General features: G+C 43.4%; 1 protein-coding gene across 2 annotated transcripts; it reads right to left on the minus strand.

Moving 5' to 3' along the window:
- Window positions 1–7,031: 7,031 nt before the first annotated feature.
- Window positions 7,032–103,976, minus strand: TRIM71 (tripartite motif containing 71). 2 transcript variants are annotated; one of them, XM_039527241.1, is made up of 5 exons: window positions 103,961–103,976; window positions 91,691–94,152; window positions 34,812–34,979; window positions 17,742–17,876; window positions 7,032–14,953 (listed from the first exon to the last, which is right to left on the minus strand). In XM_039527241.1, exons 2-5 carry the CDS (start codon window positions 92,567–92,569, stop codon window positions 13,502–13,504), a joined length of 2,634 nt encoding a protein of 877 aa, XP_039383175.1. In that variant the 5' UTR covers window positions 92,570–94,152; window positions 103,961–103,976; the 3' UTR covers window positions 7,032–13,501. The 2 variants fall into 2 exon arrangements, with proteins under 2 accessions (XP_039383175.1, XP_039383174.1); XM_039527240.1 differs by lacking the exon at window positions 103,961–103,976 and having other exon boundaries at window positions 91,691–94,182.
- Window positions 103,977–144,179: the final 40,203 nt, after the last annotated feature.

Below are 144,179 nucleotides of genomic sequence, written 5' to 3' on the forward strand. Positions count from 1 at the left end.
TGGAAGATAGAGACTAAAACACCTCTTCATTTGTGACTAGGAGAGGAGCCATGGGTGTTAGTTCATTGGGCTACCTAAGCTCCCTTGCACATTCTACCATTTTGCTACACACAATGCTTCTAAAGCCTGCTTGTACACAGCAGTGTGTCTCCCGTGTCTTACAGCCTGACCCCACTCTGTCTGAACTAACTTGCCAATTTCAGGGTTGTCAATTATTAAAGAGGCAAACAAACTACTATCTAATATATTCAGAGCTAACTTTAAAGACCTATTAATAGCTATCAATACATTTCTGTAGATAAATATCTGAGACACAACAAGCTACGTTACACATACAAGCCAGAAACCCAGACTGGCGAAGTCTCTTACCTCCACCCACAAGAACTTTTACAGGAAGGATGGACAAATGCTAACCATGAGACTAGACAAGTGTCAGACTAAGGGCTTGTCTACACTGGCACTTTACAGCGCTGCAACTTTCTCACTCATGGGGTGTGAAAAAACACCCGAGTGCAGCAAGTTTCAGTGTTGTAATGTGCCAGTGTAGAGAGTGCACCAGTGCTGGGAGCTATGCCCCTTGTGGAGGTAGGTTTTTTTTTTTTTGTTTGTTTTTTAAAGAGCGCTGAGAGAGCTCTCTCCCAGTGCTCTGCTGCCACTACACAAGCTGCCATTGCAGCGCTTTAGCATTGCCAGTGTAGACTAGCCCTAAATGTATATGAAAATGTCTGAAGGATGTGCTTCAGTGCCTTGAGAGAGAACATTTCCTCTTCCCCATACCTATAGCCCTGAGTGGTTGGTAGGGACTCAGTGCAAACTATGCACCTGAATTTCCTTCATAACACAGCCTCCCTGGATTCCTACTACTGCCATGTGTGGGCTGCGTGCCTCCTTCTCCAAGAATCTCTTTTTACTGTGTAGGAGAATGCATGCACCCATTTACAACACAGGCCATTCTAGTAACCAGTAAGTGTCCTTAAGTGGCTTTGGTTCCTCTGAATTATGCATACGTGTCCTCCTCCCCTCTTTTATTTAAGAGCCAGTAAAACAGGCTGTAGAATTGGAATTTAAACCTTGTTTCCCAGCTGTCCTTGTGGGTATAAGACCATCAGTGTACCAGACAGAGCAGCTTCAGTGCTAAATCAAAGAGGCTGCAGTGCACCCTGAGCCCTTGAACTAACTTTTTTTGAGGGTCAAGTGCTTAGAGTGTGAACTCATTCTTGGATTAGTTGGAAAGTGAAACTTGCAGACTACTAATAGGTGGGTGGCTGTGTTACTGTTTATGGGATCTGGCAGGTACATGTGGTGCAAATACTCAGACCCAGTGCTAAACCCTGCTTTTTACAAATACTCAAACCTGTAACTTTGCATTTTACTCTCTACAAACGTTAGTGCTAATAAAACAATTTCTGCACATAATGTGCAAAAGCATTGCTCTAAAAATAAAAAAAATGTCCAGGTTTTACAGCAATCACTCAGCTCTATCAACAAACCCCAAGCAGTCACTTTAAAAGCTGCTGTGAAGCCAGCATGACTTCATCAAAACTTAACAGGTGCTCAGCTTGACAAGCATAGTCAACTCTAAAAGGCCATAATCTAGCTGGGTCATTAGTTCCCAGTACACCTGGAATTTACTAGCCTACATCCTTATAGTCACTAGAATGGGAGTGGGTAGTAGTTGATCAAGACATTAGCTTACATAGTCACTGTGGCCAAGAATGTACCATAATTCAAAAGGGATTGCACATCTCTTACCTCCGTACCAACCAACTCACTCTGGATATTTGCAATACTAGCATTTTGGAAGGATTAGGATAATCACCATTACATCTCCTTGGGATGAGGGGGATAGATCACCTGCATTTGCTTACTGGGGGTTCCTTACCTCTCTCTTACTGGCTGTTGTCAGACTGACATAGCCAGACCTTTGGTCTCAGGCAGTTTGGCCATTCCTGTGTAGTAATGAGCTGTGGGTCAGTTCAGCTACATTTCTTCAGTACCCCATAGTTGTCCATACCTATGCATTTGTTTTTAGCCACTGGAAAGTATGCTCCTAGGAATGCAGCCTCTGAGGGGCTGCAGGCTAGTGCTGTCAACATAGCAATGCAAATGAGCTCTGAGCACAGGAAAGTGTGTAAGATAAATCACCTATGCAGTGGCCAGCATCCCCTGTAGGAGGAACAGTAGCAGGCTGGCTTGCTCTAGAGACTTGCCTTGCTTGTTGCAAGTCTAATTTAAACAGTGATGTGACCACCTGTGAACACAACAGTGCAAGTACTCTTGAGTGCATGAATGGTCATTGCTGCTTGTATTTAACTCTAGCAGTGGGAAAATGTTGGCAAACAAAAGTAACTTAGGGCAAGCCAGCTAATAGCATTTACTGAAAGGGTGAAAGTGGGAAACTTCTAGGCTACGATACCAAGCCCTGGAGAAGTATTTTGATTAATACAAAAGCCTTCAAATGAAGTGATGGGCCAGGACTGTGAAACCCAGGAGCTGGTGCCAAAGTCACAACTCTGTTTTTGCTTAGTGGAGAGCTAATTAGCTTCTACGCCCTCTCACTCCAGGGTGTTTGAAGTCCAGGCTGGCCAGGTAATATTTCAATACGACAACATGGAAAGATGCATTTATGTTGTTTCAAGATCAGTTGTTTGGCAAGTATATTTCCCCCTATCCTATGTACTTTAACTTCAGAACTCAGCCTAAAGTATTCTGAAATAATGTTTGAAAGGTGACACCTGATTATTTTTATAAAAGGGTTCAGTCACATCACCGTACATTGACTGATAAAACACAAAAAGGTTTAAAGATGCTTTCTGTGTGGTCTCATCCTGAATAAAGGTTTTTCCCTCCCCCTCCTAGGAATGTAGAGTATTCACATGCAGAAATGCAAATGTATTGTTTCAGCATTTCTCAGCTCAGCTAGAAGGCATGCAACATTACACTCACTGGTTTGAAAAAGCATGCAGTTGTTAGTCCCCAGATACCACATATCTAATCACACTTGAGCGGAACTATTCATCCTTAACTCTCCATCAAATAAGAGTGCTCTTCTAGCCTAAGGGAGGCTGAATGCTAATGTGGACTTGTAGTTTCACTTCAATATTTTCCTGCAGCACAAACACTATTTCAGAAACCATGGCTATATATTTAAAAACAAACAAACAAACAAAAACCTTAAGAACTAATGATCTGATCTCAGTTGTGAAATATTTAGTAGGGCTGTCAATTAATCGCAGTTAAAAAAAATCAAGATTAATGGCAGTTTTAATCGCACTGTTAAGAAAATACAAATTGAAATTTATTAAATATTTTGGATTTTTCTACATTTTAATATATATCATGTTGTAATTGAAATATTTTGATTATCTTTTTACAGTGCAAATATTTGTAAACAAATAGTATTTTTCAATTCACCTCATAAAAGTACTGTTGTGCAATCTTTGTCCTGAAAGTGCAACTTACAAATGTAGATTTTTTTTTGTCACATAACTGCACTCAAAACACAACAAAGTTCACTCAGTCCTACTTCTTGTTCAGCCAATCGCTCAGACAAACAAGTTTGTTTATATTTACAGGAGATATTGTAAATAAGAAGAGGGCAGCATTGTCACCAGAAAGTGAGAACAGGCATTTGCATGGCACTTTTGTAGCCAGCATTGCAAAGTATGTGTGCCAGATATGCTAAACATTTGTATGCCCCTTCATGCTTCAACCACCATTACAGAGGACATGCTTCCATGCTGATGGCACTTGTTTAAAAAAAAAAGTGTGTTAAATTTGTGACTGAACTCTTTAGGGGAGAATTATACGTCCCCTGCTCACTTTTACCTGCATTCTGCCATACATTTCATGTTATGGCAGTCTTGGCTGATGACCCAGCACGTGTTGTTCGTTTTAAGAACACTTTCACTGCAGATCTAACAAAATTCAAAGAAGGCACCAATGTAAGATTTGTAAAGATAGCTACAGCACTCGACCCAAGATTTAAGAATCTGACGTGCCTTCCAAAATCTGAGAGGGACAAGACTTTCAGAAGTCTTAAAAGAGCAACACTCCGATGTGGAAACTACAGAACCCGAACCACCGAAAAAAGAAAATCAACCTTTTGCTGGTGGCATCTGAGACTGATAATGAAAATGAACATGTGTTGGTTCGCGCTGCTTTGGATGGTTTTCAAGCAGAACCTGTCAGCATGGACACGTCCTCTGGAATGGTGGTTGAAGCATGAAGGGACATATGAATCTTTAGCGCATCTGGCACATAAATATCTTGCGACCCCGGCTACAACAGGGCCATGAGAATGCCTGTTCTCACTTTCAGATGACGTTGTAAACAAGAAGCGAGCAGCATTATCTCCTGCAAATGTAAATAAACTTGTTTGTCTGAGCAATTCGCTGAACAAGAAGTAGGACTGAGTGGACGTGTAGGCTCTAAAGTTTTACATAGTTTTATTTTTGAATACAGTTTTTTTGTACATAATTCTATATTTATAAGTTCAACTTTCATGATAAAGATATTCCACTAGAGTACTTAGTATTTTTCAGAGATTTCATTCTTATTTGAGAATGTAGAAAACATCCAAAGTATTTAAATAAATGGTATTCATGATTAATCGCGATTGATTTTTTAATCGCTTGACAGCTCTAATATTTACACATATCCATTTTATAATTTTTTTCCTAGCCTTACCATAACACTGACTGATTAGCCAGTTCCAGAAAGCTGAAGATGTCCTGCTCCTCCTTAACAGTCACATGACCCATCTCCTGAGCAATATCCCTCCTCTCTAGTATTGCTTCCCAACACCTACTTTCCCCTCATTATTTTAGTCTCTTTACCAAAGTGCTTCAAGAGGCAGGCAGACAAGAAGGCTGTTGGGTCCCCTGGTCCAGCTAAAGCTCTGAAAGAATTTGGAAGAGGATTTAATTTAACCAAGGTAATAAACAGTTATTTGTAAGATTCAGTAGCAAATGCTCCAGGATTCAGGACCAAGAATGGGATGTTGGGGACATCAGTCACACAGATCCTATAACCAACAAAGTTGTCACTCAGTAAGGGCTTGATCCTGCTCCCATTCAAGTCAGTGGTGCAAGATTCAATCTTATCACTTCCCTCGCAGCAGTAAGTACATGTACTAAAGAAAAGAATCAAGTCTTTTGCCTCATCCAGAGAGCTACTCTGAAATGATCACTCCTTCACCCTCTCCTTGCAGACCCCTGCTGGCAAAGGGCGTCTGCTTGGGTTTTGAGGAACCGGCAATGGTTTCAAATCAATCTACCTCAAGGGCTATGATGGCACAGAGGGCTTCCAGCATTTCAGCGATGTCTGGTATAAACAGAGCTACAGTTGGCCATCGGTGTTTTTACTGTCCCGTCACCTACCAGATCTCAGAGAAGTCAAAGCCACAAGGTCCTTAAAACAGCAGTGGCTATTGGCATTCTACTCTATACTAGTCCTTCCATAGTTGCGAGCAGTGGTGGAACTAAACTGGTGGTAGCAGCGGTGGGAAGTTTTTGACAAAAGTGCCAAGAATAGACAAGACCTTAAAGCATTAACTAATATAGGGTCGCTAACAGACTAGTCACTAAGAGCTTGAGGCTCACTTGCTGGCTAGTGCATCTCAGACCACTAGCATCCACTTAAGTGCCTCAGCCCCTCACCATGTCTAGTTTACTGCAAAAGCAGTGGTCTGAGTCATTGTGGGTTGCAAGAGAGTTCAAGGAAAGGATTGCTGTGCTGAGGGGTCCAAGTCAAGAAAAGTCAACTTCAGAATATTTGAGGTAAGCTGGGAATTTTCAGAAGTGCTCTTCAATTACTTCAGTACCAGTCCGCCCTGAAAGTCAAAGGGGAAAAAACAGAAAATATAACAATGTCTCTGTATAAATCCATGGTACGCCCACTGTGACGCTCTGTACCTTGGGGAAACACGCTACACCCCTCCCCTCCCCCATGTTCATCCTTATATTATGATTGTGTAGTATCTAATGCAACGTTTGTCATGTCAGGTGTCTTCGGAAGGCTCATGATGTACTGAGCATTGTTGCTATGGTAATGTTATAGGTTGTAATTTCATGTATATAGTTATGAGGCTGAAAATGTGTCCTCATGGTTTAAAACAAACCCAGGCAAAAAATCTCCAAGAGCAGAGGGGCAGTTCATACCTCATCAGGGCAGGTATGAGACAAACCCAGCCCAGCCTCACAGGAACAAAGGACACTGGTCTAGGCAGCAACAAATGATCTCTTGGACTCTTGAGTGAGTCACCCCCCTTTCTTTGGTCAGTTTGGGACTACGATGAGGTAATGCTCACCTGACTCGGGGGGGGGGGGGGGGGGTCAAAGCCAAGAGGGAAGAAAGAGCATCTCTAAGTCTATTGAAGACACCCCTCCCCATATTTTCTTTCAACATTTGTCCAAAGCCATGTGAGCTAAAGTGGACTGCTGCCTGCATGACCAATTATTATTCAATCTTTAAATTGTGCTGCCTGGCACTTGTGCCTGCCATAGGATCCACAATGTACTTCACAAACAACAAATTTAGCATTCTGAGAGGTAAAGCACCCAAATATCACCCACATTTTACTGATGAAGAAATGGAGGCACCAAAATTAATCGACTTGTCCAAGGCTACACTGGAACTCTCTGGAAGAACTGAGGATATATTTTGACATAAGGCCCATGCCTTAACCAAAGACCATCCTTCATTCACAAAAGCGATATTGATTTATAAAGGCGCGGTGCAAAACCAACTATTTGTTAAATTGAAAACATTTTGGCCTTGCAACAAATTACCATTACCTGCATATTATTGGGAAAGAGAGTTTGGTGTATTTTTAACAAAGGTCTCATATTTCCTATACTTTATTGCTCTGGTCTTTCAGAACACGACATACACTTCCTCAATTTTTGTTTTAGAAGCTTTATCGTTTACAGAGAACCAGTTTCACTTTCTCCCAAGATGTGCTTTGTCCTTTCTTAGAGGATGCAACAAAGTTTTTTTAAATGGATAACACACACACACACACACGAGACCCAAGTTTGCCATGAAAAACTCACATTTATTTGATTAAACAAAAATAAAATAAACTGCATAGGAACATTTTAAAGTCCAGAGAGACACTGACTTTGTTTTAAGGCTGCCAGTAGCTGATACATCATCTCCTTGCTACATCCTTCAGCCTACTCTATGGACCACAAAGATACATTCAGAAGCCTCCATTAACACAAGAGTTCTCTAACATTGTTAGTTTGTTCTACATAACAGTTTGCCAATAACCAGTCATGCTTTCTTCTTTGCAGTACGTAACATTTTAAGTTACAAAGCCCAGCAATTTTTGTCTAAATAGACAAGTGAACCCTTTTTTGGATGGTAGGAGTTGTGTTAATGGAAGGGGTTTTTTGACATGACCTGTTCCATTAACAGTTATAAATGCTCTGTTTTTAATGAGCTGCTCAGAACAATGTCTGTCCCACTGAGCATTTTTTCTTATTAGAAAAACAGCATGATTAATCACTAAAATAGAAATGTAGAGTGCAGCAGAACAGGAAACTACAAGAGCAATCGACTCAAGATGCACAACTTCCAAGAACTGACAGAATCATTCTCGAAGCTCATGGCATTACTGTGCTAAGCTAGGTCAAGATGACAGTGTACTTCTAATTTAGTAATTACATTTTATAAGATGGGCTTGTATCTACAGTAAATCAAGCAAGGTCTTAACTGTCTTACAGAATTTGTTACACTGGTCTTAATTGGACAGAGCTTCCATTTGTTTTTGATGTTTCCAATTTCTGTAAACTATTCCTCAACAAAGGACCAAATTAAATGGTATGTATGGGCCCTCACTCTTTTTCCTTAAAATGTATCAACCACCAACCAAGATAGGCATGACAAGTAATGCACAATACAAACAATAGTCACATACAGTAAGAACCCTCCCCTCCCCCCACCAATTTGGGTGACTAAACACACCTTACAAACTAGTTAAAAACTTTTTAGTCATTTTAGGAGGAAAAAAAGCAAAACTCAGAAACAAGACATCTTTCTCTGAAGGAAACTACTACATAGACTGAGAAGTATTCTATAAACCTATAAAGGAGTTTACTGGTCTGGTAGTTTAAAGAAAGGTATCTACCCTACTTCACTACATAGACACATAACATTCAGTCAGTAAGGCTCTGTAAAAAGAGCTTTAAAACAAAAATATCTACCTGAGTTTGTAAGCTGATACAATCATTAAGAGAAGGTCTAAGACCATGCAGGTACACAAATCTTTTTTAGAACCATTATTGGTTAAACCATGATGGAAAAAGATGCCAAATTGGCTTGTTAACCCGTAAGATCACTTAAAAAGACATCAAGGTACATTTTCCACCATAACATTTACCAAACCCAACACAGCATATAACCATTAGTGGTTTTCTGTACCCACTCCTCTAACTTTTGTCACTCAACAATGACTAGGGGAGAACAAGAAGAATTTTTAATACAGTAATCTGATAATGTGCTTCTCTAAACTTTACTCCGCATGTAAAATAATGGGTCTGTTGAATGCCACTATTAAAGTCAAATAAAAACCCAACTGCCTCTGGTAAGAACATTCAATCTGAATTGCCTTCCAGGAATAGGAACTTGGTTGCACTGTCATGGTGGAAAACATCCTGTTGCATCAAGAAAACTACATATACAATCACCAAGTCAAAGAATCAATCTCATTCCCTTCAAGCATTTGGTATAGCATTGCATTTAAAGAAATTATACCCTTAGAGTCTTTTCTGACAGGATACATTTGTAGGCATGCAAAAATAGATAAAATATTTTTCTCTTGTAGAGAGAAGACCTAAAGGTCTTAAGGACATAAGAACTCTGCAAATAAAGACACAAAGTATGTTATGTCAACCAGTAGCGTCATAATACTGAAAAAAAAATTAGTTTCAGTTTGCATAATTTCTAGTGAAAATGAGTCAAATTTACAGGAGGATGATTAGAATTAATTTGCCTGAGTGTACGAATATTTGGTTTTATTTACAGTTCTTTAGCAAGGGCAGCCTAATATTTCCACAGAGAGGCAACAACAACCAAAAATAGCCACTTGTACACATCTAATATTTCCATTTAAACAAAAATGTGTATCCTACAGGCAGGATGTACCCTTCTCCTGCATGCAGACTAACACTTTCTTCTGAGACCTGCCTGATACGAAACTGAGGTAGATGCTTTACTTCTCCATGGTGAGGTAGAACTTTAAGAAACAAAAACAGTTGGGTCTCTATTTGTGCATTCTGTACCACAGCAAACTGGGTTCCACTGATCTCCAAAGGACTCAAGGACCTGAGGTACAATATTTGTCTAACGCAAGGTACCAGTGTTTAATTTTTTAGACAGCTCCAAACTGTTTGTCTAAACATCTCTATTTTTTTCTTTTAAATACCCTATTACCTTTTGGCACCATTTGGATACACTCCTTTAACAAATAAAAATAAAAACACTTTGGCACTTTTTAAAAACCAGAACTGAACATAGAAATTTTATGATCTTCAAAAGAAATAAAACATATGGCTGGATCAAGCCTAAAGACTGCTCTTGAAATAAATTAATTTGGCTTAACTATAACTAAACAGACTGAGTCGATCGCCAGCAATTCCAATGGAATGCCACAACGAAGTGCCTTCTTCTGTTTCCAACTTGATTATTTTTGGCCCTCATATACACCAAATTTTAGGTTTTTCCCTCTTTATGGTATGCACTTGTGGGCTTCCCCATATAAGTTATACTTAAAGGGTACAAATTAAAGGAGTGACTTACCGGAGGGTACTGCATCATCTAGCACCATGGCTGCCTCATAAGCCCTCAGCCAGGACATCATTGAAACTCTCACTAAAACAGTTTTGAAATAACAGGACTGCTTCATATGGCTGAATTAGGAGATGATGAGAGTTAACTGATGATAACATTTCACAAAGCGAAAATTTACTGACAGCCAACATTGGTTTAACCTGGCACAGTTAAATTCCTTTGGGAGCATTCAGTGCACAAGTCTGTAGATCCAAATCTGTTATTCTTCTCCAAAGCTAGAGCCTGGAGGTGGGGGTGAAGAGATAAACCAACCTTCTCCTTCCCCTAATCCACTTCTACCAGTTCAGGAGATTATACTGAACAGTTTAAGAAAATTCAGGCGTTTGCAACCCAGTGTCAGACCTTTGCTTACATTTCCTACACTCCGGTCCTGTATGTCAATTCGCCTATTTTCTACATGTATCAGGACACTGGAGGCATTATCCAACAATTGTCCATGAACATACATAGAACAAAGGTTGAGCCAGATTTGAAATCCTACCAATTATATACCAAATAAACAAGCCCCTATGGGGTATATGATGTTGGCATTAAACTTTTCCTATAATATTACACTACTTACTCTCATTGCATTATAAGCACTCCATTTTATAAGCTACACTAATATTTTCCAATGAGAGCAAGTGTGCTTAGCACTATCTATTACAGTAACAGTATAGGAAATCGTTTGGGTAGCCACACAGCCGTTTTTTTAAAAAACAAAAGCCTCCCAACGTGACGTGAAACACTTCAAAGTCAAATAGTCTTGTTTGTGCTGTAAGCAGAGCCAGTGAATTAAGTAAACAGCAACTGTAAAGGAAGACATTGTGCCTCCCCCAAATAAAGACAGGTGTGTGGCCTTCTCCAGTCTTGTGCAGCAACATAATATGACATGGTGAAAGTCAATGGAAATTCCACCAGCCTTCACATTTCTATACTATATAGGGATGGAGATAGTCAAGAAGCATTTTGCTGCAATTCAACTCAAAGCATGCCAGGAGCAGCTAAATACTTTTAAAAAAATGCCTGGGGGATTGGGGGGGGGGGGGGGGGACGGGGACGCAGGGAGAACAGAAAATACAAAAGGGCAACATCAACGAGCATTAAGCATAATAGCTTTTCTGGCATAATCCAGCAGTGACAACCACAAAGGTCAAGGTAAAAAAGAAGGCCAAGCATTTTTAATATGACAAAGAGGTGAAATGAAAGGATTCTGCAAGTTGTCAAATTAAAGCTTTCAACCGGTTATCTTTGGTATCTAGGTCTCTGAGTCTAATTTGTTTTCACAGCCAAGTTACAAATAATTCTCAGTGAAAAACACAGAAAAACACACAAACAAACAATATCAACTTCCACAGGCTATCACAAAAGAAAGGAAAGTGGGCTGTGAAAGCTAAAAGGAGTAATTTGCTTTCTATTACACACAAATTCTGAAGAGCCATATACAGTTTAATGACAGATCTCTCTAAAAGATTATCTTGGATTTTTTTTTTTTTTTAAAACAACACTATACCTAAAATTAAGCCCAGCTGATACCCATTGCTGAGCATTTGCTTCATGAGGTGTTAGCTGAAAGTAGCACGGTTACATTATCCTGTATCATTTAGGGGTTTTTCTGTTTTAAAGGGGTTCTTGTGATCTCACTGACTCCCTCTTCATTGTCCACCTCTTAAAATCCTCACCTTCCTAAGTGGCTGCTGTCTTAGCCTGGACAAATGATTAGGATTTCTAAAAACAGGAAATGAATTTATTGGAGATGTTACGGTAATAGGTAAAGCAGTGGAAGCAAGTGAAAGTGCACCTTGAAATTTCTTATTAATATGAAAAAAAGAGGCTTCAATTTTTCAGGTTGCTTACGTATGTGGTGGCTGGGGGAAGAGATGAACCCTTTCTCCTTCAGCCTTTTAGTTAATAATCTTACTTCTCAGCCAGGGCTCTTCTCTTGCTGGAACTGATAACACTAATCTTACACCACTGCAGAGGAAAAAAATCGAATTGATGCATGAACTCTTCAATTTCTGCACAGTGCAAAAACTCTCCAGCCCCTATATTAGCCTTTATGGTTTGCCAATAACAGTCCCATCCAGAAGGCAAGGCAATTTCTCAAGAGTCCATGTCAACATCAATAGCTAACATATTAAGATGCAAGCTACTGAAATGTGGACTGTAATACACTAAGGAATCAAATTCTCATGGCTTGGTAACCAAAGCCCCTCCTCAATATCTCAGCTTCTCAGAAAAACAAGAAATTCCTATCCCCATTGGAGCCAAGTTTTGCAGTTTATAGTGTTTAAAGAATCTGGCTAGTGTAGTTTTTAGATGCTGTCCCCATTTTAAATGAAGTTTTTCGGTGATGCCATGGAATGACGATGCAGAGCTTTATATGGCTCCATTTTGTCTCATGCTGGCTACCTTTCACCAGGGGCCATTAAGAATGCCTGTACATTAAAAAATGTTCTTCGAACCTTTCAATCCAACTTTTTTTTTTTTTTTAATTTAAGAGGAGGGACGAGGGAAAAAGAAAACAAAAAGTTCAGCTGATGTCACTGACTGGTTTTGTGATCTGATTTTTAAAAAATGTGGACTTCTCTGAAATGCACCCTGAATTTCCAAAGTTGTGCTTTATGTTTATTTTGGGGAAAATTTACGTTGTCCTGACAAACCTATTAATCTTTACTCCCCTAACTAAAGCCTGTACGGAAACAAAACAAAACAAAACAAAACCACAGCCATTTCACATGAAACAAATTTTAACTCCAGGGGTCAATTCTTCCATGTTTTGATGCTCCTTGTAACAGGCATCGATACACATAACAGTGACATACATATGATGGAAGGAAGAATGGAACCTTGTTTTTAAAATGAGACTAATAATCAGACAAAAGGCTATAAAGAAATTATAGAATAGAGAACACATTACACAAAGTCCTGCTTTTTTCATTAAACTTTTTATGACAACTACACTAAGTCACCAAAAATGATTCCCCCCCCACAAGAAATTTGTGCATTTTCACAGGGGTTTCACTTTGTGCTGTAGGATTACTGCATTTTTCGAAACACATATGCAAAAAAGCAAACTTGTTTTTCCTGACTAGTCAACCCCACCCACTTCCACAAAAAGATCAAAGTCTTCTGGGAACAAGACACTATGTTGAACGATAAATCAAACACACTGAGGTATAAAAAGGAGAACAGGAAAAAGTTCTCTGCTGCAGCAGCATTTAAAAAAAAACAAAAAACCTAACAACCCTCCCCCCCACGAAACTACAGTACGATCAAGAACACAAATCCTCTACAAATATCTAATGCTACTGATTCCCCACCCCCCATTAAAAAAAATTATAGAGCGCCTTTTTGGCTTTGTCTACAGAATGTATCACGCAACCACCTAATGTGCACAGCAACACGTTTGTGCATGATGCCCCATGTGGGGAAGAGGTAAAACTTACTGCTGGGGGAGGGCGGGGGGGGGGGAAGAGGAGGAGAACACAAAGATAATGAGGTAGATAGAATTTATAACTTTACAGGATCACTCCCTGCAGAAAAGATAAGTACATTCATCTGTAAAAAATTAAAGATGAGGTAGGTTTGAATTAACGTTGTATTTTTTCGTTCTCTTAAAAAGAATTTCCCTGAGACAGTTTCTTCCTAATTCAGATAACACAGATTAGAAGATGAGAATTCGATTGTTTCCGAAGTCAACCACAACAATCATGCCATCAGGGGTGACAGCTATACCTGAAGGTCGGTCCATCTGACCAAAGCCACTTCCCTGAGTGCCAAATTTGCATAAAAAACTACCATTTGACTCAAATATCTGCACTCGGTGGTTCCTAGAATCAGCCACAATGATGCGCCCCTCTTGATCCACAGCCACGCCTTGTGGGCGTAGGAACTGGCCGTTGCTGGTGCCTTCTGACCCAAGGAAGCGTGCTGACTGGCAATCTGGATGGATGACCAGGAGGCGATGGTTGTTGAAATCTGTCACTACCAGATGACCTTCATGATTGAAAGTTACACCTCTTGGAGAATCAAAGTGCTTCCAGAGTGCCCCTTCAAAGCCATATTTATTCAGAAACACACCATCAGGTCCAAACAGTTGAATCCGATGGTTCCTCGTGTCAGAGACCAGGATTTTGCCCTCAGCGTTGACTGCCACATCCCATGGGTAATTGAATTGCCCATTCTTGGTTCCCTTTTCCCCGAATTTCAGAATGAACTGCCCATCAAATGTAAAGATCTGGATGCGATGATTATCCTTGTCAGCCACAACAATCCTACGTGAGATATCACAGGCAACACCAGCAGGGCGATCGAACTGACCAGGCCTGGAACCCAAGGTGCCAAATTTGTGGTGAAAGGTGCCACAGGGCTTAAACACCTGAATGCGGTTATTACTGCGATCAGCAACCATGATGTACCCTTCTTTGTCTACGCAAACTCCCCAGGGGCGACACAGCTTGCCATCGTTGTCTCCCTCGCTGCCAAATGAAAGCCCTGGTAGTCCAATGCCAATGTAACTGCGCCCAGATTTTACCATGACCTTGAACGGACTGTTCTCTATGTGCTGGTTGCACATCATGACAGAGACTAGATGCTCTCCCTCCAGCTGTGGTCTGTAACTGACCAGGTAGGTTCCATTCTGCTGATCATTGACATCTGCACCAAATAGGTTTCCATCAGGGCCCATCACCACTGCAGAGATCATATCGCCCCCCGAAAGGCGTGGTTCACCATCATGGTCATAGCCTATCACTGTGAAGGAGGCCGCTTTGCCCTGTAGTGCACGTTTGAGACCTTCCCCAGTGGCTTTGGTTAGAGGAGCAAAAGCCCCACTGCTGACAAACCCCATTGATTTAATGGCCATATACAGAGCCTGGTCAGGAGGAGTGAACATGACTCTGTCATCCTCCTGCGGCTGTAGAAGGCCTCTCACATTCTTCAGCTCCTGCACTTGAGCCAGCATGCGATCCCGAGCTAGGAGAATATCCATGCTACGACCCTCCTCTAGGACCTGCTGAACTGCACTAATAGTGTTGTCCAGTTTATTTAGATTCTGACGCAACTTTTCAACTTGTAGGTAAAGGGACTTGGCTTTGACTTGACGAATCTTTTCCACCTTAAAAAACAAACAAAACAAACCCATTACATTTATATTAAAAGACAGCTAGCAGTTCAAAAATATTTTTCTAGTATTGCTTTCCTAATTCCTACATAAAATTGTAGTGTAGTTGCCACAGGGATGTTAGGAGATCATGAATGAAAGGGGAAGTGATCTACAGGACAAACTCTCTATGAAGATGTGGTCCATGTGAGGAAAATAATTAGGGGAAATGTGGATACTTATTGCAAAATGAACCTGCTGAGAATCATTGGTCCCTCCTCTGACAAATATAGCCTTACTTAAAAGCAACACACACTTTTGCTATGAAGTTTTGCTGCATTAGTTTGCTATTTAAAAGAAAGGTCATTATTAACTAAAAATAGTCTCCTTGCTTTGCAATTGTCCCATCTTCCAGTCATAGGGAGCACTAAGTGTCTGGCATAATAGGATTCATAGGCAGAGTAAATTTTTTTTCCAGTTTGTGTGGGTGGGATGGGGTACTTTAGAAATCCATTCAAGATGTTAATGGCAAAAACAACTTTCCAAGGCATGTAATGAAATGTGTAATCACTTCATTGTTACAGAGTGTACCTCCACCATCAGTTATGCAGCCAAGCAAGCATTCAGAAATTTCAGCTAGTGTGTCCCTCTGGTCAAGGTGCATCATGTTTGAAGACTGCAATTATATGTTTGCTTGACTGTTTAACAGATGAAGGAAGAAGTTCTGCAATGGAAGTGTGGACATGTGTTATTAAACTTACAAGGCATGCAGTTTCTGCCAAGTGTGTTTTCAACATGGACATTTTAACAAGATGCTCATCCCTTCCTTAGAACAGCTCTCTAAGGCCTAATATTCAAAAGTGACTAGAAAGTCACTAATCACTTCTGAAAAGTTAGGCCTAAAACGCTACTTGTATTTTTTTTCTGGATGTACTGAGTTAAAAGAAAAACTTTGACAAAGCTGTCAGCAGTTGGTCATTTCCTCTTTTACAAATACATTTAAAAAAGGAGGCTATTTTAAAATTAATTCTGAAAATAAATCTGGTGTCTGTCTGTGAACATGTAGAATCACACCTGTACAAAGGAGTGCTGGGAAGTGGTAAAAAGATATTCTCTGCCATTTTTTTTTTTTTAGTTTTTTAAAATGAGGAAAACCAAAATCTCAGTTTATGTCACAATAGCAACTTTCAAAATTTAGAGACGTGTGGCCTATTGAAGTGATGTTTGTTTTTCTGAAATAAAAATGTGCTAAAATGTAAGTGAAGAACATGTTGCTGGGCCTAAGTTTGGGGTTTGACAACAGTGAGGAGTAATGCTGAGTGAAATAAGTGAGACAGTGCAGAAGCAAGTTGGAGATAAGTTAGGAAATAACCCCAGGTCATGTGGTAAACGTGTTTTGGTCCTAACTGTTTTTTAACAAGTATTTTAGATAAAATGCTAAAATTTTGGAAAATGTTATATTGATAGTTATTGATATGTATTTATTCAGATGCTAATTAATGTGTTTAATGTTAAATAGCCGATGAGAAAATAGAAAATATTTAATTATGGTAAAAAAAGGTGGATGTAATGCTAATTAAGCTGTTGTTATAATTGATTATAAAAAGAATACTACACTGATTTTAGATAGGCACTCCCATCCAGCAGAGAAAGGTTTATACCCATTCTTCTCATTCAGGGACTGATCACCTCTGGATGGATGGTTTCACCTTAGAACGGGAGTATAAAAGCAGTGAATGGTTACATAGTGAAGCCTGTTTATTTCATATAAAATAGTTAGTTGAGCAAAGTCTTTAATTTTATCACTGTCATTTACAGTCCTCCACTAAATTGTCTGTGACCACCCTGGAGGCTTGAACTGAGAAGGAACACAGGCAGGAGGCGCATATTCTAAAGCCTGAGGTTTCCACATAATCCAGTACCTTCATTGGGGGGGCGGGGACAGAGAAAGAGAGAGAGAAATGACTCATGCTGAGCAAAACTCCCCCCCCCCCCCCACAAAAAACCCAATTCTACTCCTAAAACTATAACATGACTATAAAAACAATAAACCCCTCAAATTAGCTATGTACAACTGTATATTTTTTAAGTGCATCACACATAAAAGAGGACACTAATAGTTCCAACCCAGACCATGCAGCAGCAAGAAGGAACTGGAAATGCAGTCGGTCTGCCCCGCCCTTTATCACCTTGGATGAAGCCACAAGGCAAGACAAGGGCTCAGCGCGGACCAATGGACACTATTAATTTCAAAGTCTCCAGCTGCAGATGCATGGTCCGCATGCGTAAATCCTCAGTGGAATATAATAGGGACCATCACTCGAAGAAGTCATCAGAATTCCTCTGTTTAATAACTGAACAAGTCCTGTTCCCAGAGCTGTGCAGTGCTGCTGCAGGGCCATGCAGAAGTCTGACAGAAACCAAATTTCAAAATTTCACTGTGAACCAGAAATCCTGTGTTTTGGCCAGCTCTGTTTGCGGATCCAGCAATAATCAGGGCTACTGCATTTCCTATTCATTCCGCTGTGACAGTACATTTTTGTTCTTAAAAGTACACATGTAGAATCTAAATTATTTATCCAATTTATAATGAGCCAGATTCTACCATCCTCATGCATGGTGAAAATACCTTAATCCTCAACTCGATTTTAAAATGGGACTACCTGTGTTGTAAATACCACTCAAAATACAAGTCGTCATAACATGGCCCTATTCTAATTTAAAGACAGGTCAGATTTCCATCTTAAAGGTTAATTGTTAGTAACTAGAACAGATAGATATACTTATATAAAAAGCTTTTTACCTTCCACAGCAGCTCACACTCCCGTTCTTCCAGGGCCTTCTTATGTCGAGATGTCATAGCTTTGACTTCAGACTGCACCACCTTTGCTTTCATCTCAACCTGCTCTGCCACAGCTTGGGCCTGTTCAATACTCAGCTGGAGAACAAACAGAACACACATCTTGCTTAGTCAAACCAATTTAAGTTGCATTAGGTGATGGCTCTTACATTTAACCCAATGCCTCCAGCACTAGAACAGAAACAGGTCAATGTGCTCTCATAATGTTGCTGTAGGACAAAGTTCAAGGCAGTTGTTTTCATGTAGTTTTCCTGAGTGCATGTCAGTTTCACATATTAGATGCTGGAATTTATACGAAATTCACTACATAGGACCAAATTATTCCCCAACATAGCCTGTGCAAACCCCACTGATACCAGGATTCAAGTTAATGTACAATTTGGTCCAGTATGTACAATGTTGATTAAGTCCGATATCAAACCTACATTCTTTAGACATGTATGTTGAGAATCCAAAATGACCTTCTTATCCCCAAGTATTTTAGACTAACAATACATTTGCTACAGGATACAAGTCTAGTCTTCTAGTAAGACTTCTGTTTTCCGCTAATGCGGAGGTCCATGAAGTATGGAGCACACACCCCCACAGGAGGGCATGAAGGAACATCCAGGGGGGAAGGGGTGCAGCGGGCCCGGGGCCAGTCCCCACAGGGGTAGGGAGGGAGCACCACCCAGCCCTTCCCCTGCCCTTCTGCTCTGGTCCTGCTCCCAGCTGTCCCTGGCTCCCGGCCCCACTCCCAGCCCAGAGCAGAGGCTGGTAGCAAGGCTGGGAGCTGAGCTGCACCTTGTCGCAGGCCAGACTGCTGGCCCCCACCGCAGCCCAGCTCTGGCTCCGCTCCCACCCCCAACCTCGGCACCTGGCCACAGCCTCAGCCTCAGCCCCCTTACCCTTGTCCGTGTTTCCCCCCACCACCACCCTGAGCCGCAGCCCTTCTCCTGGCCCTGGGCAGGGTGGGAGCACGGACAGGGGTAAAGGGGGCTGTGACCCTCAGAAATTTGGGGACCATTGTACTAATGTACCCCATTTCTATGCAAGTCAATTGTATGTAGACAGCAATACTTTTTATATATGACTTGGAAAAAGGAGTGGTGGCACATGAAAATAAAATTAAGTCTATTGACACTTTAAAACTGGAGAGACATGAGCAAATCTTACAGAGAGACTGAAACTTCAAGTCCTCTCACCACAAGTGTAGTCAACTTTCCTGTTTTATATTTAATAAAGTGAAACTATCAGCATTTATACAATGCAGTCAGAGAAGTGTTGTGCAAACATTAAAAAGGAGAGTCAACTTAGAAGGCACATTTGGAGCCCACAGGAGATAGAAAAAAAATTCAGACAAGTGACACCTAAAAATTATTGTAACTGAAAATTTAGAAAAAATGTGTTTTATCTGTGCATTTGACAGCACTGTGTGTAAAGTCCATTTCAATGTCTCCCCAATATAGCAGGTCAGTTGTTTCTCCCTATTTGTTGTTCACAAATGTATGTATCTTTAAACATATAAAAATAAAAATTGACAGGGCAACTTGAGGGCATCTGTAGTACCAGAAAAACAAAACAAAATCCCCAGACAAGTTAATTTGACTATATTAAATTAAAAATTAAGCCTCACACAATTAACTCACAGAGACATCACCCAACCCCATCCCAAGGAAGTTAAGTACCAATTTTACAGCTAGGTGGTGAATCACAGTAGCTGAAAGATATGCTTGAAGTCAGACTGAGAGGCTGCATCTACAACAGGAAAGTTAGGAGCCATAAGGCTGTGCCATATAAAGCAGTGGTCCCCAACCTTTTAGTCTGGCGGGCGCCAGATGAAGGACCGTGGCGGCGGCGGGAGCACCCGCCAAAATGCTGCCAAATTTCTGCAGCATTTCAGCGGTGACGCCTCTCGATGACGTCACTTGTTGGCAGCAAGTGGTGTCGAGAGGCGTCGCCGCCAAAATGCTGCAGAAATTCGGTGGCATTTCGGCGGATGCTCCACCACCAGCCAGGATGCGGGCGCATTTAGATACCCCCACGGGCACCGCGTTGGGGACCCCTGATCTAAAGTAACATAGGCAAGGCCAGTGGCAAAGCCTGAAGTAGACCCAGAAGTTCATGAATTACAAGTCTGCATTTTTAAAATCCAGGCTCCTTAAAAGAGAACTACTATAGTGGTGGTGGTAGGGCTGGAACATTCTTAACCTGGGGGCTTCTATTATTTGGCTGGAGATAGTTTTCTGCAAGGCTGGATTACTAGGCAGCAACATCTCTGCACTGTGATAGCCGGAGGTTTGCAATGGAGAAAAAAATCTAAACGAAAGCTTAGCATTCGCAAAATATTGCAAAATGAAGCAAAAAATTATGATCAGTTCCTCCTATGCTCACAATTTGTCCCTGTTGCAGATAGGGGAGTTTTTGCTTTGGGTCAGAATAAAAGTATTGTACAATCTCTCATACAGAGAAAAATCCTGGCATATGTCAGAAAGCATCAGCCACTACTGAAGTACACAGGGAAACATGCATCGTTCTGCCAAAGGGCTAGGGCTAGCTTAGGCTTTTCTTTAAGAAAGTTAATGCCCACTGAGCATGCTCAGAAGTGTTTTTCCAGTTTATTATTTTTCTCCAAGTCTATTCCTGTATGTACCTAAAGATCACAATATTAAAAGTTCACTACTCTCAGCTGTGTGATTAAAATGACTATTCCCCTTTTCTCCCTAACTCTGCCACTCACCACCACTATTTTTTCCCATTCCTGCATAAAGCAAAAAAAAGATAATTTTTGGGTCAAATTTTTGGCAGGGACCTATCATGGAGATATCAGTTCCACAGTAGTTTTCAGAAACTTATTTTGTGCCTCTTCACTTATATTTTACACTAACAAGCAAAAACCCATATATTTCCCCCAAGACTGGAAGTTCTTTTAACATGGTCAGTGCTTTTAGACAACAAATCAATATGGCAATAATGAAGATGTATTAATTTCTGACAATCATGGCTCTAAGTTTACCCAATTGAAACTACAATGCGCCTTGTTTATCCTAATCAAAAGAATCTGCCTTCTGTTACCCAGTACTGTAGTTTTGGTATTTTATGATCACTCCAAGTTTTTGCATAGATATGGTCAGAGTTGGCACTTGTGGCCCTGCCGACCTCCAATATACATCACTATAGCAACTTGACAATCAAAGATTTCACCCACTTTCATTTAAAAAAATGTAATCACTGTGTGATAGATTAAGAGTTTATTTTTCTAAAAATGTACAGATTGAAGGCCATGTGAACATCTAGGTTTGTAAACTATTCTTTTAAAAAATAAAATCACTGTAAAACTAATAAAATAAAATGGCCCTGTGTCCATGGTCCGAGGGGTGCAAAAGGGGTATGGTGGTAGCTGCGATCCAGGTTCCTGCACTATCCCCCGCTATTCCCTCTTCCTCCCATAGTTCCCCCCATCCCCTGTCCTTTGTGCAAAATGGGTTGAGATCCTTCTCTGGAGAAAAGCAGCCTTCCTGGGTCTCGCCAGTCACTAAATGTGTCGGGGGCAGGTAAATTTTCCTGGATTGCGCTCTTTTTTCCTGATAGCTCCTGGCAGATGCCATAGCATGGCAATCATGGACTTTGCCGCATGTGTACGCCACCGTGACATGAGTACTACTTCACCTCATGTAGGCAGCAGCGCTACAGCACACAGATGCATGCTTTTGCTTTTGCAAGCCAGACAGCAGAGATATGGTTACTATTGCACAAATTGCACCAAAACCCCCATATAAATAACTGGATATGAGGATACCATTTGTACCCTTTGTACCATTTTTGCTAGTGCCCCCTGGTCAATCAGCCAGCGCAAAGCCAAAGCAGGGTTACTACTATCCATCCATTTATACCATTTTGTACCATTGGCTAGCATGCTGGCTAGGCTGCAGCCGATCAGCCAGGCAGCAAAAAAAAAAAAAAAAAAAAATGAATCCCAATGGAATCAATCTAAAAATTGCATAATCTGTGCTGTGCTGCTGTAATGAAAGCAAGTGCCTGCCACCAGACCACACCTGTATCTGTGTCACAGCCCTGTATATTATTATTAGGGGGGTCACTGCTGCTCCAACCCCTCCCCCACCTGTTCTCTTCTTCTTCCCCCTTCTTGGCATTGTCCCCATTGTCATCCACTGATTAATGATGAATTAAATAAAGAAAGGAATAAGAGTGAGACACTTGTTAGTGAGTGTGAGAAATGAGGCAGGTGCAGACAGGACATTAAGCAGTGTGTAGGGACATAGCCCAGTGTGTAGGAGTAGCCCAAGGGCATCCACTATCTTTGAAGGGCTGAATTTGGGTTTTTGATTTGGGGAAGGGGGGCTGATGCTATGCCCCCCCCTGTTGCTATGATGAGATGGTTTACCCACTGCCCACCATCCATCCACCAGAAATAGGCTGACGAATAGGATGAGGGCGGTTACACGGTGTCCAGTCAGCTGAAGCTGAAGATGGATGAGATAGATTCCATCATTTTATCACATCAGCTTGATGATGAGGATGGATTGGATTCTTTTTTACCATCCATATCTTGCCCATGGGGGCGGGGGGAGGGGCAGGGAGTTTGATGTTGGTGTGCTGCATCGCTGCTCCATCTGCAGCATTCAGGCATGTAGTAGTGACATGTAAAGAGAAAGGACTTTTTGTTTTGGGGGTGGGTGGGGTGGGTGGGGGGGGGTGGTATGCTGCCACCTGATGCACTCTGACTGTGGCACTTGACCTGGCGTTAGAAGAAGCAGGAGCAGCATTAATAATTTTAGGAGATTTAGGAGGCTGCAGGATAGCGGATATAGCTTCAGTCCCCCAGTCCATCCTTTTGCTTTGGATTTTTTGGCTTTCGTGCAGCGCTGACGCTGCAGTTGCTTGAGTCCCTCTTTGATTGCGTCTGGGGATTTTTTAAAAGGACGGATAGAACGGAGCTGAGATAGAACGGATTTTGCGGTGCCTGCCTCACATCACATCCGCATGGTCCATGCAGGAGCTTTTTTTTTTTTTGATTTGGATCGCGCCGCGCTGATCGTGAGCTCACTCCCGCGGCACAGGAAGGCAAAAATAAAAAATTTCGGGGCTTTCCCTGTTTACCTGACCACTGCATCCGAGTTCATCCGATTGCGTCACTGGTGCACACTGGTGCTGGTGATAGCGGCCCGAGGCCCCGACGCCATACCGTCCCACCAACACTAACCCTGATATAATATAATAACTATACTGCACTCTCCCCTCTAGGAGAGGAGTACAGAAAAGTTAAAAAAGAGAAAAAAAAAAATCGATGCCTGCTAGTGAGGAGTGGGCGCAGAAGTTAAAATCGGTTTTACGCTCCTAAAACCGATTTAAACGCCTAGTGTAGACCAGGCCTAGATATCATTACTTTTCCTTAGGGATACAAAGATAGTCAGAATGCAGGCAAGGCAATTTCCTTCTATCTGTGAAGGACCGTTCAATTTCACAATAAGAGTAAACTTCTTTCTAAATACCATTTTCAGAAGCATGGAAGGTGCAATACACCAGGGTTGTATGGTTAGGGCCTTGTCTTTTGACAGCTGAGGCTAATAATCCTCAGAAATGCAATCCTGAGAAACAGAACAGAGAAAAAGTGTTGTAAGTAGCTGTCTATCTAGTAAGGGCTTCAAACTAGGTATAGAGTCTTAAGGTAACAATCACTGGATGGGCTGGTAGGGAAGTTGTTTATAGAATCTTATGACATCTGGATCAAATCTGACTTGGGTTACAAACTTTTAAGATCATCACTTTCAGTAAAAGACTGTCATGCTAGAAATCTATAATCTGATTATAAATGTGGGTAACATCTAAATTTAAGACACGGGGAGCAATATTCCTGACTGGTAGAAGATCTCCTTGATAAGAGTAGAGAGGAAGTTACTTTAAAAAGGAAACAGAAAAAAAAGAAAAGAAAAGGAAAAAAAAAAGGGGGGTGGGGGGGATATTGACGTTCCAGGCACCTAAATTCAGTCTCTCAAAGCCTGGATAACTTAGACCAAATTAACAAATAGTCTGTGTTGTAGGAACAGTGGAGATTCTGTGGCTCAGCAGTTTTGGTCAAGGAACTGCAGCCTCAGAGAATGGAGTGATGAGGAGGATTCTGAGAAAGATGCCTGGAGATGGGAGCAGCCCATTTTTATTCCTGTAATCACAGTCTGCTTGTCTGTGAGCTCTCCTACAGAAACAAGACAGAGCTCCCCTTCAATGAAAGGGCTGGAATATGTGAGTTAGATGAGAAGCAAGTTCTACTTCCTCTTAGAAGTCTGCTTTAGATAGACTTCCAAGTGGCCTCTGAGAACTAAGAACCAGCTCATTTGTTCTAAGAACCAGCTGTGTTGGCCAGCTGAATAGTTTAGAAGATGATTATTCCAGTTTTGCATTTAAACAAACAAACACAACAATAAAACTAAAGAGGATCTGAAAGCAAGTGCTCAGCAGAAGGCACACAACTCTCCTGTGAAGCTACGGAGACAGACCCAGATTCATTCCGTCCTAGTCTGAGGTGTGCAAAATGAATTGCTCATCTTCTACCTCACCCGCGTTTGGCCAAGTAATCTAAATATTTATCAGCTTCCTCTGCTGCAGTGAAAAGGTGAGTGTTTCTGAAATTAAACTGGAGCTTCACCAGCTACAGCAAGAGGTAATCTCATTTTAAAAACTGTCACTTTAATACTGCTAGGAGCCTTGTGGGTTTTTTGTTGTTTTTAAACATGGTGTATAATTAAGATAAATGTGGATCTTTGTATTTTCCTCTAACAGGTTACCTTTCCTCAAGATAGTCAAGGAACAAATCCAAGACAAAATGAATCCTCCACACAATCAAGACTAATTTTGTAGTCTAATTATCCAGTTCAAGTAGAAATCTTTTTAACTCTATCTGAATAAAACTCTCCTAGCGCTCCATAGACTTCAAAATTCTGCCACCCACTGTTTTGACACTTCCATCTTCTCTAGAAATCAGTTCAGGCAGCCACAAAGCTCCATTTTTAAATCTGTCTTTGTTTCAGGTATTAGTTTCTTTCTCAGCTTGGTTTTCAATAAGTACCTCAGGAATACTCTACTGTTAAGGCCACAAAAGAATAAGCTCCATTTTTGGTTGAATATTGATCCATAGAACACGTCGCCTCCTACAGAGAGTCCCAAAATGAGGTTTACTGAGTCGTACTATTTATTGATCATTTCTAGTTATTTTGGAGTGATCTACCTAGATGATGAAAATGTAGTGCTCAAAGACAAAGACTGGTCTTTCAGGATTTGACCTGCCTCCGATTTTGTCGTCTTTTTATTTCTGTTTTCATAGCCTAAACCTTAAAATACACCACATACAAATAAAACGTGTGCGGCTGTAAAAAGCAGTCACTCCAAAACCCCAGATGATTGTGGAAATGAGAATAGTCTCAATGAAGGATGGCTGTAGCACTGAAACACTGCCAATCACTGAGCTATTGCTGCCAGCAACCTTTCAATACTGCCAGCTCTCTGCCACAAACCTACCTGTATAGTAGCAACTGTGCAAAGTGTACAGAACTCTAGTATCAGAGGAAATGTCGGGCATATTGTATTATTCATACTTTCAGATTTCAAAGCCCATATTATTATATATACCAGGGATCGGCAACCTTTCAGAAGTGGTGTGCCGAATCTTCATTTATTCACTCTGATTTAAGGTTTCGTGTGCCAGTAATACATTTTAATGTTTTTAGAAGGTCTCTTTCTGTAAATCTATAATATAACACTAAACTATTGTTGTATGTAAAGTAAATAAGGCTTTTTAAATGTTTAAGAAGCTTCATTTAAAATTAAATTAAAATGCAGAGCTCCCCTGACCAGTGGCCAGGACCCAGGCAGTGTGAGTGTCACTGAAAAATCAGCTCGCGTGCCGCCTTCGGCACCGGTGCCATAAGTTGCCTACCTCTGATATATACACTGCAATAGCTTCTATTTGGATAGTCTTTGTTCTCCAAGTATCTGGGAGCTTTTAAGAGGATGTGTCATTTTTCAGTTTATTATTAATAGGCATAATTACTTAGTACTTACACAGACAACACTTTACATTTTCAAAGCACTTGTGCTATACAAACACCCCAGCATATACAAACATAGTGAGAGGCAGGATCTGCGCTCAGGAGCCCAATGTGTAATACTTGAATCAAACATTCCATTCCAAGGTGAGACAACAGATCCAGACCTGCTCAACCAGTTCCTATACTCCATAGCCAGAGTGGAGCTCAGTGGAGCTGCCACAAAAAGGGGGAACAGTAAACTGGTATCAGAGGCATTCAAGGACACTTCAGGCTCTAGCAGAGAAGTGCATCTTCTGGCTGGACTACATACACTGAGGAAGCGCATTCTGCAATTTAATATGAGACATGCTACTACTGTGACACTCCAGAGACCATGGGACTAGGACTTCAGAGATGTCTTGATATTAAAGGGTATCAGTTACATTCATTGCGATATAAAGGCAAGGGTACCACAGCTGGATGCTGGAAGAAACTTGACACTCAAAGTAAAAGAGGTGCGTTTATTTAAAGACAAAAGGAACATTAGAGATTTGCTTATGAACTGTGTGTTGTGTACAATGAGGACTATTCAAACGTAGCTCAGAGCACATCTGTTTTCTACTCTTTAGGAGGCAAGATGAATATATGAAGAAAACAATATCCAATCATTATAAAATCATTATAAAATGCTATAACATTATGTTGCTTCAAGTTTTTACTTCTCTCCTATCAATATACTAGAAGCTAGAAACTGGGCCAAATGCTGGCATAAATTTCTAAAAACAGTTCCATCTTGATTATTTCCCATCAGACTGATTTAATCTATATCAGTAGCATAAAAATGACTGACTTGTTAGAACCATTTTTTCCCTATTGTTCCAAGATTTGACAGAGATATGCTATTTAAAATCTACATAAAAGGATTACCTGATAATCCCACTGATAAGCGGCATGAAAACAATTTAGATCTTTCAAAGACAAGGACTTGCTCCAGTCCCTTTTGAATCATGTGACACTCAAGAGCCAGATACTCAGCTCTTGTAAATCTGCATAGCTCCACTGAAATTAATGTAGCTATACCAATTTACATAAGTCAAGGATCTGGCTAATGTAGATGTTATCTGTGAATTTAAAAAATACATTAAAATAGAGTTAAGATTGAAAGTATGCATCAGTAACTCAAGAGTAAAATCCTTACAGGGATGTCATAACTATCATCACAAAAAGTATTACCAGACCAGGAAACTTAGAAGGCATCCAAACATGTTAAATTATAGGTGTCTTAACTGTGCATTTGCAAGTAACTTCAATTCTAGCCTATAATGACACCATGCAAAACAAATGTACAATTATAATTAGTATATTATGGTATTAGCTGGTCTGGATTAAATTCAACTGGTTTCTAAAAAACATATTTGATTTTTCAATTTTGACTCGTGGTCACAACAGATGAGTTAAGTTTTCTAAGTGCCTTTACTACAGCATTTCCAAATTTTAATATGTTTACATTTATTTTAAAAATGTACACCTGGACCCTAACTCTGAATTTCCTGAATTAGTAATGCTTGTTTCAGTGATGATTACAACAACATCCCCTGTAATGTGTTTATTCTGTGAACTACAGATATGTACCCTCCACCTTGGGTCCAATTTAAGCAAGTTTTCTCAGGATTCCTTTTGTAAAAGATTATTTAAATGTTCAGAAATGAACCCCAAACAAGAATGCCAGAGAATGTTACACGTTGTATTTCTAATGGTTTGGCGATATGCATCATCATCTTTAAGCCTTTTTTACTTTAGCTTTAAGGGCTAATTTCACCAGTGCCACGTGGTTGCTTTATCCCACTCTGGAGCAGTGCAAAGCAGCCAGTTTCCCTTTCCTCTTTTTCTTTGTGCACATACTCACCTCACCACAGTTTTTCCTTCTACTTGTTGCACAGATTTGGTGCAACAAGTAGTTTGAGACTTTTTTGGATTAATGGACATTTTTTGTAATCCTTCATAATGGAAAGTGTATTCTTCAGCTTCTATTGACAGTTAAAAGGTATCCTACAGATAATTATATTAACAACTGCCCTCCTCCAAAATGGCTGCCATCTCTTACTGGGGTCAGAGGGACTGAAGCCAGTGTGGACCATTGCAAAAGGTGCTCTCTTTCAAAAGATGCCTACTGCTTCCCATTGTTCCCAACACAAGTGAAGCCAACCTGGCGTCAACGAAGATGGTGGCTCCCCTATGCTGTCAGCATCTTAGGGCACGTCTTCACTAGCAACGTTAAAGCGCTGGTGACCAGAGACCAGCCAGATGGGGGGGGGGGCGGAAATTGGGGGTGCAGATGGGGAATTGTTTTGAGTTGGGAGGGGAGCTGAAGGAAAGGGGAATAAAACAAAAACAGGGAGGAGTTTTGATGGAAATAAGGCTAAAAAGGCAAGAAAATTGGCAGACTAGAAATAGCAACAAAGCTCCATTTTTAGAGCAAAAAGCAGACAACTTCAGTTTGTATTTTTTACATATAAGCTTTTCCCAAAAAACTTTTAGGCATGAGCAATTTGCAGAAATGCCAGCATTAGCAACATTCATTTTTCCTGACGCTCCTCCCACCCTAAAATTTTAATTCAAGGAATTTAGCAAACACAGCAGGACAAGGAATAATATTAAATACTTGAAGGGATTCAATCAGCCTAATGTGGTAAACAAACATTTCTACACCTCTACCTCGATACGCTGTCCTCAGGAGCCAAAAAAAAAATCTTACCGTGTTATAGGTGAAACCGCGTTATATTGAACTTGCTTTGATCCACCAGAGTGCGCAGCCCCCCCCCCCCACCCCCCCGAAGCACTGCTTTACCGCATTATATCCAAATTCGTGTTATATCGGGTCTCACTGTATCGGGATAGAGGTGTACCACTTTTATAAGTAAAATCTTAAATCTAAGAGTGATTTGAATAAATCTGTCTGACCTGACACTATTTATGGAGTTTACAGTTTTACATTTCTTTCAGCTTCGGCAATAAAAAAATCAAACCAGTTTCACTGGCAAAATCAGTGTCAGTTTCACGTTCTCAGTGCATGGGGACGGTAGTTAAAAAACAAGCTGTTCAAGTGGATTTATTTGTAAATTGTTGACATGTTTCCATTTGTCCTAGGCTTTAAAAGGAGCTCCAGTTTGCCAAAAAGTTATATTTTGGACCAGATACAGGCTGACCTATAATAAAAGTTTATCGCTATTGTTTGCAGTATCCTTTTACCAGCACATACACAAGCCCCTAGCATCTTAAAACTTAGAAATAAAAGCCTGTTTCTTACACAGTGACTAGCTTAGTACTAGTGCAGAGCCTGCACAAGGCAGGACCTTGCAAAAGAGAAGTGTAAGGAGAAGTGTAAAAACAGTGGTGAAAAAAGATACACCCAGCAGGCCTTGAGGATACTGGACCTTTTTTTGGATATTTAACTATGCAGCTTCACTGGTGAGAGCACTAGGTGCGACAGGGCACCAGCATTTTCACCCCCTTTGTCATTTTACACAGCTCAGAGTAGGTGTAGGCAACAGTGCTGGTGAGCAAATGTTGTCTTGTCTACATTAGCACTCAAATCAGTTCAGCAGCAGCAGCGGTAGTGCAGACAATTCTCTATCAAATTATAATTACCGGTATGTTATATCAAACTGAAAAAAGTTAGCAACTGTATTTGACAATATTGTCCTGATAAATCAGTCTCATTTTATTCCATCAAGGGATTGGCAGCAGCATTTTAGAGTTTTCAGATTTAAAATTTATGTCCGCTGACCTGACATCAATTCCAGCTTTAAAAACAAAAAATCCCTTTCTCCCCCAAAACCTCACCAACTAGCGTATTGTTCCACACCTCTCAAACATTAAATTTCTACCAATGCAAGATAAGATTGTAAAGATTTAGGGTGGCCTTCCAGACTCTCTGGGGAGTTGGGGAGGGGGAGATTGATCTGTTTTGCTTTCGGTCTTTCTAGATTCCTTTCAATTTCTTAAGTGTTAGGTGGTCAGACTCCACCCCATCTGCTCCCCAGCTGGGTGCTACTTATTACCTTGCCAACAGGCAATCCCCTCAGCAATCCTCTCAATTTATTTCAGTAAGACAAAAAGGCATTGCCCTAATGGCCCTGCCTACCACCAACACTGAAGTCTTTGATGTTGGAAGATAACAGGACCACTTCCTCTGTGTTCTGCTAATGACCGAGGCCTGTTACAGTCTTCAGCTGTAAACAACTTACTGTCAAACACCACAGCAAAGGCAACTAAGGGATTGCCTAGGCTAAGCAGGGTGGTGTATTCCTAAAATCTTGTTATCCAACTTATTTGAATCAACATGTTTTGAAACCACTGTAGATTGGTGTAAATTGTATTTTAACACATTGGAGGCCACCTCAAATATCTATTAAAAATACAACTTACCCTGTTGAGATAGGGTTTTACAAACAAGTTCACCAACACGTTTTTTAAAACCCACACCTCTTTTATCCTAGTCTAGACATACCCTGAGATGCAGGTCAGCAGGAGCGGCAGACTGAATTAACTCATTTACAACATCCTTTTCAGATTTTTAACGGAGTTTCCTCCAAAACCTCAGCGCGAGTTTAAATAAATTTCCCTTTCTACAAAACTTCCTACTGGGGTTATTTGCATGCTTTCGAGACAACTCAACATAGGGGGCTCAATATCCTAACTCCTATCCCCACTTAAGCAGAGTTTATCTTCTCTTTTCTAAGAAATTGCTAAGTTTTACATAAAGTTCATCAGCATGGCAGAAACCTACCACTTCTATCTATCCTTAAGTTCCAATATCATGGCAACATTCCTTTTAAAGCCTGTCAACACCAATCCTTCAGCCAACTAGCGGGATTGCTAAAATGGGAACATGAACTGATTCTCCAAGGACTGAGCACTGCACCTCCACAGCCCTCTACCCTGATATAACGCGACCCGATATAACACAAATTCAGATATAATGTGGTAACGCAGCGCTCCAGCGGATCAAAGCAAGTTCAATATAACGCGGTTTCACCTATAAAACGGTAAGATTTTTTGGCTCCTGAGGACAGCGTTTTATCGGGGTAGAGATGTACTAGACAACTGGGTTAGTCTCAAAAACCAAGCATTTAAGCAGTTTGTATCAACATTTTAGAAAAAAGACTCAACCAAGCTAGTCTACAAGGTCTGAATACAGCTTCTTCTAGACCTGTCAATATGGATTTGCTAGAGATGTGGGAAGAATTCCCTATTCCATGTGCTGAACCCATAGCTTCATTTTCCTTATGGCCTGGAAGTAAGAAATCTCTCCTCCATAACTGGCTTTCCTGTGTGGCAGTATCACTAACCTTTCAGCTTGACCCTCACCCTCTAAATTTCGCTTTTATATATATATATATTTTCCCCTCAATTCTGAATTATTTGTAGGATTCACATTTACAAGATCTTGCAGATCAACACTTTTTGTGCTTCCCCAGTCCAGAATGGTCATTAACAGGTTCACTCATCATGAAATCAGGTGTCTTCTGCCAGCTGTTTTAAGTGTGAAAAAAATTAGAAAGGAATGGTGAGAGAAAGTAAAAGAAGCAGAGAAAAGAATGAGGCAGAGTTAGGAGGAAAAGGTTGAATGTGATAATACACATACGACTCTTTGCAGATTGGCACTGTAAGCCATGTGGCTAATTTCTGCTTTAAAAAAAAAAGTTGAGGCACAGTCTGCTACTCAATCATCCAACTGATGCAAATAAAGCATCAACATCAACGGAAGTAAAAAACAATAATCTAATTACTAAGACAAACCCTTGTGCATGCCAGCTTGAAGAAATTCAACGTTACTGTATTACTGGGATTCTATTAGCTACCATATCCTCCTTTTTGCTCAAACTTGGGGCACATTAAATATTTCTACATGGTTTCTATGGAACAGATCTGACATCTGACAACTCTTGGCTCAGGAACAAAGCTGACATCCTAAGCAGGCCTGGAAGGAGTTGTGATGTACTAGACCCTACATAAGCCACTCATCTCTGAGCTCCAGAAACCCCAATGATTTTCTGTGTTCTGGCTCACTGTAGAGGACTACAGTGCACAACCCCCAAGAATGAGCCTCCAGAAACTGGGAGAGAGAGAAACAGCCTACAATTTAATATCTATGTTGTAGCAGTACTTCTTGTGCTACCCACAGTATGAACATAAAAGTGATAGCTGCTGCCCTAGAGAGCTGAATTAGCATATTTATGAAGTTTTGTTCTGTGTTTCTCTAGCTTAGGTACTTATATAGCCCCCATTACTATACTGAGAGCCTCAAAATCTAACGTGTTTATCCTCACTGCACCCCTAAAAGGTAGGAATGTATTAGCCCATTCTATCAGATAGAATTACTGATTTATCACTCCAAACTCTCAAATGTAGCTCCATCTTAGTGGGTGTTTTTTAATTACAAAGAGTTCCCAGACAAAAACCTCACACATTAGCACCAAACAAGGAACTGAAAGAAATACTACCATGTGGTCTCTGTAATAATTTGAATTGAACACAAGTAATATTAACCTTTTTTAATTTTTAAAAAATTCTAACGTCAAGATTCACTGGTATGCTCTGGCTGCTCTACTATGTGGTGGTTATTGGGTTTTTTTGGTTAAAGATTTTTCATGCTGCTACTCAGTTTACTTAGATGCAAGATGGTAAGTCATAATAGTCTATTTTTAGATTAAAAGAATTACAACAGATTTAGATCATATGGTTCTTTGGGACTGGGACAGTATTTTTGTTTTGCATTTGGTACAGCATCCAGCACAATGGGCACTGGTCCATGACTAGGGCTCTTAGGTACTATCGCGCTAAAAAAATAATAAATCAAGAGTTAAATTCCGCATATGCCAAACAACCTCTGATTTGTAACCTGTGTTCCTAACAACACAAGGAATGTATAAGATCAGAGTTAAACATGCAGAATATATTTATTCACAGTATTACTGCAGCCATTTCTTAATGTTCTCTTCAAACCCAGTCACTGAACCAGATGTGGCTTTTCCACACACCCAGATTTCAAAGATCCTTCCAATACCTCAGCCATCAGCTGCATTTAGGATGGGGTTTCTGCTTTTACTTTTAACTTACCTTTAGTTAAACTATATTCATTAATATTTAAAATAAACTGAAGAGTTTTAATATGTTTCTAATTAAGTAGCTGTTATCTTCCTTTTGTATTTTTACTGTGAAAGCATTATGCTTTTCTCCCCTTGGTATCTTAGACAAGAGCTGTGATCTCCAAAAGGAAATGCAGCAGGTTTACTGCACAGGCCAAGAGGCTCAGAAGTAGAATATAAAATGATAATCCCAGCTCTGATACTAATTCATGGCATTCATAAAAGTTTGTGCTTTGAGGATTTCAGATGCCCAATGGCAAAAATCCAGGAACTGATTTTCAGAGGGTCCTGAGCACCAACAGTTCCAACTGAAGTCTCACTTACACACTGTAGGTTTTCAGCACCTCTGATAATCACATTCTAGATGTCTAAAATTAAGCACTCAGATTGAGACCATCTTTGAAAATGCAACTTATCCTCAGAACCTCGGTATCACCATCTGTAAGATGGGGGCAAACAAAATACAACTACCAAGAATTGCTGAATCTCTTGATTTTATTGAGAGTTTTGCAATATTTGGTGTGGTACCTAAAGTCCTAGCTACAGAAGACAAATGATTACATGCAAGTGTTGGCTTTCATTTAAAAGAAAAAAAAATTCTAGCCTTCAGAGTTCCAGAGGAAAACATGAACTGAATATACTCTAAAAGGTTAAAACAAAACAGAAGGCAAATCAAAAGCACTCAATTTTCGGGGAGTTAGGGAGGATGGTTTAAATCTCATTTTCAAGATCTGGTTTAAGGTCTGATTTATGACTTTTAAATGTTTGAGTTTGGCTAAACTGCCTACAAGGGTGTTATGAAGATTAATATTTGAAGTGCTTTGAAAGTGGGCAGTGCTGTATAAGTGGTGTGTTACTTATTACAACTTTGGAGAAGATAGTAGTTTAGGGACTGATTCTGTCATGCGTCTCACGCTGACCAGTACTTCACTTGGCAAGAAGTTCTACTGACATCAGCAGGATTACCTGCAGAGTCAGGTACTACTCAGGGAGAGTAAGGATGGCTGAATTGGGTCCTTACCTGTGTATCTGGTCAAATTCATTTCTGCCTACCAAAATTCTTCCTGTAGTTTGAAGGGGTATGGTAATTTTCTTCTATCCTTGTCCTGTATTTAGACTTGTTGTGCGCTGTTGAACAGCTGCTGCATTCTACCATAGAAGTGGCACTATTTAATTCTGTAACACCTTTCATACAAAATGATCCTTGAATGCAGAAATGCCTTCACCCACACTCTGCTTAAATTCGTCCGTGTTCCTATTCTGAGATGGTTATATTTGTAATAGATCCCCACTCACCCACACAGAGTGGAATTCTGCTAGCTGATGCTTACTACTTGTCACGTGGCACTGCCCAAAACTCCCAACCATACTTGGGGACCCATTGTGCTAGGCACTGGTCAGAGCCATACACTAAGAGACAGTCCCTGTTCTGAAAAGCTGGAGATAGTTGTTGGCAGTTATACAGCAGCAATGAGGCATGTTACACCTCCAAACCAAGATAGCTTTACAAGATTAGAACTTTGAGCCTAGAACAAGTTACATGTCAAATTGTGCACAGTCTCATGTGGAAACAGCATGATGTCCCTATTTATGAAAGGATGATGCAACAAAGATGCATGCGAATAGTGTTGGCATTTCCTTTGATTTGCTGCTGACAAGGAAGTTCCTTCCTGAATAATGAAAAGACATCACCTAGTGCAACAAGGGAGAGGGTGGGGTAGAGGATAGGGGATACTGAAAGGAGAGGCTTTTTGCCCTTCACACACAGGGGACATTGTAGCAGCAGGCACAGCTGGTGGTAGACAAAAGGGAAGATTCTCTTAACCACTTGAGCGACTTACCTGAATAGCCTGGCGTCCTTGCTGAGCATCTGCTAGCAGTTGAATGGTGAGGGTTCTGGAATCCTGGAGGGCATCTTGGAGGTAGATAAAGCTATGACCCACATGTCGTCCCATGGTGCATTCCCGGCAGATAGGGACAGAACAAGTGTCACAGTAGAAATGCAGCACCTGGAAAAGGACACAGAAAAAAAAATTGTATGACACACTAAGCCACCCACAGAAGAAAATACATATCTTAACCATAAGAGGAGATATTATGAAGTGTTCACAACAGCTTCTATAGAGGAAAAGCGATCCCTCTTGTAAGCAGCCACTCATACGTGGACAAAAATAAACTAGAAGTGTTATTGTTTTCTTTGCAATACAATACCAGGATGTCCATCCCACCCTTCTCTCAAGAACGGAAACCATCTGCCAACACTCACCCATTTGGGTATGTCACCTATTGCATGTTTCGGATAACTTTTCTTGAATATACAAACATTGCATAAAGTTACTGAGCCATTTAAATTTACTGTACTATTGTTGCACTGGGCACATCAAGCAAAAAAAACCAAGGACAATCCTCTCTCTAATCTTTCAGTTTGTCTGCAAGACAGAACATACAAGGCAAACTGGATGCAAAAGCTTGCCATCATCATCAAAGGTGGTGTCAAAGCCAAGAACTGTGGCAATTCTCCTGTGCCAGCCAGCACTCTCACTGTCAGTGGAACTTCAGGGAAGGAGCTGGAATTAGCAGGAAGAAACTATACACTGTAAATTAGTTACAGAATTTAAAGATTAGCCTATCCGCATTTTTAAGACAAATGGAACCATGTTGGTTAATAAAACTAAACCAAATCCCAAACCTACATTCACTTCAGAGTGAAACTCTGTACGCCATATAATGTATTTATTCACTAGCAGTAACTGCTTGCATGTTTGCATTCCACCCAACAGAGGGAAGTGGTACACAGATGTAGCATCCTATACAGATTTGTGTTTTGTTAGAAGTTAAATCAGTTGAGCTTTAAAAAAAAAAAACAGATCTGTGGAGGAGTGTAAAAACCACCAAACAACCTCAGAACAAGAAAGTTCAGAGTGAAATCTAAAACTCTAACTTATACCTACACAAAGCATTCTTGACGTAGTAGATCATAAAAAGTCCTAGAAAATCCAAAACGCTGTCAAAAAGCCAAATCCACTGTATAATGCAAGTAAAGTCTTATACCATAAGTCAGGTTTTCCATCGCATGATGAAAAATCTACTCCACAGGAATGACCAAGAGCAAAACAGAAACAAGAACCAGGTAATGTTCATCTGACCATGGAGCGGTGGTGGGGTGGGAGGCAAGGCAACCAAATCTAATGGCAACCAACATTCTCTCAGTACCAACTTGATTTATTTATTTATTTTTGGAGGCGGTGGCTCGGGGGAAGGAGACTACCATCCTGATTTCCTTTTCCTAAAATTTACTCCATTTATTGATCCTGTTTGCCTGGCTTATTATGCTCATTCCTCCACCTCGTGTGGACACATTTAATATTATGTAGGAACATATCTGTAGCAGCAAACAAGGTTGTGTGTGTGTAGTTAATCTTTATCTCTGGGTAAGATTTTGAAGGAGGTTTTCAACAAAACCTTTTTAAAAAATGAACAGGAGTACTTGTGGCACCTTAGAGACTAACAAATTTATTTGAGCATAAGCTTTTGTGGGCTACAGCCCACGTCATCGGATGCATAGCCCACGAAAGCTTATGCTCAAATAAATTTGTTAGTCTCTATAAGGTGCCACAAGTACTCCTGTTCTTTTTGCGGATACAGACTAATATGGCTGCTACTCTGAAGCCTTTAAAAAATTAGTTACATTTCTGGACACAGACTGTTCTGCTAGAGAAATTAAAGCATCCTTATTAGCATCTGAACAAGACTGATACCTCAAACATTCTAAATATTTTGAACATTTTGAAAAATATCAAGCAGCTTTAAGTTCTAAATATTAAATTTGGAACTGTGCATCTTCCTGTACTAGAAAATTCCTTTTGTGCATAATGTGATAAGTCAGTTTACTATATTATAGTTCTCTCTTGCAGCGGTGTATTTTCAATGTAAGCTTTCAAAGAACATACATTAAATACTGCTGGGCCATCCAACTTTTAAACTAGGGGGAAAAAAAAAAGGATGAAAAGCCATGCAAGGTATCAAGTCAAATGAATCTGATATTATTTAAAAACATGCAACATGGATTATGTATCTCACTATCAAGGACGACAGCGGAAAAGAAAATGGCGATCATATGAGCAAGAGTCCAGCAGGAAGTTAAACCTGTCATTAGCTCTCTCAAACAGCTAATGCCAGAAGCAAAGCTAGGGCAAAGGCCAGGGAACTGTCCTGTCACACAGATCCAGATGCTGCTGCTGCCCAGAATACAATGCCTAATGTAGGAGTCATTCAGGCCACAGATAGAGAAACTAATCAAGCAGTTGCTCAATCAACCCACTCCCGCCCTCCCTCTCCTGACAGAATATGGATGCAAAGAAAATAATCACATTTTTAATGAAACCAACTAACAAAGCTGACAATTTTATTTCAGATATGCAGATTACATAGGGAACATGGTAAAGTCTTAAGGCAGAATTGAATACCCAACCTTCTCATTCGAGTGAACAAGCTGTTGGCAATTTTCTAGGGCAAAGGTCCCCAATCTGTGGGGCACGCCCCACTAAGGGGCAAGGAAGAACATTCCAGGGGCTGCGGCAGGGGCCTGGGCCAGGCAGGAAGCGCCACCCAGCCCCACTCCTGGCCTGGGCCGAGGCCCCACATGCCGGCCCCATGCGTGGGGCCCCAGCCTCAGCTCTGCTCCCACCCCCAGCCTCAGGCCCTTACCCCGTCCATGTCCTCCTCCTCCCCCACTCCAGAGCTGTGACCCCACTTCTGGCCCCGGCTTGGAGGGAGTGAGGGAGCATGGATGGGGTGGGGTGCAGTACGTGAGGTAGAAAGTTTGGGGACCACTGTTCTAAGGTGATGTATCAAGAGGCTTTGCACTCTAGATTTAATTACTGTGTACAGATGTGGTCTCCTCACCTCAAAAAAGATATTCTAGCACTAGAAAAGGTTCAGAAAAGGGCAACTAAAATGATTAGGGGTTTGGAGAGGGTCCCATATGAGGAAAGATTAAAGAGGCTCTTCAGCTTGGAAAAGAGGAGACTAAGGGGGGATATGATAGAGGTATATAAAATCATGAGTGATGTTGAGAAAGTGGATAAGGAAAAGTTATTTACTTATTCCCATAATACAAGAACTAGGGGTCACCAAATGAAATTAATGGGCAGCAGGTTTAAAACAAATAAAAGGAAGTTCTTCTTCACGCAGCGCACAGTCAACTTGTGGAACTCCTTACCTGAGGAGGTTGTGAAGGCTAGGACTACAACAGTGTTTAAAAGAGAACTGGCTAAATTCATGGTGGTTAAGTCCATAAACGGCTATTAGCCAGGATGGGTAAGGAATGGTGTCCCTAGCCTCTGTTCTTCAGAGAATGGAGATGGATGGCAGGAGAGAGATCACTTGATCATTACCTGTTAGGTTCACTCCCTCTGGGGCACCTGGTATTGGCCACTGTCGGTAGACAGATACTGGGCTAGATGGACCTTTGGTCTGACCCGGTACGGAGAAAGAGAATCAGCGGGGGACCACCACTTACTATGACCATGCTTACTCCAGCTCCACCACCCTTTAATAAAGTTCAGCTTTTAAAAAAAAAATTATATCTATATCCCCCCTGAGAACAACATATGTTCACTCTGCAATGAAGATGACTAGACAGTGAAGGCAGCTGGGGGAGGATAGGAGTGTAGTCAACTTCAAGATGACCTGTTAGAATCTTCTAAACCAGCAGTTCTCAAATTGTGAGTCAGGATCCCAAAGTGGGTCGTGACCCCCTTTGAATGGGGTCGCCAGGGCTGGCTTCAACTTGCTTCAGCCCTTGGCAGCAGGACTCAGATTGCAGGCCCCCTGGTCTGGGGTTGAAGCCTTGAGCTTCAGCTTGGCCCCCATGCCTGGGCTTTGTTCCCCCCCTCCCCAGGCGGTGAGGCTTGGGTGAGCTCAGGCTCAGACCCCCTCCTGGGGTCATGAAGTAATTTCTGTTGTCACAAGGGGGTCGTGGTGCAATGAAGTTTGAGAACCCCTGCTCTAAGCACAAGTTGGAAAAGGCAAAAAGTACATTACTCTTTTGGAGCCAACTTCAGTTTTAATACTTATACCTTCATACAACATAATGCAACATATTACAGGCAATTTAGCTGCACTGGTTTCTTTATTTATCTGAGTGTTAGAGTCTGTATACATCCCAATGTACCCGCAAAGAATCAGAGGGCCAGACTGTCCCCTTCGTTACCGTAACTGTAAGAAATTCAGATCTGGGTGACGGAAGGGAGTTGTGTCAGCAGGGCTCTGTGGGCAGAAGCATAGCATCATGCCCACCGACAGCCAACTCCACAATGAATTAGTGAGTAAGAAAACTGACTACCATCATTTATTATTCACAGTCTCCTTCTCTGAACCCAACCCCAAGGTTCAGGGCCAGCAGCCGAGTTTCCTGTCCCTCGCTTGTTTTTTGGTGGTGTTTATTTTGCTTCCCCCACCACCAAACAGGGCCACCTGAGACCAATAAATCTAATGGACTGTGATATCTGTAGCTCAGAATAAAGTTTTGTATTGATTCTAATTGGGAAGGATTAAGATCTAAACAAACACAGATCTTGCACCAAAACAGTTAGAGATGCCAGTTTTTTCTTGCAGTAGAAAGATACATATTTGTCTGCTTGAAACAGAACCCTTATATGTACTAAATTTGTAGAGAACCACATATAAAAGACCCTCCTAATCTGCTGCCCCCCCACCCCCAATTCCCATTTCTGGAGTACCAGACTGAAATCGGAAGGGTTTGGCTCATGATTATTGGACATCATATATATTTAAAAAAACTATGACTAATCTTGGATTAATAAAAACAGTCTGTAGAAGGATAAAAAGTTAATCTTCCATTACAGAAGAGCATTCTATCATGACAAAATGTATTTATTTAATCTAATTTTTAAAAACAGAATTAGGTTTTACGTTTGCCTCAGACAAGTTTCAAAAGATTTCAAGTTCTCAACCGCATCCCCTAAAACCAAACATATATAGCTACCTTGCAAAAAGTTATCTTTCTTGGTGTATATTTGGGGGTGCCTTCCACTTAAATTGTTATTTTCTTGTTTTTAAAAACCGTAAGGGCGGGAAGCATACGATTGTTTTTTTCCCTTGAGACTTCATTTTTTGTCCCACTTGAAGATACACAGATAATGAAAGGGCAGGGGCAGATTGCCACATTGTAATTTAACGGATAGGATTTTGGAATGACCTCTAAGCCATGATAGCGTTATTAACTGCTGCCCATTCATCCGCAGTTCCCCAATTTAAGAACAAATATTATGTGAATATAGCCTCAGAAATAAACAGCCATCTTGTGTGGGGCAGGCAGTGTAGAAAAGGAAAATAGGAGATTAAATTAAAAAAAAATTAATTAGGGATCACATGAACAACATTTACTGGATTTACTTTTGGTCTTGTAATTATTACTAGGCTGTTCTTCTCTAAAGATAGTTAAGGAATAAGAGATTTTATTTTTTATTTTTAAATATACCATTCTCCACTTTGTTAAACTCTGGGCAATTTTAATCAGTTAACTGTAAGACTACTGGAAAGATAGACATGAAATATGTAAAAAGGAAGAGTAACAAATGTTATCACTTTGAGAATTCAAGATTATCACAATTAATATTTTAAGAGGCTCCCTCAAAAAAAATACATCATCCTGAGAAGGAGAAAGGCAGGAAGGTGTTGATGGGAATGATTTTAAAGATGGTTAACGGTGATTTATTCAAAAGAAGTTAACCATGGGTTGATTATTTCCAAATAGAAAATATTTCCTTAAATTGGTGGCATACAATTTTAACACACAAAACAATAAAGGCAGCCTACTTCAAATTAAACAGAGTCAGTGAACCCTATCAGAGGGCTATTCATCTTTTACAGCCACAGGAGCTCAAGAAATACGACAGCAAGACAATAAACATGATTGCTTCAGGAAAGGCTGTACAGTGCACTGTAAAAACATTTTACAACAGCAGATTCCTGGGTGTCGTCCTCCCCATTTTTTGGTCCCTCTGTTTTCAAAGGGGATGGGGGGATGGGTGGAGATGTTGTTAAATGTCCCCTGGGATTCCACAGCAATCAATCAGCATCTGATGAATGGCTACTAAAGTTAAACTCTGACCCGACTCTACAATTCCCACACCAGCTCTCCCCTTCTTACTGTTGACCAGCTTCCAGAATGCCCCACCCACCTACCTCCCCTCACCAAAATTTCCGAAATACCAGGCACAGACAAAAGCACTGGAATGTAGTAGCCACGAGGAAAATTCAGTGAAAACAGCAGTTGAGGAGCCATCTCTTTAAACACAAGTTAAAAGTGTCCTCTTGGTGAAGCCAATGGGTGCCTTTTCACCCCACAGCTCACACTGAAAACTTTGGATTTGTCTCTCTGTAAAAAATGTGTATTTTTTAAAATGTGTTTGCATGTAGCTATATCTCTAAGAGGGAACAAATAGATTTCTTCAAGTTCTTATGCTATCCCAGCATCATATGCACAAACAATATTGACACTGAATGTGACAGACAAGAATAGTTTTTAAAACTACAACATTAAGAACCTACTGATGGGGACAAAAATATTTGGAAGTTAAAGAAAGCCAGACATTAGGGCTCTAAAGTTTACTGTAATGTTTACACATTATTTCTCATTCTGCCCTAGGAACAGATACAAAATATATGGTGAAAAATAGCAGCATGGGGGGGGGGGGAATGAAGCACCTCAGGTTTTACACTTTTGAAACAAGCTCAACAATACTTTAACGGAGTCCAATATCAATTTAAAAAGGCAAAAAGCATACCTATTCCATTCAGCCCAGAACTCTGGAAGTTCACAGAGCAAAAAGCATTTCACTTCTTTTAGCTGTATTGACTACTGTATCTATTACTGCTGTTGCTTGCTTGGTAGCAAGTGCAGTAGTTAAGGTTGTCAGACTATGGAAGTTTTAAAATGCTACAAACATTTTAAACACATTTTCCAATTAAAAATGTGTTTGGTTTCTGTTTAAGAACAATGTTTTAGAAGAGTTTGAGAAAAGTCCTTTTGGCTGTGTGACTTCAGAAGCATATTTTTCCATCCTCCCTTCCTTTTGGGGGGGGTGGGGGGGGGGGGGGAGAAAAAAAAGCAGCATATATATAAAATAAAAATCAAACTATGTGAAAAATGAATATTTGGGTTCCAATACTCAAATGTGCGTGAATAGTCATAGCTCAACTGCAGTCAATAGAGCTATGACATTTTACTCAAAATGTTATCAATGGTTCACTGTCAAACTGGGAGGACAGGTATCAGTGGGTTCCTTCCAGGGCCAGTCTTGGGTCTGGTACTATTCAATATTTTCATTAATGACTTGAATAATGGACTGGGAAGTACGCTTCTAAAATTTGCAAATGACACCAAGCTGAAAAGAGTTGCAAGCACTTTGGAGGACAGAGTTAGAATTCAAAACGACTTTTGCAAATTAGAGAATTAGTGTGAAATTAATAAGATGGCATTCAATAAACACAAGTGCAAAGTACTACACTTAGGAAGGGGGCGAAAATCAAATGTACAACTACAAAATGGGAAATAATTGGTTAGGCAGTAGTACTGCTGAAAAGGATCTGGGGGGTGCAGTGGATCACAAATTGAATATGAGTCAACAACAACATGAAGCTGCAAAACAGGCTAAATATAACTTTAAAGTGTACTAACAACAATGTTGTATGCAAGACTTAGGAGGTAATTATTAATTCTACTCAGCATAGGTGAGGCCTTAGCTGGAGTACTGCATCCAGTTCTGGGTGCCACACTTTAGGAAAGATGTGGACAAACTGGAGCGTCCCGAGGAGAGCAACAAAAATTATGAAAAAAGTTTAGAAAACCTGGCCTATGAGGAGAGGTTAAAAAACTGGGCATGTTTGGTCTTGAGAAAAGATGACAGAGGGAACCTGATATCAGTCTTTAAATATGGTAAGGAAGGGCTGTTACAAAGAGGATGATAATCAATTGTTCTCCACAACCACTGAAGGTAGGATGAGAAGTAATGGGCTTAATCTGCAGCAAAGGAGATTTAGGAAAAAAACTTTAACTTAGCTTCTGGAACAGGCTTACAAAGGGAAGCTGTGGAATCTCCATCATGGGAGGTTTTAAAAACCAGTTGGACAAACATTTGTCAGGGATGGTCTAGGTTTACTTGGTCCTGTCTCTGCACAGGGGCCAGACTTGATGGTCTGGTGAAGTCCATTCTGGCCCTCGCTATGATGATTCTATACACCCGGGGAAGGTTAGAGAGAGAACATGGCCCTCAAAGTTTACACTTGTGGTATATTTGGCAGTTAGTGACACTGTTAAGTCATAAAAAAGTGGTAAAGCTGGTTTTGTAGGTCCTTAACTTTTTCAATGGAGCAACCTTCAAACTATATTTTTTAAATAAATTATATGCATGTATAATATGAGAAGGTGCTGAGCTTGTTGGTGGGTGATTAGTTTACCTTATTGGCATTATAGAAGGAAGTGTCCAATTGTAAGCTACATTCCAATCTTCTTTAAATACAGTTTAGCAGAATTTAAAGCTGTTAAAACACACATATCCAGAGCTCTATGTTCAAGTACATAATTTTATTAGTCACCTGTCTATTAGCTTGTATGTCTGAATGTTTTGAAATGTAAATATTTAGTTTGACAATAAAACTCTCATGTTAAGACAGTATTTTCTATACCATCATTATAAGAACCATACATCACAAACCAAAAACTAAGAACCTTGGAATTCCTTAGTGTGAATACAGAACAACTCCACAGAAAACTATATCATGAAATCCATGGCAGGACACCTGAAAATTTAAAAAACAGTCTTTGTCTTGCACCCAAGGTGAGCTGTTCCTCAATAACTGCTGAGCTCAAGTCTGCTTTTAAAATTGAATACCAGATCTATAGAGCATTCACTCCAAAATTAGGGTTAATCTTTGTCCAAGAATACTGGCAGCATCTTAGGAAATGCTAAAACTCTTAAACCAGACACGCCAACATGCAGAGAAGTTAAGCATCAGGAGGGACACCAGCTAATGATTTAGTGCTGCTCAGCAACTTGAGAGCAAAATAATGCTCTTTTAGTCTCCATTTAAAGATCCATAGAGTTTAAGGACAGAAGGGGTGATCAGATTCCTAGTCTGAACTTCTGTCTATCAGAAGCCATAGAATTTCATCTAATTACTCTTGTATTGTGTCCAACAGCCAGTGTTTGGCTAACGAAGATCTTTCAGAAAAACGTCTAGTCTTCATTTAAAGATCAAAAGATGGAGAGTCCACCACTTCTTTTGGTAGTTTGTTCCAGTGGTTAGTCACCTATATTGTTAAAAATCTGTGTCCGGCTTCCAGCAGTTGGTTGTCTTTCTTTGCTAGATTAAAGAGCATGTTAGTACCCAGGTATTTCCTCCCCATGAAAATACTTCTACATGGTTATCAAATCACCTCTCACTCTTTTTTGATAAGCTAACAAATTGAGATCTTTAGATCTCTCAGGCCAGGTCTGTACTCAACAGGCTTCAATGGTATAGTTTGGGTATCACTTAAACAAAGCAATTATATCCTCAAACAAAATCTCTGTGATGACTTCATGTGCACCAGAAAAAAGCAGCAGTTAATACAAAAGCATACAGTCATACAGTATAAAGGTACTGCATCACAATTGCTTGCTTAGATCAATGCTGAATCATACCATCCATGTAAAATAAATATTGGGTTTTAACTTATCACAGAGCATCTTATTCCCGGAAGAGAAATTAAGATATTCTCCTTTGAGAACAAGTGTTTGTAAAAGAGACCCAAGACCACGCTTATCTATTCTGATTAATATGCTTGTTACTCTTCATTTTTAGGAGGATTATACTTGTGTGTTGTATGAAGGATGATTCACAAAAGCATTTTCTGGTGATGAACAACTGTGCTCAAGTCCCTCTAAGCAAGCTCTTATACTTAATGTTTGTTTTGGTAGACGTCGCTGTCTCAGCAGCCAGAAGGGCATTTCAATAATCATACAACAAGCATTACTGCAGTTTATTCTTTAATCCCCTGTGTATGACTAAATGAGTGAATTCTTGTCCATCTATCATTTTATGGCACAACATACGGTTATTGCCAAGAAGGTACTGTAAATCAAAGGAAAAACAGATCTAAGAATAAAAAGATCTAATCACAGAAATCACCAATTGTTTATTCAAACATCTTCATCCCCATCACCATGTAGCAATTATACTGAATAAATATTGGCATTGTTTGACTATAAATACTGGATCAAAAGGTCTTTGGTGGAAAAACCACTAATAGCTTCTAAAAAAGACAAATATTAAAGATGAATTGGTACATGCTGAAGAGCTCAATTTCCTGAACAATCCAACTATAGATAATAAAAATCAAAGGCTGGGAGTCTGGAGGTGTCAGTTTCAGAAATGCCAAAACCAAACAAGTCACTTTATCCTTTTGTTGTGACTGCTTCCAAATTTGTAAAATTCAGGTATTACCAAGTGAAATTCTATGGTTTCAGGTTTCAGAGTGGTAGCCCTGTTAGTCTGTATCAGCAAAAACAAGAAGGCCTTGTGGCACCTTAGAGACTAACAAATTTATTTGGGCATAAACTTTCGTGGGCTAGAACCCACTACATCAGATGCATAAAGTGAAAAATACAAGAGCAGGTATAAATACATGAAAGGATGGGGGTTGCTTTACCAAGTGTGAGGTCAGTCTAACGAGATAAATCAATTAACACCAGGATACTAAAGGAGGAAAAATAACTTTTGAAGTTTGCAAATTATGGATACCATAAAGACTGGGAGTGGTTGGGTCATTACAAAACCTAATCTTAATTTCCTCAATACTAATTTCTCCCTACTGTTACTCACACCTTCTTGTCAACTGTCTGTAACGGGCCACTCTCTTACCACTTCAAAAGTTATTTTTCCTCCCTTGATATCCTGGTGTTAATTGATTTATCTCGTTAGACTGACCTCACATTTGGTAAAGCAACCCCCATCCTTTCATGTATTTATATCTACTCCTGTATTTTTCACTTCATGCATCTGATGTAGTGGGTTCTAGCCCACGAAAGCTTATGCCCAAATAAATTTGTTAGTCTCTAACGTGCCACAAGGACTCCTCATTCTATGGTTTGTATTCTGATCATCTAGGTAGACTTTTCTGGCCTGAATCTATACAAATTAACACATCTACTCCACAGGGGGAGTTTTAAGATTTACAAGTACTTTGGAGATATTCTGATAAGAGGAACTGTAAAATATACACTAGCAGCAATAATTTACCCTCCCTTGACCAAATAGTAGGCAGTTAGATTTAAACAAGGTGAGGTCAAAGTTTCTCAGAACAAAAATATTTCTTTGAGTGAGTTACAGTTTTGCTACTTTCCTCTAGTACAGTCATGTAATCTTACACATCTCCTCCCTCCTCAAACTTTTTAAGTTAGACATTTATTGCAAGCATTCCCTGTCAAGGAGAATAAGCTAGCAATACTGCTGTGCCTGGATTTTGGCACTTTGTTCATAATGCTATTGTGAAGGCAGTTTTGGTTTTGGACTGGGGTGGGGAGGGGGGGATGGACTACAGATTTTCCCCCACCCCCCTCAATATACCACCATAAAAATTTAGTGCATGTTGAAACTAGTCATTCTACAGATAGCTGTAGTGCCTTCCCTCTGTCATTCATAGGCAGTAAATTGAAAAACCCATTCAACTACTTTTTAAAAAGTGTTCCTAAAATATATCCCACACATACACCAATCAAGAAGTTGGCTATGGGGGGGAATGGAATTCCTACATGTATTTTGAATCAGCAAGGAAAAAAAATCCCTGCTGAACAATGTTTTTAGAAACAGCAATAATGCATGATTCGGGAAGATCTTCTTTGGCTCCCTTGATTTAAAAAGTGTTTCCCTCCCCCCACCCCCAAATGGCCTTTATACCACCCCAGACCTTACTATAGATTTTTTGTTGATCTTAAGCCTTGTCTAGTGTACAAAATACCTTTTGCTTACAACAGGATCAGCAATAAGTGCAGCTAAAATGGTGCTGAGCTCATCTGCAACAGTAGACAAGGACAATTTAGTCATCGCTGTTAAAGGCTAGAAGGACAATTATATCTAGCCAGGCTAGAGAATTTCACTCCGTAATTCCTGCATCAGATGTGTGTTCAGCACAGTTCAAGCACACCCACTGCTGACACCCTTGTCATCAACAAGTATCTTCTTCAGAGGCACAGATAAGGTTGTAGAACAATTCCACCCTAGAAACAGTTGGAGACTAATCTGAGGGAGCCCGGAGTTAGTTTGTTTTATTTGTTTAGAAAAGGGGAAGATGCAGTAGTCAACTTAACTGGAATCATTTACATTTAGGAGTTTTATCATGGCCTCTGATTAGTACAAAGAAAATGCAAATGTGAGTTTAATGTCAATCTGTTACTGTAAGCAGTCAACAATGAAGCGTTAACTTGTTTAAAGTGGTTCTATTGTTATAGTATTCAAAAGTATTAACATTTTTAGCAAACATCTGTATTTGCATATGATATAAGGTGGCCCAGAAGCCCAATCCTAACAATATTTTAATTAAAAATAATACTATTAGTGCAATGTTAATATTATCTATTTAACTTCCACACCCCAGAGGGAGAGGTTATCAGGAAATGCTAAATGCTTCCACAGCAACACTATTTCTCCCACCCTGCACATATTTGCATTTACTACTTTATCTTTAAGTGTATTTTACTGTGAATGGACACAGTTTGTGTACATTAATGAGAACACTAGCTGTAAGCTTTATGGGCTTAAATGTGTAAATATAAAATGCTTTGTTAGCAATTTACATGCAAAGGAAAAGGAAAAACAAACGGTTTTTGTGGTGTGGACAGGGGATAGCCACACATATAAACCACACATATAAATTTGTTAGTCTTTAAGGTGCCACAAGTACTCCTGTTATTTTTGCGGATACAGACTAACACGGCTGCTACTCTGAAACCTGACATATAAACCAGGCTCCCCAGCATGGTAGAATTAAGCTACTGAGTCAAGTCCCCTCATTGAAGGCCCTTTAAGTGTGCAACCTGCCTTGTCTCAAACCCTCTTCAAACCATTCTTGCATCTGGCATAAGAGTCTCTGAATAGGATTTGCAAACAGCAGCTATCCTCTTCCCCACATCTTGACAGTTCTTCTCCTGCAGTCCCTTTAGCCACCTAGTTTTTAATTAAGATTTGTTGTTTTAAAAAAACAACAAAAAGGTTTAAAAACTGAGTATTACAATCGTATATATTTAAACACCAGCATCATTTTGCCTCACTCTACAGTGCAAAAACAGTACACAGTTGAGGTAAGGAAAGCTATTAAATCCAAACTACATTAAGCTCATCTAAATCCTACCAACAGTTTACCAAGGCAGGCATTCTAGCCAAATTCAATACCTTTAAAGAAAAAAAAATAGGTGACGAAGGGGAGGAAGAAGATTTTGAGTTTTAAAGTAACCACATCTCACTTAAAAAGTAACCAATGCAAACCAAAAAAAAAACAACCCCACCCTCAGGCTCCTGTGGCTCACTGCTCTCTAAAACCATACTAGGGCACTAGTTTGTTATTATTTCGTCAGAAAGAATAGCTACAGAATCAGCAACATCGTTTTCTGAAACTCCCCTTTCCCAGTAATAATCAGACCCAATCCTGATTCACTTAAGACTTAACAAGATCACAGCTTGAGGTGATATAGCCACAGGCCATAAAAAAGACCAATAAAAATTTTAGAAGCCCATCTGTTCTGCAAGATTAGCGTCCTATGCTTATTTAAAGGATCAAGTTTGAACCCAGCTTTCAGAGTCACACTGTGGGTCTTCAAGGAGCCATGTAACCTGGGTCCCTTGACCAAGCACAGTCTGCCAATTTATTCTGGCAAATTTACTTAGTTGTGTTACTAAGAAAACAAGAAAAAGATTTCACGTGAATATAGCGCTCGGGGAGACGGGTTGTCTATCTAACCCCTAAGTGGTCTTTTCACAGCAAGTATAAAGGCTGGTCATGTTAGGCTGCTTTCCCTCTTCCATTATCACCCCTTTAATAGCCGGCTCAAATTATAGATTTTATGATCATTAGGGATCAACTTGATGCAACTTTCACCTCACATTTAGAATATGCAGAGTGTATACCATTCTAATCCTAAAAGGAAAAACCATTATGCATAACTCTGGTCCTTTACTAAACATAGCAATAGAAAAATGTTTACAACATGAACTGCCGGCTCACCCTGCAAGTTCTCAGAGACAGTTTTCTGCCACCTCACACTTCCTTTACCCTCCACAGAATCACAAGATTGCACTCTCCACGAAGAGATCACCTCTCTTTGGGTATGTCTACACTGCATTTTAAAACCTGCAGTAGTGAGTCTCAGAGCCCACGGCTACAGATTCTGGCTCACAGGACTCATGCTATAGACCTAAAACCACCTGTGTAGACATTCAGACTCAGGCTCTGAAACCCAACCGCCCTTCCCAGGCTTCAGAGTCCATGTTCCATCCATAGGGCAGGCTCCAGCCTGTAGCCCTGGGCTCTGAGAATTGCTACCCTGGGTTTTAAAACGTTGTGCAGAAATACCCTTTACACCCAACAAGAGAATCTTTCATCCACAAGTTTAAACACAGAAGTAGTAAAAACTTTTATTTAAAAACAAGAGAACGGAAGGTAGGTTTTTACATTCAGTTATGTTTTGTTTTTAAACAGACGTAAAAGAAATGGCACTTTAAAGAGATATCATTAAGATGCATTGTTGAGTCTGGATTTTAATGCAGGGCAGGTGTTCAAATCCTACCATCATATACCAGGAATTACAGTTAGGTGGTAGAATCATCTATAGTCTCACTGGAAAGATGCAATCTGTAGCTACAAAAATGAGTCAAAGTTCTGTATTGCTCCTCTCCTTTTTTTAACTAAGAGGATTTTGTTGTTTTGCCCTCAATTCAGAAACGCAAAATTACATCTGTTACAAAGTCAAAATGCAAGTTACATCTGGAAACAGACAAAAGCCAAATGCCCAGCAGTTTTGGAAAATTAAAACATTGGGTCAGATTCAAATGAACTAGAAAGCCAAAAGGTCAAAGCAGCATTAAATCATTAGTTTCCCAGCTGCCACCAAGGCATAGAGATGACCTTTGATTTTGTAAGAAGTGGCCCAAGCAATTTTCTGATGGCAGTATGGACAATCTGGCAGAGTGTGGGGGCGGGGGAAGGAAAAGCCTTAAAGGCACAAATTAAACTATAACCTTTCCATTCGAACACATAGGCACCAATCTTTCATGTGCCTCATATTAAGGTGTGTTACTATCTTTATATTCATGGGGTAAGTTACATGTAAAAATAAGTCACCACTCTTGTGGGATTGTCTTTTTTCCAGCATAGTTGAAACACAGGGCAGAATGTAAATTTAGTAACTATGCTTTTTTAGATTTCATGTGCAGTCAATTTTTTGTGGTGGGGATTTTTCTTAATCTTTCAAAAAGAGTATAAAAATGACAGTTAACAGTCTCTTCTGGTTTTTTTTAAACCTACTATTGTTACAAGTATCACCTAATTCTAATGCAAGTGCAAGAAATTAAGTGGAAAACCAGCACATTGTATCTAGTCCTTCTGTACAGGCAATTTTTCATATACACCTCTACTTCAATATAATGCTGTCCTTCGGAGCCAAAAAAATCTTACCACATTATAGGTGAAACCGTATTATATTTAACTTGCTTTGATCCACCGGAGTGCTCAGCCCTGCCCCCCCGGAGCACTGTTTTACCGCATTATATCCAAATTCATGTTATATCGGGTGGCATTATATCGAGGTAGCGGTGTATTTGGGAGACACTGAAGTCAAGAAAAGGAAGGGTAGTTTATTATTCTACCCTTCTCCTAGCTTCTATTGTTTTGGGTCCCCTCTCCTGGGAATAGCGACAATGCCTGTCTTTGCTGTTATTCACAGTTCTGTCAACCATCAGCATTGACATGGTTGTTCAGGTGTTGTAGTTGTGTCAGTCCCAGGATATTAGAGACAGGGTAGATGAGGTAATATCTTTTATTGGACCAACTTCTGTTGGTGGAAGAGAAATGCTTTTGAGCTACACTGAGACTTCTTCAGGTCTGGAAAAGGTATTCAAGCCTAGTCTACGCTAGGAATTTATTTCAAAGTAGTTATGTCTCTTAGCAGTGTGAAAAATCCACACCCCTGAGAGACTTAACTATACCAACCTAACCCCTGGTGTAGACCAGAACTAGGTGGCTGGAAGAATTCTTCTGTTGATCTAGCTACTGCCTCTTGGTGAAGTGGATTACCTACACCAATGGCACTCTTGTCGGTCGGTGTAGGTAGTGTCTATGCTGATGCACTACAGCAGCACTGCTGCCGCATTTTAAGTGTAGACAAGTCCTCAGAGTGCCACAGCTAAATACAAGCTGGAATAGATTATTTAGCATAGTTAACGTATTCTAAGAGACCATTCAAGGTGAAATGTCTCCTTAACATAGGACAAAAAGTCATAGGACAAAAGGAGAGTTAGTGGGTTTCAGGCTGATGTAATAAGCCCCAAATCCAGTGCCTTTATTAAAATCATGATTTTTAGTGTCTAGCAAAGTTATGACTAAGCTCCCAAGCTCTTCTGAAGGTGTTGTGCAGATTTCATTCAGGATAAAGACTGAAGGTATGTCAACACTGCAAGTAAAAATTCGTGCCTGGCCTGTGCCAGGTGACTCAGGCTCACAGGGCTCGGGCAATGGAGACATTTGGGCTCGGACTGCAGTCCAATTAAACAGCCCCTTAGCTCGAGCTCAAGTCTCCTGCAATCAGCCAACTGTGGCTGTCTAAGGCATATCTTGAGAGATCAGATATGGAGTGATCATTTTGTGAAAAGTGTTCCCCACAGGTTATATGGTGTTCTTGTCTTATTTTTTAGGTGAACATCCATTTGAGAGCATAATGATTGTCTGGTTTCACACGCATAGTTGTTATTGGGGCATTTAGTGCACTGGATGAGGTACACCATATGTTGTAAACATATAAATATAAAATATAAAAGAGAGAGAGAGAGGCGGGGGGGACCCATGGATCTTGAAAGGTGCGTTGTGAAGAGCATTGATCATTGTAGCAGTGGAGATACGTCTGCAGGTTTTGCATCTGTTGTTTTGGTAGGTTCTGATGATGCTTTGAGTTGGTGGGTTCTGGTCTGCAAGGAGACTGCTTCAGATGATGAGTTGGGGAGTTGTTTGAAGGCCGGAAGAGGAGTCTCGAAAAGATTTCTTTCAAGATCTATTGAGTACAGGTTGTCATTGTTTAATGAGGCCCTGTACAGGTTCTAGTGTGGGCAGTGAGATTTATTTTTTTTAACTCCTGTATTGAAGCAGGTTCTTTAAGGGTATTTGAGTGGCTCGTTCCATGATGCAGTCTACTTCTCTGGTGTAGTGTCCTTGTGTACTGAAGGCTGTTTTAAGTGTGTTATAATGCATATCCCAGACTTTCTTCTCAGAGCATATTCTGTGGTATCTGTGTATTCGGCTGTAGATAACATTTCTTGGGGCATCTGGCATGGTTACTGCATCTGTGGAGGTAAGGGAGGTGATCCATGCATTTCCTGAACATCACTGTCTGCAGGGTTTCCTTGTTGAGGTTGATTGCAGTGACCAGGAAGTTGATGCTGGTGTGGGAGTATACTAGAGAGTGTTTCCTGGATGGGTGGTGGTGGTTGAAGGTGTGGTGGAAACCTATGACGGAGTTTACATCACCTGTCCGAGAATGAAAATATCATTGAGGTATCTCAGTATATCATTGGTTTCATAGTGCAATTGTCCAGAAATTCTTCCTCAAGGTAGCCCATGAAGAGTTGGCGTATTGGGGACCCAATCCCAGTACCTATGGCTGTTCCCATGGTACTGACAAAGCATGTGTTGAGGAATGTAAAACTGTTATAAGCAAGGATGAAATGGATGAGTTGGGCAGCATGTCTGGGGTGGATATCTGAGGGTGTTCATTGTCTTGTAGATATTTCAGGCAGGCAGTGATGCCATCATCATGAGGGATTTTGTCTTATAGGGAGATGACAAGGATGGCGCTCAGAGGCAGGATGTTAATGTTGTGGAGTTTCAGGAAGAAATCCGCTGTGTCCTGAAGGAAACTGGCCCTTTGTGTGGTCAGTGGTTTGAGGATGGTTTCTATGAGTGCTGATATTCCTTCAGTAAGAGTGCCCTGGACAGATTTGATGGGTCTACCTAGATTCCCTTGTTCATGCATCTTGGGAAGTGTGCAGAAGGTCCCTGAGGTGAGTTCATTGAGGATGAGGTGGTAGAGTTTCTCTTGGAGTTGTCTGGGGAAGATCTGATATCCTTAAATTTCTGTGTGAACTATGCTATGGGGTATTCGAGTTCTTTATAGTAGGTGGAGTCAGAGAGTTGTTGGTTGGCCTCATTGATGTAGTAGTCATCAAGGTTGAGAACTACGTTGGCAGTCCTTTGTCTGCTAGTTTGATCACTATCTGGTGATTGGGTTTCAGAGACTGTACAGCGGTCTTCTCAGTGGAGGAGAAACTGTGATGGACGTAATGTTTGTTCAGGAGAAATATTATCTGTGAAATCCTTAAGCAAAGGAATAATCAAGTGTGTGGCTTTGTCCACTGTGGAGCGTCCAGTCAGATGATTCTTTTTTCTTTTGACTTTCATAGAATCATAGAATATCAGGGTTGGAAGGGACCTCAGGAGGTCATCTAGTCCACCCCCCTGCTCAAAGCAGGACCAATCCCCAACTCAATCATCCCAGCCAGATTTCATCAAGCCTAACCTTAAAAACCTCTAAGGAAGGAGATTCCACCGCCTCCCTAGGTAACTCATTCCAGTGCTTCACCACCCTCCTAGTGAAAAAGTTTTTCCTAATATCCAACCTAAACCTCCCCCATTGCAACTTGAGACCATTACTCCTTGTTCTGTCATCTGGTATGACAGAGAACAGTCTAGATCCATCCTCTTTGGAACCCCTTTTCAGGTAGTTGAAAGCAGCTATCAAATCCCCCCTCATTCTTCTCTTCTGCAGGCTAAACAATCCCAGTTCCTTCAGCCTCTCCTCATAAGTCATGTGCTCCAGCCCCCTAATCATTTTTGTTGCCCTCCACTGGACCCTTTCCAATTTTTCCACATCCTTCTTGTAGTGTGGGGCCCAAAACTGGACACAGTACTCCAGATGAGGCCTCACCAATGTCGAATAGAGGGGGAAATGATCACATCCCTCGATCTGCTGGCAATGCCCCTACTTATACAGCCCAAAATGCCGTTAGCCTTCTTGACAACAAGGGCACACTGTTAACTCAGATCCAGCTTCCCATTCACCATAACCCCTTGGTCCTTTTCTGCAGAACTGCTGCCTAGCCACTCGGTCCCTAGTCTGTAGCAGTGCATGGGATTCTTCCGTCCTAAGGGCAGGACTCTGCACTTGTCCTTGTTGAACCTCATCAGATTTCTTTTGACCCAATCCTTTAATTTGTCTAGGCCCCTCTGTATCCTATCCCTACCCTCTAGTGTATCTACCACTCCCACCAGTTTAGTGTCATCTGCAAACTTGCTGAGGGTGCAGTCCACGCTATCCTCCAGATCATTAATGAAGATATTGAACAAAACCGGCCCCAGGACTGACCCTTGGGCCACTCTGCTTGATACCGGCTGCCAACTAGACATGGAGCCATTGATCACAGTCCGTTGAGCCTGATGATCTAGCCTGCTTTCTATCCACCTTGTAGTCCATTCATCTAGCCCATACGTCTTTAACTTGCTGGCAAGAATACTGTGCTAAATACTTCGCTAAAGTCAAGGAATAATACATCCACTGCTTTCCCCTCATCCACAGAGCCAGTTATCTCCTCATAGAAGGCAATTAGGTTAGTCAGGCATGACTTGCCCTTGGTGAATCCATGCTGACTGTTCTTGATCAATTTCCTCTCCTCTAAGTGCATCAAAATTGATTCCTTGAGAACCTGCTCCATGATTTTTCCAGGGACTGAGGTGAGGCTGACTGGCCTGTGGTTCCCCGAATCCTCCTCCTTCCCTTTTTAAAAGATAGGTACTACATTAGCCTTTTTCCAGTCATCCGTGACCTCCTCCGATCGCCAGGAGTTTTCAAAGATAACAGCCAATGGCTCTGCAATCACATCCACTAACTTCTTTAGTGCCCTCAGATGCAGCGCATCCGGCCCCATGGACTTGTGCGCATCCAGCTTTTCTAAACAGTCCCGAACCAATTCTTTCTCCACAGAGGGCTGGTCACCTCTCCCCATCCTGTGCTGCCCAGTGCAGTAGTTTGGGAGCTGACCTTGTTCGTGAAGACAAAAGGCCCAAAAAAGCTTTTTTGCGGGGGGGGGGGGGGGGGAGAAGAGTACATTAGTTTTTTCCACATCCTCTGTCACTAGGTTGCCTCCCTCATTCAGTAAGAGACCCACACTTTCTTTGACTTTCTTCTTGTTGCTAACATACCTGACGAAACCCTTCTTGTTACTCTTAACATCTCTTGCTAACTGCAACTCCAAGTGTGCATAATGACTGTCGTAGGGACGTGGTAATTGTAGGTAATGTCCTCATTGCTGTGAAAGAATTCTTTGAGGCAGAGTTGGCGAAAATTCTTTTAGTTTTCCAAATGTTCACATGGTATCAGGTTCTGAGGTTGGGCAGAAATCTGGGGAGTACAGATAATTTACCTCTGGTTAGGGGTAGTCTTGATAAAGTGATGATGTTGGGCTCTCATGTGGCATCCATGTGGTGGGTCCTCGTGTCACGGTTTCTCCCAGATGTGGTGCTCTGTGGGTTGTGCAGTTGTTGTAGTTGGTTCCACTTTTTGTTTTTGTGCTGGATGGCTGTCAGTTCCACTACCACCCACCTGGTTCTAGGTAGTGGGCAGTTTCACTGCAGCCAAGTTTTATAATACTGCTGCTTGACAGAGCTACGGGCTGCACCAGAGACACTGAAGCAGTCTTTGAGTGCAAAGTGAATATGGCATTGCCAAAGAAGCGTAAATATTGCTTTAACAACCAGCTTCAAAAAGATTTTCCATATTTACAACGAACCAGAAAAGAAACATCTGTATTATGTTCAATATGCCAGTTAGTATATTCCCTTTTGAGTGGAGGGAGGACATCTACAAAAGAACACGAAGGTACCACTAACCATAAAGTTGCTTGTATAGCACATGGTAGTTCAAGTTCTGGTTTGTTTTTTGTTTGCAAGGTTGACCCAACAGAGTATGACCTTGCTTTGCAAGAAGAAATATACACATATCATACCGTTAGACAAAAATCACAGTTCACAGGTCAATGGACTTTACTTCTAATTTAAATAAAATTCAGCAACCCAAAATTCTCATGTATGTGGACAAAGTGTGAAGCAACTCTTGTAAATGTTTTTGCTCCATGGACAAATGATGAACAAATTGATGACTGGAAAGATACTGCTGATGCATCGATTCACAGACATGTAAAGTTGCTTCCTATCTTGCTTCACTATTTCAAGGCTTATGACAGCAGTGTACGTGTGCAAATTAAACTGTGGATTTTACCAAACTTGAAGGAGACACATCAGAACAATAAATTCTGTTATCAATAAGGAATTGAAAATAAGGTTTCAGCATTCTCAGCAGATAATACGAACACAAACTTTGGCAGCCTATGCAGACATGGAAGAGAAAATTTGCACACCAAAGACAAGTTTAAAAAGGGAAGTAATTGGCCTTGGATTCCCTGCTCACGTCGTGCACAACTATGCCCGAACTGCAAAGGATACAATCCTATTAGACATTGAGAGGATTCTAATTATGATTTTTTGATATTTTAATATTTCACTGTTTGTGTGGAAAGACAGAAAAGTTTTTCAGAGTACATGGGACAAGAATATTGGAATATACTAGGATACCGTAATGCCAGATTTACCTGCTTTAGGGAGAATCCTTCAACTTTGAGTCATTGAAGTCATTTTTCTTGTCAGAGGAAAAGTGCCCAGCAGTTCTTCACAAAATATTTGAAGAACCATGTACCAAACTCTGGCTTGCTTTTTATCCATGCAAACATGACACTTCTTCATGACACAATCAAATCGATTGAGGGAGATGATTGCTATGCTGTAGGGTTAGCCGATATCTTAATCTCAAAAAGAAGTTGGTTGCAAGGTATGAATACTTTGTGCCTGTTTTAGTCAGAAAACTAACTTAGAGACCTAGAAGGAGTGGGGGTCGTGACACATCAGTGCTATCTTAATGTATCAAAATCTTTCTTCGATACATCCATAGAATACATATGTGCATGGGGAAAGCATACTGGCGATTTGAAGCGTCTGCTTTTAAATAAATGTCCTTTAAGATCAGAGATTTGAACAGTAGTCAAGTTACTGCAGAAGAAATGCCCGAATGTGACAATTAATGAGGATACACTGTTTGATGATGAAACTCTGTTAAATGAGTTTGTGACAGGGAAACCACATGAATGCAATGACACAACTACAACGATCACAGTATGTGGCAGATGGGATGAAGTATTCTTTTTCCTGAATAGTGCGTATTATTTGTAACCAGTGTCTGAAGGCATATCTTTAGTGTGATGTAACATCTGTGGGTGATTATATGCATATTTGTTTTGTATTTAGTGTATATGTGCAACTGTTAAAATAGTAACTGCTAAAAAAAAATTTCCTCACTATGCTCAACAACTTACATGATCCAGTGTTGGCAACTTTGCTGTGCTCCCACCCTGTCTCTCCCCGGATTTGGTTTTCAAAATATGGTCACCTAACCTAAGGGAAGCATATCCGTAGGAGTGAAGTTAGGCCATGATCTGGCACAGCACTTAAATATGTGCATAAAGTTCAGCACCTGAGTATCCACATTGAAACCAGTGCTTTGTCAGATTGGGGCTTTAGTGAATAGCATGACTAAGGGCTGGTCTATGCTGGAGGGGGTGCGTGTGTTTCGAACTAAGATACGCAACTTCAGCTACGCTATTTGCGTAGCTGAAGTCGAAGCATCTTAGTTCGACTTACCTGGCCGTTCTCACGGCGGTGAGTCAACTGCCGTGGCGCCCCCGTCGACTACGCTTACTCCTCCTGCCAAGGTGGAGTACAGGCATTAATTAGCGGATCGATTTATCGCGTCCAGACGAGACGCGATAAATCGATCCCTGATACATCGAACACGTAGTATAGACGTACCCTTAGTAGTACTTAGCATGCCACTGTACAGTCACTGAACTAGAACTGAAATCGTTACAGACGATAGATTAGAAAGGCAATGGGAGTGGAGGCTCTAGCACAGCAATGGGGAGTGCAGGTCACCCCGCAGTCCCCTCTCCTCCACCCTCCCAGGACAGAGACTCAGCAGTAAGGCACAGCGCAAGGACCGGGTCAGCCCCAGGAACACCCCAGGGCCCTGCCCCTCCAGGAGTCTTGCTTGCATGCCCAGTCCTTCCCCCAAATCCAGGTGTAGGCAGGCAGGCAGGGTCAGCCCCATAGGACCCAAGTGGGGAGGGGCTTAGTGGGGAGGGGATCCAGGTATGGGGTGAGAGGGTTCTGTGTGAGGCAATCTGGGTGTGAGCAATTTAGTGGGGGGTCCAGGTTGAGGGGGAGATTTGGATGCATAGGGGCTCATTGGGGATTCTGGGTACAGGGCAAATGGGCCTCTGAGAGGAGTCCAGGTGAAGGTGGTCGCAGCTCAGCAGATGGTGGCCTGGGTGCAGATCCAGATGCAGGGGGATGGGGCTCAATGGGGAAGTGTGGGGGTCTGGGTTCAGCTGACTGGAGCTCAGTGGGTGGGGATGCAGGTGTGTGGGGCTCAGCAGGGTGGGGATCCAGGTGTGTGGGGCTTGGCAGGGGGGTCTGGGCTCAGCAGGATTGGGATGCACAAAGTTGGGCAGATGTGGGGTGGTGGTGGGGAAGCTCCATGTACACTGACCCCTCCCTATACCGCTGGGGAGTGATAGGGACGGGGAACGGTGTTGGGCAGGGGCGGCTCTAGGCACCAGCGGGCCAAGCGCCCGCTTGGGGCGGCATCCTGGGGAGGGCGGCATTTGGCTCCGGTGGAGCTCCCGCCGGCATGCCTGCGGCAGGTCCACCGGAGCCCGGGACGAGCGGACCTGCCGCAGGCATGACTGCGGCGGGTCCCGTCTTCCCGCGGCTCCGGTTGAGCTCCCGCAGGCATGACTGCGGCAGGTCCGCTCGTCCCGGGCTCCGGTGGACCTGCCGCAGGCATGCCGGCAGGAGCTCCACCGGAGCCAAATGCCGCCCTACCCAGGATGCCGGAGCCGCGGGAAGAGGGGACCCGCCGCGGGACTGGGGAAGGGCGGCGCAGCGCTCCGCGCTGCTTGGGGCAGCCTACTTTGTAGAGCCGCCCCTGGTGTTGGGTAGGATGTAGAGCCTTCCTGCAGCTGCAGGGAGGTTCCCTGGGGTGGATCTGACCAGTCTCCGTGAGCAGCCTGTGCAGGGAAAGAGGAAGTCCCATCCCTCCCCACCCCACCCCCTCGGGCTAGCAGCTGGAGCCCAGCATTGTAGGAGGCACCAGCCCTGTCCATCCCCAGGCACACCATGATAATGGGCAAGAGGGACAGAGTCTTGCATGCACAAACAGCCCTGCTCCCCGAGGCAATGATTTACAGCTCCCCCTGGCTGTTCCCGAAGCCCAGACCAGACACATCTGCTCAAGGCCACTGCATGTGAATCAATTAGTCTGCGGGGAAATAGTAAAATCTGCTGGGGGCATTAATTCTATGCTTGCACAGTGGTGCAGAATTCCCCCCCACCCCCACCCCCACCCCGAGTACAATCTGGAGAATCTTGGTGAATTTATGTATTGACCCAGAAGCCACCTAATACATCCCAATACAGGAGACATGATTTCTCTGCCCTGGAATTAATTATCAGTGCTCCCAAACACTGGACTTTTGATGCTTAACAGAAGGCTGGATATTTATTGAATTTTCTTTGGGAATCAAAGTGAGGACAGTGTAAGGGCTACTTATCTGAATTAAAAGTAAAATGCTGTGTCTCATCTAAGAAATTCCCAACTTCTAAAAACTCATCTGATTGGAGAGAGTAGGGAGATCTACTTTAATGAATAAGTAACAGAAGGGCACTTCCTGAAGTGGGACTGCTAGCAGCAGAATGAGGTGGTGTTCTATGGCCTTGTGGAGATGGAATAAGGATTGTTCCTCTAAGGAAACATTTATGTTGGTGTATACAAGCTTCATTTGCTTGGACACAAACCTTATACTACAGCAACTTGAGCTTTTCTCTTGGGCACTCAGACACCCGCACTGAGGCCCTTCCAGAAGAGCTCAAGGCAATGGTTCACTATAGTAGAATAAGTTCTATTTGACGTCTCTCTGAGGATAATCACTTCATCCAATTATCCTTTTGGACCGGTTTAGTCCTGGATGGAGGATTGGTTTTGCAATAGAAGACCGCCTCAGAGACGGAGAACATAAGAGGGTCCAATGCTAGGTTAATCAGACCTGAAGGCCACAGCCTCTTCAGACCAGAAGTCATCACTTTCTTATCTTTTGTATGGTCCTGGGGTGCAGTGGAAAAGGTGGGAAGGCATACAGCAGAGACATGGCCCAGCTTTGGAGGGCCATTCACCACCTCATGTTCCATATCCTGGCACAAGAAGAGACCACACTTAGCTGCATCTGGAAATAGCAATAAAGTCAATCATCAGCCCAAATTGACTTACGATGGAAGATATTTCTGGGTGCAGGTTCTACTCTGCTTAATCCAACATCTACCATGTAAATCTTAGCATTTATCACCCCTGGTATAGGCAGTGCAGCAAGATAGGAAAAACTGCTCCCCCGGGGGCAGGAGAAGTTGATTTTCTCTCTGGAATCAGACTGATCATGTTCTCTCTTATTTTATTTATTAAAAACCTCAAAGACAACTGTTACAACCAAAACAAGTCCATTATATCCATGATAGGAACAGTGTTATGAGACCTTAATGAATCACTGTGTTCCAGCTGATGGATGCTGTGTTCTCTGTCTGGTACCTATTCCCTAATAGGGAGTGGGAATTGAATAATCCACCTCCAATATCCCTAGATGGCATCTGACAGAAGAATCACTCTGCCTGGTTCACCAACGAGTGGATTTCTTCAGAGTATGACTGTGTGCACACAGTTGAGAGAGCAGAGAATATACAATGGGACCTTGTTTCCATCACATTTCACTCTGTTGGCCCTATAGGTAGAGACAACATAAATTACTGGGTAGGTAGCTTATGAGCCATCTGGTTCAGTGAAGTATGTCTGTGTACAAGATCAGCATTCCCAACAGGCTCCAGTAGGAACTGGATTTTTGTTTCTCTGACACTTATTTTTCCCAAGGCCATTTTCATTGTTCATTAACATTCTTCTGAGATGAAACCTTGTAGCCTGACGGCATTCACTCTCAGCCCAGGCCTCTGACTGACTACCTTAGTGCCATTCGTCTGTTTATTATGAATCCAAGGTACTCCAGGAACAATACAACTGTGCATTTCCTTAAGGGTTTTGAAAACCCTTATCAGAAAAATGGTCCAGGAAGAGAGAAGTGAATTTCTTAGAGTCAATATTAATTCTACCATAATCTTGGAAGAGACTCTGAGATAACCTGTCGGATCAAGTGACAACAATTACAACTGGAAAAACAAAAAGCAGCCCTCCGTGTTCAAAATGGAAGAACTGTTTGTAGAATGGTAAAATGGGAATGGAATATCCTCCACTATAGGCATTTATTCAGATGTTTCAGACAGACCCCTGTTCTTTTTGTTAGATTGTCTGAGGCTAGAAACAGGATCTGGAATGAGGTTGTATTGCTCCAATCTGAAGGAGATGGATAGTTTCATGACCCAGCATTCCCATGAGTTGGTTGAGTTAGGAATAGGACAAATCTGTCTCTGATTCTTACACAGTTCCATATAGAGTACTCTTCTCTCCCACCACCAACCAGGTAATGTCCAGTCACCTCATTTTGTCCAGATCTCACAAAATGACAGTCTGGCACCAATCAGGGGTCTAACTTCAGATAGGATTACCTGGATGACTCCTAACCAGCCCTGAGGCAGCCAGTGACATCGCCTCAGCACACAGCCCTTGTTCTGGCTACCAGTTGCAGAGTGATATTTTCTCCGGTTGTACTTCATGGTCTGCTTTAATGTGCCATATAACCGTTACTCCTTTCTATCTGGTAGGAGCCAGGATTTCAAAGTTGATTTTCCAGGTAACTGTGAATAGCCTCATTCCACAAAGTTGCTCACTGAATCACTAAGATCTGGGAATGGATTTGCCTGAGCATTTATCTCAAAGGGCCCGCTGTGCACACGAATAAAAGATTTGTATCCCACTATCTGTTCCCAGGAGAAGCCCATAGGCCATATGCTATTTAGGTTGTGAGAGACCATACTTTCAATGCTGTCCACCCATGTCTGCATGCTTTCACAAGCAACGTTAAGACACTTAGGGTGTCAGAGGGCAGTTAATTTTTGGGGATGGAAAGGGGGGGTTGCTCTAATGCCAATTAATAGCATGGGGAAACCTATGGCCTTCTAAAATGCAAGCTGAGGGGCAACAAATAAATGGTGCCTTACTGCCTACTTGTTCTTCCACCACCGAGTATTGCTCCTTTCCTCCCTCACTCGCTAGCTGTTGAGGGGAGATGATGTCAATGAATGGCAACCTGCAGCAGAAGCTGGAACAATACCCTAGATATTCAGGCATGGTGACCCACAGCAGCAGCTGGGAACAAAAGCCCAATGTTTTCACAGTCTTACAGGTGGGAGGAAATTCCCATCCTGCTCTTACATTTTTCCAGCGGGTATGGGAAGGGATCTATAGCTACCTAGCTTGTCTAAGGCAAATGCAGATCTCCCAAACTGTTTTTCACAGTACTGAGTACTCTGCCTGAAAGTGTCTATCCTCTGATGGGAGTTGTTTTTAAATAGGTATTTATTATCTGACCCCCCAATCAGTTAGGTCTTAATTGATTCAGACAACTAGCTTTGCTCACCCGGGACGTATGCAGCTATGCCCATGCCCAGAACTATCACCAAGTTCGTAGCTTTGTCTTTTTTTAATTGATCTGCCTTGTTGCAAGCTGCAGGTGAAACAATGCTATTTTATTTCTTTCCCCTTTGGGAGTTTGTTCTGATAATTCTGCTTTGGGGAGTGAGTGTGAAATGGGGCACAGATTCCTCCATGTATATTTCAAGCAACTAACAATTTCCCTATTAAGGCTGCACTTGTGTCCCTCCCACCCACCGGGGTCCCTTCTGGGCCTCAAGGATGGACTCCCCAGAAGCTCCACCTCTCTGTACTTCTTGGGATCTACATGAGGCAGATGGTATGTTGCCCCCTGGAGGCCCCAGCCTGGGATCAGCAGGGGTCCCCAGGAGACATGTTACAGAAGTGGGAGTGAGCTGAGACTGAAGCCCCTTAGCCACACTCTCGCATCAGCAGTGTCTAGCTCCCTAGCCCAGAACATGGCGGCTGCTGCTGGCTTTAGGGAGATAGGGCATGCCAAATGGAAGATGGTGCCTTTGTCCGAGTTCCTCTCATGGAGATGTGGAAAGGGGAGCTGCTAGCTCCTAAAGCCAGCCTATTCCCAATTTTGTCTGGCTCCTTATTGGCCTGGGGCAAAGGGCCCAAGATAATCTCATCGGGCCTGGTCTGATAGAGGAAGGGGTTGGGACTACCTCTGCCCAAAGCCAGCTGAGCTCCCCAAAGAGAGGAATGAAGCAGGAGACACAGACCCTTCTTTTGCCTCACCTCCCCCAAATCCTGCAGGGGGCAAATGTCTCAGACAGGGAACAGAGCTGAAAAAACAAATCTCTCCCAAAGGCAAAGGCAGACCTAGAACACAGCTGGGAATTAGACAAATTATTGAGCCAAAAATGTTCTGGAATTTGATGCAAGGCTTGGAATCGCCCTCAGAAGAACTCAGCAGCAGAGCTGTCAGCCACTAGAGAGGCAGATAAAACTAGAGGTGTGCTGGTGACAAATAGACCTGGTTATTGCCCCTAGCTTCTTGGGCCTTATATCATGATAAAGAAATAGCAAGGAGGTTACTAGCGAGAACAACTTGCAAGTCTTTTGCAGTTGAAGGCACTATCCATCCTTCAATCCTGGTAGCTCTTTGCACCTATACAGAAGTAAAGAACTCCAGACAATGGTTTAATTTTTGGCACACACAGTTAATAGTAATAAGTGTTGGCAGTATGTGTAAGATGCAATATGAAGATAGTCCCTATACAACTACACAGGTGAATAAAAACCCCAGAGTACACAAGGCCTTAAAATGCTGCTACTTTGAGCATACAGGATTCCTTCAAACTGAACTTATTTAAAGGAGCCATCCAGTGAGACAACAGCTCCCAAATGCTTCTTGAGCAAAAGCTGATACAGAAAGGGAAGGGGGAGAGAATGAGTGGCTAAAGGAAAGTTACTAAGAATGTTAATAGCAGGAAACTTTTATTAGATGATTTCTTGGCGTTCTGCTTTAAAAAAAAAAAGCAGCAAGCTTGAGAGTTAAGGATTCTGATCAATGCAGCTTGCTATAAAAAAAAAAAAAAAAGAGCAGAAGGTCAAGAGGAAATGATTACTCGAGTGCAGAAGCCTGGCGGGATGGGTCCTGGACTAGCTTACCAAACAATGCCCTCACTAATACATAGGTCAAAAGACCCTTATAATGAACAGAAGCCTTGGTTACACTGTACACTAATATTCTTCTCATCCTCAACAGTTACATGTATTGGAAGTAGTGAATAAAAGACACTTGTTTTATTTGAATCCAGCTATCATCAGAAGATAGGTATTTTGAAATGCAAAATTTAACTTTGTGTCAAATGTAACCAGCAAATTAGAAGAGTTAAGGTATGTTTGCAATAATTTTGTCAGCACTGTATCATTACTAATCTTAAAGTACATTAACTGCTGCATTTTTTTTTTAAGCTTTGAAAACAGGCAGAAATATCAGGAGAGAAGGAAGTAGCTAAAATAATTCATCTGGACTTTCAGTTCCAAGCAACTGTTATGTTTCTGCATATTGAAGAGTAACAAGTGACTGCAAACTAGGGAAATAGAAACTCTTCCCTATTTAGGTAAATATAGAACATTCAACGCAGACAATATTTAAAAGATGACTTGCAAAAAAGGTGTGCGCTTTAAAAAAACTGCACACTTTAAAACCTCAGAAGTGACACGTCTGGTCTTTGTAGGTGTCACTGGAAACTTATAGGTCTCAACTTATAGGCTTAGTCCATTTAATGCTCCCACACAAATGTGCATGCTGGTAGGGTTTAATGGTGCCAGAGCGAAGGTGAGATCATTTCAGAAAATTCTGTTTTCACAAGCCCTAGGAATGCTTACATTTTTTTTGTTCCACTCCTTCCCCAGCCTGAATATTGTATCATACCACTCCAAGCAACAGGAGTCAACACTGTTTTTAACTACCTAAAACATGAAGATGACAACCTTGGAAAGCTGGACCTAAAATTCACAGGAAGCCTGGGTGGGTGGGTGGGTGGGTGGGTGGGTGTGTGTGTGTGTGCGCGCGCACAACGTTAGAGAGAAGCTTGTGGCAGCTTCAGAGCACCCGAGTTTTAACCTTATTCATTTTCCTGTTTAATTAACAGTAGAGTAATCCTCCAGTTATTTATTGTGATGTGCATTCATTTTATGGTGCCCCAACATTTTCAGCATTCCAGATTTTTGCATTCCCAATACAAGCTCACTGGAGCAGTTGTCAGGGGGCAAGGCAAAGCTGGAGGCTTTGGCAGATGGGTATGGGGGTGCTTCAGAGTTAATATTGGAGTTGGGGAAGTTCACACCTCTGGAACACTCTGCAGATTTCCTGGTTGAAGATGACAACACTGCATCCTATTTACGTTTGGAAGGGTCAACAGCTTTTATGGTTCTGAAGGGAAACTTATGGCTTGTTTACAGTTAGGTTAAAAATGGCAAAACTCTGATGTCAGCATTACTAAAGCAGTTAAAACAAAACAAAAAACACCTAAGGTGGGCACAGTTATACTAGTATAACATTCTAATTTGGGACTTCTATGGGGGCTCAGCATACCTGGAAACAAAAAACAAAAACAAAAAGAAAAAAAGTCAAGGCACTGATGTTTAATTCACTATGAATCAATTTAACTCCAAGTCACTTGATAAAACGTTTAAGAATTTATAATTCAGTAATTTTATAACAAAAATTATTCCCTCTAGTTTTCATTGTTACCTTTAAAACTTAAGGCAGGGAAGAGCATTGGTTTTGCTAGTGACAAACAAAAACATCTCCTTTTTAAGTCTTTGCTGTGAAAGAGCTGTTCAGGCCTAACTCAGTCACATACACAGGCGACCAATTCAAGAGAGACACTGTAAAGGAATATAGACAGTTTAAGGGTATTTCTATAGCTACAATGATGCAGTGGCGCAGTTGTGCCACTGTAGTGTGTCTGGTGAAGATGCTCTATACCAACGGAAGCTCCCGTTAGCATTTAAAAACCACACACCACAAACCCTCTGCAAGTGGCATAAGCTATAATCGGCAGGAGAAGCTCTCCCGCTGACATAGTGCTGTGCATGGGAACTCTTACATTGGTGTAACTTATGTCGCTTGGGAGTGGAATATTCACACCCCTGAGCGACATATGTTTTGCCAACATAGGCTATAGTGTAGACAGCCTTAGTAAATGCAACACAGATCTCTTGCATACCAAATCCCAGAATCTATGGTGTATTCAGATATTTGTTTTTTTTATTCTTGTGACGCTTCTTGGAGCTAGTTCTCCATCTCTGCAGTGTCAAGAAGAAGAGTTTCCAGCAGCAGGGGGTTAATGAAAGCTAAAGCATCTGTAAACTGACCAGATAATTAGAATTCCCTACCCCCTCCTGTGTCTCAATGTGCTGATGCACAGGACTGGCATGGCATTGTGACCTGGCATGCCAAATACAGGGACATTAGAAACCCAGACACCCTTGACTCCAACACACATGCTCAAGTACATAAAACTCACTTTGCTCTGCTTCCCTCCCCATTGGTAAAGGAAACAGATTTCAGCCAAGAATAAGCAGCACTGCTATTGAGGAGAATCAACATCTGACTTATACTTTTTTTTTTTCTTAAAAGGACCCAAGCTAGCAAGTCCTTAGACTAGACACACAGCACTGAAATTTCCAGACAGCTGAGTCACCACAACTGAGGCTTAACCCACAGGCCCCACATACTCAATAATTCATGTTCATTCCATCAAGCTTTTTTTTTAAAAAAAATTAGCTTCCAACTGTGTCAGTGTATTTGTAATAGTTATGGAGGTCTTATCTTGCTTTGAATAGGTTATAGTATTAACTTTATAGGTTCACAGATGCATTCTGAAAGTACAGCTTAGATCTTTCAAAGTGACCACTTTAAAATGACAAAACTCTTTGGCCAGAAATGGAAAGAACGTGTTCGCAACAAAACAGAAAGGTGGAGCATCAACTTGTGTTTGTGGAGGGACCGCGACAAGCCGGACAAAGGTGACTTTAAAATGAAAGTGGCAGGACAACACGTGATTTCCTTGTACAAAATAAATCATCTTCTCTCATTATCTTTCATATTCTCCCATTTGTTCCCTAGTTCATCTATCAGTCTTAGCATTCGTTGGAGGAAAAGTACTCTGGTTTAACTGGCACAAGTGCTAGTAGCTCTGCTGCCCTGTCTTGTGACTGGGGTTCACAACAGGCCAAGGTCCATTGTCGCTCACACACTTCATGAGATATGCAAAGTGCTTTTGGGCTCACAACAGTGGCTGCCCATTAAAGGTAAGGAGAGCATGAGCAAGCAGCCACAAGTGCCAGGTCATAGAACACCATGCTTTGCACTTCTGGAGTGCCAAACTCTTTTAGAACAGCAAACCAGTCCTCAACTCCTGTAATTTTAAAGATGGTGCAAACTCAGGCAGGTTAACTGAGTAACTTAATTCTCCAAGGTCACACAGCAAGTCTGCGACAGTCAGAAATGGAATCCCAATAACCTCTCATCCCCATACTTTAAACAGGAAATCAATCTGCAGAAGTATCAGGGCCTGAGACCCAGTCCCCAATATCCTGTCACACTCTTTCCCTCTCTGTAGTAGATGACTGCCAGGCAAGCCTCTCCTCACCGGATCAGAACACACCAAATTTATGGAAAAACAAATTTTAATCTCAGCCCCCTAAATGGTGGTGTTAAAAAGACCTAGCTTGCTTTCATAAATGCAAGCGCAACTAAATAAAAATCACCACCACCAGCAGTAGGAGAAAAGCCATCCGTAACAAAAACCTGAACACATTTTGTTTGAAGCTCCCCCCCCCCCCCCAATGAACTGCTTTTTCATCAAAACAGAAGTTTCTACAGAAAGTTCAACTGCATTTTTGTCAAAAAAAAAACACGCAAAAGCTTTTCAGTTTATAAAAATTTTTGCTTCCCAATAAAACCTTTTCATTGGAGGTTTTTCTGAACAACAAAAGGTTTTGAATTTTTTGCAGTAACAAATGGCTCTATGTATGACTACTAGGTTTAGGACTCCACACAATTTGAAAGAGGGGAGGAAAGGGGGAAGAGTAAGAGAGGCAAGAGAACTCTGTTTTGGACTACATGAAACATTTGCGATAATTCTTTCGGCCACATTCTGTACAGTTAAGTTTTCCTTAGGACCATTTAAGCATCAACGTAAGAGATACAACCATGCAGCAACAACGGAAGGCTGAGCATTGCAAATACACTGAGCAGGGACTGGGGGAGGGGAGAGAGGAGGAAGCCATTTGGCTACTAAAAAGGATCTTTCTTTCAAATTCAGTAGGGAATGTAGGTCAAAATGGCTTTGGGGTGGGAGGTCAGACATGTTTGAAGAGTTAAACTCCTGTCCTTCTATTTGTCAAGAAGTTAGTTTTCTCCCCCCCCCACCCCTCCCCTTCAAAATAGTTTCAAAGCTACTTTCAATTGCTTTTTACAGATTTAAGAACATTTTGCATTTTTAAATCCACCAGATAGATACTTAAGAGAATTTGAAAAGATAATCCATTTACACAGCTACTGAACAAATGTTTCATTATGGAAACATCTTTTGGGAGAATATGGATTTTTTTTTTTTGAGGGATTTGCTTGATATTTAAACATCAGCCTTAAAATCCTTCATCCCCCACCAAACCCCGTTTTGAAAGTGACGTTTATAATGCTTGTACTATGTGAAAGCCTCAGCAACATTAGAATACAGACATTGGGAAGAAGTGATATTGTTAAAGACAGATCAGCAAGACAAATACAGCACTCCAATACAACACTCATTTTTTAAAAACAGATTCTTAAAAGAACACTACTATTTTCTCTTGGTTTTGTGGAAGAAAACATGTAATACTTGAGTACTTGTGCACTGTTGGTTGAAGAAAATTGGGATTGTTAAGATCAGGAATATGGCTACTTGCTTATCTCTGTTTTAAATACTTTGCACTCTCACCAGGGCCGGCTCCAGACCCCAGTGCGCCAAGTGCGCGCTTGGGGCGGCGTGCCGCGGGAGGGCAGCAGGCGGCTCCGGTGGACCTCCCGCAGGCATGCCTGCGGAGGGTCCACTGGTCCCACTGCTTCGGCGGACCCTCCGCAGGCACGCCTGCGGGAGGTCCACCAGAGCTGCGGGACCAGCAGAGTGCCCCCCGCAGCGTGCCGCCGTGCTTGGGGCGGCACAATTCCTAGAGCCGCCCCTGACTCTCACAGCACGTTGAGATTAAAAGTGCTTCAGAAGGTGGATAAGTGTTTGAGCTGGTCAGAAAACTGTCAAAACTGAGGGAAAAGTATAGCAAAGTTTCTTTTGTTTTGCGTGTGTTTGTTTTAAAACAGTATCATCTCCACTCCTCTATTCCCCCTGCCGCATCTCCATCTGTAAGAAAAGAGGTGTAAGGATGCTAAGCAAAGATACAGGGGTGTTAAGCAACTTTCCCAGGTTCACACAACACCTTGCCTTCACTGCAATTTAAAAAAAAAAGGGGGGGCGGCATATTTTTGTTTTGTTTACCTCAATGTAACTGAGACGCATAAGCTATCCCAAGGTTAAAAAAAACCACAGTGAAGACAAAGCACTTCGGGGTTTTACTAATGAAATAAAAGTAGGCAAAAAGTCAGTGCTATACACCAGCCTGGGGTTGACCTCACGAGTAAAACTAAAGTACCTTTTCTGGGTTTATCATCTCAGGACAGCTCATGTGCGTTACTCACTCTATGGTAAAAAGAGGTCCCCCCCCCCAAAAGCAGTCCACACAGCAAATGGAGTGAAAGATAGAAACAGAGCCTAGAATTCTACTGCTGGTATCCATGCTAAGGATTTTTGATTCACAGGCATGGAGAATTTTACACCACTCTCCCCTAGCTGTCTGCAGCTCCAAAGCTAATAACTGGTGGATTCTAATTGTGTGCTGTCCTTGCTAGAGGCCTCTTGTAGCACAGTGTTTAGTTCCTCTAAGTGGCTATACACACAGAACTCCATTTGCTGTGTGGACATCCTGAACCATCCCACTCTATCCTGTTCTTCCTACCAGGGGCGGCTCCAGACCCCAGCACGCCAAGCGCGTGCTTGGGGTGGCTTGCCGCGGGGGGCGCTCTGCCGGTCGCCGGGAGGGCGGCAGGCGGCTCCGGTAGACCTCCTGTAGGCGTGCCTGCAGAGGGTCCGCTGGTCCCATGCAGCTTCGGTGTAGCTGCGGGACCAGCGGACCCTCTGCAGGCACGCCTGCAGGAGGTCCACCAGAGCTGCAGGACCGGGGACCGGCAGAGTGCCTCCCGCGGCATGCCGCCATGCTTGGGGCGGCGAAATGTCTAGAGCCACCCCTGCTTCCTACTGTAAAATTAAGACTGTCAAACCATGAAAAACAAATCACGATTAAATCATATTGTTTAACAGTGCTATTAAAACTAATAGAAAACCATTTATTTAAAATACGCCTCTATCTTGATACAATGCTGTCCTCGGGAGCCAAAAAAAAAAAAAAATCTTACTGCGTTATAGGTGAAACTGCGTTATATCGAACTTGATTTGATCCGCCAGAGCATGCAGCCCCGCCCCCTCAGAGTGCTGCTTTACCGCGTTATATCTGAATTTGTGTTATATGGGTGGCATTATATCGAGGTAGAGGTATTTTTGGATGTTTTCCATATTTTTAAATATATTGATTTCAATTACACCACAGTGGAAAAATGAAACAGTCAATTATCAGCCTTCAGTCACCCAACATGCAGGGTCTTTTGACAATGGGTTTTGGAGTGGCCAGGACTGTAGCCAGTTGCTGCCAATACTCCTTTGTTAGTGGTCAGTGAACAAACTAGCTCATTCCAGACATCCCTTACTACTTCCATGGTACCAGGATCATGGTCAGTTGCTCACACAGCCCTGCTTGGTTCTCTAATCTAGCCACTGTAGAAGTTTATCTCAACCTATATCTTTGAGCCTCTCAGAGTCCACATGGAACTTTTCCAGCACTCACTCTACCAGATGCACCAAAAACAGGCAATGCACTTTCCGTCCCCCGTTAATTAACTTAATCTTATTCTGGGTAACAGGACTTAGGCCCTTTTGAAAATTTTACCCAATATTGAACAAGATTTGGTATCAAGACTCTGAACAGTCCCATCTCATGACATGAAATGTAGTCACAGAAGTACATTCAGGAGCCACAGTGGGTAACAACTAAAGGGGTCATGGTTGCTAGCCTGTAAATAAGTAGCTAAATCCTTCACTAGCCCTGCCACAGTATTACTGAATTCTACATGTTTTATAGTAGATTAGACAAGAATTAATACCACTATCTAATCTAATGTAGCTGGATGCAACATGAGATGAGACAGTTTTCAACCCTCTTTTGTCCCTTCTAAACCTAGATTATGCTACAGCTAGAAAAGATTGCAGCAGTTTTAGACAATGCATCAGTACAAACAGCATTACCACAATATGAACACGAGTTTTTCAGAACTTCAACTTCCTGGTTTCTAAAGAAGTATATGCAATAACAGTAACACACAAGTACAGTATATTAAGATAAAGACAGCAATTTGCTATTCCTTAGAGTGTCCAGTAAATATGAATGTCACAGGACATCATCTGAATGTCAGTCTGATAGACAAGGAAAATTCTCAATTAACCTTATGAAAAAACATTTCTCTCAAGTTTATCTTCCCTTAATTCTCTTCCTTGTGGCTTAGGGTTGGGATGGCAAACAGAAGGAAAGGGCAGTAGCGTAAACAGGTATTAAAAACCCAACCTTTAACAGATAGGCAGTCTTGGGCTTTCCCTAGGCTGCCTTACCACTACATTTTTTATGTGGCTACCATATATTGGAAGATGCAGCTTCAATTCACATGTTCAGCCATAGGTTTCAAGGTCACAAGCCCTGCCACACCATGATCAGAAACATTTCAGGGAAGCGTTAATTCATGGCAACAGGAATATTTAACAAAGAATGGGGTCCCTCTAGAACACCACGTGGGAAAAAGAACATGACAGGCAGGACAGCTTACTCTGAAAAGCAGTTTCTTGGACTGGGAGGGAGCTTTAAAAGAGTGTTTAAAATGGGTAAGCTCCCATTCAAAAAGTTCTACCTTACTTGCTCAGAAAAAGGAAAGAGAACCACAAAAGCTTGCTATAGTAACTCAGCTACACTGCTCATGTTCAGCAAGAACTTAAAACTCCCTTCTCTCTCCCCCACCACCCCCCGGGAACATGAGTGAGAGCACACAACTGAAAGCTGTGCCGTACTTTTGTAGGCAAAAAACAGCCTTCCTGTTGTCTAGCCACGGGGCAACAGGCAACACTGTCAAGCAAGTGCTAAGAGCATTAGATATTGATCACTCTCTTTTCCTAGTTCTCAATTCATTAAAAAAAAAAAAAAATAGTATTCTTCTTTCCCCACACCCACCCCTCAGGGCCATGAATCCATTTTTTGCTTAAAAGGACTTGCATGTAATAATTTTAAATTAAAAAAAACTTTAAAAATTGTTTTTTGGACCCATACCTTAGAAGTAACCATGGACATTTCTTCCACCTCCTCCAATGAGAGCTAGCATAGGTGCTGCTATTAGACCACTTGAGACTGGAAACTCTTCAACAGCAGTGTCAGTTGTTGGTCCGTGCCTGCACTCTTTGCATCCTTACGCTCCCAACCAGCGGCATGAGAGGCAGTAGGGAAGAATGACTTCCTTAAATTCATTGCAGAGGAGGATGTAGTTGGAAATCCATTTTGGAAGTCTTTGGGAAGAGACTGCTTCCCCCTTTCATTCTCTCAGAGAGAGATAAATAGCCTCAGATCTTTGAAAGGGCTTTGTCCTGGTCAGATAGAAGGCTAGAGCTCTGCATACATCCAGGGAATGGAGGCTCCTGTCTTCATTACTACTCTGAGGTTTTGGGCAGAATACTAGGAGGTCAGCTGTTTGGTTCTAGTGAAAAAACATCAAAAGGAGTCTTTTTAAGCCCTGGAGTATAATCTCAGGCAGCTCTGTGAAAGAAGACAAGGCGAATGTGTCACAAGGGCCCCAAGCTCACCTGGCCAAGGTGATAGGGGTTAGGAAGGCTACTTTAAAACAAAACAATGATAAGTGTAAGACAGACCAGGAGGCTAAGGGCTTAAATGGAGGGGTCATAAGTGTCAACTGCACCAGGTTCATGTCCCAGACAAGCGTAGGTTTCAATGCCAGCGGAAATGTTCTGATGATGCCTTTTAAGAACATTACCACTGTGGAATGGGTGAAAACCGAGCAGTTTTCCCACTGGCAGATAAAAGGGATTAATATTAATAGCTAATAAAATGTACCTGCAGTGAACTGATGGGTTAGGCCCAGTGACTTCAAGAGGAGAAGATATTCCATAATAGGAGGGAAGTGATGCTGCTGAGGCCATAGGGAGAACCTCTTCAACCTGGCAACATAGCATTTCCTTGTAGAGGATTTCCCCCTATTGAGAAAATGGATTGAACCTCCTCCGAGCAAGACAAGGCCTTTGCCCATCCAAAAATCTAGGCCTACCAGATGGAGGGACACAAGGTTGGGGTGATTTGTTCTGCCTCTGTTCTGGGACAGTAGACACAGGAAGGGCTGTAGGTGTATGCATGGGTAAGAAGCCATCTGCAAGATAGTGAAGAACCAGAACGGCTTGGCCACTGTACAGCAGTAATCCTGATAGCACCATGTCATGCTTGATCTTCTGAAGGACGCGAGGTAGGATGTACATCAACAAGTCCAGCCACTGCACTAGGAAGGCATCCCCTCTGGAATTGTGCTCCAGGTGTCCCGAGAGCAATAGGCCAGGCATTTCCTGTTTCCCTGGGTTGCAAAGAGGTCCCATAACGGGAATGCCCACTGCCCCAAAATTCTATTGGACCACCAAAAGAACAGAGCTCCCACTCGTGATCTTCATGAAAGTGTCTGCAGAGGTTGTTTGTCACAGTGTTCACTGCAGAAATGGGGCTCTGATGCTGGACACAGAATTACAGAACTTCATTGCTTCTCTACAGAAAGGGGTGCTGCCCCTTATTTGTTTATATAATAAGAACAGCCATACTGGGGGTCAGACCAAAAGGTCCATCTAGCCCAGTATCCTGTCTTCCGATAAGCACCTGGCATTGGCTACTCAGAGGGAATGAACAGAACAGGTAATCATCAAATGATCCATCTCCTATTACCCATTCCCAGCTTTCGGCAAACAGAGGCTAGGGACACTTCAGAACATGGTTTTGCATCCCTACCCAACCCATTTATAACAAAACAGTGGTCAAAATGTCTGACAATACCTGGACATGAGGGGACCTGATGAAAGGCAGAAATCTGGCTGTGCAGACTCTTGTGCAGCCAGGAACCCTGAGGTGTATGGTTGTCCAGGTGCACTCCCCAACCCAGTAAGGAGGCATCCATCATGACAGTCTTTATGGGTGGAACAGGAACAAAAGGAACCCCTATGCAGACATTGTTCTTTATTTCCCCTCAGGTTAGTGATGACAGATGTTGCAAGACCCATTTATCCAGAGGGGTCTCTGCTTGGGGCCCAGACCTTTCCCAGCCATGCCTAGAGGCACTGGAGGCAGTGCCTTGCAAAGGGGGTCAGAGCACCAGGCCACATGGCTCAGTAGGACCAAACTCTCATTGCAGACTGAGTTCAAGTTGTGTAATGAGGTCACTCATGGAGAGGAATTGGTTGAGGCTGGTATGCCCTGGCTCAATTGAGAACAGATTCATGCCAAATAAAGTCTATAAAACTCTTGTATGGGGTTAAAGTGGACTTTTCTGGATTTATCTGGAGTCCCAAGGAGTGAAACCAGGTGAAGTAAGGAGGAGACTTCTGATACAGCCATCCCCTGAAGAGCCAGTCATCTGGGCAAGGAAATATTGGTTTGCATTGTCAGAGCTGGTGCTTGGCTACCACAGCCAGACCCTTTGGAAAGGCTCTTGGGGCAGTTGATAGGCTGAAGGGTTCCAAGTCCACCATAAAGCAGAAGAATCTCCTGTGCACTGGGCGAGTATCCTCCAAACCAAGGACTGCATACCAATTGTGTTCATTCAGGAAAGGGATTATAGGAGCCAGGGTAATCATCCTGAATCTTGAATGACGGATGAAGATATCCAGCTGCTTAGGTCCACGTTAGGTCTCCTGACCCCCTTCCTTTTCGGGATTAGGAAGTATTTGAATTAAGGGCCCTTCTGCCTGTGTTGAGGCGATACAGGCTCTATTGCTCACAGCTGGATTAAGGAGTCCACCTCCTGTTTGGAAATTGTCTCATGAGTGGGGTCCCTGAAGAGAGACAGGCAAGGGAGTTTTGGAGAAAGGAGAGATAGGAATTTGACTGTGTAGCTGATTAAAATAAAATGTACAAGACTGCTCTGCCTGAAGTTATATGCTGACACATTAGAAGAAAAAAGATCAGGGAGACGTCAAAGGGGACATGGGACACTGGTTGTGCAAGGACTGGTTGCTGGCCCAAGTGCCTTGTCAAAATGCCTTCTTGATAGGCGGCTGGGGTCTGAAGAGGGGATTGTGATGGTGTGAGATGTCTGGCATGTCCTTGGGGGCTGGTAGTACCTATGAGGTGGCAGCTTAGAATTTTTCCTGCAAGGTGCCAGGGTGTATGTTCCCAAGGAGCAGAGCATGGGCATGAGAGTCCTTGAGAGAGTGAAGCAACACAGTCTTTTCACGAAACAGGCTGTTACCCTCAAAGGGGAGATCTTCAACTGTCACATGGACCAAGGGAGCGGGACTGGACTGATACAGCCGCTGTCACTCCATTACAGCCTGGACCACAAGGTAGCTCAGGATAGAGTGAGAGAACAAGAATTCAGTCCCTTTAGAGGGCACAAAGTACTTCTTCTCAGCCCTCTTTAGCAACAGGGCACAGGTGGCTGGTGTGTGCCAAACAGCTTTAGCAAGCTCCCATATGGACTCATTGACTGTGAGCACCACTTTAGAAGAAGCCATAGAGTGGAGAATGCAGGGCTGCCCAGGGGGACGGGGGAGGCCAAGTGGGGCAATTTCCCCTGGGCCCCGCAGGGGTCTCGCGAGCCCTTGACCAGCAGCAGTCTGGGTCTTCAGCAGCATTTTGGCGGCGGGGGGCCCTTCAGTGCTGCCGAAGACCCAGACCCAACCGCCGTTGGGTGAGTACAAGCACCGCAGCTCCACCGCTTTCCTCCAAGCCCCCGAATCCTCTGGGCAGCCCTGGGAGAATGTCTAGGAGTTTATGGGTGGGAGGAGCCTGAACATTTTCCAGTGGGATCTGGAAGGTTTCTATAATCCTCCTCAAGAGCTCCTGGCATGTCTATAATCATCTGGGGGAAGAGGAGAGACTGATGCCACCGCCTCACACGAAAATGAAGATGCTCTCAGTGTATCTGACAATACCAACTGTTGCTGTTAAGCAACAGAGGGCTGAGACTCCTCCCTTGGAGGTGATCTTTGGAAGACAGTGCCCAGGGTCCTCATAGTCTGGGTCCCAAATGTATATTCCATGGGCCCACATATGGCCAGGGGGTAGGTATATAAGGGAACAGATACAGGCCCCGGCAGGGTACCATTGATCCTTAACCCCATAGTACGGGTCATAGTAGGACTTCCAGAGCATCCTGGAGACCTCTGTCTGAGCTGACGTCTTGTGTTTGGGCTGCGGGGGGGTGGGGGGGGGGGAAGAGATAGCTGGGATGGAAAGATAACTGGGGTTAAAAGGGAGAGAGGGAGCATGCATGGTTTGTGTACACAGCCTAGTGCAATGAAGGCCTGGTCCATGACTGAAGCTTCTAATATACCAAGCAATTTGCAGTCATTTGCTCAAGCAAGGAGAGGACACAGAAGTAACAAAGTACTCAGTAAAGATCAAGTAGACTTTCTGCTGATTTCTGATCCCATAAAGTAATATGCCTCCCCACTAAAAAAAAAAAAAAAGGATGACAGAAAAATGGAAGCTATGGCTCCTTTGTCCAAAAATTATTTCAAAATAGTTGAGTCATTTACTCCCTTCTCCTGGCCTCCGGTACTAGGTTTCAATTTGGGGGATGGGGAGAAGAGGTAAACGAGAGGAAGGAAACTATAGTTTGGTACCTTTACCTTTTATTTTATATAGCAAGCAAAGTGTTTTCTTGCTCAGAGACAGGTCAGTTAATTTCAACTTCCTGTCCGAATACTGTACTTGATCTTTTTTCCCCCCCTCACCCAGTCTTCCAACTTTGCAAGTTTAGCAGAGATTCCCTCAGCCTTAGTTCTGCAGTTGCTCCCTTTGCTCCCCATTGGGTAAATGTAACAGGGGAGAACTGGCTAGGAAAAATCAGGCCAGTCAAGAACATCATAAGAATGGCCATACTGGGTCACACCAAAAGGTCCATCCAGCCCAGTATCCTGTCTACCGACAGTGACCAATGCCAGGTATCCCAGAGGGAGTAAACCTAACAGGTAATGATCAAGTGATCTCTCTCCTGCCATCCATCTCCACCCTCTGACAAACGGAGGCTAGAGACACCATTCCTTACCCATCCTGGCTAATAGCCATTAATGGACTTAAATTCATGGAGGTTATCTAGTTCTCTTTTAAACCCTGTTGTAGTCCTAGCCTTCACAACCTCCTCAGGCAAGGAGTTCCAGAGGTTGATTGTGTGTTGTGCGAAGAACTTCCTTTTATTTGTTTTAAACCTGCTGCCTATTAATTTCATTTGGTGCCCCCTAGTTCTTATATTATGGGAACAAGTAAATAACTTTTCCTTATTCACTTTCTCCACACCACTCATGATTTTATATACCTCTATCATATCCCCCCTAGTCTCCTCTTTTCTAGGACTTTTCAGTTTGGAAAAGACGCAATCAAAGGGTTACACTATAGATTTAAGCATGGACACTAGTTATTACAAAATGAAACTTTTCGTGAGTAACTATATTTGATTTGGAGATGCCAGAATTAAATGTAGGTTCTCAAGAAATTTATTGTTTACTATGTCTTAGGTCTTGGTTCTAGCTGTGTTGCTCTGTATAAGTATGGGCTTGTAGCAACAGCTGGAATCACATTTGTAATGAAATAAAGCTAGAAAGCAGTTTTGACACCCTGAATGACCTCCAAATCAAACAGACTATAACAAACAGAAGGGTCCATTTAATACAATGCAGTATGCAATTACCCTGCCACATGCATGATTAATGAACAGAATTGTGATATGAAGACAAGGATATTCATTAGTCTAATTGTTTAAGCCTAGTTCAAAATGTAATACATTTTTCATTTTGATGGCAACATTAAGCTTATTTTATTATATACACACACATATATATATATATATATATATATATACACACACACACACACACACACACACACACACACACACGGTTCCCCCTTTCTTACACCAAAAAGATCTACAACTCTCAGTGTGGCTTTATCAAGGAATGTAAAGTCAGAATACCAGTATATATTGTGAGCAATCTCTGACACACATCTCACATCACTGGCCATCATGGACATGACACAATGATGAAAGAACAGATAAGTGTAAGAAAAGTCTCTGGAACCAGTCCAAACCCTTGTGTACAGCATGTCGCTACAAATTTAAGTGGCCAACCACAAAGCATTATTTAGGTTGCACATGTTGAACTCACCAATATGCAGCCAATGCCACAAGGCCCATACCAAGATGGGCAATGAGTCTATGTTCATTGTAATTATCCTGCCACAGAATAGTAAGCAGAATCTATCTCATCGGAAGCTCTCATTTACAAAATTAAGCTTTCTAGCCCAAGAACATAACTTTCAGACTGTGACTGCTGCTATCCCATCTGCTCACGTCTACAAATTACCTCTTGGAATATTGTTTTAGTCCTGGCCTAATCCCATTCATTTTAACTCTGAAGTCAAATGATGACAATATAAAATGTCAGCACCAGTAATTATCTGACTGCTAAGCATTTTATCAAACATACAGCCAATGTTCTTTAACTTTTTTCAGACTGACAGATAATCTGTGAGGGGCAGCAGTGGGTGGCTGATTGTTGCCAATGGTTGCTAGAATAGGGAACTAGGAGTTCAACCTCCAAAAGATTTCAAGTCATCTCTGCCCACAAGGAAGGAAGGTAGATGAATTCCTTCTCCAGTGAGATTAATAGTTTTTCCTCATCTAAGCCTCATCAAGTTAAGCCTCATCTAAAGATTCTCAACTCAAGAATTTTTCACTCATCTTTTTTTACATGTTCGGCTGACTGAACTTTCTCTCAAGCAGTCTATTTCATTTCAGACTACTTACCATTTCAGGAACAAATGGCCAGATTTTCAAAGGCATTTTAGGTGCCTAAAGAGGCAGATGGGATAGAAGCACCTACAAGTGCAACTCAGATTGGCGTTAGGCACTTCTTAAAAGTCCCACTAGGCACGTATCCATATCTTTAGTCACCTAAATATCTTTGAAAAATCTGACTCAGTCACTACACCCTGCTGTTTGGCATGTATGGCGAGGGAAGACCGACTTCATCACTCCTAAAGTAAGCCCTATAATGGATGGTTTGAAGATGAAAATATTACTCATTTTAGTAGATAATGACAACACCTAAGAGACCTGAGTGAAGCCTTCGCCAAGCAAATGAGCTTGCCTGCAGCCATTCATCAGCACCTCTCTCTACTGAGAGTATGTCTACACTGCAATAAAAAAAACCTGTGGCTGGCTCATGCCAGATAACTCAGACTGCAGGGCTGTCTGTTTGCAGTGTAAGCTTCTGGTCTCAGGCTGCAGCCTAAGCTCAGGGGCCCTCCCACTTTGAAAGGTCCTTGAATCCGGGCTCCAGCCTGAATCCAGATGTCTACACTGCAATTAAAGAGCCCCACAGCCCGACTTCCATGAGCCTAAGTCAGCTGGCAAGGGCCTGCCGCAGGTGTCTAACTGCAGTGTAGAAATACCTTAAGAATCTCTGTACAGTCCCTAAAAAGGAAACCAGTAGATTATGAGTCAGGAGAAAGAAAACCCACCACAAACTAAATACGGACAATTCATACAAGTGCACATAGGAGCATCTAAGATGGAGATCAGGATAGATGACCTGAATTTCTAACAAAGTAGATATATTCTGCTGCTTCTTATTGAAGGTTTGTCAATAGCCACCACCTTTTTGCTCATGTGGCAAAGCCATTGAAGGTCACACTTACTACAGAGGAAAGCAAAAATAGTCAAGTATTAAGACACTTGTAATCATTCCTATTTAAAAATTAGATTGGTGCCAACCTTGGACTAAGGCAGTTTCAAGGATCTCATGGTTTCAGTAATTATTTTGCATGGTTTCCTGTAGTTACTGTGATGAGTAGGGGCACCACCAAATTCACGGCTCTGTTTGGTCAATTTCACGGTCATAGGATTTTAAAATTCATGAATTTCATTATTTCAGATATCTAAATCTGAAATTTCATGGTGCTGTAGTTGTAGGGATCCTGACCCAAAAAAGGAGTTGTGGTGGGGTTCACAAGGTTATTTGGAGGAGTGGGGCGAAAAATAGAGTTGTGGCAATGCTACCCTTACTTCTACACTACTGCTGGAAGCAACACTGCTTTCAGAGCTACCCAGACGGAGAGCAGCAACAGCACGCCGGGAGCCCAGCTCTGAAGGAAGAGCCACCGCCAGCAGCAGCGCAAAAGTAAGGTGACATGGTATGGTATTGCCACCCTTATGTCTGAGTTGCTGCTGGCATGGCACTGCCTTCATAGCTGGTCACCCAGCCAACAGCCACCGCTCTCCACCCCCACCCCCAGCTTTGAAGGCAGTGCAGAAGGAAGGGTGGCAATACCACAATCCCCCTAAAATAACTTTGTGATGCCCCTGCAACTCCCTTGTGCGTCAGGACCACCAATTTGAAAAAACTGTGGTCTCCCCCATGAAATCTGTATAGTATAAAGCACACAAAGACCAGATTTCACGGTCCGTGACATGTTTTTCATGGCTGTGAATTTGGTAGGGACCTAGCAATGAGCATATTAAAATTCGATATAGACTAGCTCTAACAAGTTCCCTTCCACAGTGAGAGATTCAGGTGGCTTCATTTGCTCTATTATTTGTAAGCATATAGTTTACTTCTAGTACCATGTAAAAGTTGCAACACAGAAGTGTTAGAAGGCCTTTATCTTGACACCCTGCACCCAGTTACCTGACATGACATGGATAAAGATCACAGAAGATTAATATTAAGCTTGTCCCATGACAGAGACCAATACTGACTAGTCCAATGGCTACTCATAATCCATCCATACTACTAAACGAATCATACTGTAAGAAAACAATGTTACCAGGTCCCTTGACATGATAGTAGGTTGTATTATGTAGTCATAATTTATGTTTCAGAGACAAATAAGTGGTTCTCTAGTGCAGCATATTCTAAAGATTGCTTGGGTGATGGGGTGTTAAATATATATTTATTTTTAATGCTACTTTCTGGGGGGAGGGGGGAAAATGTTAAACTTTGTAGCTATATTAACTTGAATAGTGTTAGATAGTAGAAAACTAAAAACTAAATAGAAGGGGTAAAAAAAGTCTACCTGCATCAGCCTGCCACCCTAGGCAAAAATCCCAAGACACAGTTTCTTTGCATATTCAAGAGCAGGGGTGGGAAAAAAAAGAAAAAAAAAAACCCCTGCAACAGTTCCTGCAGTTCATCAGCATGTGTGTGCATTGTTTTTGAAAAGAGATAAGCAATGGATCTGGTAGGAAAGCAGTAACAGTAGGCTTGGAAGGATTACATATTTTTAATTGGTACTCATCAATTTCACTGTACACACAAACTGATAATAAACAAACAGAAATGTAGACCAAAAAATGCTGCTTCAGAACTTAGTCAAAATCCAGTGATGTAGACTTTTGAATTAGGCTGGTTCGAAATGGACCAGTGAATTACTAGTAAAACAGGTATGATTTGTTGAGTTTAGGATATTTACTTTGTAAATTTTGTCACGTGATGTTGACAATTTGCATTATAATGGATGTATGAAGCTTTAACTTTTTGAATCTCAGTGTGCCCCCTCCACAATTTCCTGCAACTGTGAATTTAAGAGATTTTTTTTAATTGCTTAAGAATAAGCCTCTTATCCATCAAAATAATAAAAAATAAAAAAATTGAATACTGCCAAGCCTACATAACAGCAACATAGCAAGCCATTTGAAGCTCATACACTCTTGACATTATGTAGGCTAGGAAAAAAAAAAAAAGTGTTTTTAAAATTTATTTAGCTCAAGTTAAATTTGAAACAACTTAGCTTATGTTAAACTATGCCTATACTAGGTGCTATCTGGTTGTAGTATGTCCTAGGGGGAGCCCAAGTTACGCCACACAACCAGCTGGCACAATTTTAAAAGGTGTTAAGCTGTTAATGTAGCAGATGCAGATACATTTGAGTTTTCTAGTTGTGTATGAAAACCACCTTTAAAAAGGTAAACTGTAATGCAGGGGTCGGCAACCTTTCAGAAGCGGTGTGCCGAGTCTTCATTTATTCACTCTAATTTAAGGTTTCACATGCCAGTGATACATTTTAACGTTTTTAGAAGATCTTTCTATAAGTCTATAATATATAACTAAACTATTGTTGTATGTAAAATAAGTTTTTTAAATTTAAGAAACTTAAATTAATTAAAATGCAGAACCCCCCCAGACTGGTGGCCAGGACCCGGGCAGCGTGAGTGCCACTGAAAATCAGCTCGTGTGCCGGATTCAGCACACGTGTCATAGGCTGCCTACCTCTGCTGTAATGCAATATAAGATCTAACTGCTACAGCAAAAAAACCTAACCCCCACAAAATCCACAGTTCTGACATCTCTTCATTTCTCTTTTGAAGAGAAGAAAAAAACAATTGTAAGAAAGGCATCTGAACTCACAGGTTTTAATGTTAAACAGTACTGAATCAGACAGGAGTTCAGTGTTGATATTAATGTTGCCAACTCTTGCAAATTAATTATGAGTCACACAGTTTTGGAGCCTGCAGCAGGAGCTCTTGTGAAGATGCAAAAAGCTCCTTTGCTCCTGTGATTTTCAGAGTTACTTTGAAAACAGGGGTGCACAGCTGTGGGCAAGAGACCCTGTGGAGGACCAGACCTGTCCTTGCCACTGCCCTGCCTTCATCCCTATGTAAGGAGCAGAGGGTCATGGCAGCAGGAGAAAGGGAGCTGTGGGAGGGCCCAGGGAAACAAGAATAATAAAATTACACCTAGCTACTTGCAGTTATGATTACATTAATTGTATTTTAAACATGATTTGTCATTGTATAACTGATCAAATCTATAAAAAGTAGAATATTTAAAAACATTTTACAAATACATTGTTTAAAAAACAAAGATTTTAAATAATTAATATTGTATTAAAAATAGCTTGCATACTCATGCCATACTGAAGCCCAGATAGTAGATGGTCCCTTACATCTTACACATGTACGCATCAGTCTTGATGTCACCATGCATTGTCCATCTAGCGTAGGATTTGTACTGCAAGCAAATTGGTTTTGATGAGTGTGGTAAATATGTGGCGTTGCCAACTCTTGCAAGCAACAGAATTTTAGAGGGTGCAGGAGCTGATCTCTCCACAAAATTCAGCCCCGCTGGAAGCTGGCAGTCTCTCCCCATTGCTCATTCTTTGCTCCCTCTTGGGAGAGCAAACCAGCAGCTCAGCACAGCTCCACTCCTTCTTCCCCTACTTGGAGAAACATGGACAGGACAGTGCCTCTCCTTCTGCACCCAAAGAACCCTAAGAGGAGGCGCGATGAGGCTGGGGGCTGAACTGAGAGAGAATGGCGGACACGATGAATTGCTGGTCAGGGAATGGGCAGATGTGGGGATGAGAGCTCCTGCAGCAGGGCCAAAAAAAATAAAATAAAATAAAAGCCACCTTTCCCAATACACTTGGGAGAAGAGCAACACTAACTCTCTTGCATACACCAAAACAGAATTTTTTAAAAATTCAAGAGACTAAAAAAAACCCACAATATAATTTTCTTTAACAAAACAAAGCATGATGGGGGGGGGGGGAGGCGAGAGGGGCTGACATGATTTTTGATCTCTTGAGAACTGCAGAATTTAAGCATTGCCAGAGAAGCAAAAATTTCAATATACACCAATGAGTGACTTGTACATGCATACAATATGCACATCTTCACTGTGTTTTTTGTGTAATCTATTACATACTCGCAATTTGTAGTTTAGTCTGCATACAATTTCTAGCCAGTGTTGCCAGCTTCTAAAAGAGACAGACTCGGTCTTTTAAAAAAAAACAAAAAAACAAAAAACAAAAAAACACTTATCGAAACAGTTTCAGGGACAGTTTCTTCAAGTTTTGTTTCAATGGAAACTGTCTGAAGTCATGCTTGATTAGGCAAATAAAGTAGTGATATCAGAATTTACTGACATCAGAATAATAAGATTTCCAGTTTGTTTAGTCAAAAATGCTGAGAATTACTGTCGGAATGTTTGGACAAAGACTGTATGGTGCTTGCTACCATAACAAGGAGAGCAAACTGGTCATGGTTTTTTTCTAAAAAAAACTTTTTACTAGTAAAAAGTAAGAATCTCAGTGTGATGAAGCATGAAAGAGGAAAAATTACATGTTTAAAACAAAAACAATGAGGAGCATGCATCTGAAGCAGCAGGATTTTTACCCACAAAAAGCTTATGCCCAAATAAATCTGTTAGTCTTTAAGATGCCACCGGACTCCTCATTGTTTTTGTGGATATAGACTAACAGAGCTACCCCTCTGATGTTTAAAAGACAAGATTCATTTGAAGTCACTGTACGATAGATATGAAAAGTTTGGGAGCAGAGAAACTTCTGGAAGAATCAGCAAGCAACACAGCAGTCCAATACATATCCATCTAATCCTCAGACACAGAGGATTCTTTCACAGTAATATCAGAGCACTATTCTGCAACGAGTAAAATTTGTGCATTATGTTACAAAAGTGGGCGACTGAAGATATTTACTTCAACACTTGTAAAATGAAGAGGGTTAGCACTGCTCTAAACATGTGCACTGGGAGGAGAGAGAATAGCCTACAGTGTCCTGGCTTAGTATTCTTCTATATTAAAGTACATATTGAGCAACAAACAAAAATTTGCCCCTAGTGGATTACAATCGTGTTATGTAAAATATTTCTGTTCAGGATTAAGGGCATGAGAAGATGAGCCAAATGAACTCCAGGGGTGAATTTAAAAAAAAACAAAAAACAAAACAAACAAAAAAACCACACATCACCACACTTGCGTGGATGCCCTGATTCAAAATGAAGGTGGCCTTTATGAATTAAGCTGAAGTGAACTAAAAAACAAACAAAAAAAACCCACTTTCTTCTGAAAGAGTGTTCACACAAGGGTTTAAATGCGCTTAAAAGTCACATCTTTAGTTAATTTGGAGTAACTTCCCATGTGGAAACATTGGGGAAAAGAAAGTCTTAAAATAAGGAAAAACATAATAGACTACAGAAAGTAAGGGGGGGCGGGTTCCATTGCAAATTTAAAATAGGATCTTCTGATAAACAAAAGAAAAATGGATTTTTCTGAGTAATAATCACATTGCTTTTTTTTTTTGTTTAAACGCTACTTAAGGCGCCTGTGATCAAAGAGCCAACATTGCAAAGACCTTGACTACACTGGGCTTCCCCCTCTCTCTCCCAGACCCATTTTCAGATGGAGCTGAGCCAGAGAGAGCAACAAAGCCAGTAATAATGGGGACACTAATGTAGATGGCTCCTGGCAATTGATGGTATTGTCTCTACACTAACCCGCCTATCCTTACCAGCAACACCACTGAACTCATGGTAGTAGTGATTAAAAATTTTGTGCATGAAACAAAAACAACCCTGGTGTACCGGTAGATACTCTTTAAGAGTGAGGTGTGGTTACCACTTCAATTTTGTGCTTCATGAGAATGGTTTAAGTGACAATTAGTTAGCCCTCTGCAAACCTTAGGAGACAATGGAGAGCTGAAGCATAGCCAAGATTCTGATCTGAGGTGAAGAACTTTAACAACTGTCAATTATGTGGGGGAAAAAAAAATGTAAAAGGCTCTTAAATAGCAGGCTAACTAAGGAATATCAGCTGCGCTCACTTGATAGTGATCATTGGAACCCAAACACTGAACCCCACAATGTATTATTAAAAGTTACTTCTTGAAGTAGAGCCATATTTAATAAGGATGCATCTGTGTGCAGCGCTTAGAATTATAATAATGCCCAAAACTAATATAGTTAAGAAATTCTTCAAAATTTGATATTGTTAACAAACCCAGACACTCAATTTTGCTTAATATTGGGTTTTTACATAGCACCTTTCAGCCACAAATCTCAAGGCACTTTTCAAAGCAAAGCACATTAAGCCCCTATGTGAACACTTTATTCTGAAAGAAAGTGGTTTTAGTTCACCTGTGAATTAAGCTAAACAAAGGCCACTTTACTTTTAACGAGGGCATTTACACAGGGATTTGATGCACTTTAAATTCACACCTGTAGTTAATTTGGCTTAACTTCATGTCTAGACACACCCTTAGTCCTGAACAGAAATAGTCTATGTAAACAAGATTAAAGCCCAGTTTGCTTCATTTTTCTTAAGTACATCACATTAAAACATTAAAGAAAACGGAGCTCTAAGCAATTTTCAGTGTTGCCATAAAGTCTCATTGAATTGTCAATAACTAGAGCCCTACCAAAAATCAGTCCATTTTGGTCAATTTCACGATCACAGGATTTTAAAAATAGTAAATTTAATAATTTCAGCTATTTAAATCTGAAATTTCATGGTGTTGTAATTGTAGGGGTCCTGACGCAAAAGGGAATGGTGTGGTGGTCACAAGTGTATGCGGGGGGGGGGGGGTGTTGCAGTACTGCTACCCTTACTTCTGTGCTGCTGCTAGCGGCGGCGCTGCCTTCAGAGCAGAGCGCAGCAGCACAGAAATAAGGATGACATGGTATGATATTGTCACCCTTACTTCTGTGCTGCTGCCTGCAGTGCTGGGACCTCAGTCAGCAGCTACCACCCTCTAGCTGCCCAGCTCTGAAGGCAGCACAGAAGTACAGGTGGCAATACCTCTCCCCACCCCAAAAAAATAAATAAATAAAAATAACCTTGTAATCCCCCTACAATGCCCTTTTGGGTGAGGTCCCCCAATTTGAGAAACACTGGTCTCCCCCGTGAAATCTGTATAGTGTGGTTTTTTTTTTACCTTATAAAAGACCAGATTTCACAGTCCATGATGCATTTTCCATGGCCATAAATTTGGTAGGGCCCTATCAATAACTGTATAGAAATAGTCATAGTACACAACACAGCTGTGTAGTCTTCTGTGCATCAACAGCATAGAGCAGAACAAAACCTAACTTATCTAAGGAGACCCTCCCAAACAGACCACAAGAAACTTCACGTATCTACAGTAAAAGGCTGAATGACTATGTTGATCTTGTAACTAACTTCCAGTCAAAAGGAACCTGGGTACTTCAATTCTGAAACTGAAGATGTAACTATCCATAATACTCACCTCTATCCTAACTCTAATGCATGTGTATTATTTGTTTTAAAACCACTGTTAGAGCAAGAAGATTCCAAGATGAGACTGCCACTTTAGCCTTCCTTTGGAGTTTCCTGACTTTTGTTACTTACATCATTAGCTATCTGAATGAATATTTTCTTTTTAGTGGATTGTTTAAATAGTGGCCTCCGAAGGCTGTTTTGCCATTAGAGGCTAACAAAAGTAAAAACCCTCATTTAACAATGCATTTTGTTAACATAACAATTCTCACCATTTCTCAGCCACTCTTCCCCATGCAGTACAGTTCTGCTACCATATATTTTTAGTTCTTGGTCAGTTATGTTTCTGTAGAATGATTACGAGGTTTCAACCATAGGACGGTCTTAGTATTTTCAAAGTTCTAATTATTCATTTATCAGACACCACATGTACACCAGTTAATATAGCACCACACCATCTAGCTAATCAATTAGTTGTTCAATAATGAAATGCTACACATATATTACTAATTTCATAGATCCATATTCCTACATTCGAAGCTGTAATGTAAATAAAACATTTGACATTTTACAAAGAAGTCAGAGTGAAGTTTTATAAAAGAGGAAGATCACACGAGGAGGTTCATTGCTCATGTAATAAACCTTTAAAAGTACCCCAGAAAACGTTTTTATGTAGAAAAGACATACATCTAAAATAAAAATAAGACGAATGCAAGATGGCTTACTCCTCTCTTGGAATTTAACCAAGTGGAAGCTTGAGCTCCTGAACTGCCCTTAGCTTGTTCCTGGAGAGTATGGAGCACTCACTTTGAAAGCTGTAAAACCACTCTTCTCATAGTCTTACTACATGTGGTTGTTCTTTGGTAGGAAATTGTGACAAAGAACTTTAAGAACACTTGAGAGAATGAATTTCACTACAGTTATTATCACACTTCCAATAAGTCTGGTCTAAACTAAAGCACTATGGGCCAATTTTTAAAATGAAGGAAATTATCTGGCCCTTAACGCTGAACAAGTATTGTTTCAAAGGGTAATCATCAGCTACCCCATTCTGGATTTTACACTGATAGTTATTTAGGACATCCACTAGTAGGCAGAGAGGAATTTTGCAAGCACTACAGGAGGTCCAAGTGCTAATGAGGAGATTTTTGCATTTCCTCTCATTGGCCCTCCCCCTTCTCCAAAACATGCCTTTTTAAAGCACTCATTCTATTAAATTTAAATGTTCTGTTCTTTGCTCCTCTGACAACTTTATTAAAAAAAACCTGGAACTAGAGAATAAATCAATCAGTTAGAATTGCATTGGCATAAACTCTAGTAGCCTAGCTGTCCCTACTAAATAGAACTAACACTTCCTAACACATCCAGTTTTTCAACCAATTGAAAAGATATTTATTCAGCAGCGTCCATGGAATTTTTCTGCACTCATTCAGTCTTCAGGCAGGGATCTTATCTCCAAAAGTAGTACAGAATCAACAAAAAAATAACTAGAAGGGAGTAAATCATCCTGAACAATGAAGTTAATGGAAAATTCCACTGAGGCATCATGCTAAGGAAAAGAGAGGAGTGCCATTTTCCATTTTTAAATTAAGTCAGTCCAAGCTGACACATTGCTACTATTTTAGAACAGGCATAGACATTTCAGTTGTATGCTGAAAATGTTGCCTTCAGCAAACGCCTTTAAGAAAATATAGCCACCAAAAATAATAATAATAATACAAGGAGATTATTTAAAAAAAAAGGATTAGACTAGATTAAGCAAGAGTTTGGTAATATCAAACTCCTATTATAAAGATATGGCTATAATCTTAACCAGGAGTATGTAGACAAGTATGAATACATTTGCCAAAACTGATTACTTCCTTTGAAAGTTTGTTTTTCCTGCTGCATCACATTCGCTTCTCCCAATACCTTTTAATGGTTTTCTGCTTCTACAATGGAGTATTCATAGTCTTGCTAATGCAACATCAATATCTTGTAGACAAGTCTGTCATCTTTACTGTTAAGTATCCATTTTGATGGTGTTAACTCCAGGAGTAAGATTCCTTACTGTCAAGACTTAAGTCAAATTTACTGTATTATCTAAATATTCTCTGCATTCCTACAAATCTCTCCAGATCTTTAAAAATGCAGTTCTACAGGCTATTTGGTTTTTAAACTTTTGGGGGAGAAAAGCGTATGATTCCCCATCCCTTCAAGACAGCTTACCATGTATTCTAAAATTTTGATCAGCTATAACTTGAGATTCAGAGACTCTAAGACCCTGTTTCTAATTTCACTATATGCATTTTCAAGTTCTAGGAGAAATCAATTACCCAAACCATTTAAGCCTATAAAAGCAGTTTGTGCTGTAAAAAGGATACATTCTCCACACACCCCATCCCCAACCACCCCTCTCCTCCACAAAAAAGTAAATGAGACAAGGTGGGTGAGAGAGACCAACAGAAGTTGGCCCAATAAAACTCTCTCACTCACCTTATGTCTCTAATATCCTGGGACCCACAGGGCTACAACACTGCATATTTAAAAAAAGCTATACACATTCCCCATCTCACAAGTCTAACCAGAAGGTAGAGTCACAATAATACTCCTTGCCTATGTGTACTAATTTCCCCACCACAAAAACAAAAATTTAAAAAGTGCACCACCATCTTTTGAAGTAAGCAATGGGACCCAATGACAACTTTCACCTACTTTTAGGTTAGCAAAAATAGATGTTAGTTCCCTAAAGTCAATACTTCTTCCTCTGAAATATTTATATTTACAATACCAAGTGAACTGTTAAGAACATTGGTGGGTCTTGTAGCGGTTCGGAGCCAATGAAACGATAAAAGTTTATAGATAGTGCTCTTAAACAAATCGAACAAAAAAAATGAAACCACACTCATGGGGACTAGAAACAATGAGCCCATCTCCAAGTGAAACCAAATGGAAGTGGAAGAAGGTTTAGAATTCCTCTCTTCCCCGCCCTTTGATTAAGGCAGGAGGGTGCAGTTGAGACGGGAAGCCTCCCATATAGGACAGTCTAAAGCAAACCAGCCCATTCCCCCTGCCCACCAGTAAACACGTTTCTGAGGAAGAACTTAAGGCTCATCCGGCTTTCAGGCCCATTCGGAATTGCGTTCAGAACAAGCACATCTCCTCTCCCAGTTTACCGTAGCCAGCGTTACACGAGAGACGCTTTGTTGTGACGCTGTTTCTGGTGGGAAAATGAAGCCCCTCTAACCAGCTCCCCCTCAGCCCCCTTGAGCAGTCCCGGCTAGGTTTCCACGGGCTAACAGGGCTAGCCAGCCGAAGGGAAAGGAATCAAGGGGACCCGCTGGCCGGTGCGAACAGAGTCCAGGCAAAGTAGCAGCCGGCTGCCCTGTCCGGGTGCAGGCGGAGGGAACCTGGAGCCCCAGCAGGGCTCAGGGTGGGACTCCATGGCCCCTCAGCTCTCCCCGCTGGGTAAGGGGCCCCAGGCAGAAGGGCGAGCGGGCAGCTCGGCGCAGGCGGCCGGCGCACACTTGAGCCCGGCGTTCCCCCGGGGGGGTCCTAAGGCGGCTCAGTCGGGTGAGCGCGGACAGCTCCACGAGAGCAGGGACGTGGGAGGGGGACGCGGCAGCCCCGAGGGAGTGAAATCCCGCGGGCTCCAGCCCAGCGCTGCCAAAGGCGCCGGAGCCGCCCAGAGGCGGGGGGGGGCGCGGGGGGGCTCACCTCGTCGTCGTGGTGCTGGCAGTAGCTGGCCCGGTCCGGGAAGACGGAGGCGAGGATGCTGTAGGGCGCGGCGGGGTAGGGCTGGCCGAGGGCGAGCTGGGCGGCCGGCCCGGGGGCGGCGGCGGCGGCGCTGCTGGCGCCGGGCGCTCCGCCGAAGCGCTCGATGAAGTGGTCCTTGGTGAGGCGGACGCGCTGGTGCGCCCGCACGCAGTTGTCGCACAGGTGCTCCTGGCAGTCCAGGCAGCGGGAGCTGGCCGCGTTGCCCTCGTCGCAGGAGCTGCAGCGGGGCTCGCCCTGCCGGCTGTGCGGCCGCCGGAGCAGCAGCGAGGCCGAGCCGCCCCCGCCGGAGGAGGACGGGGACTGGGCGGCCGCAGAGGCGGCGGCGGGGGACGAGCCGCTGCCGGCCGCGCGGTGCTGCTGCTGCTGCGGGCGGGGGTGGTGGTGCCGGTTGTTGCTGCCCCCGCCGCCGCCTCCCCCTCCCCGGCCGTTGTTCTTCTGCTCCTCGGCGGCGGCGGCCGCCACCACCACCACGTCCAGCAGGTTGCTGAGGAGGAAGTTGGAGGAGGGCAGCGCGTCCATGCCCGAGGGCTCCGAGATCACCACCTTCTGGTCGCAGATGGGGCAGCGCAGCTTGAGCGCGTCCCCCGCGCCCGGGTGCTGGCGCTGCGCCTCCAGGCACTGGCGGCAGAAGGCGTGCAGGCAGGGCAGGACGTGCAGGCGGCGGGACGGGGCGCAGGACGAGCCCCCCGCCGAGGAGGAGTTGGAGGTCTGCGAGGAGGAGGAGGAGGTGGAGGAGTTGGAGGAGATGGGAGCCGGCGAGCCGCACATCTCCTTGCACAGCGGGCATAGCTGGAAGTCCGCCTCGGGAAACGAAGCCATTTGCAAGCGGCCTGGCTGCCGGGGGGAGGGGGGGGACGAGCCGCGGGTGCAAGCGCCTCAGCAGCAGGGACTCATAGAGAAGCCGGGTTGTAAGTCGCTTGGCATCGATTATTAGTCGGTGGCTGCAGGGAGCCGGATCCTCGGAGCGCCTCACCCCCGAGAAGAGGTGGGGAGCGCTGGGTGCGGTTGTCCCGTTCGCTGCTGGCCAATGGAGTCTGCCTTCCCTACCCGTACTTAGCTTCCGATCCTGGTCGGCATTGGACAAATTGTATCGATTCCCCAAAACTATTCACCGGCTGACACAGAGTCTGCCTGGTTCCCCCTGGGGTCGGCACTTCTACAACGTGGTTGGTGACTCTGCTCTTCTTCAAGTGCATGGGCGCCACTCCTGTAACCTCCCCCCACCCCAATCCAGTGTGAACTGGACCTAGCGCTGCGGGAGGTTCGGCTCCGATTTCCGCAGCAGTAGGAGAATAGCGCCGGGGGGTCTGCGGGGCAAGCCCCCCTCTGACCCCGACGGGCTGCTGGGCGGCGAGGCAAAAGGCTTCCAAGTTAGCTCCTCTCGTGGGGGTGGGGAGAAAAAAAATTGTTATTGTTTTCCCCCTTTGGCGGCTCAGTCCAGCTCTAGGAGAGGCAGAGACACTGAAACACAGTGGCCAAGCAGACTCCTCCGGCTCCAGTCCTCCCCCGCCGACGCCTGCTCCACCACCGCATGACTGGGGGATGGGGATGGAGGGCGGTGTTGGTGCCGGACCCCCCCGGGAGACACTCAGGCTGGCGGGATGCAATAAAGAGAGACACCCAGCACTGCAGCAAGTCGCTTCGGTTCTCCCCAGCCCTGGATCGCTCTGAGCTGCTGCTGCCCGCACGCCCTCCCGGGCTGGCTCCTCTCCCGCTCCGGGTCAGCCCCAGACCCGCTTGCTCCAGCACGCGGTCTCCCCTCTAGACTCGCAGCCCGGGCAGGCTCGGGGTGGCTCGCACACGCTGTAGCAGCAGCAGTAGCTGCCGGGTAGAGTAGCAGCGGCAGGTCCCCGCCGGCCGCCCTGAATTATTCATGGGGGGTGTATTATATTCGCTTGCACAAATTGGAGCCGCTGTGCAATGCTATCCGAGAGTCCCACGCTCGCCCCCCTCGTCCTCTCCGGTTCTCGCTCGCCTGAGCCTCTGCAACGACTGGGATCACATTTCCTTTGTGATCTCGCCTCTTCGTGTAGTGTTATATTAAGAAACAAAAGTAAAAAAAAAAAAGCGCTTCCCCCGCAATTTGCGCAACCAAATCCTCTAGCAATTGGCACCGGGTTTGAATTAGCAACAGCGGCAGCAATAGCAATTACTCACTCAGCAGCAGCAGCAGAATCCCAAGTGATACAGATAATGTTGGATTCCAGCAGAGCCATCGCACGGGGAAGGGGGGGGGAATGGGTGGCTTCTCCCCTTCCCCTCTTTGTCGCGGTGGGGCTTGGGGTGGTTGCTTTCTCCTCAGGTTGAGTTTGAGAGCATGGCTTTTGCAGGGGCTCTGGGCAGCTCGTGCTCTGGGTACGCGCCCTCTCCTTTTCCCTCTCTCTGGACGCCTGTTATTGAAACTGATCAGAGTTCGGAATCCTTTTAATCTCCAAAGGAGCGAACTCACTTCCGCCTGAGCTCTGAGGGGGTGGCTAGGGGGAGGGGGGTTTAAAGGCAAACAGGAAACATTAACCCTCTTACTAGTGCTGGCTTTTCTGGACTGCCTCTTTCCCTAGCAGCCGTGGATTCCTGAATCTTCTAGTAATTCGCTTTTTAAGACTGCGAGGGCTGCTTATAGTATTTTAAGGCTTCTAATGCTTTGTCCGTCTTTATATTAATTAGTGCTATAACTACGAGATACGTTTATATGTACTAATTGTGATTATTTTACTTTTTGTCTTTTATACGTGTAATCATGTGATTCTCAATTGTAAAGAAGGAGCGACTTGATATTAAAAGCTATGGAGAGAACAACTATACAACTTTGATTACATTTTGAAAACATCTAATTAAAATATAGTTCAAAGCCTTAAATCACTCAGTTTAAATAACCCCTTTTGTTATGTCCTGGACAACTATTTATTGACTAAATCCCATACCTGTGGTCCAGTTTAAAATTAAAACAACAAGGAATCCTGTATCAAAATGTAAGGGGTGGGTGAAAGGATTCTAGGATTAGTATTTAAGAGCTCTTTAAGAAGATAAGTAAATATACAAAACTAGCCTTAATGTAATATGAAGATTGCACCCCCAAAAAAATTAAAGGTTTAGTGTTTTAACCAAGCTCTCAAAAGGCAGGAAATTCCAAGAGTTGAAGTTGCTGCTTCACTGTTAACTCAGCTAGATTGCTTGTCCTCTGTATATATGGTGTGCTTAATGCATCATACATGAAAAGATACATGATGTTTTACAAATAATAAGGGAAACAAAATACTGATGAGATTTAAAAAAATGAAAATGAGGTAGGGTTAGATTTAGAAATGAGCTACAAAGCCAAAAATATATAAATGAAAATATTAAGAGAGTGCTGAAACTGTCAAATCATGACATAAACAGGGTATGAAACAAACAGCTAAAAGGCAAAAGCTAATAAAATAAATGAGCAAAATAGGAAAAAGAAAAACAGGGTAAACAGATTGTAGATCATTCCCCCTCCTCTTTTAGCTCTGTCCTGCAAATATTATGCGTATGCTTTCCTTTTGTGCCAAGAAGTAAGCACATGTTTAAGTATTTGGAGAACAGGGGCTTTATTCTGTATGGTCCTGGATGCTGCAAAGAGATTTGCAAAATGAGGACCCTTTCTCTTGCACAGTCGCATTGACAAGAGCGGCACTCCCTGGGAACATAAAAGTCCACACATACAGATCAGACTATGGGAATGGGCTGTAAAGTCAATGGGACTGCTCACATGCATTAATCTATGTATAGGCATGAATGTTTACACTGCAGTACAGGATCATGGCCCTAGATTGTAATATCTTCAGAGCAGGGATTTGTCATATTTATAAAGGACTTCCTGATGCTATATACATTTATACTACATATACAAATGTCCAATGTGGTTGAATTAATACTGCAGAAGACATCCATTTTGTTGTTTGTTTGTTTTGTTTCACCCAAAGGAATAAAAGGAAAAATATTGAGCTATCAATTGTGTACAGGTTAAACACACTACAGGCTTGACCAGGAGAGATTACAAAATCATTGTGCCACAGTCAAACCTCTATTATCAGAATTCTGTTATCTGAAAGTCTGTTGTCTCCCCCAAAATTTGAACCAGCTTAGGTCTACTGGACCACCAGAGGACTCTACTACTGGGGAGCTTGTTCTGTTTAATGTAGAGCTAGTTGACTGATTCATACTGCAAGGTGCACTGGCTCACCAAACAGCTAACACTTGCTAACATGGTCACTTGGTTGCTCAGATAAGAGCTTCCACCAGCTTCCTCAGTGGATCTTGTCAGCTTCTTCATTCAGAAATAGTCATCTAATCAGACAGAATTTCCAAGGTGGACTATTTCCATGTACAGTTTACACCCATGCTTTGCACGTTGACACTATTTGGCTTTTTCAGCTAACAAACTTGAACAAAGAATTTTGCCCCTCCATGCTCCAAGTGCCTTTAATAGGGTCCCGGTGTTACACACACATTCTGTAAACTCAACACTTACAAGATCCACTGCATTTGTGCTAAACCGTATGCCTTACAGCACACTGTTTCTTCCTGTTTCAGCAACAGAGCTGTTAAACTGCTGTAAACAATTAGCTATCTACAGTGTTTCTTATGCTACAATCATCACCTTCAGAGCTGAACATCTACAATTTTTTTAAAATTGAAATTGTATCTCCCCCTCACCCTTTAAAGATCAGAGCAAGTTGCTTGTTTTGATTAAGGGTGGGTTTTTATTTTGAGTACAAAAAAAATATTGAAGTAAAGCTAAACTTAGTTTTGCATTTAGTTCTAAAAGTGGTGAGATCCACACTCCAGTATTAGCTAACTGATCATTCATACACACCTCATCTATCTGTAACTGCACAGTTAATAGCTTAATGGACTTTTCTGCTGAACATGCTTGCCCCTACATTTTTGAATCAGCAACATTTTGTTACGTTAAAAAACATTTCCTCCCCCTAATGTGTTAAATCATCTACTGTTCACTAAAACCCTCATCTTGCAAAAGGGGATGTAATAGTCTAAAGGTGATGGCTGCAGCTTAAGAACCTCCACTTTCATGGGTAGAAAACAGGATTGGAAACATTTTTCTATTTTTTCATGGGCAGGTAATTAAAATTTGCTTATGAAAATTGTCCTAATTTTCAGGCCACAATCTCATTCTCTTCTGTAAGCTAAAATGAAATATTGATGCTTCTGTGTTTGTCTAAAGATGTTTCTCTGCATTCTGCTAATTCTCTTTTAGACTATTGTGCCAGTGTTCCCCCCCCCTTTTTTTTTCTTTTTAATGTGTTTGACTCACACTTGGTCTTAAATTTTATTTTGTCCTGACTTAAATACAAATTAAAACATCATTACCAATGCTAGTCTGAGACCATGAGTTAGAATTGAAACTATGTAATAATTTATTTTGAATTAAAGTACAAATTCTAATACCTAAACAATATTAGAGTTAATGTCAGATATAGATTTCCAACTGAATGGACAACAGCACTTGTCTAGTACTCCATTTGTGCTTCTCCCCGTGCTCATCATAACTGTGTCTATGAATGTTCTGTTCCGTTCCCTTTTCAAACCGGTGGAGAATAGCATGATGGGGCTGGAAAGCAACTGCACTTGAGCTATTCACTAGAATCTGCATCACATCTTGGAGTATGCTCTTGTCAATATATGCGGAGGCTTGTTTTGATTAATGTCATCATGGAAAGCCCATGTTCTAACACTGCCATGTTACAGGACAATTATTATTGTATTCTAATACATCCTGAAAGGCAGATTACCTGCTGGTTAAAAGCTTTTGTAAACATGAATGTGCACTGCAATTTGTTGTGGATTTGGTGGTATTTAACTGTAATTTTAGAGGCAACCACTGATATAGGGAGCTCTCCTTTTCCTCCTCCTTCAACACCTATGTAAAGCAGTCCAGCTGATTGTTAATTTGTACACTGCCATACTGGACCAATTCTTATTTTAGCAACAAGACAGTATATAGAGTCAAAGCACTGAAACCATGTGAAAGGTAATTGCTGTAGCCTGGGGAATCTGATCTCTATACATCTACAAGCATACTGATTTTTGGTTTTGATTGATTTTGTTTTTGTTTTTTGCTTCTCTACCTCCAGAATGTTTACCCCTTCATATTATCTGTCCCTGGAGATAAGATTGTAGACATAAAAGGCAGGCTTGCCTTTCACTGCTTTGAGTTCTAGTATAATAGTTTCTAGCTTCTAGGAGATCCTCTCCTGGTGAATAAGTCCATCATGAAACACAATGTGCCCACAAACCTGCCTGTCTTGATCTCCTTAAGAATGCCCCTGACTCACTGTATTACAAATAAGTGACAGACAAATCATAGCTTTTTATCATTTCCTTCAATGCTATAACAACCAAATATATTTAGTGGTTAAATCCAAAATATCTGTTTCCAAAGGCCTCAGCAAGAGCTCAAAGTTGGCATCATCTTTTGGGATTTAAATAATAAAATTTGACACCATATTTCAAAATTAACTCTAAACAGGGATAATATTTTTGAGATCCAAAATAGCAAGCATATGGTTGCAGTGGATACAGTGCACAAGATCATGAAAAGTATCTGGTCTCTGCTTGGCTTGCACACCATTTGAACAACTGATAGTCCCAGCTGCACCATCTAAATCCAGCCAAACCAATTCTGGTTTGAGCTCTTTCTGGCTTGATCCTCACAACTGCTAAAGTGACTCCAGATTCCAAGTTTACTGTGTCAGCTAAGAAAGTACAAGATTTCCCCATCTGTACACTGATTCTTGCTCAGCTACATATCCATCCATGAGCAAGTACAGTAATAACTCCAACTTTCTCTATTTTTCTCTGCGATACTTCCCTAAGTGACTTTCCAGTTACCTTTATAAGCTCCAGTGGATCCTGACTTAGGGGGCACATAAATGGCAAGTGCTGCCTATGTAACATAATTCTCCTGAATCTGCAGGAACTGTCTACTCAGCATGATTTATCCAAGACTCTATGGTGGATTTAGTGGGCTTTTGGATCTGTTTGTGGGAAAGAGCTAGGCTGCAAGCTGGGGAAGAGGGATGGCTGAAGAGGCAGAGCCTTCCACCCACACCGAGTCTATGGCACTTTTGTGGAGGGTAAGTTAGCATATCCACCTTCCCCCTCTGCACCCTTCAGGGGCCAGCAGGGAGCCTGTTTCAGAATGGCCCCTGTACAAGTCATACTGACTTGGCAGAGAGGGGCCAGTCCAGAGACACAGGGCCTTCATCCAGGTGACTGATGTCTTTGTCCCTTAAAATCAACTGGCTTTAGTGATTAATCTTCCCTCTCCTCACTTCCATGGAGAGTAAAACTTTGCTCCCCTTAAGAACACGTAGGGAATTTAATGAGAAGAATCACAGAGTACGTCTACACTACGGGATTATTCCGATTTTACATAAACCGGTTTAGCAAAACAGATTGTATAAAATCGAGTGCGCGCGGCCACACTAAACACATTAAATCGGTGGTATGCGTCCACGGTCCGAGGCTAGCGTCGATTTCTGGAGCGTTGCACTGTGGGTAGCTATCCCGTAGCTATCCCATAGTTCCCGCAGCCTCCCCCGCCCCTTGGAATTTCTGGGTTGAGATCCCAGTGCCTGATGGGGCAAAAATCATTGTCGCGGGTGGTTCTGGGTACAGCCTCACCCCTCCCTCCCTGAAAGCAGCAGACAACCGTTTCGCGCCTTTTTTGCTTGGTGAACTGTGCAGACGCCATAACACAGCAAGCATGGACCCTGCTCAGCTCAATACCGCAATCGTGGCTGTTTTAAACACCTCGCGCACTCTCGTGCAGTATATGGTGAACCAGGACCTTCAAACCGAGGCGAGGAGGAGGCGGATACGGCAGTGCGGCGATGACAGTGATGAGGACGTAGACACAGAATTCTCTCAAACCGCGGGCCCCTGTGCTTTGGAGATCCTGATGGTAATGGGGCAGATTCTATCCATTGAACGCCGATTTTGGGCCCGGGAAACAAGCACTGAATGGTGGGACTGCATTGTGTTGCAGGTGTGGGACAATTCCCAGTGGCTGCGAAACTTTCGCATGCATAAGGGCACTTTCATGGAACTTTGTGACTTGCTTGTCCCTGCCCTGAAATGCCATAATACCAAGATGAGAGCAGCCCTCACAGTAGAGAAGCGAGTGGTGATAGCCCTGTGGAAGCTTGCAACGCCAGACAGCTACCGGTCAGTCGGTAATCAATTTGGAGTTGGAAAATCTACTGTGGGGGCTGCTGTGATGCAAGTAGCCAAAGCAATCACTAAGCTGCTGCTACGAAAGGTTGTGACTCTGGGAAACATGCAGGCCATAGTGGATGGCTTTGCTGCACTGGGATTCCCTAACTGTGGGGAGGCAATAGATGGAACCCATATCCCTATCTTGGCACCGGAGCACCAGGGCACCCAGTACGTAAACCGGAAGGGGTACTTTTCAATGGTGCTGCAAGCACTGGTAGATCACAAGGGACGTTTCACCAACATCCACGTGGGATGGCCAGGGAGGGTTCATGACGCTCACGTATTCAGAAGCACTACTCTGTTTAAACAGCTGCAGCAAGGGAATTACTTCCCAGACCAGAAATTAACAGTTGGGGATGTTGAAATGCCTGTCGTTATCCTGGGGGACCCAGCCTACCCTTTGAGGCCATGGCTCATGAAGCCATACACAGGCAGCCTGGACAGTGGTCAGGATCTGTTCAATTACAGGCTGAGCAAGTGCAGAATGGTGGTGGAATGTGCATTTGGCCGTTTAAAGGCACGCTGGCGCACATTACTGACTCGCTCAGACCTCAGCCCAACCAATGTCCCCTATGTTATTGCTACTTGCTGTGTGCTCCACAATCTCTGTGAGAGTAAGGGTGAGACCTTTATGGCAGGGTGGGAGGCTGAGGCAAATCACCTGGCCGCTGATTACGTGCAGCCAGACACCAGGGAGATTAGAAGAGCACACCAGGAAGTGGTGCGCATCAGAGAAGCTTTGAAAATGAGCTTCATCAATGGCCAGGGTACAGTGTGACTGCTGTGTTTGTTGATGAACACCCACCCCCCTTGATTGACCCATTCCCTGTAAGCAACTCCCCCTCCCCCTTCGAGTACAGCTTACTTATGCAAATAAAGGCACTATATTTTAAAAATCATGATTTATTTATTAATTCATTAATTCATTATAAAAAGAGGGAGAGAAGTAATGGTGTGGTTTGGTGTGGTTTGGGAGGAGGATAGGAGGGATGGAGAAGGGCAGTAAAAAAATTTCACATTAATGACAGCCTTCTGGTTGGGCTGTCCACGGGGATGGAGTGGGCGGGTGCACGGAGCCTCCCCCCACGCATTCTTACACGTCTGGGTGAGGAGGATGTGGAACATGGTGAGGGTTGAGGGTGGTTATACAGGGGCTGCAGCGGCACTCTGTGATCCTGCTGCCGTTCCTGAAGCTCCACCAGACGCCAGAGCATGTCAGTTTGATCATGCAGCAGCCCCAGAGTTGCATCCCGCCACCACTGATCTTCCTGCCGCCACCTCTGATTTTCCTGCCGGTCTTCCTGCCACCACCTCTCATCTCGGGTGTCTCTCCTGTCCTCACGTTCACTGGCATCTTTCCTGTAATTTGATACCACGTCCTTCCACTCATTCAGATGAGCTCTTCCCTTGCGTGTAACTTCCATAATATCCGAGAACATTTCATCTCGCGTCTTCTTTTTCCTCCACCTTATCTGGGCTAGCCTTTGGGATGGAGTAGGGAGGCTTGAAAAATTTGCAGCTGCATGAGGGAGAGAAGTATTTAAAAAGATACATTTTACAGAACAATGGTTATACTCTTTCACAGTGAACAGCACTATTCACTTTACATAGCACATGTGATTTCCCTACAAGGTCGCATTTTTCATTTTAATACTGAGTGCCTGCAGCTCTGGGGTTACAGATCTCACAGACACAGGTCCGGGCATCAGAATTCAGCTTGCATGCGGCCATGATAAGCCACTGTCTTTCGGCTTCTGCAGTGATTTACCCCTCCCCCCAACGCATGGCTAATACCATGCTAGCTCCCTGCTAATCAACACCCTTCCCCCCCCACTGCCTGTCTGGTAGCTTGGGGAAGATCCCCGCTGACCAAACACGAAAAAGATCATCTGCATTTCACTGCCTTGCCCAGAAACCTTCTGCAAAGGCTTCTGGAGTACCTCCAGGAGCGCTTCATCGAGATGTCCCTGGAGGATTTCCGCTCAATCCCCAGACATGTTAACAAACTTTTCTAATTAACTGTACTGTCAGCGAATGCATCCCAAGTCCTCAGGGCAAATCAATCATTAAAAAACACTTGCTTAAAAAATAATCTTTGATATTTGCAAAGGTACACTCACCAGAGGTCCCTTCCATGGCTTCATTGTCTGGGGTAGTGGGTTGGGAGGGTAATTCCGTCAGGGTGAGAAAAAGCTCCTGGCTGTTGGGGCTCACGGAGTGCTGTGTGCTCTCTGCAAGGTCGTCCTCCTCACCTTCTTCATCGTCATCTTCCCCGTCTGCATAATCCTCAACCATGGCAGAGATTACAACCCCCACCTCGGAATCCACGGACAGGGGTGGGGTACTTGTGGCGCAGCCCCCTAAAATTGCATGCAGCTCAGCGTAGAAGCGGCATGTTTTTGGCCCTGCCCCGGACCTTCCGTTTGCTTCTTTGGTTTTCTGGTAGGCTTGTCTGAGCTCCTTGACTTTCACTCTGCACTGCAGTGAGTCCCTGGTGTGGCCTTTATCCATCATAGACCTTGCAATTCTTTCAAATACTTTTTCATTTCGTCTTTTGGAACGCAGTTCTGTTAGCACTGAATCCTCTCCCCAGATAGCGATCAGATCCAGTACCTCCCGTGCAGTCCATGCTGGGGCTCTTTTTCGATTCTCAGGAGACTGCATTGTTACCTGTGCAGATGAGCTGTGCGTGGTCACCTGTGCTGATGAGCTCTCCATGCTGGGGAAGCAGGAAATGAATTTCAAAAGTTCGCGGGGCTTTTCCTGTGTATCTGGCCAGTGCATCAGAGTTCAGAATGCTGTCCAGAGTGGTCACAGTGGTGCACTGTGGGATACCGCCCGGAGGCCAATACCGTCGATTTGCGGCCACACTAATCCTATTCCAATATGTTAATCCCGATATTAGCGCTACTCCTCTCATCGGGGAGGAGTACAAAAACCGATTTAAAGAGCCATTAAAATCGATATAAGGGGCCTCTTAGTGTGGACGGGTGTGGCGTTAAATCGGTTTAACGCTCCTAAAACCGGTTTAAAAGCGTAGTGTAGACCAGGCCTCAGTTTCCTGTCTCCTGCAAGTGAACAGCCTGCATTTGTGTGTGTTCTAAAGGGCTCACTGGGCTGTAATTTCTGCATCACCTAGAGCACCTTTTTCAAACATGAAAACAACATTGGCCACCCTCTAGCTCTTCTACTACTGTGTGTGTGGTGGGAAGAGACACACACAATCTGGGAGAGAGACAGAAAATACAGATATTTTTTAATGCTTCAGAAAGTCCCTCAGAACTGTCAAATGAGTGCCATCCAGTGCTGAGAATGTATTGTGATTTAATTTCACAAGGACTTCTATCCCCTCTGTTCCCAGATATCTCTAACACTGAGTGCATTTCTGTTGTCACAATTTCCTCTTATACAACCTCTCTAATACTTACTATGTACCTGTGATCAAACTGCGCATCCTGTTAAATTGAACACCTGCACTGGCTTTAATCCCAGGTGACTGCACTGTAGCCATTACCTCTCCAAATTATGCTCAAAGCTAGGAGCTGGGGAACTCCTTAAATTCTAATCCTGGACCTATCAGTGATTTGCCTTGGGAAAATCACTTAATCCACCACAGTTTTCAAATTTGTGTGCCTAAATATAAGTATGGCTAAATTAAGATCTAGATTCCTAAATAAGTGGCCTGGTTTTCAGCTACCAACTGCTCACAGTCCCACTGACTAGATGCCATTCACAATTTATAAAATGCATACAAAAATGCCACTAGATTAATATTTAAAAGCTTCCAAGCCCATCCCCAAATAAACTTTGCCCCCTTCATATCACTCCCCCCTCACTCAACAAACATCATAGTCACCCCAAATAAGATCTCTCCCTCTATGTCAATCAACCCACATTTCAGTTCACTTCAAGAAAAGGCTGGGAGAACAGATAGGCCTTGTAACATACCATGAAAGTCAAGGAATCCAGGCTCTTGGCAGGCAGCAGGTGAGAGCAGGTTCCAGCACTGAGGGCTTATAATTGAAAATGTATTGCTGCCAGCTCCCTGCTGTTTAAAGTGCATGGGGTGGGGGGAGGGGGCGGGGAGCAGAGGTGGCTATCAACTGAAGCACTCCAAGAGATTGCAACTGCTATGGTATCCCACTTAGGGATTGCTTTCATTGCACAGTTAACTCAAGTTATAACTCAAATGTTGCCACTAACTCATCTCCTATCACACACACAAATCCTTAACTTGAGTGTGGTGGTGCTTTAAACTCAAGCTGGCTGTCCAATCAGGGGCTAAAGCAGTGAGTTAATACAACTTATCAGCTGCCAACATATCCACACACCACAATGTGAATCCAGACTAGTTCTACTAAGTGCTGCTACTCCTCCAAAGCCTTCCCACTGTTCCCTCCCACCCCAGTGTGCCCAGACTAATTCTCCCATAATGCACTGTGAAAGAATTCAGTGCAGATCAGCTTACTGCTGTGCTAACAATCCTGGGATGTGTCTCTAGAAGTCTTAGAGCCACACAGGGGTGAGTGTGGATGTAGCAACCTGAGTGTTATTTCTAGGCTTGACAGAATTTGATTTTTTTAAAATAATTTTGACATATCTATATTTATTTTCAAGTATTTGTTTCAATTTTTATCAATTTAGATTTTCAGTTGCACAAAATTGGATTGTATGTCATTTTTATTTTTTCTATTTAAATTTTCACAGTTGCAGAAAATCATGAGGGGAGAGTTAGACAATAATTATGTAATTAAAGTAGATGTTGATTCAAAGAGGGAAAGCTTTATAACCATTAAAACACAAGTTGTCAGCATCACATATCAAAATATACAAAGTAAATGTCCTTAAATCAAATTTTAATAAGTTCTAAATTTCAATTATCCTTCCACACCTAGTTATTTCACAGTCTGGCTCCTTATATTTGAGGTAGGCCAACTTGAGAGGAGTAACTTGAATGTAGAGTGAGCTAAATTAACTCTGCAGCAAAGATATACTCTTAGAGGTATAGTCTCTGAGATAATCAGGTCCAAAAGCATTTAAAGATTTATAGGTCAAAAACAACACCTTAATCTTCAACTGGAAACTAACTGGAAGCCAGTGCAGTCTAGTGCACATAAATGTAACATGCTCATTAAGTGAAATACTGCTTAATAAACAAAGAGCCACATATTGCGTTAGCTGAAGTTTCTCAGAAGTCTTCACATGTACTCTTACAGTATCAGGCTCCTGTAGAAAAAGGGGACTGAGAGAAGTTTTTGCAAGGTTGGTCTTGTAGAGTTTCCTCCAGATTCCTCTGTTTGGGGAGGGAATGGGGTGAGGTATTTACACCCATGCAAGATGCAAGGGGTTCCACCCCTGAGTCCCAGGGATCTCCAGAGGTTTTCTGGAGATACAGGGTGATCTGTGTAGAGGCCCTGGCTGTCAGTCCTCCTCCTGGCCCCTGATTCAGTTCTCTGACAGTTTGGTTCCAAAGGAGCCATGTTGCAAGGCAATCCTGCTCAGGCAGTGTCCCCTCAATACTACTTTTCCTGAGTGGGCAGCATGGTTTCCCTTTATGACAGAGGTATTTCAAAAGGAATCATATTATTCATGTACAGTACAAAACTCTTTGCATGCCCCAGAGGATGGCATGTATGATTTCCAAAACATAAGGTCCAGATCCTCAATGGGTATAAATTGGTGTAGCTCCCTTGAAGTGAATGATTTGGCCCAGGTTTTAAGCACATATGTATACACTTGTTCTTAGGGAAGATATTAAACATCTGTTTCTTGTGTTTTTAATTTCTGTGTACAGAAATGCAAACAGGAATAGTGGTATAAAATCATTCCATATTCCTATTCTGAAACACCTTGATTGGACCTGGCATGGGAGATATAACTAGGCTATTTGAAAAAACAAAGGGAAACTTTCTGAAAATGTAGGGGGCTGTAGGTATAGATTTCAGGTGCAAAAACATTAAAGAAAGACAGTGCTTCCCCATTCAAGCAAACTTTACAGCTACTGATCCAGGACATCAGCTATCTGGTCACAGCTGCAAGTTTCAATCTTGGGAAACTATAACTGATTGATTACACCATTTACAAAGAAGAACATAGCCTTTCCTTTCAAAGGAAAAATAAATTTATCTGCTGGCGTGCTATAGATTGTTTGTATCTATTTTATTTAAAAGAGAGCTGGGGTTATGTAAAATCCGACAGACCCTTTTATTATCCAGTAACTTTAAGGATAGCTGTTTGTGTGTGTGTGGGGGGGGGTTGTTTTTGAAATAAAAACAGCTAAGTAGCTTGTGAGGGCTTTACAGGAGAGAGACTGTCTTCCTCTGTGTTTTAAAAGTGCCTAGCACCTTTTGGGTGGTATTGCAAATCAGTAGTAATCATGAGGAAGGAGAGAGCTTTGAATCACAAAGCAAAATCAAATGGCAGAAGCTGCATCTCAGGAAGCTTTACAGAGACAGTGGGTATAGTGCAGGTGAAGGAAAGCAGAAAAGTAGGAAATCAGGGAAACAGATGTGACTATGCCAGGATCTGAGGATGGCGATCTCAAGATTCAGGGGAAGGATTCCCATGCTTTCCCATCTGGCAGCAAAGGAAGTTATGTGAAGTGAGGGGGCAAGGGGCCTCTTCTCTCTTTCTTCTCCATTTCTTTCTCTTCTCAATTCCCATGATGCCATGAAATATCAACTGCTGACATCAACTATATGTGCTGAATGCAGGTATTGTTTTTATTGTGCTATGCTACACTATATATAGATTAGATGCCAATCTCTGCCATTAACCAGAGAGAAGACACATGGGGAATTCACTGGGAAGTTGTGCCGTAGGCACCACATTCTTTTCCTGTATAGCAAAATAAGAGAGTATATTGTAGAACTGGATATATTCAAGGTACATTTTTTTTTGCTCTATTTAGTGAGCTGAAAAATCATTAAAGATTAATTTGCAGTGATTATTTTTATCATCAGGAAAGTAGCAGCTCTGGCCTTGTAGAGCCCTCTGCAAGAAGCTTGACAATAATTTAACAGGAATATGCAGGCAACTTCTTTTGCATTAAAATAAATGGTTATACAGTAATTCCCACAAGTTGTACATTATGCTAGGTTACATTATATAGGCCCAGATTCTATTGGATGGAAAAGCCTCACTAGGGGACTAAAGTTAGTGGAAGAAAAATCTGTGGTCTTGACCCCATTGTTTGAGGAGTGAAATTGATCAAAAACCCCATAAGATATATTGCAAAAAGCCCAAGAGCAGTAGTAGAAATTACTGAAGCCCAATAAATCCACTGTGTTTGGAGGTAGGGGTCCCCCATGCTTGCAACTGTGATGACAAAGCTGTATATCCAAATTCCATCTCAACACCACTTGAAGGAATAGTAGCATTTCAAGGCATTAAGGATTGCAGAAGTATCTTACAGTGCTCGAGCCATGTTAAGTCCCAGGATATCAGGGAGACAAGGTGGGTGAGGTAATATCTTTTATTGGACCAACTTCTGTTGGTGAGAGAGATAGAAGTTGGTCTAATAAAATATATTACCTCACTGAAGTATCTGGCAGATAATCGGTTGCACATTAAACCCTGTTGAAGTAATTTCTGCCAACATTAATTTAGATGAAGTCTTACGTAAATACTTCTGTGAGCCATTGGAAATAATCTCATATTCCCTTCTTTCCCTCTGGCTCCGCTCTTTTTCACTAGACAGGCTGCTTTTTTAATAACTTAGTCGAAGCAGTTTTTGTTTGTATTGCCTTTACTAACGGCCAAAGTCTGACCCTAATGGAATCAATGGGAGTTTTGCCATTGATTTCAATAGAACCAAAATCTAGCCCACACCTCAGAATGTCAGATAATTGCTAGCCATGCTGTTGTGCTGTTTTCCCTGTCTTTCCATCCTAAATCCCTTCTAGGCCATTTATGGCTTTTCCTTTCCTAAGGGATAATTTAGCCCTTAGTCAATAGATGGTGCAGTTTGTTACTATGGTTCCTGATGGCCTTTAAGAAGAATTGAGTCAGGTGAAAGTGTTTAGATACAGTATCCCGCAGAAGACTGAGGGAAAAGAGCAGTTCCTTTGAATTCCTGGTTCTCTAGGTTAATTTTGCAACTTGCACATCACAGTTTGGTGATGACAATGGCAGCACCTCTCATGTGCAATCTGAGGAGTGTAAGGAATGCAAAATGCGGCTTCCATCTGAGACATAGGCCATGAAGAGCTGTGCTGGGTAACTAGATCAAGGCCAGCTCTACAGTACAAACTTTTGCCCCCACAACTTATGTTGGCATAAAGCCACCACAGTTGGTATATCACTTGTGAACATGCTTTGGCTCCTTGCATCGGCACTGCGTGTACTCACCGGGAGAGCTTGTGTTGATGTACAGTGTGTGGTGCACCATGAGTAGGTAACCCAGCGTGCAATTTGCCATAAGTTGTGGCAATGGATGGGGGTAGGGGCAGAAACAAGACTCACAGGGGTGACTGGGAACAAGGGATCAACTTCCCAGCATGCAACTTTCTCCATTCCATAATGTCCTGTATATCCCATAATTCTCACACCTTTGCTAAAATTCCCCATGAACCTCTATGGCCCTCCTTGCTGTCTTCCATCTCTGTCAGAAGTATGGAGCCTGCACAGCTCTGCACTATTGATTGTCATGAGCGTTGTAAGCACAGACACACGATCATCTGGTATTTGCAGAGCTGCAAGAACCACCAAATCAGTGGAGAAAATGACAGTTTCATGGAGGACAGATGGCTGTGGGACATAGCCAGACCCAATTCAAGGTTGTTGGTAGTGTTCAAAGAGCAGCTGCAGATGGTGTAGCACCACTTCTGGGCCTGAGAAAAGGGCACTGACTGGTGGGATGCTATCATAAGTTCCTGCAGCCCAAGCAGAACTTTTGGACGAGCAAGGCCACATTTCTGGATGTGTGTACTGAACTGTCCCCAGCCCTGCAGTGCAGGAACACCAGAACGAGAGCGGCACTTATTACCAGAGAAAATTCTCCAGTCTCTACTTTGTATTTTTGATCCCTATTCTGAATAAACAAAAATCACTCCATTGTGAGATGGACACTGCTGACCCTGAGAATGCTCAGTGAGAACACAGGTTTTCTTTAAAAAAAAACAAAAATGATAAAAAAAAGTGCCCTGGCACAGAGCCAAGTGGGTATGGGTGTGGCTTGGCAGAATCACAGCTCTGAGGTAAAGGCCAACAGTGAGCATATGCAATAATGGCAAATATTGAGCATGTGCAGTAAGGGGTGACAGGTCAGTCAGAGAAGCAGCTAGCTGGTCAGAACCCACTCATACCAGTCACAGCTTGTTGTAAAGGTCAGAGCTGTCAATCAGAATTCTGAGATAATGGTCAAGACTGTGCATGTGCGAGTTAGTAACTGTTTCTAAGAATAGGAAGCTAGATAAAGAAAGAGCATAAAAGGCCCATTGTCAGCAACAATTTTGGAGTGCAGAGGCTGTATCCGAAAAGGAGATAGGCGTGCAGGAAGAGCCGGAGAGACAGCAAGAAAAGCCAAAGAAAAGCTGCAGCAAAGAGAGAAAAGAAAGCAGGAGCAGAGCAGAGCTGACTGACTAGGAGCTGAACAGCAGCAGTGATGTGATTTTTAGAAGAAAGCAGCAATGGATTTATAGAGTAAGCTTATGTGATTGAGGTTCCAGGGGAGCTCACTGAGGTCACTCAGTTAGGGTGAACTGCAAAGAATGGGGCAGTGTAGCAAGGTTGAGACTCACGGGTGCGGAGCCTCCTGCTGTTCATCTGGGAATTAGCTCTTTTCCAGCATGCAGAGCGCCCTCTGCAGCCAGTGTCTCACCTGCCGCTGGCCCCGTGTCCCTCCCAGACCCGGTGCCCTTTACCTCGGGGTTCTGCCCCAGAAGTACCCCACCTGGCTCTGGGTCTCCCCTCCCAGGGGAACCCTCTCTCCCACCTTGCGTCAGTGGCTACTGCCAGTCGTCCTCTAGCCCCAACTCACTGGGGCAAACTGCAGTCTGTAAAGGCCACTCATGATCGGCAAGGGGATTGGACCAGCTGCCTCTGCCTAACCCTGGGCTGCACTTCTGCAACCCCAGTACCTGGTTTGGTCTTTCCTAAGGCCTGCAGCCTGGGGAATTACCAGGCTGGTGCTCCCCAGCACTGCTCTATTCCCTGTACCCTGAGCTTCCAAGCAGCCAGGTCCTTCTCTCTCCACAGCTAGAGAGAGGATCCTCAGCTCCTGGCTCCCAGCCCTCTTATCAGGGCCAGCTGGACCCTGATTGGGTGTGGTCCCAGCTGTGGCTGCTTCCCCAATCAGCCTTGCTTGACTGCTTTTCCCCTGTTCTCCAGGAGTGGGGCAGCTGCCCCACCACAGGCAGCCACCCGCCCACCCCCAGGGTTTCCAATAAGACCTCAGGCAGGCAATCTCCAAAAAGCTGGTGGATATTCCAATACTTAGATTTACCAAGCCAGCACAAAACAGCCTCTATAATACCTCACTGGTTACCAGAAGCCAACAACATAGTTCTTTTAAAGTAATCCAGCCTCAGGCCTCCACCCAGACACCCAAGTCAAATATGATGAGGGTTACTGAAAATCTTTTTTATCATATAAAAAAGTTCTACCAATCTCAAAGGATCAGACACATTACCTCCCAGGTTAATGAACATTTCAGATCTTACCCAAATACAGGCTTACAGCCAACTCTTATTAACTAAACTAAAATTTATTTAAAAAGAAAAGAGAGAGTCTTGGTTAAAAGATCAGAGTACATACAGACATGAGTACAATCTTGAGATTCAGATTCATAGCAGAGATGGTGAGCTTTGAAGTTGCAAAGAATTCTTTCATTGGACTTAGGTTATAGTCCAATGTTTATATTCAGGGTGGTCCAGTCAGGACTGGGATCTCAGTCCTTATAGCTTAGGCTTCCCCTGCATGAAGCTTCAAGCAGATCTGAGATAAAAAGGATTGGGACCCAAACATCTTTATACAGTTTCAGGCCTTCTTGTGAGAGCTCGGAGTCCTTCAGCAAACAATAGACAACTGAAGTAGATCCATTTCCTAAGCATCACTGGTAATTATCTACACAGATTAACATAAGGCAATTGCCCGTTTTCCATCATTCTGAGGTGATTTGCTATACATTTCAAAGATGAATAAAGCGATATCCTCTGTTTACAGTTCATCTAAATGTTAATATATCCTTTTGATCTCTGAATTAACAGAATACAGCATAGACAGGGACTGTTTGATTACATTGTTAACCTTTAACACTATATATGTAAATACACAAAAACACAAACATTATCTACCAAAATGTCTTTAAGGCTTGAATTTAGATCATTTATCCTGAAGGATGCTTAACCCTTTCTGGTCATGCATCACACCTTAATATTATTCTAATTATAGTTCAATATAAGTATAGTTTAGGAGAATATATAGGATTGTGTGTGTGTGTTGATAAGAATGAATACAATTCTGTTATTAATTGCACCATATCTATGTAAACTTGAAAGCAATTTAAGATCTGCTATCAGCAATTTGTTGCAAACTGGCCCCTTGCAACAAATTGCTTCACTTAGAATAATTTAAACTGCATGCTATTGTCGTTTACATGCTCTTTAACTTGCAAAAAGGGATTTGTCTCAGGGATTTTGTACCTTATTTAGGATTTTTAGGATATACTGTATTAGGGATTATTAGTTACTTTAATAAAAAGATACATTATTGTGGGAAGAATAATGCCTGTGTCAATTACTTTATCAAAAGGTTATATCTGTGTCCTTCAGTGTTTCCTTAGCAACCCTGAGAACTTGTATTTTGGAAAGAACAGATTAAAGAGGCAATAGGTAGGTTATTGTATCAGTGCCCTAAAACTCTTTTTGGGATAACACAATAACAGTGGAGAAGTGAATGGCGATGACACTGTGGAAACTTGCAATGCCAGATCGCTACTGGTCAGTGGGAAATCATTTTGGAGTTGGAAAATCCACTGTGAGAGCCATTGTCATACAAGTGTGCAGGGCTATTAATAGTCCCCTGCTATGCAGGATTGTGACTCTTGCAGGACATAGCGGATGGATTTGCAGCAATGGGGTTCCTGAACTGCAGTGGGGCAATAGATGGTACACTGTGACATGCTGTACCTCAGAATGGCACCCAGTAACCCTCATATTCATCATTCACATATGGTTGTGATATTTCATACAAAGCACGCCATATAAGATAGTACATGAATGGTCGTGATCTGCTGAAACCCATTATTCTGTCCAAATATGCATATCATTAGTGTGTATAAAGTTATGAGATTTTGTTGTATGGTTGTTACTGAAATATGCTGTAAATTTGCTAATGACATACAAAGGACCCCTCCTAGGAGGTGTTCAACGACCATTAATCAGCAGGGGAGTTGTAATCAAGAGATTTACAATTCAATGATAGCTGCCCAAGCACCACATAATGGGGACTGCTCAACCAGTTGCACAAGACCACACCAGGGAGATTGCTCAACCGAGTGACTCAGCAAAGCCCACCAGGACATGTCTGGGCAAGCAGTGGTGCTGGACCAATTTGTATAGCAGGGATACTGAGAGCCATTGAACTAAACTGTAAACCCTGTATATAATGGAATCCACTTCAAGACAGCACCCCCAACACCATGTTGGTGTTTTCTAGGCACATGGACTAAGGATATAGAACAGGGAACAGTTGCTGCATGCTTTTGCCTTTCTCCTCCCCCACCTACACTGGAAGCAACAGGAACACCGAGATGACAAAGGTCTGAGGAGAGTGGTCCAGGCTTAAGGAGAAACCTGTGCATTAAGAACTGTAACATCCAATCAATCAATCTCCTAGAACTGGAAGGGACCTCAAAAGGTCATCGAGTCCAGCCCCCTGCCTTCACTAGCAGGACCAATTTTTGCCCCAGATCCCTAAGTGGCCTCCTCAAGGATTGAACTCACAACCCTGGGTTTAGCAGGCCAATGCTCAAACCACTGAGCTATCCCTCCCCTCCAGTGGGGTGAGAAAATTGCTGATCCAAATACTGCCTCCTGTAAGAAGGTTTAAGATTTTATTTTCTTTGGTAACTTTCTCTGATCTTTTATGCATATCACTTATAACCATTTAAAAACCTATCCTTTTGTAGTTAATAAATCTGTTTAATGCTTTACCTAAAACAGTATATCTTGCTTGAAGTGCTTGGGAAATCTCAGCTCAGTTTACAAGGTTGGTGCATGTCCTTTCCATATTGAGGGAGGGGCAGACTGGATAATAAACTTACACTGGCCAAGCTTCTGACCAGGGCAAGATGGTACAGTGCATGGGTACAAGGTTGAGGAGTTTTGAGGAAGTGGCTGAAGCTTCCCTATTGTTAGTTCATGATTGGCTGGGAGATCATTCATGTAACTCAGTTGTGTGTGTCCCTTCCTGCGGATATCTGCATATGAGCTGCACCTGCCAGAGATTTGCAGCTTGATACAGCATCACAGTGTGAGAGGGATCCCAGGCTGGTGAGTCAGAGGGCTCAGCAGTCCCACAGTTCAGGTTGCACCCCTGGGATCCCGTCACACACACAGCCCTGTTTTGGCACCAGACTACCTTGCCCCAGAGTTCATCAACAGAAAGGGCTATTTTTCCTAAGGTTACGCAAGCATTGGTAGATCACTAAGGATGCTTCACTGTCATCTCTGTTGGCTGGTGAGGGAAGGTGCATGACGCTCACATCTTTAAACAACACAGGACTGTCCAGAAAGCTACAGGCAGGGGCTTTTTCTTTCCTGACTGGCAGATTATCATTGGCGATGTTGAAATGCCAACAGTGATCCTGGGAACCCACCATACCTCTTGCCCCCTGGGCCCAAGAAGCCATACACCAGCCATTTCAACAGGACCAAGGAAAGATTTGACAACCCACTCAGCAGGTGCAGAATGACAGTTGAATGTGCTTTTGGTAGACTGAAGGGATGCCTGCGTTGTTTACTCAAAATATTGGATCTCAGCGAAAAAGCATCCCAATAGTTATAGCTGTCTGCTCTATCCTGCATGATAACTGTGAAGCAAATGAGGAAAAATTGCTGCTGGGGTGGTGGAGGATGGAGGTGGAGCAGCTGTCTGCTAAGTTTGAACAGCCAGACACAAGGGCTATTAGGGAGGCCTTGAAAGACAGTGAACCACAGTGATCTAGCTGGCTCTGATGTTTTGGGGCCTGTTAGGAATTGTGTGCTGCTTGGTATATATCTGTGACTATAACACTGTCAGTGCATCTATTAATTTTGTGGTGCTTGCTGTACATTTATGATTATTACATTCACTGATCCGATGACTTGTGTCACACTGGACAATAACAAGTAAGTGGGTGGTTTCAGTACCACTAGGTACTCTACAGCATATGGTGGGAACTAATAAAGATTAATTTATTTTCCAAACTATAGAATTTTATAACCAGAGCAAAGAAGAAGTTGTGCAAGTTAAAAACAAATACATTAAAAACTTAATTAGTGGAACAGAACTTAACAAGGGGAAAGAACGTACATGTCCATTTTACCTGCACATACCGCAACTGTGGCTCTCATGGGTCTATGTATGTGAAGCTGTGGTTGTCCTTACTGTCCACCCACCATGGAGTGGCAGGGATAGGGATGAGCTTGTACATCAGGAAAAAAAGAAACAATGCCATGTTACCTGTTGACCAATCCAAACTAACCAGACTGCTATGCTGGAAGATCCTAATAGGTGCCATTAAGTGAGTCCTTATTCCATGGATCAATCACAGACCTGGTTAAAGTCAGTGGGTATATTAAGCACCCTTCATTCAGGCTAAATGGAAAGAGCAATTAAATGCCCTTTTGAGTAGTGACAACTGAAACAGAAGTCGCCATCCAAGGCATTGCCCACATGGAAAGGCCTGAGCAGAAGCTGAGCCATGTGGGCTGAGGGATTTCCCAGGAGACTGATTGCAAATACAGGGGGTGGGGTACTGATTTGTTGCAGCTGTGTTAGAGAGGCCAGAAGCAACCAGAAAGTGAGAGAAAGCCAGCAGATGGCAAGAGAAGCAGGGATGAATATGGCAGTAGGAGCAAGCCAAAAGACAGAACATCTTTCGGAACAGTACCCATTGGAAAGGCACAGTTGGATTTCTAAAAAACCCCTAAACCCTCTTTTTTCTAGTCCTACTGTATTCAGGGAAATATGACATGGTATACATTCTTTGTAATCAGATAGGATTGCACCAAAAAATACCTGGCTTGTATTATCAATTTGTGCTCCTAATAGAAACAACTTGGCAAGGCCCCAAATGTTGGCTAACCACACAGGCCAAAAAGGGTATGCAGACCAATGACAATTAACCAACACTGAGTTACTGCTGTCTCACATGAGAGAAGTAGCAGGGGTCCATGGTACTGAGCTAAAATAGAGGTAGATACCAATGGCCAGTGATGGGAAACTGGCCCTTTACCATTAGAATCCTCACTTGTAGAGTCCCACAAGGATCAATTCTCTCTCTGGTCCTTTTCATCATCTACATATGACCACTAAGTGAACTGGTCAGACAACATGAACTCAAGTGCTAGTAATATGCAAATGACTCAACTCTACCTATCCTTCACCAGGTACAACCACACCACTACCAACAAGATGGCCCTGTGCTTGGATGAGATCAGCTCATGGATGCGCAACAAGTGGCTGGTGGTCAGAGGAAAGCATTTTGAAGAGTTTGCAGGCGGGGTGCAGTCTCCGCTGTTGGAAGGTACACATCCACAATTGGTCAATTCAGTCTGATCTAGGAGTACTCTTGGATTCCTTGCTGCTCCCACATAGCAGCATCCATGATTAGTGCTCTCTATCCTCTTCTGTTGGCTAGGAGACTCAGCGGACAATGCCCTTGCCTCAGTTATTCACACTTTTGTCAGTTTTCAGCGGGACTACAGCAATGCAATATACATCAACGTGAAGCCATCAGCCTTTAGGAAACTCCAACTGGTGCAGAACTGCAGCATGTCTCCTCAGCAACACAGGCTACTGAGAGTGCATGAAGTCTGTCCTCCTTTCTCTAAACTGGCTTTCCATAGAATATTGAATCAAGTTTCCTGATCTTCAAAACTTTCCACAACCTGGTCCCAGGATATCTTAAAAGACCACCCAAGGCTCCAGGATGAAGACCATGGTTGACAGCTATGCTCCTCTGGCACAATGGAATTCTCTACAATATGGATAAAGCTTGTCTGTGCGGGAGGCAGAACTTTCTCAGGGGCCAGTCCAAGACTGTGGCATGAACTTCCACAGGCACCAAGGACCATTACAAATCTTACCTTACCCTCCATGGTGCCGCAGGCCCCGCGCCACTCTCAGAAGTGGCCGGCACCACGTCCCTGGGGCCCCGGGGCGGGGAGGGGCAGAGAGCTCTGTGTGTTGCTCCAGGCACCGCCCTCCGCAGCTCCCATTGGCCGGGAACGGGGAACTATGGCCAATGGGAGCTTCGGGTGAGGTACCTGGAGGCATGGCAAGGGCAGCGTGCAGAGCCCTGTGTCCCCCCTCCCCCAGAGGCTGTGCAGGGACGTGGTGAGTGGCATGCCATGGGGCCAGGGCAGGCAGATAGGGAGCACGCTGCTGCCACCCCGAGCCACTTTAGTTGGTGCTCAGTCTATTTTTGACCAGTTAAATGACGTCCTTGGCATTCTTAAAATTGACTGGTCATCAGTGATGTCTGTCTGTTTTGATGGCACATCTACTATGTCTGGATGTACTGTGAGAGTTCAAATGAAATGTAAAGAAAGAAACAGTGAAATACTCTATGTACACTGCTATGCACATTGTTTGAACCTCGTCCTAGTAGATGCATGCACTTCAAGTAAACAAAACAGAACTGTCTTTGATTTTTTTGGTGTTATTCAGACTCTTTATGCTTTCATGGAGGGGAGTCCTGTGTGACATGCAGTAATGGAGAAGATTTCACAAGAAGTAGGATCCCAGTTTAAGACTTTGAAGTCACTATAAAATACAAGATGGGCCTGCAGAGCAGAAGCAGTGGCTGCTGTAAAACAAAACTACTCCATCATTTTACAAGCTTTACAAGAGATTATCGAAACAACTCACCTTGCTGACGCTAAAATAAAAGCCAGGGGCCTTATCCATGAACTAAATTCATTCAAGTTCATCTTTGCCCTTCACATGATGCACCCTATTCTCCAGATAGTGGTAAAAGTGAGTAAGGCTCTTCATGCTCCAGATCTCAACTTACTTACTGCAATAACAGGGGTGAAAAGCTTGCATAACTCTTTGGCTGCGATGAGAAGTGGCCCAGAATATTTTCAATCTATTTTCAATGACAGTGTGAAAATGTGTGTAGAGAATGATATATCGATTCCCCCAGTTAAGAAGAGAAAAACGTCCACTCGTATTGATGACACATTTGAGTCCCAGCATCACTTTGATACAAAAGAGGAGCAGGAGAGAATAACTTCATTTTACCCACTCCTAGACTCAATGATTACCAGCATTGACCAGCAATTTGAACAGGAGACTTGTAAAATTGTGACTGCAATGGGAAAACTGCTCAGTTTAGACATTGGCAGGGACGATATGAGAATCATTGCCAACAACTTTAAAGTGTCCTTGGATGAGTTGGAAGCTGAAGTTGGATTGCTTCAGGGTTATGATGGATCTGTTCCTAAAGGTAGCACTACGAACACCACCAGAGAGTGGCTTAATTGGCTAAAGGAATCGGATCGGTCTTCCATGTTCCAGGCCTTTTACAAATCTATTCAATGCTTTGCAGTCTTACCTGTTACAAGCTGTTCATGTGACAGAGCCTTTTCGAAACTAGCACATGTAAAAAAACAAACTGAGAAGTACAATGTCCCAACAGTGTCTCAACTCACTCATGATTTTGTACATTGAACAAGAATTGGCTTCGTCAATTAATTACAATGATGTGATTGGGGAATTTAAGTCCATAACACCTGGTGAGTGACGTCTCATTCTCTAGGACAGGAAGATGAAGAAACCTTAATCTGTTTTGCTCATTATCTGGTTAAAGATAAAGATCATGAAAATTGACTGTATCTTTGTATATGCCTGGTTATCACTACAGCAAAAATTTGGTATTTTGTGTCTCATTTTTTAAGTAAAGTTTAGTTGTTAATTTAAAAAAAAAATGTCCTTTATGATTGAGTATTCAATAATGTTCGCCTTTTAAAAAAAAAATCCTTGGGTGCACACCATAATGAAATGTGCTGCACATGCCTATGATCCTACACTCCACTGTACACTTCTCCCCTAGGGTAGAGGATGAAAGACCAAACCACAAGTGACAAATGTGTAATAAGGAACTTTACTAACTACTAAAGGTACTCAGATGCCACAATGACAAGCACATTGTAAGAACTATAAAGAACAGAACACAACACAACTCAAACCAGAAAATTTGACAAGTACAGTCTATGGTCAATTTAGAGAGTTAAATACATTTCTCAAACAACTAAATCTGAGGAAACTGCCAACTGCTCATAGATATTCCTCCAGTAGAAGCAAAGGACATAATAGCATACATGTTATTTGTTGTGGGTAGTGATCTGATGTGTATGAACTTCCTCTTACCTTTTCCTGTTTGTGCACACATATTCCATATAGAGCAAGAAATCCATAGCTTTGGAGCTGGAAGGATATTAATTTTTTTTAATTGATGTGATCTAAAACAGTGCTTCTCAAGCTATCTGATGTGAGGGACCAGCAGTTTTTTTTTTTCAATGTGCCAGGGACCGGTGCCTTATTATTATCCTATTCGATGCTCTTAAGAGGAAACTCGCCAGTCCACGGACCACCACTTTGAGAAGCACTGATCTAAAAAACCCCAAATGTGGGCATGCTTCAAACAGGTAAAGAAGGGTGCCTTCCCCACTACAACAACATGGATAGTCAAAGTGGCTGAAGATTATGTTTATGCTTCTGGAGGTATTGAGGTTCTATGCATCTGGTATGCAGGCAATATTTTCTAATAGTTAGTTGTGATGATAATCTGGAGCCAGTCTCCCTCCCATCTTCCTCCTTCCTGAGTGTTTTTTGGAATCCCCATTAGACTGACTCTTAATTCTTGGAGTTACGTTTGTATCTCACTTTGGTATAGCTTAATACATAACTATGAAAGCGTCTCTCTAACACAGGAATAACATTTTGCTTATGAAGTGGAAACATTCTATGCATTTTAGATGTTCACATTTTCCTTTTAAGGATATTGTGGCTATTGATGGAAAGTATACCTAGTGAGGGTGATAAAGTCTGGGACTTCTAAAACAAAAATCCCAGAATATTGTTCACCCATGGGAAAGCGTGTCTTAGAAAAACATCCAAAATTCTCTGCTCCTGACAACAACATCTTAAGCAGTATGGGATTGCTGCCCAGATTTTTTCCAGAATATACTATTTCAAACACACTTGGGCAACTTTCTTGTTGTGGCCAGGCCAACACATTTCACAGTTCTCATAGCTTTTTGAGGTGGGGAATGGGAAATGATGGTTTATGAAAGCACCAAAGCATGGCAGTGGTAGATCAGAGGTTCTCAAGCAAGAGTACAAGTGCCCCTGGGGGTATGCAGAGGTCTTCCAGAAGATACATCAACTCATTTAGATATTTGCCTAGTTTTACAACAAGCTACATAAAAAGCACTAGTGAAGTCAATACAAAATATAATTTCATACAGACAATAACTTGTTTACACTGCTCTCTATACTGAAAAATACTGTACTTACATATATTCCAATTGATTTTCATTTTTATCAAATCATTATAAAATAAAAGTAAGCAATTTTTCAGTAGTAGTGTGTTGTGACACTTTTGTATTTTTATGTCTGATTTTGTAATCAAGTAGATTTTAAGTGCGGGGCCACCCAGAGGATTCAGGGGGCCTGGGGCAGGGCTGGGTCTTCGGCAGCAATTCAGTGGCGGGTCCCTCTCAGAGGGAAGGACCCACCGCCGAATTTCCGCCAAAGAATGAAGCGGCGGCAGTAGAGTAGCCTAAGTGCTGCCGATTGCGGCTTCCTCCTCCGCCCCACTGCTGCTAGCGGCGCTTGTACTCACCGGGCGGCTCTCCAAGGCTTCAGCAGCACTTCAGTGTTGGGTACTTCTCTTGCTCCAAGTCTTCCGCTGCACTGAAGGACCCGCCGCTGAAGACTCGGAGCGAGTGAAGGGCCCGCCGCCGAAGTGCTGCCGAAAACCCAAAGTGGCTCGCGGGGCTCCTGCGGGGCCCGGGGCAAATTGCCCCACTTGCCCTCCCCTCTGGGTGGCCCCTGGATTAGGGTGGAACCACTAATACCTGTTCCTACCAGGCCAGCATGGATTGCCCATGAGCTACATAGGGAGAATTGGCTTAACAAGCTATTACATCTGAAATTTACTTGTTATGCAAACAGTACAGTAAGCCAGACTGACTAATATGGTTTCAGCCCAGGTCTGTCAAGCCTAGCAAATGGAAATGATCATGGATTTCGGATAACAGCTAAACATATTACACGTATTGTGAACTGAAATGTTAGAATGCTATTTGCTCCGGGCCAGACTGAGTTATTAGCGGAAGAGTTAAAGAAGTTACCGTACAAGTTTCTTTTGCTGCCATATAGGAGACACATTCGCTGGCTACAAGAAAGTTCACTGTTGGAAATTATACTTTCCTTTATTCCAGACTTTCAAGTGGACAGGCAAAGCATAGGTATGGGGTTGCTATGGCAGTGGACAAGATGAAAATAAACAGCTGGAAACCAGTGTCTGAGAAGATTGTTATAACCAAGTTTACTATTGCCTACAATGCACTATGGCTAACTGTGATCTGCTGTTACTCACCAGCAGAAGTGGAAGAGAAGGACAGATTTTATCAACAATTGGTAGCATTGCAGATGAGGTTCCTGATCACGATAGCTCCCATTACCAAAATCACATGAACGCAAAGCTTGGTAGCGAACATGATAAGCAAATGAATACTGTTTGACCCAATGATATTGGGACAGCAAACAATAATGGGGAAAGGTTAAGAACTTGCAGTGAGATGCACAGTTTGATTATTGGCGGTACTTGGTTTCCTCACAAAGATACGCACAAGGTTTCTATGGAATTCATCAGATGGTCAAACCAAAAACCATATTAGTCAAATTATTATATGTAAAAGGCATAGATCATCACTGTTGGATGATGGAGAGTATAGAAGTGCTGAGTGTGGCAATGATCATTAACTTCTAATGGGAAAGATTAATTTAAATTCCAAGAAAAGGATGGGTGCAACTGGAGCCAAATTTTATCTTGATAAGTTAAAGAAGGGGTCTCAAACTCCCAGCCCATGGGGCTCCAGCAGTTTTGGGGCCAGGTCTCTCCCTTGGCCCCACCTGCCGCCCCCGGGTGCCTCCCTCTCAGGGGCCCCAGCAGCACAGTGGAGCTGAGCAGCATCTTCCTGCTTGCTCCAGTGGCTACCGGCCCCTCCCTGTGGCCGCCGGGCGGGGCTGTGCCTCCGTGTGCTGACCCCGCCCTGAGTGCCCCTGTGGCCAATGGGACACTGGGGGGGGTGCCTGGGGACAGCAGCGCACAGAGGGCCCCCAGCTTGCCCCACCTTGGAGCCCCAGGTAAGCGCTGAACCCCCAACCTCCTCCCAGAGCCTACACCCACACCCCACACACCCCCTCCAGCCCCCAAACTCCCTCCCAGAGCCTGCACCCGCTTCCCACACACCCCCTCCCACTCCCAAACTCCCTCCCAGAGCCTGCACCCCATCCCCACACACACACAGCCCCCAAACTCCGTCCCAGAGCCACACCCCCTCCCACTCCCAAACTCCCTCCCAGAGCCTGCACCCCATCCCCACACCCCCTAACCTCCAAACTCCCTCCCAGAGCCTGCACCCCATCCCCACACCCCCCAACCTCCAAACTCCCTCCCAGAGCCTGCACCCCAATTCCCTACCCCAGACCTCCTCCTGCACCCAAATTTCATCCCAGAGCCTTAGGCAGGTGGGGGGCAGAATTTTGGGGCGGGGGTTCTGGGCGACATGAGTGACATTGGCCCACTGGGAGGATTTGAGGACTGGCACTGGCCCTAAGGTAAATTGAGTTTGAGACCCCTGAGTTAAAGGATAGCTTTGTGAGGGATTCAGAGTCACAGCCGTGTTAGTCTGTATCCACAAAAAGAACAGGAGTACTTGTGGCACCTTAGAGACTAACACATTTATTTGAGCATAAGCTTTCGTGGCCCTTCTTTTGTGAGGGAGACATACAAGGTACTGCTTGCAGGGCACTTCAGGCAATTAATTTGTTGTGATGAAGAAATGTCACTCTAGACTGGATGGAACACAGCACAACATACAGTGGAGGGCGTTATTTCAAGGCATAGGCAAACAAGGAAAAGCTGGACAAGCAACGAAACAAGAACAAAACAGGAAAAGTGTAAACAAGCCAAGACTATTGGGAAAGGGAAAGAAGTAAAAGTGTTCACAAAGCAGTGAAGAAATCACCAAGACTGGACAAGCAGAAGTTCTGGAAAGTAAAGGCTCACCACGGAGAAGCCATGAAGAAAACAAGATATGAAAAATCATTTTACAAAAAGGTTTAAGCTGTATGGAGACAATCAGGCCAGCAATGCAAGCAGTAAGAGAGGCTACCAGTGAACTGACAACAAATGCTGAAGAGGTGCTGGAAGTATGGAAGGAGCATTTTGATAAAATGCTGAACCTTGTAGTTCATCCAGATGCAAGCATTCTAGATCGGATAGAGATGAACAGGGCATCTTGCAGGAAGAAGGGATATCAGCACTAATCACCATCAGAAGAAGAAGTAGAAAGAGTAGTGAAGCAGTTAAAAAATGGGAAAGCTGCAGGAATAGACATTCTTCTTCGAGTGATTGCTCATATCGATTCCAATTAGGTGTGCATGTGCCGCGTGCACAGTCATCGGAAAGTTTTTCCCCTAGCAGCACCTGTCGGGTCGGCTGTGGAGCCTTCTGGAGTGACGTCTTCGTGGTGCTCAATATATGACTCTGCAGAACCAGCGCCTCCTCAGTTCCTTCTTACCACCAGTGATTGTCATTGGAACTGTGGTGACTTGCTTAGCAAGTTCTCCTGTTTTCCCTAGCTTTTCAGTTGAGTTTAGTTCACAGTTATTCCTAGCCTTGCTAAGTTTAGTTTTAGTGCTTTCGGTTGTTACAGCAGACAGCTGTTGGGAGTGTAGGGGGTCTTCCCCATCACTTCGACCATGTTCCCCATTGGGACTTGGGGTATGCCTAAGTCCCAAGGGTTCAAACCCTCCAAGTCCTACAACAAACCCATGTCAAGAGGCAACCCCCACAACGCATGTTTAAAGCGTCTGGGGGAAGCACACCAAGTGGACAAGTGCAGGATTTGTAAAGGGTTTCACCCCAGAACAAAAAAGGAGTGAGACTTTTGCCTCAAGCAGCTCCTTATGGAGGCGGCACTTAAACCACAACCTACATCGGCGCGGCAAGACGCAGCACCAAGCTCATCGTTGCGCAGCGCCCCAGCGGCAGTGGTAGAAGTGGCACTGCAGAAGGACTCTGGAAGAGACCCGCAGCACCACTGCTCCCCGGCACCGAAACTGGCAGGATCAACCCAGCACCGGTCCCATTCCCCAATGCAGAAGCAGCACCGGAAGCAGGAGAGGAGTGGATATCTGACTCAGAGACCCACCTCTTTGGAGCCAACCAATGGGACACATCCCAGAGAGGAGCACCCAGGGCCAAAGACTTTGGAGCCGGCACAGTCAACTTTGGCCCCACAAAGGGGACCACTGAGTCCGGTGCCATTGGACTCCCCGAGACAGGTCACTGTGGAGGTGGAATTGCCATCCATCCTGGACACCTTTGAGGCTGAAAGGGACCTCATCACCATTATGGCACCATGGTCCTCAGTCCTTCAAGCCAAGCCTCCGGTACCGCAATGTGTGGCCTCATCTTGAGGCAAACTGGTGATGCTCTGTCCCTCAGCACTGTCCGCTCAGAGTCCCAGCATTGCTTGCACTCACGGCACTGGTCACAGTCGCAGCACCGCTCTAGGTCGCACTAGCGCTCCCGATTGCGACGCCGATCCTCACACCGATCCCCGTCGCACAGCAGGTCCTGCTCCCGGCACCGGTCATCCCAGCACCGATCAACGTCCCTGCACAGATCCCAATTGTGGCGCCGCTCCCCAGCCTCATGGAGCCGCTCAGCAGTGCCCTGGCAGTCCCAGTCCCAGTCTTTGGACTCAGAGACAGGTTCTAGATACTCAGAGCGGGGCCAGCACCAGTCAGACTGTGGAAGGCCTGAGGTGGGGGCAGAGACATGTCCTGTGCAGTGGCCATTTTGGACCCCGTGGCCATACCACCAGGCCCAGGGCACCCAATCCAAAGGTTTCTGTTCGGCGACCTCTAAACCGCAGGTGCCGAAGGCATCAGCCAGTTACCCCACCCCAGGGGTGCTGAGAAGGTACTGGTCGCACTACCTCCCCTGGAACCACCCCAGTTCCTGAGCCTGATCCAGGTGTGGTTGGCCCCGACAGAGAGGCAGGACAGGACGCCCCTGCAGACCAAGAGGGTCAGGAGGACCCTGTTCCCCCATTAGCCTCCTTGTCATCCTCCCCGGACAAAGCAGTTGCAGGCACCTCCATCTCCGAACCACCCCCCATAGACAGCCGTGCCCACCAGGACCCCCTTCACAGGGTGGCGCGAAATATGGACTTGCAGGCTGAGGAGGTGGTGGAGTCGGAGGACCTGATGGTCGACATCCTGGCCCCGGAAGACCCACTGAGGATGGCTCTATCCCTCATCAAGACTATACAGGCCAACACTAAGACCATTTGGCCCTATCGCTCTCACCATGAAGAGTGTGGAGAGGAAGTATGTCATCCCATCCAAGGGGTATGAATACCTCTTCACACACCGGCAGCCTTGCTCATTGGTAATGGCTGCAGTAAATGAAAAGGAGAGGCAGGGACAACAAGCCCCAGTGCCTAAATACAAGGACACCAAGCACCTAGATTTAGTTGGGCACAAAGAGTGTTTCATGGGAGGGGGGATTTGCAACTCAGGATTGCCAACCAGACATAGGCGCCGACTCCATGGGCACTCCAGGGCTGGAGCTCCCCTCCCCATCCCCTCTCGCCAGCTCACCTCTGCCTCCTTCCTTGAGCACACCACGTCCCCGCTTCTCCTCCCAAACTTGCCGCCACAAAACAGCTGTTTCGCGGCGTAACAAGCTGTGGGAGAGTGGGGAGGAGTGGAAACGTGGCACGCTCAGGGGAGGAGGCAGGGAAGAGGTGGGGCTGGGATTTGGGGAAGGGGTCCAATAGGTGCAGGGAGGAGGCAGAGTTGGGGTGCGGACTTTGGGGAAAGGGTTGGAATGGGGGCAGAACAGGGGCGGTAGGGGGCAGACCCACCTCTTTGGAGCCAACCAATGGGGCACATCCCAGAGAGGAGCACCCAGGGCCAAAGACTTTGGAGCCAGCACAGTCAACTTTGGCCCCACAAAGGGGACCACTGAGTCCAGTGCCATTGGACTCCCCAAGACAGGTCACTGTGGAGGTGGAATTGCCATCCATCCTGGACACCTTTGAGGCTGAAAGGGACCTCATCACCATTATGGCACCATGGTCCTCAGTCCTTCAAGCCAAGCCTCCGGTACCGCAATGTGTGGCACCATCTTGAGGCAAACTGGTGATGCTCTGTCCCTCAGCACTGCCGCTCAGAGTCCCAGCATTGCTTGCACTCACGGTACTGGTCACACTCGCAGCACCGCTCTAGGTCGCACTAGTGCTCCCGATTGCGACGCCGATCCTCACACCGATCCCCATCGCACAGCAGGTCCTGCTCCCAGCACCGGTCATCCCAGCACCGATCAACGTCCCTGCACAGATCCTAATTGTGGCGCCGCTCTCCAGCCTCGTGGAGCCGCTCAGCAGTGCCCTGGCAGTCCCAGTCCCAGTCTTTGGACTCAGACAGGTTCTAGATACTCAGAGCGGGGCCAGCACCAGTCAGACTGTGGAAGGCCTGAGGTGGGGGCAGAGCCATGTCCTGTGCAGTGGCCATTTTGGACCCCGTGGCCATACCACCAGGCCCAGGGCACCCAATCCAAAGGTTTCTGTTCGGCGACCTCTAAACCGCAGGTGCCGAAGGCATCAGCCAGTTACCCCACCCCAGAGGTGCTGAGAAGGTACTGGTCGCACTACCTCCCCTGGAACCAACCCCAGTTCCTGAGCCTGATCCAGGTGTGGTTGGCCCCGATAGAGAGGCAGGACAGGACGCCCCTGCAGACCAAGAGGGTCAGGAGGACCCTGTTCCCCCATTAGCCTCCTTGTCATCCTCCCCGGACAAGGCAGTTGCAGGCACCTCCATCTCCGAACCACCCCCCATAGACAGCCGTGGCCACCAGGACCCCCTTCACAGGGTGGGGCGAAATATGGACTTGCAGGCTGAGGAGGTGGTGGAGTCGGAGGACCTGATGGTTGACATCCTGGCCCCAGAAGACCCACTGAGGATGGCTCTATCCCTCATCAAGACTATACAGGCCAACACTAAGACCATTTGGCAGACCCCGGCCTCTATCGCTCTCACCATGAAGAGTGTGGAGAGGAAGTATGTCATCCCATCCAAGGGGTATGAATACCTCTTCACACACCTGCAGCCTTGCTCATTGGTAATGGCTGCAGTAAATGAAAAGGAGAGGCAGGGACAACAAGCCCCAGTGCCTAAATACAAGGACACCAAGCACCTAGATTTAGTTGGGCACAAAGAGTATTTCATGGGAGGGGGGATTTGCAACTCAGGATTGCCAACCAGACATAGGCGCCGACTCCATGGGCACTCCAGGGCTGGAGCTCCCCTCCCCATCCCCTCTCGCCAGCTCGCCTCTGCCTCCTTCCTTGAGCACGCCACGTCCCCGCTTCTCCTCCCAAACTTGCCGCCACAAAACAGCTGTTTCGCGGTGTAACAAGCTGTGGGACAGTGGGGAGGAGTGGAAACGTGGCACGCTCAGGGGAGGAGGCAGGGAAGAGGTGGGGCTGGGATTTGGGGAAGGGGTCCAATAGGTGCAGGGAGGAGGCAGAGTTGGGGTGCGGACTTTGGGGAAGGGGTTGGAATGGGGGCAGAACAGGGGCGGTAGGGGGCAGGGCAGGGGTGCAGTTGGAGCCAGGTTTGGGGGGGTGCAAGCAGTTGGCTCACTATGCACCCAGAAGGCAATTCTGAGTAGGCACAGCTACAACTCCTGGAACTTGATGCTCAAGTTTAAGGAGCTGGTGCCAACAGAGTCCAGGGAGGAGTTTGGAGGAGGAGGGCAAAGCGGTGGCATGGACCTCTTTACAGGCCTCACTGGACACTGCGGACTTGGCAGCGTGCACCTTATCCTCCGGTATCACCATGAGGCGTAGATTATGGCTGCAGGCCTTGGGACCCCTGCCCGAGGTTCAACGGACCATGCAGGACCTGCCTTTCTTGAATTGTCTATCCCACTTCTACCGTGCTTGGTCCCAAATAACTTCAGACAGCTGGGTTCTCCATACAGTAGAAGTGGGATATTCTCTCCAATTCTGATCCTGCCCTCCCTTCCACCCCGTCCCTCTTCAGGGATCCCTCTCATGAGTAACTCCTTATCCAGGAGGTGAGGCACTCCTCGCCATGGGAGCAATAGAGGAGGTTCCTCAGGAGCTCGGGGCAAGAGATTCTACTCCCAATACTTCCTAATCCCCAAAGCCAAGGGGGGTCTCAGACCCATTCTAGATCTGCGAGGACTCAACAAGTTCATGGTAAAGTTGAAGTTCTGCATGATCTCCCTGGGCACCATTATCCCCTCTCTGGATTCAGGAGACTGGTACGCCGCCCTTGACATGAGACGCGTACTTCCATATAGCTATTCGCCCGACACACAGGCGATTCCTACGGTTCATGGTCGACCACAAACATTATCAATTTACTGTCCTTCCATTTGGCCTCTCAACAGCTCCCCGAGTGTTCACCAAATGCGTGTCAGTCATGGCCACTTTCCTTCGTCAGAGGCAGGTGTAGGTATACCCCTATCTCGACGACTGGCTGCTCAGGGGCCACACCAGGGGGCAGGTGGAGTCTCAATTCTGATTGGTCAGATCTTCATTCGAGAGACTGGGTCTCCTCCTCAAACTTGCCAAAGTCAACCTTGGCACTGACCCAAAGAATAGAATTCATTGGGGCGGTGTTGGACTCGGTTCAGGCAAGAGCACTTTTGCCAGAGTCACAATTCCAAGCCAAGATGGACATCATTCAAGGCCTCAGGCAATACCCGACCACCATCAGGGGATTCCTGAGTCTCCTCAGCCACGTGGCAGCCGGCACTTATGTGATGTGGCATTCCAGACTGAGGCTCAGGCCCCTACAGGCGTGGTTCGCTTCAGCCTATCACCTGGGACACGACAGCCTGAATTCAATGGTCACAGTGCTGGGGCAGGTGCTTGGGTCCCTTCAATAGTGGCTTGACCCTCCGACAATGTGGGAAGGAGTTCCCTTCAGCAGTCCTCAGCTCTCCTCATCCCTAGTAATGGATGCGTGAGCGCTGGAATGAGGTGTGCATTTGGGAGACCTCCAAATGCAGGGCCTTTGGTCACAGGATGAGCTCTCCCTGCATATCAATATCAAGGAGCTGAGGGCAGTGTGACTAGCATGCCAGACCTTTCAGGCCTGACTACAAGGTCAGTGGGTAGCAGTTTTGATGGACAACACCATGACCATGTTTTACATCAACAAGCAGGGTGGAGCCCGTTCCCTATGTCAGGAAGCCCTCTGGCTGTGGGAGTTCTGCATAGCCCACTCCATTCACTTGGAAGCATCCTATCTACCAGGAGTTCAGAACATGCTGGCTGATCACCTCAGCAAGTCCTTCCACAATCTGGAAGGATGTCATACACTTCATCTTCCAAAGGTGGAGGTTTCTCCAGGTCGATCTGTTTGCCACCCAGAGCAACAGAAAGTGTCCAATGTTCTGCTCCTTCCAGAGACACAGCCCAGGCTCAATCCCAGATGCATTCCTCCTACCCTGGGGAGGCCGCCTGCTCTACACCTTTTCCCTGTTCCCTCTTGTGCACAAGGTCCTACTCAAGGTCCACAGGAAAGGGGCAGAGATAATTCTGGTTGGCACCAGTGTGGCCTCGACAACATTGGTACACCATGCTCCTAGAACTGTCAGTGGATGCCCCAGTCATGGTGCCTCTCTGCCCCGACCTAATCACTCAGGACCACGGTCGTCTTCATCACCCCAACCTCCAGTCCCTCTAACCCACGGTTTGAAAGATTTATGGCTGAACCCCATGGAGTTTCTGTGCTCAGAACAAGTAAAGGAGATCCTACTTGGCAGCAGGAAGCCCTCCACTAGAGCCACATATCTGGCAAAGTGGAAAAGATTTACTGTTGGTGTAACCAGCATCTCACACCCCCTCTCCAGGCACCTATACCTCTCATCCTAGAGTATCTTCTGCGCCTGAAACAGCAAGGCCTGGCAGCATCCTCCATAAAGGTACACCTCGCTGCTATCTTGGCTTTCCACCCGGGAGCATCTGGATGCTCAGTCTTCGCCAACCTTATGTTTGGTCGGTTCCTCAAGGGTCTGGAATGCCTACATCCCCAAATCAGACAGCCTGTTCCCATGTGGGACCTTAACCTGATCCTCTCCAGGCTAATGGGCCCCCATTTGAACCACTGGCGACTTGCTCCCTTTTTTATCTGTCGCGGAAGATAGCCTTTCTGGTCGCCATTACATCTACAAGGAGGGTGTCTGAGTGAAAGGCCCTTACCTCAGACCCACCTTATATGGTTTTCCACAGGGATAAGCTGCAACTCAGACCTCACCCGGCCTTTCTCACCAAGGTGGTGTCATATTTCCACACTAGTCAGGCCATTTTCCTGCCTGCTGTTTACCCTAAGCCTCAGGCCAGTAGCCATGAGCAGAGGCTGCACTCTCTGGATGTTTGGCGAGCACTAGCCTTTTACATCGAGCGCACTAAGCCATTCAGGAAGTTGAACCAGTTGTTCATAGCAGTGGCAGACTGGATGAATGGACTCCTGGTCTCATCTCAAAGAATATCCTCCTGGATCATGTCATGCATCCACATGTATTACGAGCTGGCCAAAATACCAGCCCCGGCACTTACGGCACACTCCACAGGGGCTCAAGCTTCATCAGCGGCATTTTTGGCCCAGGTCCTGATACAAGGACAGCAAGAACTTGGTCCAATGTTCTCCTCTCATTATGCCATCATCCAGCATGCCAGAGATGATGCCGCTTTTGGCAGAGTGGTGCTCCAATCTGCAATTCCATAACTCTGACCCCACCGGCTAGGTAAGGCTTGGGAGTCATCTAATTGGAATTGATATGAGTAATCACTCGAAGAAGAAAAAACGGTTACTCGCCTCATAACCGTTGTTCTTTGAGATGTGTTGCTTATATCCATTCCAAACCCAACTGCCTTCCCCTCTGTCAGAGTAACAGGCAAGAAGGAACTGAGGAGGCGCTGGGTCAGCAGGGTCATACATTGAGTGCCATGAAGGCGCCACTCCAGGGGGCAGCACAGCTGACCTGATGGGTGCTACTAGGGGAAAAACTTTCCGACGGCCGTGTACACGGCACGCACACACCTAATTGGAATGGATCTGAGTGACACATCTGGAAGAACAACAGTTACGAGAAGGTGAGTAACCGTTTTATATAACAGCTGACCTGCTAAGAGCCAGAGAGGGACAAGTTCTGTCAAAGCATTAGGAAAAATATATATAAGATGTGAGAGCAAGAGAAGGTATCAGATGACTGGCTAAAAGAAACAGTTGCACCGATCCTGAAAAAAGGAGATCCTGCCCAATCTGAATAATTACCAGTACTGAGAAAATCCATGAAGTAGTGGGCGAGGAACGGTGTGGCTTCACACCGGGCTGAAGTTGCACTAGTCACAGTCTGACAGTTGGTAGGGGAGGAGCGGGGGAAATAGTGAGAATGAGGTTTAAAGATGTTGATTGTTTCATTGACTTCACAATGGCATTTGATTCGATTTTGGAGGGAAGCATTACAGAAAGTAATAAAATCATATGGTGTTCCAGATAGGATAACTGCAATTATAAAAAGTTATATATGAAGGCTTCTGTAGTGCCATTTAGAATTGGTGGAAAATTAAGAACTAGTTCAAGTCAAAGTTTGGTGTAAGACAAGGGGGCATGGAATTGCCATTGCTTTTCATCATAGTCTTACCTTGGATGTGAAGAACGGCAGACAAGTTGGAAAGTGTGTTACTGGGTAATCTAGAATTAAGTTAATTAGCTTATGGAGATGACATTGTGCAATTGGTAGATACATTTGAATTAATGATGCTACTCTTCGCTAAAACTGGTGTAGTCAACAAATGCCAAGAAGATGAAGTGGTTACACCTTGGGAAAGGGACAATAGATAAACTGTTGAAATGCAGCAGCAGTGAAATCGTAGAATAAGTAATTTTGTATGTACCTTGGAAGCTTGATCAGTGCCAGTGGTTCCATTGAGGATATTTTAAAGGAGATGTACTTTAGCTACAAGATCTCCCCAGAAGTTGATGAAAGAATTGACTGATAAAAACAAATGTGTTTTTGATACCAAAGTGAAAATGTATCAAACCAGAGTACTATGGTCTGGAAACAGCTACCTTAAATGAAGTAGATATCAGATGTCTGGAGGCAGTAGAGAGGAGAGTTCTTTGGAAGAGGTAGCTGTAAAGTGGAATGATTGTAAGACAAAGTTAAAAGGAGAGCAGGATGTGAAATCACAGTATGGGATTGGCTGCAAATGAAAAGATTAGGATGGTGAGGACACTGTCAAAGACAAACAGAATACAGGATGCCAAATAAAATAATGCAAACACAACCAAGGGTTAGTCCCATCTAGGGGCCAGCTACCAACTAGATGGTGGGACATTTTATGTAGGGGCATGATCAGGCAGGCCTTAATAGAGGAACAATCCATGGACAGGAATGAATGGTAACACTGTACTGCTCCCCATGCATGTCTGAAAGATGCTTTGGGATGAGAAGAAGAAATTCACAAACCTCCTAATCTATGGACTGTATAAACTACTTTTGTGGAAGGGCTCTTTGAGTCAACAATTCTTGCTATCATCATCAATTCCTGATGTTTGTTCCCTGCTAACTATTTAGCCAGGAGAATCTCAGAACTGCAAATGTTGTTTGCAAACCCGTTTTATTATCATTGTGTATAAAGACAAGATAGGGCTCAGACCTGCTTCCTAATTCCCAACCAAGATGATTTCTGGCTTCCATTTACATTAGTCATTCTTTCTGCCTGTGTTGTTTTTTTTACCTCAGAACTTCATATCCTTCCAGGAGAGGCCAGCTTGCACAGTTAGTCGATGTCAAGAGAGCTGTCAGTTATTGCCTAGCTAGAACTCAGCTTTTTGGGAAATGTAATACATTATTCAAGAGCTTTGGAGGAAAATCTGAAGGTCAGGCTATTTTGACCTAGAGGTGGATCAGATTATGCATTCCAGCCTTATAAACTGCCCAAGGTTTCTGTACCTGAAAGCCTTAAGGCTCATTCAACTTGCCTTTATCTGATATCTATAGGCTGCAGATGGAGTTCAGTTTATAGCTTTACAGATCTCTTTCTCTCTGCTCATTTCTCACAAGATCAGATGCTATTTCAGGAGAACAGTGCTTGAGTCTTATTTTAAGTATAGGCTCTCAGACCACCTCCTGAGGAATATTACTGCTGGTTTGTCTCATACACTTTGAATCTGCAAAGCCATTACATTCACAGAACAAAAGTTGAACAAACATCTTTTATCTAACAAAACTAATTGGTTCATTCAAAACCCTAAGCTAGCCAAACATTAAGGCTAGGAATTCAAAACCTATCCGGAAATGCAAGCAGTGCTTTACATACCACATAACTTAAAATGACACTAATCTCAGACTCACCTACAGTAGAAATTGAGCCATAGTCAACGTGACTGGGCTCCGATATGACAACTATATCAATTGCTCTAAACTTTCCAGACTACTATACCCCTTTCAGGAGTTTGATTTGTCTTGAGTACCCCCAAGTTTCACCTCACTTAAACAGGGCTGCCTGGGGGTGGGGGGCAAGTGGGGCAATTTGCCCTGGGCCCCGCAGGGGCCCCGCGAGCCACTTCGGGTTTTTGGCAGCACTTCAGCGGCGGGCCCTTCACTCGCTCCGGGTCTTCGGCGGCGGGTCCTTCAGTGCAGCGGGAGACTCGGAGCGAGAGAAGGACCCAACACTGAAGTGCTGCTGAAGCCTTGGAGAGCCGCCCGGTGAGTACAAGCACCGCTAGCAGTGGGGGGGCGGAGCGGGAAGCCGCGATCGGCAGCACTTAGGCTGCTCTACTGCCGCCGCTTCATTCTTTGGCAGAAATTCAGCGGTGGGTCCTTCCCTCTGAGAGGGACCCGCCACTGAATTGCTGCCGAAGACCCAGCCCTGCCCCAGGCCCCCTGAATCCTCTGGGCGGCCCCGCCCTAATCTGCTTGTCTTCCCAGGGCAATGAGCTTGGACTGCTCAGATTTGAAATCAGAGTTTCCCTTCTAGATTCAGTTGATTTACGGCACCTTATTCGATAATATTGAGTGCAGGTTTCCCCCATGATGGGCTACTGCATTCCCCAACCTGCGGCCATGCCTCTACACTGTTGTATCCCAGCACAAAGATTGGGGATTGAAAGCTATATATCCATAGGACCATTTAGATAAAGATAATTTTGAAGACTTCACCAATAAAATAATTACAATATGACAAGAATGAGAGTTAAAAAATAAGGTCAATTCCTTTTGGCTTAAATAAAACTCTGGATCTACTTCCACTTAGAAGTGTAACATTTCCTAATAAGAGTAGACATAGCAACCAAAGACGACGTCAGGATGGATCGGACCTGCCAGGACTCAATCTCCCTTTCAAGAGAATTCCTAAGCAGATCCATGAACCAGTAGAGTCTCCTGTATTTGGAAAAACAGGAAGCTGAGGCTCTTCTCATCCCTGGCTTGGGATAAAAAAAGTCACAAATGCAGAATATCCCTGATCTTGGGTAACATTTTCAAAAGTGCCTACATGACTGAGTCTAAATCCCATTTTCAAAAGGGATGTAGGTGCTTATGAGGCTACATCCTTTCAACTTGCAGTGAGACTTCATCTCTTAAGTGCCTACATCGCTTCTGAAAGTGGGATTTAAGCCATGTCTACATGGCTCTGCAGTTAAGACTATGGGGGTGTGAATTGCAGAGCACTCTAGCATGCTGCACTCTGCTGTAACCACTCTGTATAGACCCTCAAAGAGCTAACTAAGGGTATGGCTACACTTGTAGGTGCGCAGCGCTGGGAGTTACAGTTGTCTTCGCACAGCTGTGTAGGGAAAGCGCTGGTGTGTGGTCACACTCACAGCTACCAGCGCTGCAGTGTGGCCACATTTGCAGTGCTGTTGGGAGTGATGCATTATGGGCAGCTATCCCAGCGTTCAAGTGGCAGCAACGTGCTTTTCAAAAGAGGGGGGTGGGGTGGAGTGTGACAGGGAGCGGGGGAGAGAGAGAGAGTGGATTTTTGGAGCCGACACTGTGTATCAGCTCCCTGCCTTGCAAAATCTGAAAATTTCCCCGACTCCTTACTCTTACTCCAAACAGCCTGCAGACCAGATAAGCAGCTGCTCCAATGGACTCCCTTTCTCCCCCCCGCCCCCGCTGTTTCTCTCCTCAAGCAAACACTCATCCCCCTGCCTGCCTCATTCACAGCAAGGTAGTGGGTTATCTCAATTGATTGTTCACAGTCAGTTACAGATTGATCACAGCAAACAGGAGCTGTGTTTGTTTTTTAGATAAGCAGCTCCAGCCCTGAGTTCACAACAAAACAAAGAGAGGCATCATAACAAAACAAAGAGAGTAATTTAGTTAAAAGCATTCTGGGATATCTCCTAATACCCTGGAGGCCAATAACAGCGCTGGTGTGTGGCCACACTTTACGAGCAGCGCTGCAGCACCAGCGCTGCAATCGTTATACCCCAAGCAGACCCAGGTGTACAGCCAGCGCTGCAGCCAGGGAGTTGCAGCACTGGGTGTGCCCTGCAGGTGTGGACAGTTACTAATTGCAGCGCTGGAAAGCCTCCACCAGCACTGCAACTCTCAAGTGTAGCCATACCCTAAAAGGTGAGGCACACTTAGTTCACAATGCAGTCCTGTTTCAAACTATGTTAACATGAACTAGGTACTGTGACTCTAAGCAACCCTGTAGTCACACCTGACACACTACTGTAATAATCTTTGCACAAAATATGTCTTGTCTGGTATTTGAAAAACAAATAAATTGGGGGTAGTCCCTTTACTACAATTACAAACTAACAACTAACGCTATACTAATGCTACGAGCAAACGATAAGCTAACTATATAGTGTGAAGAGGTAGATCTCTATCCACTGGCCAGTGAAACTGCAGTAAAGAGGAACTGAATGATGGTTAAGGTGGTGAGGTACTTATACCTGCAGGTAGTAGAATGTAAAGCTTGACGGTGCATCCCCCAACATGATTTTTGCTTCCAAAAAGGTATTATGGACAGAAACTTAATTCCCATAGTGTGGAGGCTAGATCATACGAAAGAACTGTTATTACTTCTGGCCTATGCCAGATACTCCTGGGGAAATTCTGTACCAAAAAATTAAAAATTCTGCACCCCATATTTTAAAATTCTGCACATTTTATTTGTCAGAATAATACTGTATAATCACACCAGTTTCAATTATTTTGGTAATTTATTTCAAAATACCTGTCAGCAAGTATGTCTGTAATAATACAGATGTATACAGAAATTCCCTCAGGAATAGAGAGTTAAAGAAACCCCTACTACAACCCAGTTCCTGCTTCTCTGCCTCTTCTGCCCCAGAGCCCAGTCGGGGGGGCTAGACACACATCCCTGTTCCCCACCCCCCGAGCCCAGCCACAGGGCCCCCCAGCCCAGACACTCACACCTCCTATACCCCAGAGCCCAGGCACCTCCAGCCTCCAGCTGCAACCCCCCCAAGCCCAGACACTCACAGACCCTACCCTCCTAGACCCCAGGGATCCAGAGGGAGAAACAGCCTGATGCTGGGTCCCAGGCTTGCAGAGAGTTTCCTGTGCACCGCCACCCTCTTTCCTTCAGGGCATGCTGGGAACTACAGTTTCTGGAAAACCTTGAGCTACTGCCCTTTCCCCCTCCCCCTCCCTCCAGCAGTGTCTTCTATTTGTATGCAGGGCTCTGCCGGGTCCAGCGGTCCCTAGTGGTGGCCAACATCTCTGCAGCCCATTTCTGTGGAGAAAAAAGGAAATTCTGCACGCACATTAATTTCTGCAATATTCTGCATTGTGCAATGGTGCAGAATTCCCCTAGGAGTAGCCAGAACCTGCAATTCCATATGAAGCCTAGAAAGCCAACCTCCTGAAACTATGGAAGAGTTAACTGAAGAAGCTTCTCTGTGCTGCATGATGGAAAATATATAGTAGTACATAGAAATGAGACCGTCCTCTTACCTGATGATGGATTGAGAACTATGGATCAGACAGAGATCTGTTTGAGCAGCATTAACAGTAGAGAGGGAAAGAAAAGTTGACAGAATGTGGAATTTTATATTACCATTATTTTATCCTGTGCAGTGGAACCAAACTCTGTCCTAGCCCCATTGCAGCTTGGGAAATGTCCCCTTTATTGAGGATACAAATTTAAGAGCATCTTCCCTTCAAGTGACATTAATGGGATTTGTCTGTCAAGTTTCCCTTAAGGAATGGTTTCTGGATATTCCCTCATTTAAATATGGCATATGTACTGGCACCCTTTTTCCATGTACTTTGAATGCTCTTTATACCCCCAAGTACTCACGAACAGAACACTTTTTTCTTTTCTTGAGCTAATTCAGTTCCCAACCAAATGAAATTCAGAATTTCTTCTAATTTTTCAATGACAAAAATCTAATCTCAAATGCCTTTCTGACAAAAGCTAAATGTCTGCTGACTGAAGTCAATGGAATTCTATCAGCAGGTAATCTGGGCCATAAACTTCTTGTATCCTTAGAAAAGCTTTGTAGAAAGAACTTTACCCAGTCAGTTTTACAAGACAGTTTATACATTCAGGGGAAGTGAATGTTGTTGTTGTTTTTAAATAATGTCACATTAAAAACAAAACCCTGGACGTTAATGCCTTGAAATCAGGATACTATCTCCCTCCTCATCACTCATCTGACAGACTCCTATGTTCCTTAAGATCCTGATCCAGCACAGCACTTAAGCACTGGTGTAACATTAAGCATATGCACGGTTCTATTGATTTCACTGAAACTAGTCACATGTCCAAAGTTGAGCATGCACTTTAATGCCTCGTTGGACCAGGGCCCACACAAATACAACTACTGGGAAAATAGGTGTTAATGCTCTGTATTTGAGTCAAGCATATTTGTCTCTTATTTCTTTTACAGTTTTATCTTCTGAATTGTTTCTCTAAAGTGAGCATTGCTCCAGAGATTTTTGCCTTCATTCTTGCAAGATGGATGTATCTTGTTAGGACTTGTTCCTTAAATTGTGAAGGGAGGAATGGCCATTTGACATGCTGGCTTCCATTATCCCTGCTTTTATCTTTTAGTGCGTATAGTTGCCATACAAAAGATTGGATAATAAAACAATTACTGTGTCCTTCAAAAAAGAAGGATCTCTGCTGTCCTGCTCTTTAGAAAGACTAACTGGGTAGATGGCATATGCAAGAGAAGAATATTAAGGTCTGGCGAGCTGAGAATATAGCATTGGTTCCAAAGCCCGCTGAGGTCAATGAGAAACTTTTTATTGATTTCAGTGGACATTAAATCAGGTGCATAAAGATTGCTATTAATATAGAAATCAGCAGATTCTTGAATGTGACTTTTCATATTCAGTCTAATCAGTGGGCATGAACTTGCATGTAGTGAAGTCAATGGCAAAACTCCCATTGACTTCAATAGGAACACGATCAGGCTTGCTGACTTTAGGGTTGACAGGGGAGAAACATTCTTGCTATGGGGAAGAGTAAATTAAATATAATTTAGTATGAATGCCAGTTTAGCTAGAGTCCCCATCACATGGAAAAATCTGCAGTTATATGTTGTTTAGGTTATTTAGATATGAATTATATCAGTATTTATTAGTTATCATTAGGATAGTAACATAGCATAGAAAAAACACAACCTTTTGAAGAAATCTGAGATTGGACATGGTGACTCATCAATGGGGTTTCCTGCCGTGATGCAATACATTATCTGGTGTGAAAAAAAGTTATCTTTACTGTAGAAGTATATAATTTGATAAAGATATATAATTATAAAAATAGAATGTAGTCTTTATATCCTGTGTTACACTAGGCCAGGGGTAGGCAACCTATGGCACGCGTGCTGATTTTCAGTGGCACTCACACTACCCGGGTCCTGGGGGCTCTGCATTTTAATTTAATTTTAAATGAAGCTTCTTAAACATTTTAAAAACCTTATTTACTTTACATACAACAGTTTAGTTATATATTAGAGACTTAGAGAAAGAGACCTTCTAAAAACGTGGAAATGTATTACTGGCACGCAAAACCTTAAATTAGAGTGAATAAATGAAGACTCGGCACAGCACTTCTGAAAGGTTGCCAACCCCTGCACTAGGCTGTATCATTATTGCTTCATTCTCATGACTTGCTGCTACACTGTTCAACCTTATTATGATTATTTATCTGTATTAAGGTAACATCTAGGGTCTGAACCCCATTGTGTTAGACACTATACAAACTAAGAGACAAATCCTGCCTCTCAGAGCTTACAACTTGAAACTATGATTTTCCAGTTAGACTATTTTGGCAATATGGTATATTGTGAAAATAGAAATATGCAGAAGAAAATGCATATACTGTATTTGTTTTATTGCCCTCATGCAGATTTTTCAAAGTACTTATAATCTTTTTTTTTTTTTTTAACTTTTCTCACTCCTGGAAACAGTACCACGTGCTGACCATTAGATCTTTTGTTCAACATATACTTATCCTTTGTGGTCACTGTTCAAGACAAGGAGCTTAATGATCAAAGAACAAATGTATAACCTTATCTTTCAATGTTATTTTGAGAAAGACAAAGCAAGGAGATAAAAGTAGCTCATTCTAACATGGAACTATGTTAGACAATATCTTCAAATCTGCATCGACCTGGCATGGATCAAGTGTGTGGTTAAAACATAACCAGCTGAAACAAAAATTCCACTACTAAGTTCTGCCTAAATAACAGAGCTGGCTAAATAGCTTCACTATTACATTTGTGAATAAACAACTCAAATTCAGTTTGCTGGTATACATGGGGTCATACTATATACTCTTCACAAAATACTCAGAAGACCTTTGGATATCCATGAAAATGTTTACAAATCTGGTAAACTTAATAATTTGCACTTGAAATACTCTATTGCTTGTTTGGGATTCAGTGTCCATTCCTCTCCTGTTGGAAAAAAATCTCATTCAGTCAGGAAGTATTAAAATATATGACCAATAAATGCAATAACAAATAGTGAACACGAGCAGTTGATGAAAATTATTTGTCCAAATTATTTAGAGAATACTTAAAACATTCAGCAGTATTAGGAAAGATTCCAATTATCTAAAAATAAAAGAGGGCTAAATTTTTGGTTTGCTTATAACTGAAATCTTTCCCAATATTTCCTGAATATTTGGTTACACAAATGCTATTCAGCCAACTCTGCTAAGCATCAACTGGTCAGTATTAATGCACATATGCCACATCACATTATTATTTCACATACAATTATAAACTCCTTGGAGGCAAAAACCTGTTTTATTCTTTGGGCTGAATCATATTCCCATGTAAATAATGGCAAAACTCCCATTGACTTCAATGAAAGCAGAATCAGGGCATTTGGTCTGTAAAGCACTGTGTTAATTTTCAGAGCTATATACAAGACTACTAATAATTGAGAGAGAAATTCAGGTGGCCAGTGCAATAAAAGGCAATTTTGCATATGCAAATAAACATCCACTAGTTTAATGAGGTTTCCAAGCAAGCACTTCCGAGGCCTTTAAAACAGCTTTTGGAGATCCTCTGGTAGAGCCAAAGCTTGCCCTTGATTTTCAGGTACAGCTCCCCATTGATTTCAGCAGGGAGTTCTGCACACAGATTGATGGCAGGATCTAGACCTTTTAATTTGCAGGAACCCCTACACAGGTGATTCCATTCTCTGGATGACTCCTTTTACCACAATGCTTGAAGCAATGAGCAAGCTAAACTTTTCTTTGCGGGAAGTGTAGTTTCTGGCCCATGAGGATATAGCTGTCTGTATCCCAGATGGGTGCATCATTTAATTCAGTGGTTTCCAAAGTGATGTGCGCAAGAGGACCCTTGGGGGTGCGCGGCAGGAGAAGTGCTTTTTTTTGCTTCGTCAGGTGGGAGTGAGCCTTTTTTTTTTTGCGCTTTTGGCAAAAATGGTAGTGCTGGCGTGGCAGGGGGTGCGTGCTCAAATTTTTTTTTACTGATAGGGGTGCACGAGCAAAAAAGTTTGGAGACCACTGATTTAATCTACAAACAATTATTTGGAAAATAATTTGAAGAGAAAGGTGATGAGAGAGATTGAAGACAGACCATTTTCTTTAGAGAACATCCTCTGACATGAGGTTTAAACAGAGGTTAATCTTACACCATATCAAATCCAATATACTCCACATTACTTTGAACTGAAAGACACATCATTTATGTAATCTTCACTTGTGTGCCATTGTAAATTGGACAAAAATGTTATACTGAAAGAAGGCCTGAGATCTCTGTGAGAAGTCTGTAAAAGCATTTCCTTCAATAAGTCATCTTTTAAACCACCGAGGGCCTGATCCAAAGCCCATCAAAATCAATGAGAGTCAAGCCTCATGTCTGAATAAGGTAAAAGCAACATGAGAGAAACACATATGTTAAACTATGGGCATGACAGCAAAGGGAAGTTTCATTACAGTGTGAATTATGTGGTAAAGAAGAGACTCCCTAAGGTTCCCAGAAGATGTAGTTGATTGGGTGTTCACTCTTAGATTATGGGGCCTTTGTCACCAGAGGCGGCTCCAGGCCCCAGCATGCCAAGCGCGTGCTTGGGGTGGCAAGCCGCGGGGGGCGCTCTGCCTGCGCTGCGAGGGCAGCAGGTAGGCTGCCTTCGACGGCTTGCCTGCGGAGGGTCCGCTGGTCCCGTGGCTTCGGCGGACCTCCTGCAAGCGTGTCCACGGAGGTTCTGCTGGTCCCGCGGCCGCCTGCGGGAGGTCTGCCGAAGCCGCGGGACCAGCGGACCCTCCGCAGACAAGACGCCGAAGGCAGCCTGCCTGCCGTGCTTGGGGCGGCCAAATTCCTAGAGCCGCCCCTGTTTGTCACAGAGGTGAATTTTTTCAATAAATTTTCAATCTGAAGGCTACACACATGGATTCATGACTACACTTTTGTTTATACTTTTCCTGAGAAGGAAAACTATCCATGTAAATGTAGTAGCTAATCTTAATCCTTAGTGTTTACAGGACATTACTGTACTCCAGCTATAAATGCATGGCAAATGCCAAAAGGAATTTAACGTAGTTCATATTTTTGACGTTTATTCTAATATATTTATTAAAAATGCTTAATCCTAAAAAGTTGTTTTACCAACTTTGAAATAACATATTGCCAGGCTACTCCTGCCAATATCTTGTGTTCGTTGTTGATAATTTCTTAACTGTATTCATAAAATCATAGAAGATTAGGGTTGGAAGAGACCTCAGGAGGTCATCTGGTCTAACCCCCTGCTCAAAGTAGGACCAACACCAACTTAATCATCCCAGCCAGGGCTTTGTCAAGCCAGGCCTTAAAAACCTCTACAGCTGGAGATTCCACCACCTCCCTAGGTAACCCACCCATTGTTTCCCACTTAAAAAACAAGGTAATGTGGAAAGATGTCCATGTATATACAGGATTATTCTGATGCTCCCCAATCCACAACAGATATTTTTATATTTATTTAAAAGTCCTTTGAACCCAACAAACTTCACTTTGCAATAAGTAAAGTTACCAGGATGACAAATGAACCCAATGGACCATTGAGAAAAGTGACCCCATAAAACAATGCCACTAAATTAAAAGGGCTTCAACACCTGAGACAGCTTTTTTGGGTTGTTGCTGTTTTAAAGATGGATTTAAGCCTATGTACACACTACAGCTTAAGTTGGTATAAGTTATGTCACTCAGGGATGTGAATAAAGCACCCCCTGAGCGACACAAGTTTCACTGACTTAAGTGCTGCTGTGGACAGCGCTATGTTGGTGGGAGAGCTTCTCCCACCGGCATAGCTACTGCTATTTAAATTGATAAGAGAGCTCTCTTGTAGGCTTAGAGCAGGGGTCAGCAACCTTTGGCACGCAGCCCACCAGGGTGATATCCGCTGGCGGGCTGTGAGACAGTTTGTTTACATTGACCATCTGCAGGCACAGCCCCCCGCAGCTCCCAGTGGCCGTAGTTCGCCGTTCTTGGCCAATGGGAACTGCAGGAAGTGGTGGCCAGTATGTTCCTGTGGCCTACCGCTTCCCACAGCTCTCATTGGCCAGGAACAGCGAACCAGGGCCACTGGGAACTGTGGGGAAGAGACCGTCAACGTAAACAAACCGTCTCGTGGCCCGTCAGCAGATTACCCTGATGGGCCGTGTGCTGAAGGTTGCCAACCCCTGGCCTAGAACATTTGCACTAGCAGTGTTACAATTGGTGCAGCTGCAATCTCTGTAGTGTAGTGTAACAGGAGCAAAGAATCCTGTGGCACCTTATAGACTAACAGATGTTTTGCAGCATGAGCTTTCGTGGGTGAATACCCACTTCTTCGGATGCAAGCAGTGAGATGCAACCACTGCTTGCATCCGAAGAAGTGGGTATTCACCCACGAAAGCTCATGCTGCAAAACATCTGTTAGTCTATAAGGTGCCACAGGATTCTTTGCTGCTTCTACAGAACCAGACTAACACGGCTACCCCTCTGATATAGTGTAACAGGGTGTGATTCATCACTGCACCGTCTTCTGCACTGTCTCCTGCCAGTTGTCATGGAGATTAGCTCTGGTAGCCAGTGCACCTTCTGCTGGTGGTGTCTCGCCCACTGTCACTGCTGCTCCTGGACTCGTGTAACTCCAAGGACTGCAGAATCCTCTTCAGGACACAGCCCTCCAGCTCTTCTGCACTCTGTGCTCCCCCTTCTGGGGGACAGCATCACAGTCCCTCAGTGGCAAATGGGGGTGGGGGTCCTGGGCCTGCCCACTACTCTGGGTCCTGGCCCAGGGACCCTGTAGATGGCAGCCACATGCTGCATCCCTTCCAACCCCTCAGTCTACTTCCCTGGGCCACTTCCCCACAGCCCCAGCACCATCTCTGCCCTTATCTCAGGGCCTCAGCATGCCAGTATTAGCAGTCAGCCAGGCGCTTGTTCTCAGTCCCCTGATCCTGCCCAGCACGACTCTGTCCAAGGTGCTATCTTTCTCCTCCTGCAAGGCAGCCAATTCTCCCTCCTCAAGCTCCAGGGAGCAACTGAAGCTGCTCTGCAGCCCTTCTTATATGGGCCAACCTGGCCCTGATTGGCAGTTCCTTGCAGCTCCTATCTAATTGGTTGCCTCCTGCACAGCCTCTCTAGGACTCTATTAACCCCTGATGGGCCAGTGTGGGGCAGACGCCCCGTCACATGTAGCCATAGTGTAAGAATCCTCAACTTTCAAATGTGAGAACTCAAACAAATATGAACCACCAACCTTGACTGCCATCATCTGATACATATTGCCTCATTGTATCATATCAGCCCCCTCAACTAGGGAACATAGCTTTGTGGTTAAAGCACAGGTCTGAAAATCTAGACTGTACTCCTGGCTTTGCCCCAGACTTTCTGTGTGACCGTGGGCAAAGTCATTTAACATCTTTGTGCCTCCATTTCCTTCTCTGTGAAGTGGGGATAATACCTACCTTATGGGCATGAAGACAGGAATTAATGTTTGCATCGTGCTTAAAGATCCTTACATGGAAGGCTTGAGTGCAAATTATTATTGTTATACATATATGATCAAAGGAAAACATGTGAAATTGAACCACTTATGGTGAATTCATATAGTACAGCAACATTTATAGTGAAGTAATAACAATGAGGAGTACTTGTGGCAACTTAGAGACTT

This window comes from Mauremys reevesii, linkage group 2, assembly GCF_016161935.1.
Source record: "Mauremys reevesii isolate NIE-2019 linkage group 2, ASM1616193v1, whole genome shotgun sequence".
In the NCBI taxonomy this organism is placed as follows: Eukaryota; Metazoa; Chordata; order Testudines; family Geoemydidae; genus Mauremys; species Mauremys reevesii.

Bases quoted from the DNA above. Each gene is read 5' to 3' on its own strand.
- TRIM71 (XM_039527241.1), bottom strand. From the start codon at position 92,569: ATGGCTTCGTTTCCCGAGGCGGACTTCCAGCTATGCCCGCTGTGCAAG. The intron at 17,877-34,811 runs GTAAGTCGCTCA...TTTGTTCTCCAG, and splicing joins AAGGACGCCAGGCTATTCAG to CTGAGTATTGAACAGGCCCA. The intron at 14,954-17,741 runs GTAAAAAGCTTT...TTGTTTTTTAAG, and splicing joins AGTGTGAGCTGCTGTGGAAG to GTGGAAAAGATTCGTCAAGT.